At 40.1% G+C, this 133,517-nt stretch overlaps 9 protein-coding genes and 1 long non-coding RNA gene across 17 annotated transcripts; 7 read left to right on the top strand and 3 right to left on the bottom strand.

The window, feature by feature from the left end:
• The first annotated feature begins 17,254 nt into the window (after positions 1 to 17,254).
• On the top strand, positions 17,255 to 19,760 carry rabepk (Rab9 effector protein with kelch motifs). Of its 2 annotated transcripts, XM_026296698.1 has the most exons (8): positions 17,255 to 17,424; positions 17,753 to 17,807; positions 17,881 to 18,035; positions 18,238 to 18,393; positions 18,511 to 18,675; positions 18,892 to 19,041; positions 19,212 to 19,361; positions 19,480 to 19,760. In XM_026296698.1, the coding sequence occupies exons 2-8, from the start codon at positions 17,755 to 17,757 to the stop codon at positions 19,704 to 19,706; spliced, it is 1,056 nt and encodes a 351-aa protein (XP_026152483.1). In that variant the 5' UTR covers positions 17,255 to 17,424; positions 17,753 to 17,754; the 3' UTR covers positions 19,707 to 19,760. The 2 variants fall into 2 exon arrangements, with proteins under 2 accessions (XP_026152483.1, XP_026152482.1); XM_026296697.1 differs by having other exon boundaries at positions 17,255 to 17,807.
• Positions 19,761 to 19,890: 130 nt separating this feature from the next.
• On the bottom strand, positions 19,891 to 23,769 carry hspa5 (heat shock protein 5). Its single transcript, XM_026296696.2, has 9 exons — positions 23,608 to 23,769; positions 22,917 to 23,065; positions 22,569 to 22,800; positions 22,318 to 22,455; positions 22,123 to 22,235; positions 21,642 to 22,032; positions 21,272 to 21,509; positions 20,993 to 21,160; positions 19,891 to 20,886 (listed from the first exon to the last, which is right to left on the bottom strand). The coding sequence occupies exons 2-9, from the start codon at positions 23,042 to 23,044 to the stop codon at positions 20,318 to 20,320; spliced, it is 1,977 nt and encodes a 658-aa protein (XP_026152481.1). The 5' UTR covers positions 23,045 to 23,065; positions 23,608 to 23,769; the 3' UTR covers positions 19,891 to 20,317.
• A 2,677-nt stretch (positions 23,770 to 26,446) lies between these two features.
• golga2 (golgin A2) lies at positions 26,447 to 42,111 on the top strand. Of its 5 annotated transcripts, none has more exons than XM_026297351.1 (27): positions 26,447 to 26,519; positions 27,812 to 27,961; positions 30,230 to 30,397; positions 30,787 to 30,833; positions 31,076 to 31,139; positions 31,807 to 31,866; positions 32,559 to 32,639; positions 33,167 to 33,205; positions 33,327 to 33,389; positions 33,485 to 33,578; positions 33,833 to 33,939; positions 34,160 to 34,218; positions 34,371 to 34,512; positions 34,732 to 34,821; positions 34,918 to 35,025; positions 35,153 to 35,240; positions 35,407 to 35,549; positions 35,718 to 35,936; positions 36,169 to 36,282; positions 36,550 to 36,774; positions 37,076 to 37,175; positions 37,380 to 37,471; positions 37,648 to 37,876; positions 38,013 to 38,171; positions 38,301 to 38,407; positions 38,574 to 38,766; positions 39,069 to 42,111. In XM_026297351.1, exons 1-27 carry the CDS (start codon positions 26,472 to 26,474, stop codon positions 39,335 to 39,337), a joined length of 3,258 nt encoding a protein of 1,085 aa, XP_026153136.1. In that variant the 5' UTR covers positions 26,447 to 26,471; the 3' UTR covers positions 39,338 to 42,111. The 5 variants fall into 5 exon arrangements, with proteins under 5 accessions (XP_026153136.1, XP_026153135.1, XP_026153138.1 ...); XM_026297350.1 differs by having other exon boundaries at positions 38,010 to 38,171; XM_026297353.1 differs by lacking the exon at positions 30,230 to 30,397 and adding an exon at positions 29,335 to 29,403 and having other exon boundaries at positions 38,010 to 38,171.
• A 1,932-nt stretch (positions 42,112 to 44,043) lies between these two features.
• dnm1a (dynamin 1a) lies at positions 44,044 to 83,509 on the bottom strand. 3 transcript variants are annotated; one of them, XM_026298028.1, is made up of 23 exons: positions 83,174 to 83,509; positions 76,603 to 76,676; positions 76,265 to 76,414; positions 75,791 to 75,994; positions 75,558 to 75,656; positions 74,450 to 74,610; positions 74,162 to 74,304; positions 73,948 to 74,083; positions 73,098 to 73,165; positions 71,888 to 72,026; positions 67,735 to 67,821; positions 67,023 to 67,093; positions 66,808 to 66,859; positions 65,648 to 65,659; positions 64,072 to 64,101; positions 63,751 to 63,864; positions 48,796 to 48,905; positions 48,578 to 48,689; positions 48,320 to 48,334; positions 47,964 to 48,134; positions 47,592 to 47,833; positions 47,243 to 47,446; positions 44,044 to 45,693 (listed from the first exon to the last, which is right to left on the bottom strand). In XM_026298028.1, exons 1-23 carry the CDS (start codon positions 83,332 to 83,334, stop codon positions 45,663 to 45,665), a joined length of 2,586 nt encoding a protein of 861 aa, XP_026153813.1. In that variant the 5' UTR covers positions 83,335 to 83,509; the 3' UTR covers positions 44,044 to 45,662. The 3 variants fall into 3 exon arrangements, with proteins under 3 accessions (XP_026153813.1, XP_026153814.1, XP_026153816.1); XM_026298029.1 differs by lacking the exon at positions 64,072 to 64,101; XM_026298031.1 differs by lacking the exon at positions 64,072 to 64,101 and having other exon boundaries at positions 44,044 to 44,722.
• On the top strand, positions 58,909 to 60,468 carry LOC113124878 (uncharacterized). Its single transcript, XR_003295078.1, has 2 exons — positions 58,909 to 59,185; positions 59,695 to 60,468. It is a non-coding gene; the product is annotated as an uncharacterized LOC113124878 (long non-coding RNA).
• A 1,311-nt stretch (positions 83,510 to 84,820) lies between the features above and the next one.
• On the top strand, positions 84,821 to 92,552 carry ciz1a (cdkn1a interacting zinc finger protein 1a). The gene is made up of 16 exons (XM_026297715.1): positions 84,821 to 84,956; positions 85,408 to 85,648; positions 86,317 to 86,444; positions 86,620 to 86,831; positions 87,123 to 87,243; positions 87,412 to 87,496; positions 87,742 to 87,854; positions 87,997 to 88,055; positions 88,259 to 88,465; positions 88,610 to 88,740; positions 88,929 to 89,022; positions 89,165 to 89,278; positions 89,396 to 89,542; positions 89,732 to 89,810; positions 89,932 to 90,053; positions 90,265 to 92,552. Exons 2-16 carry the CDS (start codon positions 85,488 to 85,490, stop codon positions 90,802 to 90,804), a joined length of 2,313 nt encoding a protein of 770 aa, XP_026153500.1. The 5' UTR covers positions 84,821 to 84,956; positions 85,408 to 85,487; the 3' UTR covers positions 90,805 to 92,552.
• A 663-nt stretch (positions 92,553 to 93,215) lies between these two features.
• Positions 93,216 to 94,800, bottom strand: bbln (bublin coiled coil protein). The gene is made up of 2 exons (XM_026297716.1): positions 94,447 to 94,800; positions 93,216 to 94,192 (listed from the first exon to the last, which is right to left on the bottom strand). Exons 1-2 carry the CDS (start codon positions 94,523 to 94,525, stop codon positions 93,939 to 93,941), a joined length of 333 nt encoding a protein of 110 aa, XP_026153501.1. The 5' UTR covers positions 94,526 to 94,800; the 3' UTR covers positions 93,216 to 93,938.
• A 520-nt stretch (positions 94,801 to 95,320) lies between these two features.
• On the top strand, positions 95,321 to 97,291 carry surf2 (surfeit 2). Its single transcript, XM_026297692.2, has 6 exons — positions 95,321 to 95,487; positions 95,700 to 95,851; positions 95,999 to 96,102; positions 96,233 to 96,418; positions 96,638 to 96,771; positions 96,882 to 97,291. Exons 1-6 carry the CDS (start codon positions 95,413 to 95,415, stop codon positions 96,969 to 96,971), a joined length of 741 nt encoding a protein of 246 aa, XP_026153477.1. The 5' UTR covers positions 95,321 to 95,412; the 3' UTR covers positions 96,972 to 97,291.
• A 1,779-nt stretch (positions 97,292 to 99,070) lies between these two features.
• surf4 (surfeit 4) lies at positions 99,071 to 104,551 on the top strand. Its single transcript, XM_026298144.2, has 6 exons — positions 99,071 to 99,295; positions 101,263 to 101,449; positions 101,944 to 102,020; positions 102,132 to 102,175; positions 102,876 to 103,062; positions 103,201 to 104,551. The coding sequence occupies exons 1-6, from the start codon at positions 99,248 to 99,250 to the stop codon at positions 103,465 to 103,467; spliced, it is 810 nt and encodes a 269-aa protein (XP_026153929.1). The 5' UTR covers positions 99,071 to 99,247; the 3' UTR covers positions 103,468 to 104,551.
• Positions 104,552 to 108,433: 3,882 nt separating this feature from the next.
• On the top strand, positions 108,434 to 130,258 carry ass1 (argininosuccinate synthase 1). Its single transcript, XM_026296585.2, has 15 exons — positions 108,434 to 108,704; positions 110,154 to 110,272; positions 110,999 to 111,067; positions 111,383 to 111,571; positions 112,569 to 112,625; positions 112,727 to 112,801; positions 113,661 to 113,731; positions 113,823 to 113,853; positions 118,650 to 118,740; positions 122,215 to 122,299; positions 122,488 to 122,552; positions 125,225 to 125,356; positions 127,046 to 127,202; positions 129,762 to 129,827; positions 129,963 to 130,258. Exons 2-15 carry the CDS (start codon positions 110,171 to 110,173, stop codon positions 130,009 to 130,011), a joined length of 1,239 nt encoding a protein of 412 aa, XP_026152370.1. The 5' UTR covers positions 108,434 to 108,704; positions 110,154 to 110,170; the 3' UTR covers positions 130,012 to 130,258.
• The last annotated feature ends 3,259 nt before the right edge of the window (positions 130,259 to 133,517 follow it).

The following is a 133,517-nucleotide window of genomic DNA, read 5'->3' as shown; positions in this document are numbered from 1 at the left end:
ATTTTTAAATCTGGAGCTTTATTTCCAAAAACCAAATTAGGAGTGTTCCATTAACTTCAGCCAGCCTGAGAAAAACAATTGGAGTAAATGAAATAATAAAAATGCCAACTAATTACATTTTAATTTTTCACTCTATCTTGTCACCACTTTTCATATTACAGATTCAGCTTCAAAATCTTTCATGTTGATTTCTAAAACAAAAGGCAGGTTTTTATAGTCACAGTGTAAAAAGAGGCAAGAGAGAAGTCAGAGAGAATGTCATATGTCTTAAACAAAGAGCCCTAAAAGCTCATTATGGTACTCGACTGTTGAAAGTCAAGATGAGTGCAACAACACAATTACAGACAGAAAACCAGAGGAAAGTGTTTCTCTGGGGGGAGTTTCTCAGCTCTGCTGTAAACACTATGAGGATAAAATTTTCCCCACTTTTCCACATTTAAGATTCTGACAGTCTGGTTAGTTTGAAAAGTACATTTATTATGCTTAATTCAAGCACTGACAAAATTTCCATGTCTTCTGTATAAGTTAAAGTACTGTATTGATACTGCCCATTTGCCTTGTGTGACCTTAAAACACAAACAAATGTGCACTAATTGATGTAATGTCATACAAATCATAAAGTACTAAAATATTACATTAAAAATATTTGCAGTAGTTGTTGCACTAAAACTGAGCTGTCTTCTTTTAAAATGTGAATATCTGCCACACTGCAGGAAAAATATGCATGTCTACTAGGGCAGAGGAAAGACAGTGTGACAAATTAGAGTTAAATAATTGAACAGTGAAGTGAAAGAGCTAAGAAAAGCAGTTATTGGGATACACTGTAGAATGGAGAAGAACCTACTTACCCACTTTTAACTCAGCCAACACTGAACTCTTAGACGTCACATCTATCTGCTACCATCTGGGAAGGTTTGGGCTATGAGTCTCCAAATTATGATGGCATGAAATTTACTCTTCATTTTTATGCATATGGTCTATTGGCTGTTTTAACCACTCTAATAACCACAGATTTATCCCAATATCTCAACAACTATTAGATGGAGTGGCATTAAAATTTTCTATGGACATTGTAGGGATGGCCTTTCCAGCTGTAGAGTCTTACTTGCTTTGGTATCTGTGTGCCTGGCTAGCTTTTCTAACTGAACAGCGTTTACTCTCAAAGGCCAGAGCAACAGTTAAGAAATGTGTGATCAGAAACCGATGTGTGTTTGACAGCTCGAGCACAGACTGACAAAAGAAATCAACTTTGGGCTTTGTTGTCCTGTCATACGAAAACAACAAAGTGGATCTTGTCAGTACTATCAATGTGAGTGCTATTCAAAGTCTCCCAAGACAGCATTTTGTACTAAGATGTACTGCTTGTTTACACTTTTGTCCTTCTGGTGGAATGCCTTTATAAAAATTCATTTCATTAGAAATTAACAGTAGCCCCCTATTTAATATTCTAATATCTCAACATGCACAATCTATTCAATGTATATTTTTGCACATACATTTAAGGAATCAAATCTTAATTCATTGAATCAAAGAGATGATTTGGTGAGACTACATGCGTGCTTGTGTGTGACCCATAACATTTCAGTAGGGAGTGACTCAATCTGTGTTTTTGCTCCAGTGTCTGCCGGCAACACTGTTGTGCTGTAACACCGGTAACCCCAAAGTGTTTAGTCTTCATTACAAAGGTCAGTGGAATTCACTCACACACACACACACACACACACACACCCTCACACACGCACACACACACACACACACACACACACACACACACACACACACACACAGAAAGAGTAAAACTCGAAAAGAGAGTTAAGGACACTGTTTACAAAATGTCTTTACGCTTTTATTTCTGTGTTCAAACTCACCTTCTCTGGGTCAGTAAGGGATCGTACACCGAAGCTCATGCAGCCTAGTAGTGCACTCATCCTGTTGATAAACAGAGAGAGGAAAAAAGTGAATAAATAAGTAGAAGATAAAAATCAATGAATACCCCCAAGTAAAACTGATGTGTAATCTAACTCGTCTGATAAATGAAATGTGTTTCAGTCGTCTAAAACCATTAAACAGACCAAACAACAAAGAGAAATTAATCAATGTTTTTTAATATTTTATAGTGTTTTTCATCTTGATGTCACAGTAAATGTATTATCATACATATGTTAGAATAAACAAAGGTACAAGAAGAATCCCTTAGTTGAATCAGTTTTCTTAAAATCATAAAAATAGATAAAATGTTTTAGGCAATATAAATGTGTTACTTTGGCAATATTTTTCATACATATATCAATATGCTGATGTTGGATAAATGTTATTCTTCAGAGTATGTGTATGCATGTATTAGTGGTAGTGGCAGAGACGGTTGGGATGTTTAATTATGTATACAAAATAAAGAGTTCTCGACAACCTCCCAGCTGGACAGGCCTAATGCAGCTGCTCAGCCAGTTTTGAGGGCAAACTGGCCGTCAGCACAAATGAGCACCTAAAATGATTCTTGGCTCCACACAGTAAAATGAAGGACTGTCTAAAACAAATTAAGGTCTGCTCAAAAATACAGTGCCTTGCTGTTTTAGAAAAAAAAATGCCTTTACAAAAAGATGCATCCTCTAAATGAGATTGCTGGCCAGTTATTTCATTAGTCAGGAACTGTTTCTGTGTATCTGTGAAACTATCTGTGCAAAACAAATTTGATTATCCATGATGATTAACATTTCTAAAAAACATAGCACTTTTATCTCATAGCTGACCTTTGAGGTCTCTGCTGCTTATGTGAACGGCAATGAGTTCCTAAAAGTTCAAAGATGTGCACATTGTTCCTTTAATTCTTCTCCTGTCAGCTCCTTTTGCTCTCACAGGAAGATATCAGGTTCAAAAATGACACCAGAATACATAATTCTCTATTCAAGTACAGAGACCAGTCCTTTCATGTGCAACAACATGAACATTGGTTTGAATGAAAAAAAGCTGTGGATGGAGTCATTCAGGCCACTCCTGTTTCATCTGTGATGATATACCACTGGTGCTAAACAGATGCTGCCCAGGATTATCATAGAAGTCTACAAAATTGTCTTCACTTGACAGAGCATCTGGGTAATCCATGGTTATGTGTGTAATGGTTCTGTGTGACTTTGAAATATGTGAGCAAAGCCTGCTAAATACAACTCTATGTACCATAACCTTGGTTCTGAGCCATTCAGTGAAGAGACATTTTGAGCTAGGAGTTCATTTATATATGTTGCCAAAAGGAGGGCAGAGTGCCCTATGCTTTTAATGAATCAGGTTCTTAGGCAAGCTACACTTGGAATCTTATCAGCACATTAAAAGTAACAAACTAATATTCATGAATGAATTCCAGAAAGTAATGAAGAATATAGCTTTAGCAAATGTGTACCGCTACAGGAAACATTTTTCCAACTGGCTTTTCCCAATTACCAGTGACCATTTGGTGTGAATGAGGCTTAATTACTTACCAAAGATGAGTAAATCACTTTTAATCTGTGTCCCAGAAACTGTCCTAAAAAGGTCTTTATCTTGATAATCATTCCATGATCCAAACTCAACCACTCATTTGATTGTGTGACTCTATACGGTGTGTACACATTATTTAACATACGTGTTGTATGTGGCATTTATTTATTTGCTAAAAACATTCATTTTTAAATAAAACTAAAGGAAATTACTGTGATGATTCCTGTCTCAGCCGTGTACAGTTTAGCCCTTCAGCCTCAGTCCTGTCCAGCCAGCAGACGCTCTCAGACTTTACTACATGTCAATCTGACTTTCTCATTTACCTGCTCACGAGTCTCTTTCTCACTATAATCACCCAGTCAGTCAATCAGACAGTCCCATCTTGATTTTTTATTTTTATTTTTATTTTTTGTCCTTAACCATGAACTGAGCTTGCCAGCCTTTGGGTCCTCCATCCCACACCCTATAAACCAACTATGACAACTACAGTGATTCCGCCTAGTTCATAGTAAAGAACCGTATGAAGCATATAAAAGAAAAAAAATACCGTCTTTAGTATTTTCAGCACATTGTGATGCTTCTCAACACAGCACAGCACAGCACATGAAATGTCTGACTCATTCAATTATATGTCCTGAATCCCCAGCAATGACCCTGTTTTTAGCTTAAGTCTGCTGGTGCAGGGAGAAGAGAGGAACACTTTCACTCTGCCAGATTCAGAAAAAGGGCATACAATGAAACACTCACACGCACAAACACACAGAAGCAGGCAGCCGCATCAATTAATAAAATGGTATTTTGTTGACCTAGTATGAAGCTTTGTGTCTGTACATGTGTGATATACTCACTATAGTGTGTTACAGCTTCTTTAAAACAAATATTTTAAAGTTTATAAAGTAAAACTCACAAAAAATATTTTCTTCGCTATCTCCTCAATACTGTCATTAACCACACTGTTCCAGGAAGTACCTTGTTATGGAGTCAGAGTTCCACATTGTGAAGAGCAGCCTCTTATCAAGGTCCTCCTTACTGACAACACTGAAGGAAAAAGAAAATGAGTTAGCTGGTCTCAAACAGTGTTCAGGTAGAATGCACGAGCAAAATTCAAACATGGCATCATTGCATACAAAGTCAATGGAAAGCTGTGATTAGACTGGATTAAATTACTAGGTCTGTCTCTGAGTCAGTTCACTGTCTAGCCAAGCTTGAATAAAATATGTGCTTATCTTAGATTTTTATGGATCTACTTTATATACACACACATAAAGACCTAAGATCATTCAGAGGATAAACTGAACATAATCACATATACAGCCTGTGTATCTGTTAGTACTGAGATTACATTTATACAGTTGGGCCACTGGCTGTTTGGGGCAAATCAACACATACTGCCAAGTCCACAGCTCATATTTGTGCTTATGACACAAGGAAAAAACTTGCCTTGCTTTCCTTTTCTTTTTATTTGAACACAAATTTAAAGTTTACTTTTAACTACATCATTTACTATATGTATTGTTCCCACTGGAGCGTTAAATAAACACCTGTTAACAATGACATTTTAAAAGCACACAAATGAAAGTAAAAAGTTGTGTATGCATATTACAATGCAGTCATTTACATATTCCTCAGATGTAGTGTGCCTCTTCCAGTTATCCCTATAAATAACTTAAGACTAATTGGAGGCAGGTAGGATACACTGTGTACTTAGGCTAAGGCTCAACTGAGTCTTAAATGAAACACAAATATTATTTTTAAAAAATCTCAAAATTGTTTGCCACACTTCTTGTAAAATTATTTGTTATAAAAATTGGCTGAATGCTTACAAGTAAAAGGTTTGTAAGAAGATGGGGTTCCTACAGTGAGGAACCATCTGAGTCTTCTGTCTGCCTGTAGGATCACTGTCGGGGAACATACCAACCTGAAGACACAGCAAAACAAATGTACAATCTCATGTTCACCGGTACAGTGCCCACATTAGTTTTTTTATATCATATTAAAATAATACCTTAACATATGAGTGACATGGTCCCTGGCACTCTTCCAGCATGCCCCTTGCCTCCAAAACTGAACACAGACAGAAGAACTGTAATATGAGAAGATTTTACAGACTGATGACCTTCTAGTCATATACTATATACAGTACATATAGAGTTTTTAGGTACTGGACCCTGAAATGTCAGGAATGAAAAAGCAACATTGGATCTATAAAACTCAACTATGGCTCACATACTTTTTTGGCATATGCAATGGCAAGCTGCTATGGTAAAAAAAAAAAAAAAACGGCCTGCTATGTCTAATAAAAGCCATTTTATTGTGGGTATTTTACACTGTGCCAAAGCACAGCACTAAATGAGAGTCCATTCTACTGATGTTTGCTTAGGGAAAACAAGAATGCAGGGCTTTGGAAGCTAATGGCCCCATGTGAAAATTCAGACAGGATGCTTGGCATGATGTGATCTAATCTACAAGATTAGATACAAGGACAAAATGTCAACCTAATACAGAGAAAATCATTATATTTTTTAAACACATAAAGGTGGTGTTGTAGACTTACATTATCTTGATATGTGTTTTTAATATTCTGTTCCCCTTCATAGATGTAAAAAGAAGTACAAATTTTTGCTTATTAGATATTTCATCTTTTGTGTCAGTGTGAGTGTGTGTGGTTGTCTCTGTTTGTCTCTATGTGGCCCTGTGATGGACTGGTGACCTGTCCAGGGTGTACCCCTGCCTCCTACCCCAAAAGAGAGTTGGGATAGGCTCCAGCAGATCCCCGTGACCCTGGTTAAGGAATAAGCGGGTATAGATGATGCATGGATGGATCTTTTGTGTCATGAAACAGGAAAAAGTGGACATGGACAAATACTGAGGAAAAACATTTAGTCTGTCATCTAATGAGTAAATAGTCATTTGTACAGAGAAATGACAGGGGCACAAAGATGCTGAGAGGGCAGATATGGAGTCAACCAAAAGTAGGAGCATAGCTTTGGTTGCTGATTGACCAAAATAAACAAATATTAATGTGCCCAGCTTCCCTCACATGTACCCATGCATTTTCTCATTGTTGACAGGTGATGTGCACCATGATATTCGACATTTTACTTTTTGAATGAAAAAAAAAAGTTGCCCTGCCATGTACTTTTGTTATATTTTACATATTTTTAAATCAATATTACACCAGCTGCAAGCAGGCACACAGTGTATACTGCTTTCTTTTGAAGTGAACATGTGTACTGTGAGTTTCTAAAACGACTTACCACTAACTGCAAGCACTTCACGCTTCTGGATGATTGAGAGCTTCAGCTGACCTATTGAAAGCAAGAGAAGAAAGGTCACAGAGTGGAAGGCATCACTGTTGAACGAATCGTATAATGGTTCCACGTTTTGGGGAATATACTCATTCACTCTCCTGCAGAGATCAATGCCATCCTCATAATGATAAATCAACTGCGGCTGTAGCTTCTTATTTGACAGGGATGAGTATATCAATCTTCGTATCTAACTCTCAGCAAGAACATCAATAAGCAATTTACCAACTAAGCATAGTTTAGCTACTTTACAACTACACTACTTTTCATTTGTCTTTCAAAAATCTGAACAATCAAACACCATGTGGAGCCTTACAACATGTTGGACCACACAATATCAGAACGGGCAGCAGAGGAAACACAAGCAGCAGACATGAAAATGCTACCCACACTCAAACCAAAAAGGTCAACTCTCTAAGGGCATGCGTGTTCTGTATCTGTTCACACTAAATCTCCCATCTGAAGACTAAAGAGTTGATCACCATAAATGTTTTTCACTATTAAGTATTTAGTGTAACTTAAGGCCCTTGTATGTGTCACTTTTTCTCCCCCTCAGTCACACTTTCAATCTGTCTTTCTCCCCTTTCCTGTGCAGTTAGCAATGCTAGGAGACTTCTTAGCCATGTTGGCATGGCCACTGCTAACATTGGCTTTGTGCTTTTTCAAATTAATCCTGCTCATAAGAGCACAGTCTGAAGCTAAAATGTGGGAGCCCCATTGTGTGATAACTTGCTGGCACTTCAGAGCTTGGGTACAAGGGATGTTTGTCGTTCCCACACTGAACTTGGCATGGTTTTGTGCTGCTGGCTGTGCAAAAAGAACAATGTAAAAAAAAAAAAAAAAACTTAAAATATCTTCCTGGTACATCTGTACCTGTCTCATACAAAGATAGTTACGAAGCAGTCTCAAAAGTACCAGACTCAATTTATATCATACTGCAGGCATAAGCCAAAGCAAATGGAAAAAAGGAAAATTCAGACTGATGAAGAGTTTGAGGAGTGCTGCAGTATAAGAAGAACAAATGGATGCCGATGAGTGTAACTCCGAGGTTGTAAGGAATAACATAAAATTCTACCATAAAGCATGCATTTTGTCCAGAGGAGAGATCAGTAAAAACTGATCTGATTAATTGTAATCCATGTAAATTAAACACCTTAGATAGGTAGACTAGCATAGAGATTAGTGTCACCGCTTTTTCTGGATTTGCATTTTGGAAACAGCTGTTCATTTTTTTTTTTTTTTTTTTGCAAACACCAATTCTGGCCCTCAGCAGAATAACAATGCAGTATAATATTTTCTTACATGAATCAGAACCAAAGAATGCAAACAGGGTGCACATTGTTATTTAGTAGGCCTTAACTAAAGGCAAACCCTCCCCTGCTTCTTGTCATGCACTGCTGGGAAATTCATCTTGTTTAAGTGAACACAATATGCTTACACTGACATTTAAATGGGTCAGAGGTATTCATGTTTGTAGTAAACAAGCAATAGGAGTACAGTTGAATCTGTATTGATTCGTTAATGAGATTTTCCTTCATTTTTTAAACACTGATACTATGATACACAGTGTGGTACACAGAGTCAATAAACTGCTCCAATGGATGGGGAAAAAAATAGTCTTTGTAACATCAGCTAATCCAAGTATGAGAAACTTAACAACCGCAGGGTAATATCAGTCTATTGGGATTTTAATCAATTGAAAATAAACATGCAAAGGTTTTCATAGGTAAAGGGAAAAAAGACACAAATGAAGACATGAAGCTGCCTTTTTAGAACTACATGTGCTGTAAGAGTGGCATACTAGCATTCTGTAAGCAGAGGTTACCGCCTGTGAGAGGCTGAATTAATAGGGCATGGCAGACAAGACAACACTGTGGGTCAATGCATGCACAAATGAAAAGAGACCCAGGTCACAACACATACACAAGTACAATAACACACACCCAATCAACAGCCCCCAAAACGCAACCGATCTGAAATTCAGCACATTTCTAATATTACTTCTGAATTTTCAGAAATTCTTGCTCTTTTTCATTAAATTACTAGAATTTATGCATGACTACCCAATCTATCTGAAGACATTTTCATCAAAGAATAAAGTTCATCTGTCACATGAACTTCAAAAACTTTTAATTATACCTAGAGTTCAACAAATCTTAATGACATAAAAATTGACTTGACCTGGATACGCTGCTGCCATTTATTCCTGAAGATTCCCTTCTCCTTTATTCACAGTATTGGCTCTTTAGAGATGTCACCCTCAAACTTGAGCCATGGGACTGATGTGCACAGCAGGCGTTAGAGCAGCAGAGAATTTAAAATGTCAGGTTTGCTCAGGTGAAGGAAGGTCAAGGGAAAACAAGCCTTTAGTGTTAGGGAGTTGCCAAACTTTCAACCTTTACCGGGAATGAGAAAAAGTGAGTCTCTAATTAATGTAGAATAATAAAAGGTCTAAGAATGAGACTTTTTATAGCAGCAGTAAAAAATAATGACTCACCTCAACAATAAAAGTATTCAGCACAACCGAGAGGCAGTGTAGGTTTTAGCTTACAAAAGAAAGAAAACTAGACAGGAAAGAATAAAAAGGCTAAACCTAAATAGAGTGCTTAAGAAAATATTTATTACTCAGACTACAAAAAACAAAGATTAAATTTTCTAATTCTTACAATTAATAGAGTCATTGTTGTAAAGGTCCAGAGTATTCACAAAGCTGAAAACAATTTTCATTTATCTGAAAATGAAAACTATGTTGTCTGGGGATTTAATAAACCTACATTTTATGTTCAACGTGTTATTGTCCTCAAATTTCAACATTAGTATCACACTTCATTATGATACTAGTTTTAGTGCCTCAGTGTTTCTATTTATCCCTGGGATGGTCTGTGAGGGTATTTTTTAATTTTGTTTCTCAAAGCAGTCTGAAGAAAATCAACAGCCATTAAGTTGCAGACAAATATTATGCAAGAAATTACACCAAGCTGGCAAAATACTGCAAGTTATAGATAATTAGTAAGATATAATATAGAAAAAGAATGAGACAAACAAATAAAAAAAGGCTTAGAGTCAATAAAGATGTGAAAGTAATATTTTCTGTAAATATAAGAGCCATTATGAAAAGTTGAAAAACTGCTGTCTATAGGATTTAAAGTTTGCATCAGAGGTGAGCACCAATTCATCCTATTTCAAACAAAGGGGTAACAAAGAGCAGATTTGATGAAACAAGTTGTCCTCTTGTTACATTGCAGAATTTCTTTTAAAAGACTTGTTATATAACTTCTCAAAACTAATTTCCCTCTGAGTTAGCTGCCAAACCTGGTGAGATGCATTATCTAATCAAGGAAGCAGATGAAATTTATTGTCTGCTGAATCCAGAGGGAGAGATACCAAGGCCAATGTCAGATGCCAATATGCCTTGACAGACAGACCACTGCACCATTCTTTGCTGGCTTCAAAGAGGAAGGTTAAAGAAAGACTGCAAATTTCATACTTCTACAAGGCCTTGGCCTGTACTTAATATTGAATCATCTGAATTGCCCTGTGTGCTTTAATCATAATGACAAGGAACTTCCATCTATTACACATGGTCACTGGCAAGCTTATCTGTTCTGAGGAGGGGAAGATAAATGTTCCATGCATGGAGGAAAGTATGAAATCCAAACACAAATAAGGTGAAAACAAAAGAAACTAAACAATTTTCTTGGGAAATTGCCTGTATATGCATTTACTGATTAAGTGATTTGGAACTATGGAGAACTCACAAGCAGAATAGTTTCTCAGCTCAACCCAAATAGAACTGACAACCTGCCATTTAGCTTTTTTTCCAGTTTCCCCCCATTAAATTGGAGCCATTAAATGGCTTTATAGGATCAGCTCATTGTATATTTAAAACCTGGTTCACAGTTTTTGTGTTGGTCCCACGTAACAGTTTAAGTCTGACAAATATTTCTTATTCTCTCAATATGTCTCCACTGTCTTTTCCCCTTGTTACTCTATTCGCTCCCCTTCCATCTATAACTTTTCTCTGCCTCTTCCTTTTGGTCTGACTAAATCCCAAATCCCAGTCAGTGGTGCAGCAATTACCTCTACAGGGAGAGCACAACTATCAAACAAAACAGTAGCAAAAGACAAAAAAGACTAAAGCTGAAAAAAACAACACACTAACGTAGCTCAGACCTCTCCAGTTACAGATCAAAACATCTAAAGACATAATTTTATAAATATATCTATCTATCTATCTATCTATAGTCTAGTTTTTCTAGCCTCAGTGCATGCATGTGTGTGCAAAATTGTGCAGATGGCACATAATGACTGACATAATTAATAGGTAGAAAAGTAGCTGCACCCAGCTGCACGTGTATAGTGCATCAGTAATCAGTAAAGCCTTCTGCTATTGTGCATGCTCTAAAAAACAGAAAATAATGCTCAACTCACATCCTATCTTAGAAAGTGGAGGTCCAGTGTGGTAAGAGTGAAATTATACTGTAGATAAAAACAAATGCCAGAAGGGAAGTGAAAGCATTAAATCCTGACCAGGATTGTGACTGTAATTCAATCTTTGGCAGTGAAAAATTTCCCTGAGGGGGGACCATAGACACACTCTGCTAAACAATAAAAGCTACCTGGAAGAAGTCCAACACAAGAGCTCTCATTCTGACTAAATTAAACACAATGTTTGAAGACTGCAGAGGTCAGTCAGTGCCATTAGAGAGTAAGAAAGGTGTCCAAACAAATGTTGGGGGTTGTACTGAGGCCTATTTGTGCCAAATGGGTCAAACCTGGGCATAGCATAAGCGACAAAAACTTTAACTAGTCCAGCTATATTTTATATGTTGAGAAGTCAGTTATAATACCAAGTTGTCAACAGAAAAAAAAGGGGGCAGCTAGACAAAGAAGCATTTGGAGAAGAAGCAGAAAAGGTGATAAAGGCAAAAATCAAAGCCCAGTGCTTGGCTGATAGAGCAGCACTTCAAACAGGAAAGAAAAGCAACATATGGTACTTCATTCATTCACGCATATAAAAATAAAATACACATTTTCCTGATGTTTTACTACAAAGCTGCATGGAAATTAATCTTCTAAGCAGGCTTTTAAATTTCACCACTGTCAAAACTTCCCCTCAGACATAATTGCATTGCAGACATGAAATACAAAAGCCTCCTCCACAACTGACACAGCACTCCAGTAATATCTTATCCATATTCATTTGTGTGGACAGGTACTGGATAATGGATGAGGCTTTATTCCCAGTAAATAGTGCAGGTGCACCCTCCTCCAGACTGGCTAATACCCTTCATAAATGATTTAGGGTGTCACCAGATAAGGAGGGGCAGCCTCATTACCAGACCAAAGGACTTGTTGCTACATCTGAGCCCACTTGTTGCAGCTAGTAATATCCTTCTCATGTTAGACATGCTGCGGGATCGGGTGTCTGTGCTGTCAGACCTATGTGACACAGTCTTTTATATAACATGGACACATTCCTTAACCGTCACCATGAAAGAAAGAAATACAGATCCTGCCAGGCAGACAGAAACTCTTTTGTAGGATGCCATAGGTTCATGCCAAAGCTGTTCAACAATCATATACATCAATGTAACATGACAGTCTACTTTACTCAACAAAAAAAGAAAAGGAATGCAGCTCACCGTAGGTACTGAGGAGAAAGGATGATGTCTCAGAGGAGTTGGCAGGGGCCTTCCGCAAGTAAACTTTGAGACAGGTCATCCTGAAGAGAGAATGCTCACTCGTGCAGCAGACAAGATGGTTTCAGCAACTATAGGGGAGAGAAGACATGAAACGTGATGCTTGTTTGTGTTTGTGTGTGTGTGTGTGTGTGTGTGTGCGCGCGCATATGCAAGCAGTTAGTGAGAAAGATCAGAGAAATGAAATGGTTTTTTAAAAATGTACAGAAATGACAGTAATTGTATATTTGTGCCATTTTACTTCATGCTTCAGCAAGAGTTAAGATGAAATCTGTTGCTATATTCAGTTGTCTTTTATCCAAGAATTCTGTGGGTTCTAGCTGTCAAGACTAGTCACCATTTTCATCTGCACATTTCAAAACACACAATCGCCATGCAGACAAAGATATTTTATTACCATTCATTAAATGTGCATCTGCACAATATGCACAAAAGTACAAATACTCTATATTCTGTACTACTGATTCTCTTACACTACAGTTTTCTTATTTACACAAACGGGCAGCCAATGGCCAAGATTTTACAATTATCTGCCCTAAATTTGGACCAAATAAAGAACATACAGCAACATTACTAAGCTTAGATATGGTCTGTAAATCATATACATTAGACAAGAACAAAATCCATTTATATAAACATGTCTGAATGTTCTTACAAATTCTGTTTAATCTGCCTGTTGTTAATGAGCCAACTACTGGTAACAGATACACACAAAAGTACTAATAACGTGAAAGCCTGAGGTTAACTTAACAATGCCAGTTCAGTTTCCTAGAACTGATGTGGTAGTTCACAGAGAACAAACACTGACAAAAGCAGCCTACAGATGCCTCCCAAGCCAACAACAATAATAAAAAAAAAACAAAACAAAAAAAAAACATGTTTTTAATACCTAGATTAAATCACCAGTACTGTATTTGTAGCAATAATCCAGTACTGTATTTGTAGCAATAATCCACATTGCTTTATAGAATGACGTAGCTCACCTCGGGCTGCATTGTGACACAATAGCAATAGCTACAGCCCACTGTTTTGACATCTTGCCCAGTGGCAGTGAACCAGTAACCCAGAGATGAACTTTCCATATTAATCCTGATTACCACGCTGCCCACCCACTAAGAAGGCAGCCAAATCAAGCTTTATTTAAGGGGGATGGAAAAAAAATCTGGTTGTTGAATTGCCTACTGCCTACCACACACAGTGTCCCAATTTAAATCAGCAAGGATTGTATACAACGTGCACACAACAATACCATGGACTTCGAGAAACTATTTTGGGCTGACAAAAAAATATATTGCCAATTATCTCTTTCGCCTGCCTCTCGGCCCTTCCTCAGGACTTTGAAAAGTCATAATGATTTTCCCTTTTCCTCTCATTCTGTCTCTCTGCAAAAAGCCCCTGATTCATTTGCTCCTTATCAGTTACAGTGAAGGGAAAACAAAGGAGGTCTCTGAAATTCATACTCTGCTTCCCTGCACCGGAAACTGGGCAGATAATACCACAGTAGCATGGCATGGTCCGAACAGGATTTTCACGTGTCAGTCTGCCACACAGACACACTAAAATACACACACTTTTTAGGACGCTTAGGTTCAAACATTTTAGATACAGGCATATATACTGTAAATACAGGACAACACCAGTCCAATAAAATTAAACAAGGCACACAGTTTTTAGTTTGTTCATTTTGTGTACCTACTTGTACTTATTGTGGTATGAGCAATGAAAAAAAGTTACTTGTCACATTGAAGAATATCAAATAGTTGGCATTTGTGCTGTGAAAAATGTTTGACCAATTTATTGTCAAAATTAGCTGACACCCAGCTAATCGATAAATCAAATTGTACCAGTGCAACATATTTTCTATCTACCAGTGCTCTATTATTTTATTAAAAGCTGTAACGTACAGTGACTTATTGTATAATGAGTGTATTAGCAGTAGAGTGCAGCAGTTTTAGTCACTGAACAAGCAATAATTTGTGAGTGAAAACCACAGAGGACAAATAGTCCCAAGTTCATGCATGATAAGGAACTGCAATGTACAGCCGTAGTTTGTGCAAGGCAAAGGAATGTGCAAAAGGGGAAATATCCAAAAGGAAAAAAAGAGCTGGGGGAGACTTCATTAAGATGCAGAAGATAAGTTCCACAAACCAAGGAAATTTTATATTTGCAATCGGGGATGACTGTACAGGTTTGACTGTAGGTAAATTCTATCACTGTGAGAGAAGCCTGTGTGCAGAGATGTCCAGATTGCCTCAAAGGAAGCTGAGCAGCTAGTGGGAACAGACTGAACTGACTGCTAAATGAATTGAGCTTCTAGAAATTCATAGTAAGTAAGACCATGATGTGAGGCACTGACATCAGCCAAATGTTTAACTATAAAAAAAAAAAACACTAGAGAATTAAACTATAGGCTTCAAAACATCAAAAATCTGGTCAACGGCTCGAGGTAAAGGTGCCAAGAAAGAGAAAAGACCAAAACCACCAATGTAAGTTTCATTTTATTTTCTGAGGCATAAGAGATCCTCATTATTGTTTCATGTCATAGAAAGACTAAATAATTTGTAGTTACCTCACAGCTAACCTGGATTTCATTAGCTCAAAAACATATGACTCTAGGGATATGGAAAGTAAACATTTATCAGGAATGTTAAAAATAGTAGTAGAGTGGTTTGTTTTGATATTATTGTCCTCCTGATAATCTGATGCAGTGATTTATAATGCTATTTTCTGATGAACATGCACTTATTCTCCTAACCATTTCCTGAGAACCTCAGTCACGGGCATACTGCTTATCAACAAACAGCACCTGCTTTTTTGACACCAAGATTTCTTTGAGTTGTGGTCTTGTTGCTGTTTTGTGCCTGGTCCTCTCTTACAAATTTGCAATCTCTTCATCAAAGCAACTCCAGGAATCTGTGATACATTTCAACATGACATACTGATTTTATGAAGCTCAAGAATGGCTGTAAGGGATCAGGCTTGCAGAGCTCACCACAGTAATGCTATAAATCTCCAAGGACCATATAACAAAACCTCACTCTGCTTTGGAGTTTATGGCTGTTGCATTCTTTTCTGTTTTAGTCCTGTTCATTTGGCATGTCAGCATGAGTTATAACCATTGAGGCCTGTAGTGCAGCACACTTTGCTCTGGTAATCCGGGTGCCTGTGTAAAATCTTCTGTAGACATCTTTGGAAAGTATTCAGCAGAACATTGAAAGAATGGGTATTTTTTATTCCGAAAGTCATCTGCAGTAACACTTACTGTACATAAATATAATTTTGAGGTATTTTGTAGTTGTCCACTTGCATTTCATTTTACTTTCTATCTTTGCTACATTACATTTTGGAGAAAAGTATCCATGATGATAAAATAGGTTTGATTCATTCATTCTTTTACATATTGTGTAGTCTGCATTTTGCCATAAAGAGACTAATCAAGAATTAGTTCGTTCTCAATAGATCTGCTGTACATACTGCTGAATTTGACATTTTGCATTTACTATGTAATGAAATGCATTTGTTTTTTCAGAAAATATGTTTTTGTATTTAACTTCGTGGTACTTCACAAGCTATTATTTCCCACAAACATACATATGTGTGAAACAGCATGCACCTGTGTTGAATGTTGTGCTAATGACAGCCTTTTTAAGTGATCAATCAGAAGTGGATCATTTTATCCTTTGTTTTCAAAATGCTGTATTAAGACAGCAAAACATGAGGCAGGCCAGCCAACACTAGTTTTATCAAAAAATACAATGGCACAGCCTAGTGGACATACTATGTAATGCCATCTTGTGACATTCCCCACCACCATGGGACCGGACATTCAATTAATACCCACGCCAATGTGAGAAAGTGAAAATGGAAGTCCAAGTGGCTATTCAATTTACTAGGGTCAGCAACCAAAAAGAACTATGAAAAAAGCACTGTAAACAGTACCTTGATAGGATCCAAAACTGGGGCCAGTCTTTAATGGCCCTGTTCGGCAGCGGGAGACTCGCTAACAGGAATAATTTATGAAGAGCTTCTGCCCGAATAACCTGAAAGACCCCAAAAAAAGACCAATTATCCGTCACAACTAGATGGAGCCAGTGGAGTTTTCTTCCTCAGGTGTTCTTAGACCGGCTAGGGGCGGCCAGACGTCCCGGTCCCCAAGTGCTAGTGAAGATCCCAAGATCCTATATATACACATATATATATGAAATATACCATCTAATGACAGTCTCGTGGAAAATAAAAGTTTATATTTACTGCATCGAATGCATGTGCTTCAAATTTTTACTAACGCTAATTCCTGACATATTTTCTAAACATATGATGCATTTCCTATTTCATCTGTTTCACAGAATGTATCTCCGTTTACTTATTCTAGTGTTTAATGAATACTGATATTTCCTGTATCGGCTACACGGTGCAAATCAGCTGCACTGCTTTAGTCGATTGGTTGATGTGGGCTCAGGTGTTTCATCTTAATAATGTTTAATTGTTCCGTCATTCCCTGCTTTTACATTAGAGTCAAGACCACATGTATGAAAAGTCAATAATTCTCAACCTGCAACTTTACCATAAACGTTTAACTTGTAGCCTACCTCTTAACCTGGACAGGAGACACTGCTGGCTGTCTTATTAGTTTGTTTTTTTTTCGCAAGCATGGGAGCAATTCACATTAGTTAAACTGACGCATTTTGGTGAACTGCGCATGTGCTACAGGCAACCATGGCAACTACGTTTGAAACATACACGAATAACGCTACACGTTGCCAACGTAACATATTACGTAGCGTTTCAACGTATGTTATGGCTCTGGGTTGATTAAAGCTAACTTTATCTTCACGTGTCGCCACAATAACTGCTGGGATTACATCGAAGACATAAAGTGTTGCCAAAGAAAACCGACTCCAGCTAGTTGTTACGGATAATTGGTCTTTTTTGGGGGGGTCTTTCAGGTTAGTCGGGCGGAAGCTCTTCATAAGTTTTTCCTGTTAGCGAGTATCGTTAGCAGCGTGGTGGAGCTGTGTGTTCCTAAGTCTTAATGCATTAGCTAATGAATGTGCCTAACGGTTTAACTACAAAACTATAAAATCTTCTGTTTTCTAGACTGCTTCGATTGTTGCCACGTTTACCGTACGCTAAGGGCTCAGTTAGTTACGTGGATACCATCGAAACGTATTAACGTTAACGTTAATTGCCATAACAAGTAGCTAAAGACATGCAACACAGCACCGTGAAGAAACAGTAACATACCCGTTTTTCATATAACGTTATATTTGACAGCCATGGAGTTTCTCCCGGTTCTTGACCCTTTGGATAAACCCAAAGAAGGAATGTGGTAAGTAAATTCAGACTGAATAGTTACACTGAAAATGTGATTTGTTCTTAAAAAATCCTTTTGTTGCCTACAGGTATTCTTTGATACCCAGGGGGAGTGCTCCGGGTGTTAGTGTGGGTCACACCTGTACATTCATCCCATCTGGAGAAGGAGGAAAGGGAAGCATCCTTATTGTTGGGGGAGCCAACCCCAGTGGCAGTTTCTCATATTCCCATATTATAAATCTGGGTAAACTAACAGATATGTAATTTATAGTACATGTAGGAAAAAGGAGATTGTGAAAACAGATGCAAAAAAAAGAAAGATTTCAGTGCTTTTGTGTGCACTGTGTTTAATATAGTATGTTTTGACCCAACATAAACAATACTTCCATCACCATAAACTAAAGATTAGTCAAGATAAAATGAATAATTGTACTTGTCTGCACCAGATAATCATGAATGGGACATCCCACAGTGGGAGGGTTTGGAGGCACGGTACGAACACTGCAGCTTTGTGCCAGAGAGCTACCCTCACAGCTTGTGGGTGTTTGGGGGCGCACAGCAGAGTGGTAATCGCAACTGTATCCAGAACATACATCTCACAGGTAAATCCCAGTTATGTAGCTATTATTGCTGTGTTATCATGCAGATTGCTTGTACAATATATGTCCACTGCTTCCTGTAAATAAAGAGAATCCACTGTCATATGTACACTTGTCCAGACAGTGGATCTCACTGGAAGACTGTAGCCGTAAATGGGATGCCCCCTTGTCCCAGGACATACCACACCAACTCAGCCTGTCATGAGGACAGACTGTATGTCTTTTCTGGTGGTGAAGCAGGAGCTGCACCAGTGTCAGACCAAAAGCTTCATGTCTTTGATACAGGTTGTGTTGAATACACCACTTTCCTAACATTATGGAAACAATTAGTGTTGATTTCACTTTGACTCCCAGTGGTCAAGTTATAATATATAAATGTTCATGTTGCCCACTGCTTAGTAGTAGGTAGTAAAATCACATTTACATTAAATTATGTTGGAAACAGTCATAATTACCATGGTGTGTTAATTTCTATATTGTGTGTGTGTGTGTGTGTTCCAGTATCTTCCACCTGGTCCCAACCAGAAACACAAGGCAGACCCCCACCAGCCAGACATGGCCACGTTATCGTAGCAGTGGGATCAAAGATCTACATTCATGGAGGAATGACTGGAGATAAATTCCACAATGATATGTACTCTCTTGACACAAGTAAGACTAAACTCTCTTCAATCTTTGTCAGAGTATTTACATTTCCTAGCTACCTTGTCTCAGATGATCACAGTAGAGGATGAAAATTTAGATTGTTAGAATCTAGGATTAGGATGATTAAAGGTTTTTGTTTTAAAAAATAAATAAAACTGTGTGTCGTGTGTTCAAAGAGAGCATGAAGTGGGAGAAAGTGCAGTCCAAAGGAGACATCCCACCAGGAGTAGCAGCCCACTCTGCTGTTGTACTGGACAAGAACATCTACATCTTTGGAGGGATGACTGCAGAGGGAGCCAGCAACTCTATGTATAGATTTAACAGAGGTATACCAGCTTTAACCTACAGAAATAAATGATTTACTTTGTATTGTATATAAATTAAGTCGTTTTGTTCTTAAAAACATAAATTTGTCAATATTGTAATGTTACACTCTGCTTGCAGATAAAAGTAGATGGACCCTCATGAAATTTGAAGGGGATATGCCACCTAACCGCCTGGACCACTCCATGTGTTTGTTGCCATGGAAGGTGTGTGATGAGAGAAATGGAGATGAGGGACAAGCTAAGAGTCCAACAGCCTTAGAGACAATACATGTGGTTTTTATATTTGGAGGGATGGATACTCAGGGCGTCATATATAATGACTGTATTGTGACTGTGGTGACATAATGTGCCTTGCTGCTGTAATATTTACTTAAGTTGTATTAAAGTGATTATAAAGTGCTTGCATTTTTTTTTTTTTACTGGAAGATCTGGAACATAAGAATGGTTGAATATTGAATCAGAAGGACAATTGAAAAACATGTTCTCTAATGATGTACTTAAAATTATAAATGAATGCAACAAAAAGACATTTTGTATCAAACATTTATTTCAACATCTTTCCAGAAGTACATTGACCAGATTCAATAAATAACTTTTAGCCTAGCCTGTGAACCTTACTCAATGGACCCATAATCACCTGTACTCCCACCCCACCTAACTCCACTAAGTCCCGTCCCCCCCCCCCACTACAGATGCCCATCAGGACTGCCTTAGAATAGCAGTAACAAGCCTCATTATCCAGGCTGAAGAATATCTCCGCCTTCCAGCGAAGAGAATACCTCTCACACACCGAAACTTTATTTTAAAGTCTTTCTGAAGATTCAGTATGGTTTCTCGTCACTGCCACCCCTTCCCAACCATACCTCTCACTGTTTGAGTCCCATCAGTTCAGTATGTACATCTAGGTGCAACTACCAGAGAGGCAAGGGGTGACAAACAGTTGACTTCAAACCTGTCTACAACTCATCTTTCTCATCTTGCTCACCTTCTGCACCCTCAGGTGGTGGTCCTCCTGCACTACCATAAAGCTTGCTGATAATGGGTTGAACAACCTCCTCCAGTTCCTTCTTCTTAGCCTGGAAGTCTTCCAGCTCAGCATCTTGATGGGACTCCATCCACTCAATCTTCTCCTCCACTGCCTTCTCAATGGCTTCCTTATCATCATCTGACAACTTGCCTCCAAGTTTCTCCTTATCTCCAATCTGGTTCTTCAAAGAGTAGGCATAGCTCTCCAGCTCATTGCGGGCATCGATCCTCTCCTTCAGCTTCTTGTCTTCATCAGCAAAGCGCTCAGCATCATTCACCATGCGTTCAATATCCTCAGGTGTCAGACGGTTTTGGTCGTTTGTGATCGTGATCTTGTTCTTATTGCCTGTGCCCTTGTCCTCAGCAGTGACTCGCAGAATACCGTTGACATCAATCTCAAAGGTAACTTCAATCTGTGGCACACCACGAGGTGCAGGAGGGATGCCAGTCAGGTCAAAGGTGCCCAGCAGATGGTTGTCTTTCGTCAGAGGACGCTCACCTGAACAGACAGTCAATTAAGTTTTTGCAATGTTCTCCATATCAGGAACATTTAAATACAGTAAATTCTTATTTTTAAAATGTAGGTTGCAGTGTCTAAATCTTACCTTCATAGACCTTAATGGTGACAGTAGGCTGGTTATCAGAAGCTGTAGAAAAGATCTGGGATTTCTTGGTGGGCACCACAGTGTTCCTGGGGATCAGTTTGGTCATTACACCACCAACAGTCTCAATACCAAGTGTCAGGGGGCACACATCCAGAAGAACCACATCTCCTGCAGAGAGGAAATCATTTAGTAACAGGCCAAAACGGAAAGGTCAGCTCAGTAGAACAGAGATACATTCTATGGAGGGAGAAAATTACTACATTATTATTTATAACTCACCTGTGTTCTCCTCTCCAGAAAGAACTCCAGCCTGCACAGCAGCTCCATATGCCACAGCCTCATCAGGATTGATGCCCCTGGAGGGCTCCTTGCCATTGAAGAACTCTTTCACCAGCTGTTGGATTTTGGGGATACGGGTGGAGCCTCCAACCAGGACAATCTCATCGATGTCAGACTTCTTCAGGTCAGCATCTTCAAGTACCTTCTGTACAGGCTTCATGGTAGAACGGAACAGGTCCTGGATAAAGATTATAAAAAAAAATTTTTTTTAAAGTTAGAATGCTTTTCAAAAATGTTTTTACAAAACTAGGCATGTTTTGGTTGTGTAATTGTCAGTATATTAACAATTAAACTGGTTAGATAAACTTACCATGTTCAGCTCCTCAAACTTGGCACGGGTCAGAGTCTCAGAGAAGTCTTCACCTTCAAAGAAGGACTCAATCTCAATGCGGGCCTGGTGCTGGGCAGACAGCGCCCTCTTGGCTTTCTCAACCTCACGACGCAGCTTCTGCACAGCACGGTTGTCTTTGCGCACGTCTTTGCCAGTCTTCTTCTTGTACAGCTTGATGAAGTGCTCCATTACACGCTGGTCAAAGTCTTCACCTCCTAGATGAGTGTCACCGTTGGTGGCCACCACTTCAAACACACCATTGTCAATGGTCAGGAGAGAGACATCAAAAGTACCACCGCCCAGATCGAACACAAGAATGTTCTTCTCGCCATCCCTCTTGTCCAGGCCATAAGCAATGGCAGCAGCAGTTCTACAGAACACAATAACAGTATAAGAAAGGAAGCAAAATATTTTCAAGTGTTAGACAACTGATCATTAAATCATTTTCAGTGACACTTACGGCTCATTGATGATTCTCATAACATTCAGTCCAGCAATGGTTCCAGCATCCTTAGTGGCTTGGCGCTGAGCGTCATTAAAGTAGGCAGGGACAGTGACCACAGCATGTGTGACCTGAGAAAAAGATGATAATGTTAAATTATATATTGTTTAGTCTAGGTTTTTAGCTGCATATTTGTTTAGACTTTTTTTGTACCTTCTTGCCCAGATAAGCCTCAGCAGTCTCCTTCATCTTTGTCAGCACCATGGCAGAGATCTCCTCGGGGGCAAATGTCTTCATCTGGCCACCACCAATGTCAACCTGGATATGGGGCTTGCTCTTCTTCTCAGTAACCTGAAAAGAAATGTGTAAATATTAATGGATGAGGCATGCTCAAACATTACCTAAACACCTTTAGGCCTTACGTACATTATGTTTACTTGAAAATGTTATGAACAGAAACCTACCTTGAAAGGCAGATACTTGATGTCCTGCTGCACAGAGGGGTCATTCCAAGTGCGGCCAATCAACCGCTTAGCATCAAAGACCGTGTTCTCAGGGTTAGAGGTCAGCTGGTTCTTCGCAGCATCACCAATCAGACGCTCACCTTCGCTGGTGAAGGCCACATATGATGGGGTGATGCGGTTTCCTTGGTCATTGGCGATGATCTCCACACGGCCATTCTTGAACACGCCAACACTACATCAAAACATTTGAGAGCTTATTATTTAAAAGGATTTTTTTTCAGTGCCAATTAGTTGCATAATTACATTGTCTTCTAAAACAATCAGGCTAGAATATACTTTTAGCCTTACCATGAGTAGGTGGTCCCCAGGTCAATTCCAACCACAGTGCCCACATTCTCCTTCTTGTCCTCATCATCGGCAAACACAGTGCCGATCACTAGCATTACAACCCACAAGAACTTCATCTTTGCTTCCATGTAGCGGGTTCACAAAGAAATCTGCAGAAAAGAAGTGCAATTTTTAAAAAACGTGGCCTTGAGTTCGTGACGTAGGCTTCCCAAGTTCACGCAGCAACTAGCTACTGCTAATGCTAATGCTGGCTGTCATTTACTGGGTTCCAGCCCCATGACGAACGGGAAGCATGGCACTAGCGGCTGCGGTGAAAGAATATTGTATGGGCGAAATGGGCGACGTACGGCTGGATCTTCGGATGGTTACAGCACCGAATAACATTAGCTAACTTGTCTCCAGCCGCCGGTAGCTGTCTAACCACGTTAGCGCTCCTAGCAAACATGAGGGAACATATCTTTCTATAATGAGAAGCTAAAGTACGTTCGTTCGCATTGTAAACCGCAGGAATATTAAACGCATATATGCTTTTAAAAAGCAATTGTAAAAAATACAATAAATACACAATAAATATATCTTCAAACATTACCCTGGCTGACTTTATCGTGATGAAACGGTCTTAAAATGTCGTTGAATAAAACACAATAATACGTTGCCATATTATCATATTCATAACAATGTTAACACTTACCTTATTCGAAGTATTATCCGTGAATTAACGGCCTCGACGATGCCCCAACCAGTAATAGCCTCTTAACACAAAGTGTACGTGTCTCTTTTATCTGTTCAATATTCTTTCCTCTGTGTAATGATGTTGAATAAAGTGTGCTCTCTCCATTTATAAGCACTCACTTCTTCCCCGTCGTGGAGGCCTGCGATTGGCTGAGCAGCTGCTCGTTGGAACGCGCTGATTGGCCTCCTCCGGCACGCTGGCTGCCGCTGATTTGCACACATCGGGTATAGACGACGTCACGACTTTTGCATACTGCCTCGGTGCTGATTGGCTGTCTGTCAAGGGGATTCAAGAACACAGTTGGCGCAAGGACATGCCACTCCATTGAACGAGGAAGGGTGCATTTTTACATTTCAAACATTAGTTAGTGCTCCCCTTTTTACATAATGGCTCCCCATATGATGTGTTTGACATTTATTCTCATCTTTCTGTTTTAGGCTGTGCGATTCTGTGACCACTGTGTTAATAACATGAATAGCAATGATGACTCACAGCAGTGAACAAGAAATGTTATTTGCATGTGAGTAAATAGCCTTAAAGGAAATGGTGTTACATCAGGTGGACTGGATTGTCTGGATGTTTCATCAGTATATGTACACAGGTACAAATAAGACCTGGAAATGCAATCAGTCTGCAATAATTTGACTATTACATTATAATATGGATCATATTGATCACAGACATAGCATTACTGAATTACTTTGCAGACTGCAGGATGTAAGCAGATTATAACAATAATAATATCATCTATAATACACTATGTTCTGCTCACTGTCACATATCTCAAATATGTTTAAATAGGTCAGGGTTAGGTAACTGGTTACTAAAGTCACCTTTGAATCTATATGACCTTAGTATTTAGACCTACGGCACGCTGTCAAGTCTGACTGGAAATTGAATACTGAAGAAAGTATTATATCTAAATATACAAATAGTACCTTGTTTTGTTTACCTGTTATGTGTATCTTGTCAAACATATGGTCCTCTTCTGTTGTAGTTCAGCCCTAGTCATCATATGTGTAAATTATTTGAATACTACTTGTTTGAATAATTCTTTGACAACATAAAAATCTGACAAAATTAGCCTAAAGAAATCAGTTTTATTTAAAGAATTTATATTTTATTGATACCAGTTGCAATGAACTCTCCTGACTCAACATACTACTCATTTCTAGAACATTTCTGAATTAATTTTTCTCAGATTTCTAGAAATGACAAGAGAAATAATAAAATCTGGGCTTGGGGGGGGGGGGGGGGGGGTACTGGCAAATCGATAAATCTTCAGCCTGGATGTTGAAAAAAGACAGAATAATAAGACAGACATACATGCTTTAGTATGAAGAAGAGAAGTCTAGAAATTTCTTGCCTAATTTACATATTATGTCAAGCAATGACTACTTTTATTCTTTAATTTTTAATGCCTTATATTTAAACAGCTCTTCATGGTGTTCTCCCTTGACTGTATGACTTTATTTTTTCCCTGTTGGGCACTTGATGTTATGTGCATCTGTCTCTTTCTTCTTTAGTTCAGTGCCATATGTCGGACTGGATGAGAGACAGTATCATACTGTACTTAGGTTTATCTTTAGAGGGATTCTTGATCCTCAGCTAATCTGTGGTGCTCCTTGCAAAGCTTACACACTTACAGATGAAAAAATATGTTTTTTTATGAGTAACAGATGAGAGAGAGAATGTCCACCGTTGGAGAATGGTGGGTCTGGAGAGCTACAGCTGAACACAGTGACTGAAAAGATATTTTATATAAGGCCCTCATTTAGTCTGACACAGATTTCTACATTTAGAAAGAAGACACAATAGTTTCTATTGTTTTTTTGTGGAAAAGTTGACTATATCAAAGAACCAAAACAACTGTTATTAAATTCTACACTTGAGACTTACTAAAATATTGAACTATGTGACCTAATAATTATAAATAAATTTAACTTTTGTAGCTGTCTTTGAATGAAGAAGCTTGTTTCATTTTCTTTTTTATTTTCTCCTCAGCTACTATAGCTATGGCTGTTGGCTAAATGCTGGAGGAAGTGAGACAATAAAATGCAGACATTTTTTACATAGCTAAATTGAATAATATTCTTCAGTGGAATTTTCTGTTCCTTAATCTATATTTTCTTCTCTTCTATCCCCAAGTTTCTCTTTGTAAGCTGCTGCAAATACAAATAACTTCATTGTTAAATGTTTATCTTTTTCTTCTAAAAATAGCAATTTGTAAAAGGTTTTGTTATTATCATTTTTACTGGCATGATATGGAAGTCTTAAATTTGAATTCTGTGATTTGGTCCACATTTGTTTGCTCACTGGGTCACCAGGTGCCCTGCTTAATTTTCTTACAATAACATGTAATTACAATGGAATGTAGGTAGAGTTGATTTAGGTAAAGTGAATGCCAAAATGTTTCCGTGTTTCCATGTGTTTATGTGGTGGGCTGTCAATACAAAATACAAGTATCATCAGAAGCAAACTGAAAAGAAGTGTTCTTCAATAAGTAAAATTAAGTCATTGTTCAATTTTTTTGGATTAACTGTGTCACTTGTTTCTTTCAACAAGCAAATAAGGGCATCATATGTTGTAGTGAAGAATAAACATAAACAAATCGGCCCAAGTAAAGTTAAAAAAAAACAAAAAACATGGATGTGTGATTTAAAACTTCCATGACACGATAAATAAGTAGGTTTTCGTGTGAAACTAATCTCTGGAGTTTTTTAAGTGAGGATCACAGCCTGAGCTCTGCGCCTCCTACTGGCAGAGCCGCCACCAGGCTCCAAACTGATGACGTGGTTCGGTCGGTGGAGCAGAGCAGCAGGATGGCCGACCAGAGCAGGCAAATAAAACTCGCTGCAGCTAAGAAAAAGGTAAAGTATTTCACAACTGATCTGGCTACATTTCACTGGGAGCAATGGTGTGGTCTCTCGCTAGTGGGTGTACGTTGTTGGTGCTTTTTTATTTTTCGATTTATTATAAAATTCCTAAAGGAGCAGGGGTGTTGTCATTACAACCTTACACGTCGCCCGACCTCTGCGCTGTCGCTTGTACCGCCTACCTCGCTCCTCCGGAGGCGTCAGAGTCTAGGAGAGACCGGTGTTTCCTCTGGGCCTCTATTGATAGCATTAACTTTCCCAGATTATGTCGACTATTCTTAGTCGGTAGAAGAATTTATAGCATCCCACATTGTTTGATTTAGTCACTGATTAACTTAAGATACTTTCTTTTCCCATCGGTTACATGTGTCTTTCTAGCTAGCCTTAAATGTAGTGAGTTGTTAGCGCTAACGTTAACTAAGGCAAGTTAACGTTAGCAAGCTGGCTAACTACTGAACAGTTGGCTCTAAAGAAGACCAGACAGGAACCGGACAGCTTTCTGTCTGGTCTTGCAGGATGTGTCTTGTTTTCCAAGGAAAAGGCCAACAAACTGAGCTAGCTGTGTAGCCCATTAGCAGGGTAGAATGACGGGGACTGTTTTGACAGCTGACACCCTTCTTCACGGTCCTGTTTGGTGCTGTAGCTCGGGGTGTTGTTAGGCTAACGTTAGTCAGAAACATGGCCCTATCAGATGAGAAATGTTGGCTTCAGAAAATGATTGGTCAGCTGTAGTGGTCGTGGTCGTGGTAACAAACACATGGCGCTTCTCTGGGACTCAGCCCCAGTGCTTTAGAAATGCCAGCTCTACTAGTCCCCCTTTAATTCCCTTACAGCTGTTACAGGCCCCATGCCCAAACATACACAGGCATGATAAAGTGCCCCATTTTTACGTGTAACCAAAATACATATAAGCCATTGTAGTTTGACATGAGGTAGCAACTTGATCTTGTTTGATTTAGAACAGAAAGTCACTGATCAAGTTAAAGTCACAGTCCATAACATGTTGTCAGAGGCTTTGCATTCCAGCCTGCTTGTGATCCTGATCGTCTCAATAGCTTGTGTTCTGTCAGGGTAATGGGAGCCGTACATTCCTGCTTCAGACCAAATTCACAACATCTAATTCAGTTAGCCTGACCAGACCCTCCTTTGTTAGACGACATGCTCGGATCAGCGTCTCTAGTTGGTTGCTAGTTGGAAACAATTTTCATAATAATCTCGAAGATTAGGGAGAAGAAGTATTTGCTGCATTCTTGTTCACATATCTATTGTGTTGATGTGCTACACAGCTGAAAGAGTTTCAGCAGAAGAGCTCCCCTGCCAGTGTGGGAGGAGAGAAGGGTGGTGGAGGAGGAGGAGGAGGTGGAGCAGGGGCCAAGAAGAAGAGGAAAGTGAAGGGACCCGATGCACCTTCAACAGAAAGAAACTCCCCAGACAGTGTAAGTACTGTTCTTCATTATAGGCTTTCTTGTCACTCTGTCCTTCCTGTTAAAATAACAACTTGTGTTTTGTGCTTGACACTCTTTCTGTGTCCTTGTTATGCTACTTCAGTAGATAATAGTTTTATAGTGACTGTGGGTTGGCTGGCGTTTGTTTGTTTTTCTCCAGCACAAACAGTTTGTAATGACCTGATGGTCAATTGATCAGAGAATGTTTTGCCGATTGTGAAACGATATGACTGTGTTACTGTCATGTTGGTAAACGATTTCCTCCAGACTATCAAACACATGCACTGCCAGCAGATTTAAAACCTGCAGGCTAGATGTTAGGGTGGAAATGCTTATCCTAGCAAGAGAAGAACATTGGACAACAGACAGACATAGCTTTAATCACTGACTAAAGTAGCAGTGGCCATATCTAGGTTGCATTGCCTTAAACAGGTGTTTTATTAGATATACAGAGAATTTGCAGCACAGATAATTTCATTCAGACACCATTAGTAGTTTTCTAAGCCTGTCTGGAATCTGGGATCATCACAGCTTGAGGGCTCACTGCTGAGTGCAATTGTTTGCTCTGATGCAAGTTTGATTTTTGGTGGCACTCACAAAGATGCGTCATGTTAGTAAGATTCCAATTTTATTCTGATTAACTTCTGAAAAGTGTTTTAGCTCTTTAGCATTTAAGTAGGCAAAACATTTTTTGTATTTGATCACAACAAAGTGAAATATATCCTCCTGAGACCCAGCCCACTGCCTTGTGTCCCTTGTAGTAGACAGTTTGTTCAGATCCAAACGGTCCTATGGTCCACTACAGTGGACGTGCTATAAAATTAAAAATAAATTTAAAAAAGTCTAAATTGTAACCTGTTATTTTAACCAAAAGTAGGTAGGAAATTACAAAAAACAAGAAATTGGAAGACACTTATTTTCCTTGGTTCTCAGGAGGGATAAGCAAGTTTGATGTGTTGTTTTGTAGAGCTGATTGTAGAGGAAGCTGCAACAGCAAGGGATCTGTAGTCAGGCATTGTGCCTGTCCACAAAGGCCTCATTTGGGAACCATGCTGTGCTGTCCCCGGATTTTAATTTTAATTTAAGTGTTTGCAATAATCATTTCATATTTGAATTGGGTTATTTTGACTTATAATGATAGAAAAGGCTTTACAAAAATGAAACCAATACTTTCTCACCTCTTGGATTCAACAGACTAGTCTCAGTTTCTGCTCACAACAAACCCCTGTCACTTCTCCACCTCTTCCTCCTAAGATTTCCTTTAGCAGCTGTTTCTCAGTGTCTGTTTGTTTTTATCTCTGTCACTTTCTAAATTGTACTCCCCCCTTTCACATCTCTCCACCCTTGTTTCTTCTTTCCTGTAGTTTGACAGTATTCTGAAAGCACTTAGTCAAAGCAATGGAATAGTCCTACCTCCTTATGGCAACAGCCAGGTGAGCCTCTGTCTCTTTTCCTCTTTCCTTTCTTTGTTTCTTTCTCTCTGTGTTTTCTGTCTCTGCGTCCTTTGGCTGCAAGTAGCTGCTCCTCATGTGGTATTTAATATTGTACCTCACTTCCTCATTCGTACCTCCCTGCTGTGTCAAGTGCACTTTCACATAGGCCAGAAAGCACTGGATGGATTTGAGTGCAAATTCTTGCATTGGTGCCCTGCTTTTTAAATCCATGTCAAGCATTAATAGCTGAGAAGTGCGGAGGGAGGAGCACATTTCTCTTAGTTCATCTCTGAGTTCATCCCAGTGTTTTTGCTGAGCTTGTGGAGTTTAGCATCCAAGATGTGTTTGGATAGAGTGGCATGAATCTTAGTAGTTGCATGGCTGGGGGCATCATGAAGGCATGCATCTGGGAAAACAAGAATGTATGTTGTACTTTTTCTTTAACTGTGCTCTCCTGGCTGCGTTTGCCTTTGTTGTTTTAGCTCATTATTTCCATGCTCTCTTAAAAGTGTTTTGTTATTACAGTTTATTAAAAATGTCTTACTTGTGTTAACACAGCTGTAATTCATGCAAATTACTGCTGGCAGTTATACGGTATAGTCATCAATAACTGAGCTTGTATTGTGATGCTCTGTGGTCTATTACGAAATTACCTTTATGTATGAATTTTATAGGTGACTTAACCTGAGTATTTTAGTGCTTGTAAACACATATTAAGTTTGAGATCTCAGTGTGGTCTTCATTGCTGTGCTCTTTCATCATTACTGCTCTTGTTTGCTGGCATTAAACCAGCATGTGCATTGTTTTTGTGTATGTGTCACCCCAGACCATTGCTGATATGGAGGCCATGGGGTCTTCAGTTCCTCAGCTGCTGGATGACCCAAAGGACGAGTCTGGTCATGGCTCACCTGGTCGCGGCTCGCCTGTGTCTAACCCTGCTAGTGCTAACACTACTAATAACCCTGAGTTTGTTGGTCGCACCACTGGCCTGCAGGTGTGCTTGTCTCTTTCGTCATTTTCTCCTCCCTTTTCCGTCTCTTATATCATGTCATTCTTGTGCCTGTCACATCTAGAAATTATGCTAATTTAGTAGAAAACAAAACCTGAAGTCGTGTTCTTATTTTGTCATTATGGGTTATTGAGTGTAGATTGATAGGCCAAAGTGGTAACGTTATCCATTTGAAGTCAATTCTACAGCACACGTGCCCACAAACTAAAGGTGTCTGAATACTTTCTGAAGCTAATGTATATGTGTGATGAAAACGACAGCTTTAGCACAACCCAGCTTTTTGTTTGTAGTGTTTTGATGTGCTCAATATGCTCCATTATCACAAATGCTTCTGTTTCTCAAACATGCTCTATTTTCTGCCTCGCTCTCTGCAGGACTACCCTGATACCAATGGCAATGAGAGTTTAACAGAAGAAAATAGGTAGGTCACTTTACTCTGCCTAGCAACTTTTTTTATAAAAACAAACAGCAAAAAAAAAAAAAAAAAATTCAACACGTCATACAGATACCGATGTCTTGCTATAGTACAAGGTAAATCTAGTGTTTCCCTATAAAGCAATGTTCTGTTATCAGATGCTGTATGTTAATAACTTGGATTTGTGTATTTCTTACACAACTATTTGCAGTAACATATATATTTTTAATAATGTGTGTTATCTGCAGACCGCTCTCGTCCACAGAGAGCCTGAGACAGCTCTCACAGCAATTGAACGGCCTAGTCTCTGAGGTACGATTTAAGAACCACCAGTGTTTTACTGTCTCTCTCTCTCACACACACATTTCTTTGTCATATGATGGTAGCCTTTAAATAATAATACACATACACTGATGTGCGCTTTCAGTGAGGGTGTGTAGCAGCTATTCTTGGCAGGAATGCACTGGATGCACTTTTCAAATTTGTCCCGTTAGTCTCAACTGGTGCATCAAATCAAGCTCATACATTTCATCTGAACTTGGCACTGTTTTGCTCAGTCTGCTGAAAAACCAAAGTGTGCACTTTTGTTTTGCTGCTGACCTTTTAATATACTGACTAAAGACATTAATGGGATCAGTAAAGACAAGCATTTGGCTGATCAAATAGTGAGTCATACATAAAATATGCAATATTAATATATTTTATTTTATGAGAAAATATATTCAGTCATTCTTGCCCCACTTGATGAAATGCAGGTCTTACAGCTACTCATTAAGCAAATTGTTCAACTGCAATGCTTCAGTTTTATGTTTTTAGAGACAAACCATTTTTCATTCAAGCACATACAAAACTGTGTCGTCACTTGGCAACAATGTCTCTTGGAAACTTAGTGCTTGTAAAGGTATATGTACATAAGCCTTACTTAAAAAAAACATGACACATATTGGAAGTACATTACTGTCATCTGTTTCTATTACAGTCATCTGCAGCATATGTGAATGGGGATAGTGCACCTTCTGTCAGTGAGAGAGAACTTGAGGTGAGATGGAAATCTAACTTTCTGTCATGTGTCAGGCACTGTACTGGCAGCTAAGCCTTTTTGAGGTGGTGAATGTGTGAATGAATGAATGAATGGATGATTGGATGCCTAAGAAAGAACTGAATAAAAAAACTCTAAACACTAATAGTAGAAAAATTGTGCCCTTTATATGTAATTGTGGTGAATAGTCTCACTGGTGAGAGCTATAGGAGAGGTACAGAAACACACCACTGCCCAACAACCTCTGCTGTGCCTTTTTGCACCGTGTTTGGTTTCAGTAGTCACACAGTGGCTCGTACGTTGGTCCATTGAATGGAGCTTAGAAGCTGTTAGCACCGGGCAGTAGCTTCATATGACAAACGGCAGTCATGTGGACATGTCCGCATCTTGCGATTACCATATAAATAAGTTGTTATGAAGGCGCTGCTACTTCAACTGCCTTCATTAATCAGTTTAACAGCTATCATGTGTATTAATTATTGGCTCCATGTGTCATTATTAAACACAAGTTTGTACCCGTTGTATAGGTGCTCCTGTTCGCCTCATGTTAATGATTCACCTTTGAATTTTTTTTTATCTCCTCCCATGTTCTTTGTTTGACTTTTTCCACTGCAATTTTATCCCTCTCTTCTTTTTATTTATTTATTTATTTTCTTCTGTTCCTTTCCCGGATGCATGTGTGCACGTGGTAGAGTCGGAACCAGGAGCTGGCAGCCGCCCTGGAGTCCAGCAACCTAACAAACTCTCAGCTCAATACCAAGCTAGATCAGCTGGTAAGAAGCTGTTTGTGTTTGTGTGAGTGTGTGCGTATTTTGAGCGCACGCCTTTGTGTGTTCAAAGTAACTCCTTTTCAGCCCTGCCATAATAAATCACCATATCAGTGCATGTACTGTACGTACGTATTCTGCATGTCATCTTGAGTAACCAGAGACTGGAAGATCTCATGCCTGCTATTTGTCTTTCAATTAGGTAGACTAAAGCACACTTCTACAAATACAGCCACAGCATGAGAGCACTTTGGGTTCAGAACTGTTATAACCTACTGGTACATTCCAATTGTACAGCTTTTTCAAGTGAGTTTAGCACAGTGCCAAACTCAAAAACATGATATAAGTAACCAACAGAACAGGTTATTTGTTTCAGTACTTTTCCTACTCCTGCCCTGTCTGCCATGCAGATGAGGTCTTTTGTGCCAGAATCTTAGTTTGTTTTATGTGGCTAGAATTGGCCAGCACTGCTGCGTTGATGAAATACAGTATTAACTGATCTTTCCAAAATGTTTGTCTTGTTGATCTGGCAGGCACAGCAGTCTCAGGAGCTCACAGATCAGCTACAAAAGGTAAAAAACTTTTTTTTTTTTGTGTTCATTCAGTGAACTGTTCACTGTTCATTCCCACTGTACTGAATGTTTACTTCCTTCTTGGTCATTCATGAACTTTTTTTTTTTTTTCTTCCTTCAGGAGCGAAGAGAATTTGAGCAGAAATTTTCCAAAGAGCAGGGAGCCATGCGGGAGCAATTACAGGTAACCTCTCATAGCCACACCCATAAGTTCTGTTTGTCCAAGGGTTATCTTGACTCATGAAGAACTGTGCTCTCTGTCTGCTTTTCCTTTCCTAGGTTCATATTCAGACCATTGGAATTCTTGTGTCAGAGAAATCAGAGCTACAAACAGCACTACAATACACACAACAGGCTGCGCGTCAGAAAACAGGTGTGCATGTGTTTTGTTTTGGTTTTTTTTAATCAGTAAAGCAAGCAATTGACTTTTTTTTTTTTTTTTATTGGCAAGATTTTACCCCTAAAGCAGTTACTTAACTGTGTGTGTGTGTGTGTGTGTGTGTGTGTGTGTGTGTGTGTGTGTGTGTGTGTGTGTGTGTGTGTGTGTGTGTGTGTGTGTGTGTGTGTGTGTGTGTGTGTGTGTGTGTGTGTGTGTGTGTGTGTGTGTGTGTGTGTGTGTGTGTGTAGCCGAGGCAGACGAATTGAACAGCCGTCTACAGGCAACAAAACAAAGAGTGTCAGAGCTGGAAAGAACTCTCTCTTCTGTCTCGACCCAGCAGAAACAGTTTGAAAAGGTTTGCAGTCATCATTTTCAGTAAACACAATGTTAGAATAGTCACAGGGATGCATGAGATAAGCAACATACTGAACTTTTAATAGGCTGCACATATGTAATACAGCTGCAGGCAACCTTGCACAAAACACACACAAAAGTATTTCAATACATTCCTAATTTCATGTTGTCTTTCTCGTAAAGTGTCTTTTTATTAAATGTTTTTCTTTTTTTTTCTCCAGCACAACAAAGACCGTGAAAAGGAAAGAGACAGTCTGAGGCTAGAATTGTTAAGACTAAAGTAAGTTGCTTTTATCTTACCATACACAGTGAGATGTATTACATAAGATACAAAGCAGATTTGTTTTGTAATGAAAGATGGTAGTTCATGTCCATCAAATTGAATCTAATGAAACTGTGTGCGTGTGTGTGTGTTTGCTTGCTTGCTTGCAGCAATCTGAGTGAGGAGTCGAAGCAGCAGAGCTCAGAGTTGTCAGAGCAGTTGAAGCTCAGTATACAGAAGAATGGAACAATGAAGCTTGAGGTGGAAGATCTTCGCAAGAGGCTTGAAATAGCTGAGCTCATGTTGCAACAGGTGTGTTAAAACACAGAGTTTAACACAGCATTGTACAGCACATAGACATTAACCAAACTTTACACATGTCTCTTACCGGTAATTGGAAATGGTGGATCAACAATGTACAAAAGCAGTTTCACTTAATTTGTTTGCCTATATTACAGGAACACATGTCATTTTTTTTCATATGGGAACCCGTGGTTTACTTACTTGTTTGCCCTTTTTATTTTTCTCCAGTGCTCCAATCAGTCCGATCCCACCAGTGCCAACCAACAGGTGCAGTTACTGCTGGAAGAGAAACAAAATCTGGAGACACAAAATCACCAGGTCTCTGTCCAAGACTCTTTCTCTTACACTTATGTGTGTGTGTCACGCTACATGCTATTTAACGCAAGTTCTCCTTTTATTTTTGTATTCTTGCAGCTAATAGAGTCGATCGCCCAGCTGAAGGCAGAGAGGGACTGCTATGCGGGGCAGATTCAGGAGGAGGGCCGTATATGGAAGGACAAGACAGAACAGCTGTTAACGCAGGTAAACCATACAGGAATGTTAACACAGACATTATGACTGTCTATAACTTTGAAAGTAAAGAGAATGTTATGTTCTTAGTAGTTGTTTTGTTGTCAGACAAAAGACTAATTGTTCCATGTCTGTGTAGGTCTCATTGGTTGCAGAGGAGAGGGACAGAAACATCAACCGAGTCCAAGAACTGGAGGCTAATATCACAGAGCTAAAACATGCTGCAGGTAATAAGTGCACCTCATACTCCTCCTGTACCTCTTCCGTTACTTCAGTACTTTTTCCTCCAGTACTGTTGTTGAAGAACACCTTGGACCTCTGATTAGTTTCAGAGGGGAAACGGTAGCAAAATGTTTAAACTTCATTATGATAATCCTACTTTTTCTCCTCCAGCGTTATTATCCCAGGAGAGGGAGGCTAAGGAACATGCTGAGCCTGAGTCCTCATGTCCTTCAGAGAGCGAGGTGGCTCTGCAAGAGGCCCTCAACAGTCTACAACAGGAGAAAGAAGCGCTTACTGCACAGTATCAGGCACAGGTATGGATTACTTTTCCTCCAATCACAGACCTCTTGATATAAAGGGATTTCATGCAATGCAAATACAGTTTTATAAAGGTAATTTCTTTACATTTTAATGTAACACAAATTGATTTGCCCTTTATTGAATGGTTTGAAGTTTCTATAGCCCTTGTAATATTTCCCCAGCTGCGGGATAATGAACAGCTGAGCAGGCTGTGTGCAGAACAAGAGACGCGTCTGGGTGAGCTGGAGCGCCAGGTGGAGGGTCAGACCCAGGAGGCAGAGGACCGTCGGCGCATGTTGGAGGACGTTCAATCAGACAAGGCCACTATTAGCCGCGCTCTCACTCAGAACCGTACACTGAAGGACCAGCTGGCTGAACTACAGAACGGTTTTGTGAAATTGGTGAGGCTAAACATCTCCCCATCTGCCCTTTTGTTTTTTTTTAAATGATGCATTCAATCTTATTTATATACTTTACATTTTGGTGTCTGCATTTATTTTTCCTGACTCTTGCCAGCTTTCTCCGATTTGTTTGGTCTTTGTTATTTTGTTATATGCTGTTATTGTATTACCTCAGAGAGAGGGAGATAATTGCCTTTAAGCCCAAATCCCTGTTACTCCTTTTTTCGCACAGACTAATGAGAACATGGAGCTGACCACGGCCATCCAGTCAGAGCAACATGTGAAAAAGGAGCTGGCTCGCAGGATGGGTGAACTGCAAGAGGAGCTGCACAGTGTCAAGGAGCAGGTATGGATACACACATACACACTGCTTTATACCACAGACACAGTTGAAGGACTGCTGATGGATTTTTGTCATTGCTTTTTTTGACTATACTCTCTTCTTTGTTTGGAGTTCTTTTCTATTCTTTTTGCCACATACATATTTGTGCATAAAAACAATAGTGCAGTGTTTGAAACTAGCATGCAGAAAGAGACTACACACATGCCTTGACAACAGTCATTACCTGCAGCCTTGTGGTATAATTCCATGTTGTTGTTTTTTTGTCTCCAGCTTGAATTGAAAAGTCAGGAGACTCAGGGTCTGATGGAGCAGAGAGACCAGGTACTGGTTCACCTACAGCAGTACTGTGCAGGCTACCAGGTCCTGGTCTCAGAGAGGGAACAGCTCCACCAACAGTATCTGCAGCAGAGCCAGCTCATGGACCGGCTGCAGCACGATGAAAGCCAGGGCCGCGCTCAGCTGGAGATCAGTCATAACCAGCTCAAACAGGCGCAGGTGTGTTTTACAGGAACAGGACTTTGTGATGGATGAGAAAAGATGCAACCCTGTTTGTTGTGATAATAGAATGCAAGACACCTCACCAACATCAGATTTTTCAAACTCACAGTAAATGTGCTGACTGCTTCAAAGAAATCATTTCCAGGCTCTTCATTTTATATTGACAGTATGTGCAACTGTGCAGAAGTAATTTAATCTTTAAAATGCATTGTCACTTCTTTCCCTCTCTCTGATGGCATCAAACATAGGAGCTCCTTTTTCTTCATTGCTTTAAATAACTCTCTTTCTCCCCCTACAGGACCATTTGGAGAAGTTAGTCAGAGACAATGAGCAGCTGAAGGCTGATGTGAGGGAGCTGCTCAACAGCTCAGCTCTTGCCACATCATCCAGAGACCAAGGTAAGATTAATCTTTTACATTGGTTCTGTTTGTCCAATTATTTATTCACCTTCATCCAAAATGCAAATTTGCTGTTATTTACCAGCTCTAGGCACGGAAAGAAAATAACTGCTGCAGCCTGACAAATGATGCTATAGAAAGCTACCAGAAATTAGAAACAGTAACTGTACAAATTAGTGTTTAATTGGTGATTATTTCATTTAGGAGATGGTGTGGAAAGCCAGTCTCTGCAAGAAAGTCCAAAGACATCCACCTCCATTGTCATCCCAGAAGACTTTGAGAGCCAGAAAGAGATGGTGAGGAAGTTGATCAATGTTTTACTTCAAAAACCTCTTATGCAAATATACTTCATTCATTCACTTTGACATTTATTACAAATTATTAAGCGCAACATTTGAGGTTGATATTATGTCACTCTGTTTATCCGCTTCCCTGTTCACCATCCCCATTACATCTTCTGATTCCCTCACAGGAGGAGTTTATCCGGAGAGCTTTGGCTCAGCTGGAGGCAGAGAGGGATGAGGCCAGAAGGCAACTTGAGGAGGAGCACAGGCTCCACATGGCAGCCCGGCACCAGGCCTCTGTGGCTCTCAGCCTGGAACACCAACACCACAGCCACAAACCTGTTCATGACCATCACCACGAGCACAATCTCACTCAGGGCCAACACAGTCACTGTGAACACAGTCACGAGCACCTAGGTGAGGAAGAGTATATGAAAAGCACAGACTCTGTTGAAACAGGACGAGTGTTTTACGACTTATACGACTTTAGTTCATTATTTAGATTATATGGAGTTAAATATATAATTCTAATGTACATTCTCTTGCCTAGAAGGAGGAGTGCCAGTGGAGGTTCACCAGGCCCTGCAGGCTGCCATGGAGAAGCTTCAGCACCGTTTCACCTCCCTGATGCAAGAGAAAGCTGATTTGAAGGAGAGGGTGGAGGAGCTGGAGCACCGCTGCATCCAGCTCTCTGGAGAGACTGACACTATAGGTGAGACTATACAACAAGATGATTTTGGCTATTGTTTAGATGATGTTAATTGAGTTTTGATTGTGTATTTATATATATCAATACTTTGTCAGAAAGGGACAAGTATAATGACGTTATATGTCCTTTCAGGGGAGTACATCGCACTGTACCAGAGTCAGCGGGCTATCATGAAGCAGAAACACCAGGAGAAGGAGCAATACATCAGCATGCTGGCCCAGGACAAGGAGGAGATGAGGGTATTGTATAGAAACCTTTTTATTGAAAACAACCATGGATCTACTGTGGTTGTGCAGGATGTTTGTGTTGATTCATGTCTCCATGTATGAGATCATTAGTCACCTTCAGTTTGTGCTTTCTCCTGACTGCCTGTGTCCTGGCTGTCGTGTCTCGACTGTGCATCAGGCGAAGCTGGCAGAGCTGCAGGATCTGGTGATGAGGTTGGTGGCTGAGAGGAATGAATGGTACAGCCGCTGCACCGGAGCTGTAGCTGGTGCTGGCACAGTGAACCCAGACCTGCTTCCTGCTGGGGAGGATCACACTCACCCAGAGCACCAAGCGCATACACACACAGACCTTAATGCCATCAGTGGAGCAGGTAGGCACAACGAGGAGTATGTATGGTTCAGACGAGGGGCAGGGGGTTAAGTCTGTATTCTCAAACCACATGCACCCAGCAAGCACGTGTCTTGCAAAAGCTGTCCGTTCTCAGGTTTGTCTTTCTGACTAGATAAACACAGACATCATTTACATACAGTACAGTAAGACTTCACACAGAGGGGCAGGTCTTGAGGTAGAATGCTGAAGGTAAACTGATCTTGTGTGTACTGTGGTGTTAAGCTATGGTGGCCTTTTCTTTTTTTAATTCCATCATGTTGTTCTTCTCTTCCTCTGCTGCAGAAGCCATGGAGGTCATTCCTCTGTCAGAGCCTGCCACAGGCTTGGAAGCCCCTTTGTCCCAGACACATTTACCCAGGTCGGCCCAGACCGACTCTAAGCTGCTGGTGCCCAAAGAGGATGGGACAGCCCAGCAGATCATGCAGCTCCTCCAGGAGATCCAGAATCCCCAGGGAGCACCAAGATCACCCCCCTTCCTCGGGGAGAACCCATGCATCCCCTTCTTCTACCGGCCTGATGAGCAAGACGAAGTCAAGATCCTGGTGGTTTGAGGTGTGAGGTGTGACAGGCTGGGGTGTGTGTGTGTGTGTACATTTACATGGCTATAGGTTGTGGGGACCTGTTTAGTTTTACACTATGTGAGAGGACATTTTGGAAAAAGTATAGTGTTAGGGTGAGGTTTGGAGTGAGCCATTTAGGGTAAGAGACTAGGGAATGTGTTATGTCAGTTAGTGTCCTCACAAATATAGCCACACCCGGGTGCGTGCAATATTAGATGTGCAGAAGTCTAATATTGCACACAAGGGGAAAATGAAACATCACAGTTTACTGTTCATAGCTCATTTATCACACTGACAAACACGTCTCCAGAGGTTTGCCACCATACAAAACTGGTAACTGAAGGATGTTTTTGACCCAGTTACATTAAAAAGCCCCCTCTTTGTCCCATGTGTTGGCATTAATGTGTTCTTGGTCAAAACCAGACTATTTTCTATTTGTTGTTTTTGATTTTTTTGTTTATTTTTGTTTGATGTGCTACACACAGTGGAGATATTCAGTATTCCTAAATACATTCTGATTATTCTCCATACTGCGATTTTTAATTCCCATCTCCCTTCTCATCTCCATCTGACACATAAGTGCAATAAAGGGGCCGGATATTCTGTCCTCTCTCTGAAACAGTGCTTGAAGAGCTCTTTGAAAATTAGCAGTTTGTTTGTGTGCAAATCTCAGTTGTACACATGCCAAAAAAGAGCATCTCATTTGAATGTATTAACCTGAATATTTACCTGTTTATTTGTGTAATGTGAAAAGAAGTGAGGAGAGGGGTGCAGCGGCAGAATATCAGGTTGGGTGAGCGATAACGAAGTTAAAGTTAAGTTAGTAAAGGAACTTAGTGCACTTAAAAGCTTTGAATATGTAGGCGCTGTTCAGGAAGATGGAGGCAGGTGTCACAGGTTGGTACTGTTCCTAAAACTACCATTTCTCTACATTATTTTTTCTTCCAAACACTGAAGCTGAGTCGTATGTTTGTACAGTGCGATATGTTAATATATGTCAAACATCTGTGTTGTAATGTTGTCAAACATTCTGTCAAGACTGAAAAGTGACCACTGTTATAAAAAGGAGGTTACTGATTAATTGAGGGGATAGATGCAATTTAAAGACCCCATGAAGAAAAAAATAAATTTCAGTCAAGAAGTAATTTGTTTCTTCATCGGTGCTGAAATCAAGGGTGAAAACTGGCGTCTTCCTCGGAGTGTAAATGATAGAGCTTGGGGTGCTGTGTTGGGGGATGCTCTTCACATTATTGTTTCCACAAGCTGCCCTGATAAATACAGTTAACATTTTAGGTATTGATGTACAATATCTGAAGAAGTTACAGGAAGTTTGGTGTCAAAATTGCAATATGAAATAATTCTTTTTTTCTTTTTTCTTTTTTTTTTTTTTTTTTGCATCTGGCCGCACAAACTCAATCCACACTTCCATTACTAAAGTCACATCTGTCTTTCTGATCATCTGCTGATCTGCGTCTTCTATTTCATGGGGTCTTTAAGTTTCTAAACAAATGGATACTATAAATTAAGAGCCAGTTCTTTTCTGTTACATACTTCTTGTAGTTTATACATATCAAGCAAAAAATCGATGCACATCCTTCACAACTGGACAACTGGGCTGCGTGAGTATGTGGTGCGTGTATATCCAAACTGTTTCCTCTTCAGCTGAAGATGCATCAGTTGTACTTTTTTTTTTTTTTTGTAGAGGTCTATCAGATTATATAAGTATGATTGCACTAAAACTGTACAGAGCTTCTCATTTAGCTTATTGGGAGAAAAAGGGGGGGATCCTATGATGCCTCACCTTTGAGCTGAGGGTTCCAGTTGGAGCAAATGAAATGAGCTGAAAGTGTGTTGCTGTGTGTGGTGTTGCACTTGAGGGACGAAGGAGTGTATGGTGTGTAAATTTGATGAGACAGGCAAAACAATGAGACCGCTCACTTTAAAAAGTCGTGATGTTATTCCCACAAGTGTGGGACCAGTCAGAATTTGAGAAAATGAATAAATATCTTTCCAAAACTAGCAAACAAAACTGGTCAAATTTGTTACATATCTTTTCTCATATTGTCTCCCAAATATAGTTGTGTAAATCTCATTCGGCCATTAAGTAATTGAGACATTTAGCTTAATCCCCATTTCCCTTAAACGAAGACCTGATGTGTTTTAACTGTAGGAGAGCTCATGTTCACTATTGCAGCTTATATTTCCATTTTAGATCAAATCTTTGCACAGGCCTCTGTTTTATGAGAGTCTTTCCAGGATTTTAACATGTAAAGACCTGAGGGTCTCAGTGCTTTTGGCCCCCTGCTATATATGGATGTTTTTGGATTTTAGGGCTCCTTTTCATCTTTTATTTATGGAAGAGGACATTTTGTTAAATTATGAAATCGCACATCATATATTTATCACCAATAGAACAGTGAATATTAATGCAGATTCTGGTATTTTACTGTTATTATATAGAGCAAATTCAATTGTAAGCTACATGGAGGCTAGATGTAGTAAAACACACTGCATCTACCCTGAACCACAGCACTTTGTTATTAACAGGTGTCAATAATGTACTTAATCGTTCTAGGTTTTAAATTGCTCGCTTCTTAGCATTCTGCCATTTTTTAGTTTCCTTTGAAACATACTGCAAATACATTTGTTTTGTTTTAGGGAGTGGTCAGACCAAGAGGTAAATATACAATAAAATCCTTTTCATGGCTGTTTTGGGGCTTGTAAAATAAAAAAAAAAATAAAATAAAAATAAATGCATAAATTTACTTCCCACACTTTCTAATTCTCTTGTCTGATATGGTATGAAACAAATGGCAATGAGACAACATTTATAGTCTCTACTGTACAAGAGGTGGTGTACATACTGTAACTGTGTAACATATTGTATATTTGTTATGCCTGGTGTGTAGGGGGAAGCGGCTCTGCTGTGTTTGGTAGCAGCCTGGACTGTCTGTCTGTTTAGTACAGAATCAGGTGGTGGTGGTTACTGATTGGCTGTGATTTAATACAAAGACTGACTAAAAAGAGAAAAAAATTCTATTTATTTGGAATAAGTTAGTATCTCAACTAATCAGTTTTAATGTAAAATAGAAACAGCAGAAACAGCTTTCTGATTTTTTTTTTTTTTTTTCCCCTCAAGTAATATTTTCTCCCTTTCTCCTGAATAAAACTGATTAAGCAACCTAAATACAGCATGTTTGGATTTCTTGATCAGTCTGTGATTACTCTGAATTTTGACTGAATCTTGACAGTAAAGACACAGCAGACATTTTCATTTTCTGAGAACCCATGAGCAAATCAGATTTTAAACCCTCTCATAGAGGTTGTCAAAACCTTTTTTTTTTTTTTTAACCGAAACCCACTCATTTCCAATGGATGATTTTGGGTTTAGTCAAAACCATGTCTGACTGATTTAGCAAAAAAAAAAAAAAAAAAACAAAGGGTATAAGGCTCATCAGAACTATTTAATGTAAAATTATGAATTTTAAAAATAGATACATGTGTTTAAAAAGCTGAAGCCAGTGTGAATTGCTGCCATTTTTGACTTAAAAATTACTTGATAACTTGTTGAATTATCAAGGGTATAAATACACATTAGCCTATTTAGCGCTTTATTTTAGGTCAATCCATCCATTTCATTGCATGGATTTTTGTTTTACTTGGAATATTTGCACATGTGAAACATAACTATAATTTTTGTTGAAATGCTACAGTCCAGTTGCCAGACCAGATCCTGTGGATCTGTGATGCTGCTGTTTACCACTACAAAGAGAAAAAGAAGGAGGAAACATGTGTACCCTTAGATTTTTAATGTGTTGACAAAGCACGGCCATCCTGCAGGGTGAAGTCACATCATTTTGAACAAGACACAGGACCTCGTTGCTCCAGGAGTTCACACATCATTCACACTGTCCCTCCCTGCTGCTCTACACAGGGAGGGAGACACAAAAGCAAAACGAAAAACCCTCTCTGCTACAACCTAAAGTATCAAACAACTTACCAAAGTCCATATACATCACTGCATACACATTTTCTGTAGGTTTTTCAAATATTATATCCTTAAACACATATTCACTTATTGATAATTTAAATATTCATTTTCATATATTGCAGACTAAATTCTGGAAGTACAAGTTCCATAAGATGCACCACACATATACATAATAACACAGTAAAATATGTCCATATACTTGTAAACTATTTAGTGTTAAATAATAGGTAGAATATACTCTGTTGTGTTTGCTTTGAAGGTGTGGGTGGGATCACTGAAGTGTTGCAGGTGGGTTTATCAGTGATATGAGGTACGAATGGGATTGTTTTAGCTGGTGGGTTTCTTTTTTTTTTTGCTTAGGGTCAGAATACAACAGATCACACTGAGAGCAGTGGTGGGAGAAAGGGGAGATATGATGGGTTTCACTCACAGGCAACTCACATAGCAATGTGAGGGTGAAACAGAAGGAGCGTTTCATAGTGTTATGCATAGACTGTGGCTGTTTTGATTTTCTCACTCACCACCGTGACCACTGAGAGAGGGAAGAAAAGAAAAAAGAAATGGCAGATTATTAACCTGGATAAAATGCTGAAGGTTTTCCTGTCAGTGCATCAGAAGATTAGCTGCATAATGTGATAAAACCTTTCCCATTAGGGGCCTCGTTTCCTGAATAAAAGTGATATACACTGAGCTACTGTCTCTAACAGCCTTGGGGTGCAACCCAGGCTACAGATTTCAATCCTCTCAGTTGCAAATGTACTCTGGCCCTGGCTGGTTGCATGCAACTCATAAAAAGGAGAGGAGGAAAGTGGAAATGCCTTGGGAGGCATGTTAAGATAAAAAACAATCATTGGGGAACCCTTTTCTTTGTTGCATAGGTTCAGTGAAGCAAGCAGCGTTGTCTGAAGTGGTTGTGCCACAGCTGTGTGAAATCACTTAGTCTTCTCAAGATAATTAAATTACACAAGAAAGTTATAAGGTGAATGTAGTGGCGGTGAGATTTCCCAGAGGCTACAACAGGCAAAAATCTAAATAAAATCCAGAAAGTCCCTCAGATGATCGCTCCTCTTGTTCTGCAGAAAAGAAAGGAAGAGGAGGATGGGGCGGAGGGAAGAGAAAGATGAAGAGTAGCAGCCCCCTCAGTCTGTCCAGATATCTGAGGGTGAGGAATCCACAGCAGATTCTTTCTACCCTTATTTCAGTCAAGCCCTCCTGTCTTGCATGAGTGAATGAGTGAGTGATGGGTGGTGCAGTCTGTTTCACAGTTGATGGGTAATGGAGTTTTAGAAGAGAGGAGGTAAAAAAGAGGAGGGAGGGGATTCTTCTAAGAGTCAAATGATGGCAGGGGGCTTTCAGGGCGAGTGGGCCCACCTTTGTTTGGCCGGCTGCTTCGGTGAGAAGAGCAGAAACAGAACACCTTACATGGCCGAATGAACAGGGATGAAAAGAGAAACCCCAAAATCATAAAGGTGAGGAGACTTGCAAACCACGAAATAAATATTGAATGTATAAATGAAGTGGACTTGATTTGAAGTGAATAAAGTGCGTCCTCATCTCTGATTTTGGGGGACCAGTATGACAGATCAAAACCTGAATATAAGTTAGAAATTAAAAGAATATCCAGTCCAGTCCAGGTCAGCTTGGTTCAGAAAAGCAGCACATCCTTTAAAGGAATACTTCACCAAAATTTTTTCAGTAGATGGTAAAAATAGCCACCACTGTTACTGTTTTTTATATTTTACTTTCAGCAAGACAGGAAATACAGGGTGAGTCTGTGATACAAAACTTAACATTTTAAATATTCCTTTATAAAAAGAAATACACCAAATGTTAAGAGCATTATAAGTCAGTCAGTCAGCAGCCAGAAAACCCAATTGAAATGCTGGAGTATATTGTAATACTCAAAGAGTCATGCTAAATTTGCAATTGTCTGCTACTAGGTTCAAAAGCAGGAAAAATATCTTTACTTGTATATAAATACATGTGTATGTGTATATTGTTGTAAGCAGGTGTGCATGAACATGTGCCCATACACTAGACAATTTGTTTCTGACTATTTTCTACATAGTTTAATTAAACTCTGAGGCTGCAGCGTGTTTGTATGTCAGTCATGCAGATGTGTTTCAAGTATTGTGCATCTGTGTGTGAAATCGAAAGGTGTGTGTGTGTGTGTTGGGGGGGCAGGCATGGCTTGTTGCAAGGAAGAAGTAGGAGCAGGGGACGGGAGCCACTTCCAGTCAGGTGAGGCAGAAAACGATAGGAAGGTGGCGCTGTTGTCCATGGCCTCTCATCCAGAGGAGGGATGGAAGGGAGGAGCTCAGAGGTCTAGTGGGTTGGAGAAGGTGGGGGTCTCCGACTGCTCACAGACACACAAACACACAGGAACAGATACAAAGAAGAGAGGAAGGGAACAGGTTGGATTTGTGTTTTTAAGGCATTTTCTGGAGCCCTCTTGTAAATTCATGCATCTACACAGAAATACTGTACCTTTAATCACACAGATGACCACTTACAATATAAATTTTTGGAAATCCAAAACACAAACAACATCATACAGATACCAGGTTCACATAATATGGAGTAAATGCTGGTAAATATGTGCATTTACATTGTTTTCGAGGCCTGAAAAGGTAAAAAGTATCTCCCAAGAAAAAGTGATCTGATATAGTCTAATTTTCATAGGTCCAATGGTACAGAAACAGTCCAATTTACACCAACCTGTCCACATCAGTTACTGCCTGTGTCATTAAAGAAAAAATTGCCCAGTTGGGTAGAAGCTGATGACGTAAGGACACTTTTTAAGCATTGGACGTTTCACATCTGTTTAATCTGTTAACACACTGACACCTTTTCAATTAATAAATTAGTATCAAGTCAATGCCATAAACAAAATCAGCTCACACAGACACAAACACACACGCCCTCTGACCTGTGTGTTTGCCCATACAGCACTGGGAGAAAAGTGAAGAAAAGTGAGGAAAAGAAAATGTCATGCAGTGAACGGATGCATTCTGAGAGGAAGAAAAAGAACGAAAGGGATTATGACGATGGTGGTGGACAGTACCCAACATACCAGAAAAGTTAGTCCTCACTGGTCAGTGATAGTGATTCTGTAGAAAGAGCCATAGTCATGTGTGGAGCAGAGGTGTGGTGAGGGAGAGAAGGATGAAGAGGAAGAAAAGAGAGTGCAAACAGTTACAGTGCAGGAAATGACCAACGTCACATGTGCTCAGCTCTCACTTAGGACAGATCCCAATATAAGAAAATTACTTGCATGGAAAAATCAGCGCTTCCAAGTTGAGGATTGATTGGAGGATCAGATTTGTGAGACCTTTGCTCAGTGACGTTAGTGTCTCCTACTACAGTAAAAGATGCAAGCTGCTATTCTGACAATAAATCAGTTCAGGTTAAAAAAGTTAGCTGGCTTACAAACATAAGCAGGCACAAGGCAAACTGTACAGGTGCAAAGACAGATATAGTTAATGGAGAACAGAAAAGAAAACATACACCTTTTTAGTCCCTTCTCAACCCTCATTCCAGTCACTGACCTGTTTTCAAACTAGTTATTCAGATGAGGACAGTAGTGAGGTGTGTGTAAGCGATGAACAGTGATGTGTTAGTTAATGTTTATCCAAAACATCAGAAAAGGTGGAAAATCATTAAATCTTAATTTATCTATTCAGGGATCTCTATCCATCTATCCTCTATCACAACCAGGGTTTTCCACTTTCATTTACCTTCTTTATCCCCTCATCCAGGTGTCTTCACATCCCCCTTGGTAATAGAGAGTATCCACACTTCAGGTTGGGTCATGACATTATGAGCTACAGTTTGGATGTTAATCTACTGGAACAAACCCTAGGTTATTGAGTTTAAGGACCTGTTGTTGTCATGTTGTTACTCACCTGGGTACACTTGGTGGTGCACGGTTAGGCCGGGATGGTACAGTAGGTGGTGGCCCACTGTAAGGGTCAGGGGACGCTCCAGGACGAGATGGGACAGGGGGACCCCCAGCAGGAGGTGGACCAGGTGGAGGTCCGCGAGAGCCTGGGCGGCCTGGAGGGCCTGGAGGAGCCCTGCGGTTTGGAGTCGGACTGGTGGCTGGAGACCTGTAGGAGGAGGGAAGAGTGGAACAGAGAAAAGATGCTGTTTAGAGTTTATAAAATACCTTTGAACCTGCTTCCACCAACTACATCCTTCGACTGCTTCTAATGTTCTTCCTCTGCCCTCTTGTCTATTCCAGTCATGCCTCACCTTCCACCAGAGCCACCCCGATGCACCTGCAGCCAGGAGTCGTCCACAGGCGGTGGCATGGCGGTGGTTACGGTGGTTGTGCTGATGTCCCCAATGATGCTGAGGGCCTCTCGCAGGGCGTGGTACATCCGCAGCATCTCATCACGGTGCTGGGCCTGCTCCGCAGACTCCTCCATCAGTGTGTTCTGGTCACCACATGAGTAGAGCTGGGCCAGCAGCTCAGCATTAATGAATTCCTTTGTCTGAACACAAAGAGAGAAAGAAATTACTTGTGATGAAACTTGTAGTTTATTTTTCTTCTGTTTGGGACATATGTTTTGTTTTTGGTCACATTTAACAATAACACTATTGCCTCCTTCACTAGTCACTCACATTGTTGATCATGAGGTGCATGATGGTCTTCGGCATCAAGTCGCGGACAGTTTTGTTGACGATGGCCATGTAGGAGTCAACCAAGTTACGAATGGTCTCCACCTGCCGCTCCAGTTGAGGATCCATGCTGTGCATAAAGTTGTCAGAGCCATTTTCATCACCGGCGTCACTCTGCAAAGACAAATTCAGAAAATCTGATACAAGAACTCTCAATGTGGATAAAAGTGAGGCGTCATAAAATAGAAAGAAAGCATCTGCTTCATTTGAATGTCTTCCTAAAAAACTTTTTTTTTTGGTGAAATGCTCAATAAAAGATGCAAAAATAAAGAAAATGCAGGATCTACAAAACAGCATACCTTTCCTTCCTTCTCCTATAAGGTCAAACAGCGATGGAAGATATAAGGCGTTGAAAAGGACAGATATCACATGAGAGACATGACAACATTAAAATTGACTCCAAATGCACATCAACAACAAAAAACAGCCTAGACAACTCTTTTTGTCTACTGCTACTCTACAACTACTTTCTGTCTATATGACTTTGACATATGAAGTTTAAGAATGTGTTTTATTGTACATGTGGTTTTGAGAATAAGAGAAATAAATGCACTCACAGTGACCCGTTCAGGATAAACTCCGGCTCTGAGGAACGAGGCCTTCCAAGCATCAACATCTTCCTGACTCTCACAGGCCAGCTCCAGCTGACGGTAGTCCTTATATACATTCCTGTTAACATGCAATAACAGCAAAACAATATTAATGTATATATATATATATCTATATATATATAGATATAAATATATACTGATGACTGCGTGTGCATGTATGACACCTCTGTTCCGTGTTGAAGAGGGCAAAGATATGCTTGCTGGACATGAAGCCTTTCTCCACATCACGCAGCTTCAGGTTGTCCACTTGCAGCATGTACTTCTTCTCTTTCTCCTGCAGGGGGAGTAAGAGAAACACAAGGGTTATACCGTACATGTGAGGGAGAAAGAGAGACCGACTTGTCACAGGAGTGAGCAATTTAGCTCAAGATGAAAAATGGTCATAGAGATTTATAGTATTTGCACTGTCACTGTCAAGTTCGTAGCATCAACTTGAGAAGCAATTGTAATCATAAACAATGACAGAAACTAGAATAAAAGATGCAAAACGAAAGAACATGAAAGAACTCTGGGAACCCACACTGAGAAGCAGACCAAAAAAAAACAGAGAAGAAATGGGAAAGTCGTCCACAGTCCTCGAGGCTGTGGTTTTGATTACACTTCTGCAGGTTAAAAAAAAAAAAGAGGAACAAATGAGAAACACACACACTGAGGGAAAGAGAAAAAAAAACTGCTTTTCAGTGTAGAAATCTCTTGTAACTTGCACATATGATATCCAGACATCTAAGTATTTATGAATCAGGGAACCTCAAAGTTAGTCAGCTCAGTGCCAGCACTCTCTGTCCTCCTCTATGTCTTTCTCACACACACACACACACACACACACACACATAAAACGCTCAAAACTATTCAAAGTCTGTTGTTGTAAAATAATTTTTTTTTTTTGCTGAGGGTGAATTTGTATGTGTGTGTGCGCGTGAGCTTGAATGTTTTACAGTCGACAATAAAATTAAAATTAACAAAATGAGAAGCCAAAAATAGCACAGGGCGAGCGAGTCTGTAAATATAGCTTAAAACACACAAAAGCACACACACTTTGGTTGCAAACAGCACCTTTAAGCGTAGTCTTTAACTAACCTTAAAACCATCTGGATAGCTAACCACGGGCCTGCCCTGCCCAACCCAATGTGTGTATGTGTGTGTGTGTGTGTGTGTGTGTGTGTGTGTGTAGGAGAGACAGAGTGTGTGTCAAAGAAAGAAAAGGGGGGTGGGGGAGGGGTTCGTGTGTGTGACTCTTTCATCAAAGAATTTATGACCTGCGTAGCCAAATGGTCTTATCCCCTAAACACATGTAAAAACTTTCTCTTTCTCTCACACACACATAAACACACACACACACACTTGGCAGTGCTGGTCTGCCAAAATGTCTGTTATATAAAAAAACACTAAACAAGCAGTTGCCCCAGACTGCTGAATGCTGACATCATCATTTATAGTAGCAGTGAGGGCAAAGAGGTCCTCGTCCTCCAGCTCTAGTTTGTTCAGCATTTCTCCATCTTTGCCTTCCCCCTTTTTCTCCCTCTCGCTTCATCTCTTTTTTTCCCTCATCTTTTCCCTTGTTCCCCTCGCTTTCTGCCTTTCCCTCTCCCAGGGAGTGAGCAACCTTGGACAGATTCATACATTTTCCTCTCCTCTAGCCAGTAAATCCAGTTGGGAGAGTTGGAAAGGGATGTGGGGGCATGTGTGTGTATGATGTGGGGGAAAGTACAGAGAAACTGAACTCCTGCAGCAGTAACAGAAATAAATAAATATTTCACAAAACAAGCTAGACATAAGAAGTTACTGTAATATATTGTATTAACACAATAAGAGCCACTGCTGGGGTGGGGGAATGGGAACAGAATTGTGTTTGGTGCATGTACAAACAGGAAGAAAAAACAATTAAGAAAGCATGCATGTACGAGCATTATTTCAACATCATAACCAGACTTCTGATACACACTTCAGACTAACAGGGTTTTCTTCCTTCCCATCAACCTATTTTGCATGTGTGTGTGTGTTTTATGTGTCTATGTGAATGTGTTTGGGGAAGTTGGGGATTAAGTGCTTTCCCATATGTTCTCCAGTCGACATGAGCAGGCAAAAGTACAGATTTCAGATTTTAAACATGTACACATGGGGGGGGGGGACCCTGAAGCATAACACAAGTACAAATGCACACTTGACATACAAAAGTGTGATACATACAAGTACACACAATTTATAAAATGATTTAACCTTTGTCTACAGCATTTTACTCCCATGAGACTCTGTGAATCTGGGCTGTCAAGATACAACCATTATGTTTACATGAATCCTCATTTGTACATATACCTACTTTTTAATGTATTTCTCTGTGTGTGTGTGTGTGTGTGTGTGTGTGTATAAAATCAGTATGCAGAAGGTTTGGGAATGTAGATTTGTAAAGATAAAACAGGTTTTCAAACATGCAAAGAACAAATTATAGATAATAACCAAAGCAGCATCAATGCCTTTCCCATTTTTATTTTGTTTATTTTATGACATTTATCATTAACTAACAGAAATAACAGTCCTTAGCTACAGGGTCTGGTTGGTGTTTCCAGTTTCCTCATGAGTCCCTCCAGTGAGCGTCTATCCTTTTGTGGAACAGTGTGTTTCCACTGGTTTTGGAAGGCAATGTGTGTGGAAAGCTTTTGGACAATGTCATGTCCGTGACGCCTCACATCCGCTGAAGCGTCCACACATATTTTGCTCACAGCAGCAAGGAAGAATTTGGTGAAGCTCTTGCCACCTGTAAGGGTTCGTGAGGCTCCAAGGATGTCACATAACTGGCTGAGGTGTTGAGCTGCGATCGCTCTAACGGCTGCACTGCGGTGGCTCAGCCCGACATTCACCAGCACACGCAGGTTCCGGCTGGGGCTGCAGTTTTCAACCATGGAGTCCAGTGCAAGATTTGCCTGCTGCTGGATGAAGGAGTTGGACTGTGATAGTTTCAGTATCAGAGCACAACCTGTTTCTTCTACCATGTCATCCATGGCCCCCTGAAGGTGAGCATACATCTCACCCAGTGTGGCCATAGCAGTGCAGGACACCATCAAGCGCAGGTTTTTAACGTTTTCTATGACAGCCACACAGACCTTACGAAGTGTGGCCTTCAGTGCCTCTGGTTGGTTCCTTGCTAGATCTTGAATAGATGTCAAACCATCAATTTTTTTCTCCCAGTCATCAGAGCTAAGTAGTTTGAAGATACGGTCTGGGCTTTTTTTATGAGAGAACACTGGTTGCAGTTGCTTCTTTTTTTCCACACTCTTTGAAGAAGAGTCTGAGGGTTGAGTTGGTTCAGTTGAGGGAGGAAGAGGAGAAGGAGGATTGGAGGTGACAGGAAGCTGAGGGATGGATACTTCACCAGGACCTTCAACATCCACTTTGCTGACACTGTCCTGAGAACTAGTGGAGATGGAAATCACGTCAGCCACCTCAGAGGCCTCCTGTCTCTGATGTCCATAAGTGGTCGACTTCTCCAGCAAGGTCATGAGGTTTTGCTCAGAGGCTTTTATAAGAGTCCTCTGATATGTGTTGTATTTAGAGGTCTTCTGATTAAGACTCTCTTTGGTAATCAGATCAGCCAATTTGTATGCTTCCACCTTGAGATGTGCATACATATCCTCATTTTTCATAATAGACCAGAAACTGTCCTCATCAAAGTTTTCACAAGTCATTTGGTCCAGTTTAGGCATAAACCTCTTCTGCTTTTGCCGTTCTACAGCAATCAGATTAGCCACTTTGTATGCTTCCTTCTTCAGATGAAAATGTATAGTCTCATCTGTCATGATGGACCAGAATCTGTCATCATCAACAGTTTCACAGGTCTGCAGGATTGACTTGGACATTGGCTTCCTCTCTGTGCTCCATTTTCTGTCAATCAGATCAGCCATCTTGTTGGCTTCCTGCTTGAGATGAGTATTCATGGCTTCCTTTTTCATGATAGACCAGAAGCTGTCCTCATCAAGGTTTTCACAGGTTTGCTGGTCTAGCTTGGATATCTGTGTCTCGGGACTGCCCCACTGTCTTACAGTCAAGTCAGCCACTTTGTAGGACTGCTCCTGAAGGTGTTCCGGCATAGTCTTGTTTTCCATGATCAAATAGAAGTTGTCTTCATGAAACATTTCAGGGTCTTCAGGGCTCTGCTCTCTGCTGTGTCTCTTTATAAACTACTGGTAATGTTGACCAGGTGAAATTAAAAGTCAAGTTTAGTAGAGTGTGTTTTGAATGGCAGGGTCATCAGGGTCCAGATAATGGCACACTGTCATAATGATGTTAGAATGAGAACAAGAAATTATCACAAATCAGAATTAGAATTAGAATGATGTGGTTCCAATTCTACATACTACACACACACACACACACACACACACACATACGCACACACGCGCACACACACACACACACACACACACACACACACACACACACACACACACACACACACACACCTTGAGCTCTCCATGTGAGGACACCCTTTCCTTCCTTTCCTTCCCCTAACCTAAACCTTACAACTAAAACGAAATCTAACTAAAACCCTCAAATAGCCAACCTTTTAGAACTAAAGTGTACTGAATCGCATTAGATTTTCCAGGGGTACCTAATAAAGTGGTAACTGAGTGTACAGTATGTCAGTGTGACTTTGCTAAATACATATAACCATGAGTTGAGCACACACAAACACACTAACAGAAGATGCTCAGGATGTGGCTGGCCTTGAGGTTACAGTGTAACCACCGGCGGCAAAGCTCACTTACTTATTATGTGTGTCCCAACACCAGCAAGGAAGCTTAATGAATTCATACTTCATGAATCTGTTCTAAACTGTGGCGTACAGGGGGGGGGGGGGCCTTTAACGGGTTCACTGCATCACTCCGGAAACTGCTGACACTGAGGTCTATGGATCCAGAGTAACAGGGACAGGGATTCTGGAAAGAGATGTTGCTGTTTTATATTTTGAATATGAATATGAATGAATGCAGGACCAGCATAACATAAAACCGCACTCACAGTCACTTCCACCTGCAGCACATGTGTGATGTGTGAAATCCATCCTTTCAGTTTTAACGTCTCCACATGCAACCATTTCTTTGTTGGACACACGCAGCAGCCGAGGCCATACACTTGGTAGTTAACCTGTGTTGGACCAGTCTGTGAGCAAATTACTTTCCATGGATTTGTTTTGCTAGTGAGTAATAGAAAGCTAATTATGAAACCCCAGAGCAAGTTCGCTTCTGGATTCATTAAGCCACATTACCACTTTATGTACTGTCCAAAAAATATCTCAAAGAACTAAACCCAATTTAAGAATATGAAATATAGCCATGGATATACTCACATGGACGTGCTACAGTCGGTATAAACACAAAAACACACACACATACACGTGCAGACCTTACACAAACCGTATCCAATTAACACTTTGAGACAAATCTGAATAGTTCAGTAGGCAAACTAAGAAGATAGTCGTTTATGGCATCCATGTTGTTTTAAGAGATGCATGTTTCAGTGTGTGTGTGTGTGTGTGCGTGTGGTAATGTATGTTGATGGCAGTCTGATAGAAAAGTCCTGGTGACTTGGGCCATGCATCAAAGGGTTGTGGAGAAGCCGCACGACATCTGGGAGCAATAACGTCGCTTCTAACCCTTCATTACCACAAAGACTGGGCCCTGGGTGGCAGCCAATGGCAATTTTCACAACCCTCCTCCTCACCTCCCTCCGCTTTTCTTTACCTCCATTCTTCTACGATTCCCCTATTCAGTTCTGACTTTTAAAAAAAATTAAACACAGCAGTTCTGTACGTTTTACATGATAGGAATGTGGAAAGACAGTAAAAGGATGAGACTCATTGATTTGAAAGCACTTAGCATCTATACTCAAAGCCAAATAATCAGAGGTAAATCCAGTTATTAGTTAGTTATTAGTTTTTTTGACAAAAATAAAAGGTATTATAAAATATATTTTTTGAACATAATTAACTTCTAGAAGAACACTTTCTTTACTGTGTCCACATATAATCAAAAAACCCACTAACGCATGCAAAATCTGTGTTTGGTCTGTGAGTAATGTCTTTGAGGAGCAGCAGAAACAGCATCTGAAGAAACTTAATTTTACTTCATGCTGTTTGGACTTGAGGTAAAGTAAGGCCACATGTTGCCAACATTTAAATCGGCAACAGCAAATAATTTTGCTGAAAGAATTACAATTGGGAACAGCTAGATTGGAGCTATTCTGAGACGATGTGTAAAAACAAGCAGCTGTTCATGACTCATCAGGCTACAGTTGTGCAATAAAGCTCATAACTCATCACACTGGGCAGCGTTCCATAGTCTGTGCTCTCTAATTCTTAATATATAATGGGAAGTGCTACTTGATAACAGCAAGACAAAGAGGTTTTTCTAACTTGTCTGTCAACTAATATTCCAGGAAAATCTAATCTAATCTGAAGTGTCTGTTTTAGCAAGGATTAAAAAAAACAAAGTCTCACAATTTCTTGTTATCACAAATTCAGAGTGATACAGTAAATAAGGGATTTAGTTTGGCTAGTTTTTTTTATTTTTTTTTTAGTCAGTGTCCCATCTCAAGTCTGCCTCATCATTTCTGCTTAAAAAGTGACTTTTGAGCTCTGTGCTCGGCTCTTCCTGTGGGAACGAGCACAAACAAAAACAAACTTCACGGAGAAAGGAAACGTGGTGTCCACATGACAATGACACATTCAGTCAGTCAGGTTAGTGATACCTTCCTGTTTAGCAGCTAATTGCTAAGCAGTTAATTATGTGCTCTGTGTTTACTTCTGCAGAAGGTCAGTGTAACAACCTCAGGGTTAGCCAGGACATGCGATCCATCACCGGTGACCACCAAAGAGTAGACGGAGAAGGGAGGGGAGACCCCAGCCCACTAACCACATAAACACATGTGAAAATCTCCACATGCCTAGTGATTCTTGTCTGTTCAAACTATGTGAAAATCTTTTCACAAATACTGTCATTATGTACCTACATTCACATATAAGTTCAAAATGCAAACAGGCTTTAAATTTCCATATGAGGTTTCACATATAAGTTTTGGTAAATGTTTTCTGTAGTAACTTTATATTATATTATTAGTCCTAACACATAATTGTGGCATTAACAGAACCAAAGCAAGAGAATGGCAGAAACCCTACATAATAAAACACTGCAGACTTAAGTATCAGGTGACATAAAGTGACTGTTTGCTGCATCTCTCTTATCCTTATCTAATAATCTAAATACAGTGGCACCTAAATGAACTGCTGCAGTACTCTATATAGTAACATAAACTACCACAATATAAAATTCACACCACTAACTCAAACTTGTACACATATTAAACGCAGGGTGTGTTTGCACTGAGAGATTTTTATGACATGATTGTTCCGGGGTGGGCAGTTCCAGGGGTGGAGTGGTCTTTAGAATAAATATAAAACTTGATAAATGTTAACATGAAAATCTCCCAACTATGTGACCATGAAGAATTTAGTTGTATCCATCCATTATCTATACTTCTGATCCTGTATAGGGCTGTGGAAGGCTGGGGTCAATCCCAGCTGACACTGGGTAAGAGGGGGATGGATTCTGTTGTATGTCATTTATCAGATCAGTAGGACAAAAAAATATATATGTAAAAAAGTATGACATGGTCACATAGATACATGCAGAATATATACTTTAAGGGCTATAAAACATACCATGTCTTATTAAACAGATGCAATAATCTTTAAATGTCTGTCACGCCTTCTTTAAAAGTGGGAGTGAGTCTGTAGAGCCTCAAACACACATAACATAATTACAACTACCACACACACACACACACACACACACACACACGCAGCATGCCAAAAAACAGCGCTGTGGTTTCTTTTTATCTGTCCCATGTCTGGTCCAATCCCAGGCTTTGTTTCTCTAACGATTTTTTGTATTGACATTATAATCTGGCTCCTGCAGGGAACAATCAGGGGAAAAAAAGATAATTTGCACACACTCATTTGTCTCATCGGTGAGGCAGGGTAAATCTGATTTATTCACAAATCAGCCTGTGTACCTCCTCTGCTTTCTCTGACATGCTGCAGCCTCAGTAATTTATTTTTCATTACTGGTTTTGGTGCAGTTACTATTTTACCATCACACCATCTCTTAAAAGGCTGCAAAGACTGATAAGACTCCAATACTCACAAAGACGGTTAATTTGCCTTCTTTTTTTTGTTTAACAGTACATGATCTCATCCAAGTCTGCCAGGAAATAAATGAACATATTTCCCAAAATGGGCTTCTTATTTTGTTAACCTTCGCCCTCTGACCACGCCGCTGTCTTGTTTGATAGTCTCTGGGTTTCTCATTTCAACAAAGAAATAATAATGACATGATACTATCAGGGAGATAGAAACTAAAATGAACCTATCATGTGGTTCATACTTATGTTATCCAACAAGAATAATAGCTCATGTATCTCATGAACTATTTGTAAAATTATTGTGAGATTTCGCCAAAACACAGCTGAAGACATGGACATGATAAACATGGGATTACATTAGTGCTGCCTTTTTGGGTTTGGCTATACTGTTACATGCACTCTGCAGTAAATCTACAGTATGGTGTTCACAAGCTTAGCCCCGCCACACTGATGCAAACACACGAAAGATACAATTACAACCCACATAAACAGACTGAGTCGTTCGCTTTAATGCAATATCAAAATACAAAGACATGAAAAACAGAGACAGAAATTTGAGGTTTTTCCTGACAATATTAAACAGCGGTATTCCATGACAAGACAGAATAATGTGGAATTACTGGATGTGTGTGTATGTGTGTGTACTTTTGCAGTATCTTTGGCTTAACTGAGTAAGAGGCTGAAAAGGAAGCTGTCTGCCTGGTCATCCAAACATTGGAAACAATGTTGATGTGACCGCAGCACCCCCCCCCCCCCCCCACCAGCCATTAAAATTCACTGGTTCCAAACCCTGACCCCAAAACTTCACGGCAACAATAATGCATCTTCTCCACAGTGAGAACCCATTTTTGTAATTCTCTTTTCTGACTTGTGCCTCAGACACATTTTACACTTTTGTTAAAGTTTCACGCTCACCGGGCATCATTATGCCTGCATTTTGCCCCACATTTTAAGTTGCTTCTCTCTTTCACCTCCACTTTCTTCTGTTTCTCTCACTTTCCCTCCATATCCCTCTATCTCTGCCGGTCCTGCTGACTCGTCTCTCCTGGGATTGTGCCTGCTTTGATTTGGAGCTCAGGTTGGAGCTCAGAAACTATGGCTAAAACAAGCACAAGGCCTTGGCCACCCCTGCGAACACGCACACACACACACACACACACACACACACACACACACATTCAGAGATGCAGGCACATCCACCTGGAAATGCTAGCAATGATAAATCCAGTCTGCGAGAAATAAGAATAAGTGGATGTGTGAAACAAAGGTGAAAGAGGTAAACTTTGACTATTTATGTCTCAATTGTGAATCACACTGATTCTGACACACATAGACACACAACTTTTTGCGCTCTGGTTCTGATTTACCAGTAGTATGTCACCCTTCCAACCAGCACCCCCACTCTGTGTGTGTGTGTGTGTGTGTGTGTGTTGGGAAGAGTGCAGAGCTGCATAAAGGGCTCTTTATTCGAGTTGGACAGGGAGAGGAAATCAGCTTTAGAAGTAAAAACAGAGGGAGCAAGAGAGAGATGGAGACCACAGGGCTGCACATCTGGAGTTATTACAAGGCTTCCTCCCGCTTGCCAAGAAAACGCCGACATTCCTGCCCTTGCTACAAAGACCACGGAGCCTCTGCTCTCATCCAGAACACTCCTACACACACACATCCATCACTCAGAAGCCACATATACACTCATATGTACCATAAGCAGAGATGCACATACGAAATACGTATATGCCTCCATGTGAGCGCACAAACGCAGACATCCTCCGATCTGTCCACATACGCTTCCACTAAAGAGTTCCCGCCCTCAGCAGCCAATCCTTCATTCCCTTTCCAAACTTTACAACACACGCCAAATGAATGTGTCTCACTTCCTGTTCACCTTTGACCTTCCACTTTCTCCCAGAAGTCGGAGAAAAAAAGAAAGCAAGAGAGAGAGGGTGAAAAAAGCCAGACTGAGGGAGGGGAGAGAGGAAGAAGAAGAGAGGAAAGGAAAAATGGGGGGGCCGTGAGCTCCTCCTCCTTCTCTCTCCATATCTCCTCTCTCTCTCTCATTCCTTTTTCTCCCTCTGTCTCTCGAAGGGGAAACTTGGTGACCAGTCCTTTGCCACGTCGAGCCTCCAGCCGGTCCATCTTGCCTGCTACCGGAGCGCCTTCGGAATAAATCCAAAAGATGCAGAGGTAGCATTTGAAAACCACAGGCCAGGTTTTGCTTCAGGGGTGTGGTAGGTTTGAATGGAAGGACATCGTAAGATGAATTAGCACTAACCAGCCAAGAAAGAGACAAGACCGCCAAGACGCAGAGGCATCACTCAAGATAGTAAGATGTTGAAGAGAAAGGACATTGTTCAGTAACAGGTATTCCCTCTGCATGGGCAGATTCCTTGCTGTTGTGTCCAGAAGGTGAGAAGGGATGATGGTTTAGCTGGAGACACTGATAAGTCACTAATTGGGAACCAAGAACACTGATTTGTTGCTAGTATTATTTTCTACAAACAACTTGGTCCACACAGTTTTTTACCTGTTTAACATCTCTTGAAATATCTTGACATTTTCTTATGTACTCTTGGCCTGGGGGTCAGCAGGGGGCAAACAGAGTTTAGGCTGTAAAAATCTAACTGTGTGCATATGTCAGTGCTATGTCTTTTTATATTTTTGTGTCTCCGCTTTAATCCATTTTCAGTAAACACACCAAGAATTTGCTGACGTTTAGTAAAATAATTCTTGGGGAAGAAAATGAATAATGTCTTGGCCAATATTACTGCTAATAAGGAAGCATCTGGTGTATTAAATGGATGTATTACTTTTCAACATGTTTTGTTACTGACATTTGTTCAAAAACATCTTCTTGCATCCTTTCCTTCCAGAGCTCGGCGTGGAATGCTGCTTCTCACAGCAGGAAACAGGAGGGAACGTCCTTAAATGTGCCAGTCAGTGACTATCACCTCTGTCTAACCTCTACTCCTCCTCCTCCACCTCCCTGACAGCCCCCTCATCCATCCCTCACACTTCCAGCCTGTTTCTCCTGCAGCCTGCTCTACCAGCCTGGTCAGCACTTTGTAGCAGTGAGACAGTCAGAAGGAGCTGGACACTGGATTCACAGTGAGTATAGTTTATTATAGTGTGTGTGTATGTGCGTGAGTAAAAATGTCTCCACAGTACCTTTCGGCCGCCCTGCCCGCCTGCCCAGTGTTCAGACTACCTGTTCAGGAAGTAGTGGTTGTACAGTAGTCTGCACATTGGTTAGGCTGGCCGGGGAAGCACGGGATGACTCAAAGAGACAAAAAGAGAGAGAGACAGTGCTCCAGAGGGTATCCAGCAGGCACGAGCACATCAGCCTATGGGAACAGGCAGCACCACCCCACTCCATCTGGACAAGCCCAAGCACGAGCCTAAATAAAGCACCCAAAGGCTCCACCACAAAGGCCTGGGCCTTTGCCTGGCATGGATTTATGAGTCATGGATACATTAAATCTTAAAGTTTTTCTTAAAAAACTGCTAGGTAAACAGAGGCATGAGATTATATTTTATCTTGCTGTATATAGCTTTTTTATTGCTTGACTTGTCAATGAACCAAGAGTGAAGTTAAAATTGTAAAAAAAATAGTTTCAGATAGTTGAAATAAATATGTTTGGATATCATTTTGAGATTGTCTCTATTCTTCTTTTCTCAAACAGGCCACATAACAATTATACAGTGACAGAAATTAAATACACAAAATGCTGAAGCCAATATTAATCTACAGAATCTAAGTAATATGAAAAATCTAAGGAATTGACATGAATATAAGCAATGACTGTGTGACATTCTCTATAAAACCCAATGAGCTGATAACAGAAAAAAGTTCAAATAAAATAGAAGTAAAAGGTCCACAGAAAAAAATGAACACGTCCCCAAAAAGATAAGTAAAACACAGTAAACCCCCAGAATCACACTGCACTCTTGGCCACAATGTACAATTATGTGTCTGCCCTCCCTGCATCAACTTGCGGCTGCTTTACCTCAAATGACCATGTAATGTGCAGAGAGGCAGGAAGCCACCATACAAAAACGTCAAAAGAGAAGCCACTCTGTCATTGTCTATTCACCATTTTTATGAGTCTTTGTATAGCTCTCCCAGAAAAAGACAGAATTTTGTGTGTGGCTTTGGTGTTTGTAGGTGACATCATGTGAAACGGTACAAGTTTAGCTAGACCCCCCTGCCTGGTTTTCCATTATGTTTTCTTTTCTCCCTCTTCAACCGGGCCCGCAGTTTGTCTTCCAGCCTGCCTGTCTTTGATAAACCGTACCCACAGCATACCATTTCAACTCCCTCGCAAGTACACAAAAGCAAAGTAGAGGGCAGAAATATTCACAGGGTGTCCCATCACAGAGCATCATCTTCAGGAATGAAAACCTCAAACCAACCTGTTTCCATTTACAGCCCTACCACCATGCACACACGTTTTTACACATATATACACACACACACACACACACACATATATATATATATATATATATATATATATATAAAGTAAGTCACTGCCCCAGGAACATGTACTCAAGGACCCTCTCTCTCACACACACACACACACACACACGCACACACACACACACACACTGTATAGCAGACGTGATTCTGGTGAGTGCATTAAAAACAGCAGTCCCCCCCCCCCAGGATGTTTACAGCTGGGATCACCAGGCGAGTCTGGTATTCTGGCAGCTTTACAACAGAAGCAGGGAAACCCGAGCAGAAACACACACATACGTAAAAAGCTAAAAGGGCACCCAAAGAAAATGCATCCAACAGCTGCTAAAGGACCATTTAAAAAAATTTCAAACATATATCTGCATATGTCTATATGGGACACATCAATGTGAAAAGTTTAAATGTATGAATCTGAGAATATATGAAGATCATCAATCCATTTATTATCCACAGCCCAGTCCTATTAAGGGTCACGGGAATCTGCTGGAGCCTATGAATATCATATGTGCTGAAAGTCTATAAAATCACAGTTGTGTGAATCTTTTTATGTATGTTTTTGTTTCCTTTTCACCCTTTTTTTCCTCCATTCACATCTTACTCCCCCTTCTCTCTTTCTTTCTGCTTTGGGGAAGCTTTGAGCTACAGAACAGCCTGATTCAAAGAATTGGCATGTCCTGTGGTAATACAGACCAGAAGGTTTCTAAAAGCACACACACACACACACACACATTTACACAAACACACACACACTAACCAAAACATCCTGGCACCACTAGTTGGGTTGAAAGTTATTATTAGTGTCTGGGGGTGGGTGTGCGTGCATGTGTGTTTTCGGCGTGTGTGTACGTGTGTTGCCAGACTACGGCAAGGGTTTTCCCCATGAAGAGAGGCAACCAGTAAAACAGGGCTTTGCTGTTTTGTAAGTTTGTGTCAATGTGTCAGTGTGAAACTGAAACTGACAAAAAAACTGTTTTTTGCAGGCAGTGATACTTTTTTAAAAACATCATCACTTATTAACTGTGTGTATTTTGGCACTTATCCACTCAGGTGCACATATAAGCACTTTAACCTCTAGTTTTTTCGACGGGACCATATATAAATGTCCAGCTTGGAGGGAAAACCTAATGGAAATTTTCTTTTATTTTCTTTTTGTAATTTTCCTTTGGGTTGTTTTTTTCATTCACAGTGCTGCGGTGCCTTTTTCAGCAGAGCTTTAACACCGGCACCATGTGTTGGTTTTGGGTCTCTCTGAGCTCTCGCAATTCCATGTTCAAATAAATATACAGCGCGGGTAGGGAGGGGACAGAAGGAGAGAGTGACAAGGAAAGTCTGAGAAACAGATGAGGGAACAGGAGGATGAAGAAGATGATGAGGGTGAAGGAAAAAGGTAAGAAGGAAGGATGTAAAATTCCACATCCACCCTTTCGCCTCCACCTCCTTCCCTTCTGCACTCTACCCTTTCTCCCTTCACATGGTCCTTGTTACTCTACCAGCTAACAAGAGACACTCCTGCCTCCTCCTCTATACTCCAGTCCCTCTCTTGCTCCGTTCACCGTCTTTGAAATGAAGTAAGTTTATTAGAAGCAGCTTGTACAGTGTGTGTGTGTGTGTGTGTGCGTGTGTGTGTAATTGGGAACAAGGCAGGACAGGGGGGCTCTGGTATGCACATGTGTGTGCCAGCTTCAGTGTCTGACATGTTGGGGGGTCCTGACTCTTTGGAAAGGGCCTTTAGTCCTACACATGCATGCACCAGCGCACATGCACACGCACGCGCGCACACACACACACACACACACACACACACACACACACACACACACACACACACACACACACACACGCACATATCCTTATGTCAGCAAGCAGAGCGGCTGTGGCTAAGGTCTGGAGACAGTGAGACTGTGGCTAGCTCCTAATAGTTTTGCAAAGCACCATGGGAGACCGCTTTGACCAGTAGGCCCAGTAACAGATCATATCAGGTCAAATCATCTCAGCATGCAGAAGACAACCACCAAACTTGATAAACAGTCATATTTGCCAGTGGGTTAAGCAGGAATGAATTTTGGACCTGAAGGTGGAAAAGAAACACAGAATCTCCCTGGTGGAAACTGGTGGCGACTAAACACACAGGTCCAACAGAACAAATTCTCTGGTATTGTAATTTGTTGGGGAAAAAGGGAATACATTGTTATCAGATTGTTAGGTATTGCTATTAGACTTAAAAATTTTAAATTCCGTAGATAATTTTTAATAATAAAGTAGTGTTTTGTATGCATTTCTCTGCAGTTGATTGGGCTGAGATTCTTCTTCCAGTTGTTTATGCTACATCTGGATGACAGTACAAGGCAAGAGAAACAAATGCCAGTTGTGAATCTAAACGAAGCATTGCAGGTTTGACTGGCAGGCCTCTGACAGACAGAAATGCACCATGGGATTGTGTGTAATAGCTTACCTCATCATCCTTGTACCAGGAAAGAGACTCTGCTGTGAGGACGAACCAGTACTCCTTAGCCCCTCCCTTCATGATGCCGATGTTGTTGATGGTCAGCCAGCCCTTCCTGATCACCTGACACAAATCAATACACAAACACACAAGGAAGAAAACAATTAATAAAACACAGCAGCCAAACATCACCCCCCTCATATTTCTCACAAACCTAATGACATTTCTCAGTTTGTGTATACAGTATATCACACATATGTACCTACACTAACACCTGCTTTACACCTACACAACTACACACATACAAGAAGTGGGGTGCAAGTTATTTACCTTGAACCGATCGTTAACTCCTCTCTCCGGCTGAATGAGAACGTGAAGAGATTGTTATAAAGCTACGCAAATGTAGGGCATTTAGTAAAGGCCAAACACACAAGGTTGGTCCTATTACATTATACAGCTCGCTGCAGGCATGGGGTCCACAGGCAGGGTGGGGACATAAGGAGGCTACAATAAGAATTGATAATGTCAAATCTTTTTAAGACCATGCAATGAAATGCTGCATTAAGCTACATATGTATTTGTTTCTAAGGAAGATGTAAAACTTTCATAAAAGCCTCTGTTGGGCACTGTAGATTTATGAAAATCACTCTGAAATAGGCAGAAATAGCGTATTTATTGAAGGCCACTTTCATTTGTGGAACTGGCACACTACAATAACAATACACACCACAAGGACAGTGTATACAGGATTGACTCAACTACAGTGTGTATTCATTGTAATGAAGAAAATTTCCATCCAATGCATCCTTTGAACAATCAAAGTCTATGGCAGAGAGGAAAAAACTATATTACAGACAGTACTATTTTGTAGAATGTTTTCTCAGTGAATAGCGGTATCCCTTACAATTTTCATTGTAATATTGAGAGAAAAATTTCAAATCAAAGATACATATATCCTGTTTGAAAAGAAAGACTTGGCTGCCCATCAAGCATTGAACACCGGAGGATCCAACAATACAGCTTTGCATCAGCATATCTGATGACAAGTCCAAAACCTGAAGTTCTTAAAGGATCCTGCAGTTCTCGGTCTGAAGGTCAGGTGAGTGAGAACAGAAGCTGTGGGGTCATAAAGGTCCAACTGTTGTCGTCAGGAAGTAAAGATCACCACTTTGTTTACAACAAGCCCCTAACCTTTGGCCCCAATCTGGGTGGTTACTATGACAACTGGTAACTCTGGAGCTGACATCTGTCTGCCACATTGCAGTTTTTTTATCATCTAGCATTCTGCTGCTTTGAATACATTTTGAAAAAAGTTGTCTAAGGATGTGTAAATAAAATGTTTGAGAAAAAAAGACAATCTTTGTTCCTCATATCGAAATTCTCTCTGGGGTGCAATTCAAGAACATAAGCGCCTTTCTCCTCATCTAGTTCAAACTACAGCTGCCAAAGTCAACCTGCTCGTGTTGAAGCCACAACAAGTATTTCCATACTGAACCCTTTCTGTAACTGTGAAGATGCTTGTGACATAACAGGAAAGCGATTCTTGATTAAGCTCTTTTGTGTTTTCTCTTGGCTGAACAGCAGTAGTGTAGTAGTGTGTGTGTGACTGTAAGCGTGTATGGCTGCAGGGAGGACACAGTTGAAGAAGAGAGGAAAAGGAAGCAGCCAAGCATCCCCCACAACAGCCACCTGCCCATCTACTGTATACACACACACACACACACTCACCCACAATCCATGTGAACCCAACATGCATACATAAATTCATGATGTATCCAGAGCATAGATATATGAGCACAAATGCATGAAAGCCTACCTGCAGACGTGCACAGAATCACACACATTCACACTCCCACATTTCAAACACACACACACACACACACACACACACACACACACTACTCACCATGATTTCATCCTATAGCAGAAAAGCCAGAGAAAGAAACAGAAAAGATAAATCTCTCAGAAGAAACAAGAGACAGCAGGAAGATAAGAACATGAAAGACAACAGAACCGCAGCAGGAAAAAAATACAACAAAAGAATAAAATTTAAAAGTGTGACAAGTAGAAGAGAATCTAGAGTGATGCAAAACCTGTTTGTCATTGCAGTTATTGCATGAACAAACTGTATCCAGTTAGTGTAACCATGTGGTTATTGGCTAATTATGTGATCCCACAAACCATCCATCCATCCATCCATTATCTATACCCACTTATTCCTATTTAGAGTCACGGGGGTCAGCTGGAGCCTATCCCAGCTCTCTTTGGGTGAAAGGCAGGGGTACACCCTGGACAGGTCACCAGTCCATCACAGGGCCACATAGAGACAAACAACCTCACACACTCACACTCACTCCTATGGGCAATTTAGAGTCACCAATCAACCTGACATACATGTTTTTGGACTGTGGGAGGAAACCAGAGTACCTGGAGAAAACCCACACAAGCACAGGGAGAACATGCAAACTCCACATAGAAAGGCCCCTGCTGGGTTTCATTGAGCCAACAGTGCTGACCACTAATCCACCATGCTTGCCTCAAAAAAACAATTTTGTAGAATGTTAAACAGGTACTTGCATAATTACTATTAATATCCAGATGGATATTTAACATTTTAAATGACTTTAACCTTGGCAGGGACAACTACTCTGTGTGTGTGTTTTGTATTTGATATTAATATTATGGTTACTGTTGTTAAAACAAATGAAATAATATGAACTATCATGCATGATATTTTGCAACAGACCTCAGTTTGTCCAAAAGGACAAATTGGGTCAAGATTTGACAACAGTTGTCCATTAGTCCCTGCAGCCTGTATATTGTAGCAGCTGCATTGTGCAGGACATGGACCGAAGCCCAGTGTAAGAAGATACTGTATAGTGCTAAAAGAATTAAGCCTTGGGAAAGACTGCATAAAAATGTCATGCTGTTGGGCAATAGACAAAACATATTTGAATGAGTTCAGCCTGCAATCGAAAGTAGCCTGAAGAAAACAACACAGCTCTGTGCTAAAATAGTGGCCATGAGTCTACAGTGACCATGTCTGTATGTTTGCAATTAAAGTACCTGATTGCCAGCTGCCTTTTTCTTGCTCATCTGGCTGATTCGCTGTTGAGCGCTGGAAAAAAAAAAAGAAAAAAAAGAACATCAGCCTCATACTCCACATTAAAGTTACGTATCAGTGAACAGAAAACGTTACTATTTCATATCATAGCCTATTAATAAAATTGATCTCATCTTATCTTATAGTTTTCATACTGGACACAAAAAAGGTAACTCACTTAGCAAATCCAATAAAGTCCTCATGGTTGGTATTCATGTAGGCCAACTCAATGTCTATCAACAGCAACACCTGTACAGAAACAGTGCAGAGAATATAATAACAACAACATAATAACTTATTAGCTTCCTTTATAAGGAACTTATAATGAATAGTCACAAAATATTATGTTGTGGCCACAGCTTAATGACACATGACATATTAGCAAGTGTGAATGAGAGTGCAGTCAGCACGCTTGTATTCAGCTTGGTAAAATCGGGTATAATTAATTGGTTATTCATATTTAATTAATATTTCTTCTGAATGGTGGTCTATGCCAGAGTGAATGTTACCACCACGTTCTCAGAGAATATACACGCTGAAGAAATCTCACTTGGTTACACAGATGTCCCATGGGGAAGTGCCCAACACACTGTAATGTTATCAGTGGCGCCATCATGTGGTCAGTTACACAGCTCTAAATCTTTGAATTTTCCACAATATCTTTTTTCCCATGTACTTATAGCCTTCAGTTCTACATTATCCAGCTGATTCATTTTCCCAACTTTTAGCAATCACGGCACATTTTCTTCAGGAAATGCACATTTAGGTTAAATACAATGTTTGAAAAGATCATAAAAATAATACAAATCTTAAAGTTAATCATTTTTCTAAACACACTACCTTTAAAACAGCACAAACCAGTCTCTTGTCTTTTCGATTTTGCGTGTTACCTGGCCTTTGGTGCGGTTTTCTCTGTCCCTGATGTGCTGGGTGACGATCCTCTCCATCTCCTCCCTCAGCATGGGATACTGAGCCAGCTGTGAGCACAGGGAATAGTAGGTAGGTGGCAAAAAATAAACACACATATGGCCAATACACATACTTACTGGCACAAAACCACATACAAACTTCAGTAAAACCACTACATTACTTGTATCACTAAATCACATCACACAGTTTCACACACACAACAAAATCCATTACAGAAACAGTTAAACATGTTATATTTTGAGGAGGTCATCCCAGACTCAGCTCTAGTCCCTGCACATTCTGATCAAAGAGTTGGATTTGTTTAAACTGGATTTAATGTGCAAGATATCTATGTCTTGCCAATATGGAACAAATGCAAAAGAATAGTGCAAAGTCTGCGATATTACCACACAAACACAGAATAAACAATGTTCCTGGCAGAAAAGCTTTCTTTTCCCAGCACACTGTGGGTCTTTTTCCATGAGCTCATTGCAAACCCACGAACGCAGACATTGGTGGGCCTCCAATGTGACACAAACACATTTGAAGAAGTGTGAGGAAAGAAGAAAAATAAAAACCCAAATCACAGCGCAAGAAAGAAGGAAAAGAAAATACACAGTTTTCTTGCAAGTTACAATGCATCTTTCATATCTGTCAGACGGTTTGGGTAGGGAGTGGATATCAATAGGCCTCTTTTTGGTTCCCAAGTTGATTTATTGTTTCTGGGACTGGTCTAATTAAAGAATAGATGACACCCATAAAGAATAGATGCTTTATAATAATGGACACAGAATGTTAAGATGCTCAATTGACTTTAAAATTTATATTGTAAATGTCTAAGTGTTGCTGCTTGATTATGACAACTGACCATTCTCTAAGGCAGGATTGTCAAGCTTTTCATTTCTCCACTGATGTGCAACAGTAAATCAATACTGAACCAAAAAGACAACTGAGCGACTAGTGTGGAGACTGGACTGTGTTTATCTGCAAAGTTAGCATGACTGACTAACTAGAGAAGGACCATATCATTAGGTAACCTCATTAATTTATGGGATGTTAGATTTGCAGTATGCAAACTCCAGTTCAGCACTGAAACATCTGCCTTGCAGGAGCTGGCTCTGAATGGTACTATGTCAGGGTTTAAATTTACCATCTGGTTATGTCATCCTGTTGACAATAATGTGAAATCACTCTTTTCAATTATAGGGAATATAGTTCTCAACTTGGTAAGCAATGAGAGAACTTATGATGAGGAGCTCGCTATGGTTCCCACAGTGTGGAAATTCAAGCCAACACAGGGAACTTGTGAAAACCATGAACATGGAAAAAAAAAAGCACAAAACAAAACTAATGACATAAAATAGATGTGATTTGTATCAAAGCAACTAAAAGCAACATAGGTCTAACTTGTGGTAGTGCAAAGATGCATTGCAACTTGAAGGCAGTTAAAGGCTGAAGTTTCTGTGACTCAAACAACTGCACAGAAACACTAATGGTGTTGTTTTTGTTTGTTTGTTTCAGAAAGGAGGCAGCAGGCGGAGACACTCACACTGATTTACACTGACATGCACCGCCGACAAGCAAGGACAGAAAGAGAGAGGTGGGAGAGGGGGATGGAGGAGACTTCAAACTGACCCCTCTGTGGATTTCCCTGAAAACCGTGTATTATAACACAGTATCTTTAAATACAATATGTCTCTGAAAGTGAAATCAAGATAAAAGTGTGACAAAGAAGAGAAATCCAAAGAAGGTCATTCTTTCTTTTGCTCATTTGCTTGCAGAAGAAGCAGCTGGTTCAAAGGGCTACAGGATGACAGGATGAAGAGGATGAAAAAGAAATAAAGAGAGAAATAAAGAGACACTCAAATTGTGTTGATTAGTCAGAGTGGAACCACACAATCAGTCACGCTACTATATTAGAGACAAAGACAGAAAAATCTAAATATTTGTTGACATCATAATGTCAAATATAAAAGAAAATGATCTAACATGCAGATTGAGAGGCAGTAATTTTGCTAAAAGGATTATAATTGACAAAGTCATATGACAATGTTTAATTAAAATGCAGATTATACGGTAAGGATAGACTGGTATCTGCTGGCTGAAGTCTTTTGGTAACATGTTTTTGTAGAATATTTACTCTTCTGATACTTATAACAACTTTAAAGGAGCATGAAATTCAAATTTGAATATCTAATTTGTTTTGTTTTTTTACTGTTCATAAAGGAATTAATTTGAATAACTGACCAATGGTAGGGTGGTGCTTTCTGCAGGGCTCTCTGGATGGTGATTTCAGACTGAAATATCTGACTTGTTAATTTTGGAAATATTTGAGGTAAGTTTTTGGGTTCACCGCTGTTTTTTAAAATTGTTAATCATAAAACATAAACCTGTTATATTTTGTCAGGGATGGTTAGATTAAATTTGTCTCTACAGACAAACACTGACTGGTTGCTTAATGCTGCTTTGAGGATACTTTACTCCTGCATGTTAATCGCTGCATTTAATATACTGTAATTTAACAAATGTTTAGTTCCCCAATAATTAAGAAGAAAAATCTTGACCATTTTCCTAATTGTGCTGTATCTTAATCTAAAGCTCACTCATTTTTATAAACTATTTAGGAATACTGTAATCAAACAGTTCATGCCTGGTTTTGTTTTTAATCTCATATACCTGATTTCAGATCTTATGAAATAATGTCCAGCCATCAGTCTACCCCTACATGTGCATTTAACAGTGATGGTTCTCTTTGGTAGTTTACCTTTTGACTACACTTTTGAATGGTGGAGGTGAGTTCACTCGCTACCATATTTATACACTTCAGTGTGGGCTCCTTCAGCTTTTGGATCTGCTTTTTCACTATGGCCTCAAAGGCCAGGTCAGGGGTGAACAGCCCCGTCCTGTAGAAATAGGCAGGCGGCACAGAAAAGAGGAGTAAAAGAAAAAGAGAAGAAAAAAAGGCAGAGAAAGATGAGAAGCAGAAGTACTAAATGAAGAGGAGATAAAAGAACCGACAGGAAAAGTGAGAAATTGGCAGGGCGAGACAAACGAGTGAAAACAGACAGCAAAGAAAAGGGATAATACAAACATGAGGAAGGTAAAAATTGGAGCTGGAACAAAGAGGCAAGAAACTGAAGATGAGAAAGACAAGGAAAGGATGTGGAGGTTTGTGGGTTAAACAGCACAGAAGGAATAAAATGCAAGTGAGACATCTGGTTTCCCCTTAAGCCATTCTAAAAAAACAGGGCAGTGTTGGAATCTCTCTCTATCAATAAAGAGAAAACTGAGACAAAAAAATGAGAGAAAGAGGAAGAAACAGAAAGAGCTCCCAGCCTGCACAACTCCACCAGCCAAAAACTCCAAGCAACGCACCACAAGATCACAACTGTGCACCCTGACATTCAGCCAAGACGCACTGATCCCTCTGTTGACCCTTATTATTCCAAGGTCTCTTGCAGTCTAACCACTGTTGAAATTGTTTGGTCACAGTGGATCAATTTGGATAAAGCTCACTGCTCTTTGTCTTGGCCACACTCTCAAGCTGAGCTGAGTCTCTGTTGCCGAGAGCGGAGCCCCCGAGGTATGTTGAAGACCACTTAAAACATAATCATCATGGCTCCTGTCTGCTGCAGGTGCACAGCTGCAGTCTCACAAAGTTTGAAGACTGAGGTCATCCAATATGCCTGCCAGGTATTCTGAGTGACATATGATTTCTAAATATGTGTATGTCTTAGTGTGCAAGGACACACTGTTCTGTTCAAGGTTTTAAAGTAGGATACAAAAGACTACTTAAGCACAAGTCAGTTTCTGCATTCATAAAGTTTCTTTTTTTTGGCAGCCATATTTTGATGACAGTTCAGCCTCCACACTGTTTTTTTTTTTTCACAGCATAGCTTTCTATCACGACCAGCCTCTCCAGCCAAATCCCGTCTGAAGCGGTACAGTAGCCAGGCAGGCATACCGCAGCCCACCCTGCCACTCCAGGTGTCCCCTTCGCTGTCCCAAAAAACAACGAGGGCTGGAGAGAGCCAGGCGGTTACAGCAAAAGGGAGTGACCAGCAGAGGGGACTTTGCAGATGAGGGTTAAAAATAACAAAAGTGCTATCAACTGTTTACTTTTATTTTTTTTACCTTCTTGGTACACTGCCTAACTGTATTGACTAGCTCAGAAATGACCATGTCCACACATTTGGTGCAAGGCTCTTTAATCTTCCCAATCTGCCTTTTCACAATGGTCTCAAAGGCCATGTCCGGGGTGAAGAGGCCAGTTCTGCCCAGCAGAGAGCGAACCAGCCACAGGGCCAAAAAAGAGGAGGATGGTGGAGAGAAAGACAGGAGGAGAGAGGAGGGTTGGGCAAAGAGAAGAGTGTTAATTATAAAGAATCACCCTCCATTGCTGAGCTTTTCCCCAAAAATAAACAGAGAAAAAATTAGACAGGGAAAGTGAATGGAGCTATAAAAACATTAAGAAAGCACAAACCATCAGGTAAAAATTAAATGCTTTAGAGTAATATCCTCAGTATTTTCATCCAACAGTGGATAGATCAATGCAGAGAATAAAAAACAGCAATTACTATTACTGTCTAAGATTTACTATCAGTGGTATTGCAGCATTGATAAAAGTATGCAAGTATCCAAAATAATACTGCAATGGAAGGTATTGCAACAGGTTTTGTTACTTCATTTTAATCCATGAACTTAAATGTAAAACAAACTCATCACTGCACCGGACTGTGCTAATAATAATATCAATGAATCACCCAAAAATTGAACTGCAACAACTGTGGAGTCTACCTACAACACCCAACTTCAACAATTCTCAACATCAGTATTTACATGGACCTTATCTCATCATATCCTAGCAGTTATCTAGCTGATATTTTACTAACCAGCTTGTGATTGGATAAAAAAACATTTATTCAAACAAACTGTGCCAAATGTGGCAACAGAATCTTTGTCTTTTTATTCAAAAGGCTATTTTTTAGGTAAGTGTAGAAAGGGTAAATGAAGCAAACAGCATCCAAATATAATGTTTCTGCCACACATCCAACTAAAAGCTGCAGCATTTCCCCATCCAGACAGACAAACAGGCCACACATCACCATGGAGAGACTGACAGACAAAATGAAAGTCCAGAAAAATAACGCAGCCCCTAGTCCCTTATCTAATTCCAGTTTTCTTCTAGGTGTGCTCATGCTGTTAGTATTCAGAGCACTCAAGGTTCAGTCTAGATGTTTTGACAGGAAAAGTCAGTTAGCTGCAGCAGATGTGACTGAAATGGAGTGACAGTGGGAAGTGAATTAAATTAAACATGAAAGGGTGAGCTGGAGAGGGGACATGCCTGATCCCATGAATGTTCTTGATGGCGTAGCTGATCTCCTTGCGTAGTTCCTTCTCATCAAACTCCATCTGTGAAAGAAACAGACAACACTGGGGATTAAGTATACTCAGTCTTTCTCTCACAGATTCCTTATTTTTCCTCGATCATTACTTCTCCAACCTTTATGTCCTGTAAAGACATACAGTTAGAACCAAGGAGACTATATACATAAAATGTTAGGAATTAATGGGATAGACCACATATACTTAACTTTTTAAAAAAAGGTCTCTGCTGCTTTTATTTTGCAAACCCTAATAATGGTGTTCTCCAGCAGATGCACAGTAAATCATATGTTCTGCCGAACACACTGTAACACTGGAAATCTAAAATCTGTTTTTAATTTAAAGTATTTTATTTACTGCAGTGCACCACCTCTTCTCACTCCTCCTCAGTGAAGTTAAACATTTTCTCTGAAGTATGTGTTTTAAACACATAAAACACCAACAGGATGAACTGACTTCTACTGTATTTGGCAGACAGCAGGATTTTCTGTGCGTTATGAGCCAAGCTGCTGGTTAGGAAGCAACCAAGAGGCCACTTTTATATCCTCAGAGGGAGGGTGAGGGTGGAGGGTGAAGAAGAAGGAAGGATTAAAGGAGGCCAGTAAGAGGAAGCAAAGAATGAGGTCATTACCATTTACTGTAAATGTCTAGTAATATAAATATATATATATTCTAACTTGGGCTTTTGTCTTTATAGTCCAACCAAGTTTAATTGCATCCAGCTACTGACTTATTCTAAACACGGTGAGCCTAAGGGATGGCAGTCATTTGATTAGTGAGTATAAACACAAAATCTGGCAGGTACCCACCTTGACCAGCTCAAAAGGGAAACGTTCATGGAAGATGCGATTAATCCTGGCACCTCCTGACAGCTCTGCTGTGTCAATCTGGTCCCCTGAGCCCTCTATACACTTCTCAAAGTCCACAGAGAACTGCTGCACCATCCTGCAAGGAGACAGAGACACAGATATCAGCAAATCTATTGATCTGCATCTGTCTAACTGTGGATTACCATGGACTCACTGGAGGAGAGCCTTGGTCTTGCGAGACGGATCGTCAGGTCTGAAGTTCTTGTACTCCTCCACCTCCTTTTCTATGGAGAGAAGCTGACTCTGCAACTTGCTCCGCAGACCCGGCAGGGTGTCCCGGATGTGGTTGGTCAATTGCTGTGCAGGTCAAAGGTCAGAGTTAGATCAATGGAAATATGGGTAATACTGGAAATATACATGGTGATGCTGAGAAAAACAGAACCTATGAATCAAAATACTATAGAAAATCGTGACTATCACTCTGTCTTGTTATTTTATACACCTGGTTAAGGACTTTCTGGAGGTAGGGAGTGCCCATACGGTCAGCCAGATGTCTATATGCAGGGTGGGTGAGAAAGAACTTCCTCTCAGCAGCTATAGCAGCATTAATGTCCTTCTTCCCATCTATGTCCTTCTGGCTCCTATTCACCACACCAATGTAACCTGGACACAACAGATGAGAGTCCCACACACATTTCCAATACAGTCTGGAACATCGTGAGATTTGCAGAAAACCAAATCCAGCTTTTTTTTTTTTTATCACTTCCTGGAATTTTTTAAAACAGTCTGGAATAGCTTCAGTATGTGTGGCCTCACTGGTAATTTCACTGTTAGATACAGTATTAGAGCAATCTGGGACTGTGCTGGGCTCTTATTTTCTACATATGAAATAAGTTTGAACAGCTAAACCCAGAATGAAGAGCTCTGTCCAGGACCCAACCACTTAAAAACAGTGTTTAATCATGTTTGGCTGTATAAAACCACATCTTAAGAGACACACGATTGAAGAAGAGAACAGATTAATGAGGAATGGAGAAGGAAAGGTAAGAAAGGAAGGGAAAAGGACAAAAAAAAAAAACAGGACGTTCAGGTCAAACAGATCCCATTTCACCTCCAGTTAAGTTTTCTGCATCACTCAGTAAAGGCTGTTTCATGCTCTGTGAGCCAGAACCCTTGTAAATGTGAACATCCACAGGATAAGACAGAAAAAGAGACAGTGGGAAAACATAGAAAAAACAAAGGAAATGGAAAATATTCAAAAGCACATGCCTGGGTCTTAACCAAGTGCAAATGGAAAAGAAAAGCACCACATCAGCACAGTGCAATAAAGGACAGCCCACAAGATATATGGAAGCTCTTTCCAAGATACTGTTTTTCTCTCTGCCCCTTTCCCCACTGCTTCTTTCCAACTCTTCTTCTACTTTTCTGCCTCTCTTCTGATTTCTCACTCAGGACTGTCCTGGCAGGACCTCCTCCCCTTTTCTATTTTTTTCCCTGTGGTTAGAGCGTTTAGTAAGCAGCTTTGAGTATGACTGTGTGTTACCACAAGAGGGAAACATTGTGTCATTTTAATGGCCCTGAAGTAAAAAAGATCTAATGTTTGTGCTCACCCCTCCTGAGTGGAAGCAGCTTATTCTCCAGGATGTCTTTAGCGTCTGTCCCCTCGTCCATCAGGTCCAGCTTGGTGATGACACCAATGGTCCTCAACCCTGCAAGTACACAGGCCCCAAAATGTTAACCCATAAAATTTGATTATCGTTTCCACAAACCAATCCTGAAAGACATACAAAAACAAGCAATATTACAATGTAGTGGAGTAGAAGTACTGTAAGCAGTAACTCACCCTGAGGGTCGACCTCTTTGGCAATCTTTAAAGCGTCTGAGTTGGCCAGATCAGAGTTGGCAGGGGAGACGGCCAGCATCAGGCAGTTCTCCTTGGTGACAAACTGCATCAGCATTTCTCTAATCTGGAACTCAATATCAGCAGGTTGGTCACCCACCGGCACCTTGGTCATCCCCGGCAAGTCCACCAGGGTCAGGTTCAGTACTGTGAGGAGAAGAGGGAGCAGGAGATCTAAGAGAAAGCTAAACAAACCAAAAGAGCTTCTTCAGATGCACTGTTGCCAAATGAGAAGCTTGGATGCACATCATTTATTGATGTCAGACATACATGCTTATGAACTGAACTAAAAGTGTGCTATGGAAGATCTAACAAACTACATCTTCCTCTATACTTTTAGTCTGACACAACTATAAAACCACTTTCAAGTCAAACCAATGTAGTTTCTTTATGGGAACAGATCTGTGCCAACCTCACCGTGAGGGGAGTATACACGAAGGTTGATGGGTACTGGGGAGATGCCTTTGTTGGCCCCAGTGATGCGGTCAGTCTCTCCCTCAATTTCCTGTCGAACCTCATCAAAATCTGTAAACTTTTTGCCTTTACAGTGAAGGAACTCTGCATATTCTAAAAAAGATAAAAGATAAAGATGTATGTATGAAAGAGAAACTGTAGTAAAAAAAAGGATGAATCCTAATACAACTGTATTACTGCAAATCAACAATTTCCCCATTAACACAAAACATTCAAACAAATAAGGCATTTTTCACAGGCAAGAACCTCAAGGGATGTTTATGGGTGTTAGTGTTTTTTACCTGTGGGAGAGTTCATCAGCTGCAGAACCAAAGGGCGACGAGTCACAATGCCAGAACCACGAGGAAGAAAATCCCTGTAACACAACAGAATGAAGTGTCAGAGTCAGAGTGTCAAGTCAAACAAACAACAATGCAGAGAAATGCTGCTAAAAAATTGAAGAAAGCACTATATGTCAGTCTCTAAAACTCTATCAAAAGTACAGGCACTAAAATACTAATAAACCCATTCACATATGAGAACCATGAGGGTTTGGGAAGAACTGTGTATTATTCCCTTAGGAAATAAGGAGGCGTGATTTTGTGTGTTTTGTGCAATTTTAATTTCTAGTAACTGTAACACATTCCAAATATTCTTGAAGCACGTTGTATGTGAAGTTGGGTAGAGGATTTGTGTGAATCTGTATTCAACTAAAACTTTGTCGTGATGTTACTAATTTCAAATAGATGAGGGCTATGTCTGAACCTGAGGGAAAGCCTGAGGCAGCTTGGATACACAGGAGCTGAGAGTTAATAAGAGCTGAGATGCTTTTGCTCAAAAATCTGATGCATGCACCAGAAAAAAGACAAATTCAACATCAGTGACCATGTTTCATTACAACTCTGTATATTAGATACTAATATTTGCTGCTTAGTCTTTTTGGCTGCTGAACATTCAGGAGTTGCAATGTTGAATATGTACATTCAACCTCAACCTACATTTAACCACCTGCACAGGTAAATTAATCAAAATTATTACAAGCATCCACTAAAGTCAACTGATGTAGAAGGCTGAGGTGTTATACCTTTATACAGCCTTTTCCTTAATCCTTCTCCAATCTCCACTATGGGAGAGAATATGACAAATAAACCTTGACTGTGCAAGTACAAACAAATACTGCAAAGGACTGAAAAGACATCATATTGTAGCCAACACCTGTTTTTATTTTTACAGAAGCAATACTTCATTTGGGAGTAACGTTTTCGTGTTTGTTGTGGGACACCCTTGTACAATAAAGGGAAGCCTTCTATCTGTTGGACTTTATGTTTGTCTATCCCTGTGTATCCCACTTGGACACCTTTATACAGACAGATGGCTTTAACTGCAGGTTCTCCCTCTCACTCCACTCAATTTCATTGTCCCTTCAAACTGCCATGACCATGATCCTTCAAACACACTCTCACACACACACACACACACACACACACACACAAACACACTGTATATTTCCTTACACAATGGCACATTTCCATGTCTCTGTTCACTTATCATTTAATTTTATCCTGCTGAGAGAGAGTGAGTGTTCCCACTGCCTACCCCACACCCTCCTGCGGATTCATCTGCCACGGTGAAGGGGGGGGGGGTGCAAACTCTCACACAATCACTGCCAAAAGCACTGACACAGTCCCCAGACAGAAGAGACAGAGAGGAGCACAGACAAACAGAGAGAGGGTATTTCTGCAACAGGAAGATCTGAACAGCAACAGAGACCTGAAGAGAGAGTTTAAGGTTACATCATGATACAGCATGTACAACTAGCACTTACCGATAAGGGCACTCAGGAGTGTATGTTTAAAAGCACTTTCAATTCTAACAGCATATCAGACAACATGTTTTTCAATTCCATTCTATAATATCAATCTATTTATGTGATTTTTGTATCAATGATAACACATTGATTTGTGAGATATTCTCGAAAGTTTTGAATCTTATTATAAAAAAGCTATGTGTGCACAACAATACACACATACAAAGATGAGTGTACATACACTGGTGATTACTAAGTTGTCATCAGTGGGAAGGAGTTTCAGTTATAAAACATGTTTTGCAACTTTTGGTTTTGCAATTGTTCTCTGGCAACACACAGGGTTACATCTTCCTGTTCTTCATTTCTCACACTTTTCTCATTTTTGTGACTGTTCCCTGAAGGAAAAACAAGGAACAACCAATAAAAGACAGAGCAAACTTGATAGAAAGAGCAAACTTTACATTTTCTCAGTTCTTTCAGAGAAATTCAATGCAATTCATGAAAATATTATAATAATCAAAGCTTAACACACTGCTCTGTTGGTGCTTTTCGTGTCCATCACATCATTTCTGATTTCCAGTGAGACGCTGAGTCTCATCTAATCCTGCTCTAATGCATTCAGCAATAACAGCACTGATGGGAATGAAACAGCACAACCAGGCAATTTTCTCTCCGGGCAGTGTTGGTGAGTCTTAGAAGGATGAGACTGCTTTTTGGTGATGAACGTTAGACACACACAGACATAAACATATTGCTGTCGACCACAGTGGAAGATGGAGTGAATGAACTCACTGGATGCAGGATAGTGGCCTTTCCAGATTAAACCAGAGCCAATAGGAGAATGAATTGCTGGTGAGCTGCACTCCAAACAGAGATTAGTGGTAATCCTCTGCAGCACAGTCAGAACAAACGATGTCCTGTCATCCTTCATGTCTCACTCACTACTTTCCCATTGGTCTCTAGTGCTTTTAGAGTTTACATCACTCTTCAAAAATTTTATTACTGAAACAAGACCAATAGCATTTTATTTTACATGTCCCATTGATTCCTTTTCTACAACCTTCCCTATGAAAAACTATATATTTCAGCAAAAATAGCAGAATGACAGAGGGGAAAACTGTTAAAAAAGTTACATATAAACCAAGATAAAGTGAAGATAAATGGTCATTATATACTGAACATTTTAGGATACAATTTCCTATATTAAAGTGTATGCTGTCCTGTAGACATATTTTACATTTTTCATGTTCAGCTGAACTGACTACAAGACTCTTCCTAACAATTAAACAGTAAATTATATGTAACAATTAAACAGTAAATTATATCCCTTTATCATTAAAGGACTAGCCTCCTCTGTTTCTCTATTTTATTCCCAGCTTCTTATGGTTTTATTTGTAAAAATAAATGGAATGGAGCTACAGTTTATTGTCCTTTTCCTTCACATGATTGAAGCCACTGCTAGTTGTCACAATGCTTCTGGCCCTCACAGTATTATGTAATACATGAAAGCAGCGACATGTCATGAACATAATTTTAGTGTGGGGGTTGGAATAGTGATGGCTGCAGGGAAAACGAGTTCTAGTTTTACATTCCTGGCTTGTGCTGGTGCCAGCAGCCTTCACTGATAACAAAATGCTTCAGACAGCTAAGTTGCATACCATGCAGCAAAATCCTCCTGGGAGTACATCCAGCAACACTTCATACCGAAAGTAACTTTTTTACCTGTTTCGATCAGCAGAAAATTTCACTTCACATCCCTCTTTGTGAAAAAAAAAACTGCAGTCAGAGACGCAGGCATCAGCAAAACACTGGAATAGATTTAATAAAATCCTAAAATCTGATTATTTCTGCAGTTGTTTCTATAATTATTCATTGAAAAAAGCTCATCTCTAATCTCTGGCAATGACATATTCAGTATTTGCTGGATTTTCAGAGTTGTGGTGCAGATTTATATCAACTGTTTTTAAAAGAGCTGTCCATGGTGCTGAAACTAGTTTCTAGCCAAAAATCACACAGTTGTGAGTGCCAACGATGCTCCTGTAAACATTATCCATGCAAAATGTAACATATTAATAATATAGTACCATAATACTATATAAAGCATAACATGAAAATACTTACATTTACATTTTCAAATAATGTGCAAATCATTTTTTTCCTCACGTTATAGTTTTAGCCTTAATGAAGATAAAAATCTGCCACACACTTTTCATGCACTGCTGTAACTCCTGCTGCTGAATTTTTAGCTCCATATTCATTTCTTAATTGACTGTATTTTTTCCTTTTCAAGCTGACAATCGACTTTGTGTACTCGCACCAGAGACTACACTCCCTGCTTTGTTTGTGATAATTAAACTCATGGGAGAAAAAGACAGACTGTGTGACAGATCCAAATGGGAAACAGTGGTTGTGCTCAGATTCTGATTTGTAATACGTCTTCTCCAGTGCCATTTTACAGCCAGGCCAGAGGGAAACGGTCTGAAGATGATGCTTTTTGTGTGTTTACTTAATGTGTGTGAGGGTGTGTGTGTGTGTGTGTGTGTGTGTGTGTGTGTGTGTGTGTGTGTGTGTGTGTGTGTAATTGATTAGTCACTTACAAACTGCAACAATTTTGACAAAAGGGATTATTACTTTATGTCAATTATCAAGAGACAATAAAATGGAATAAATGGTAAGGTGAGCAGAAGAGGAAAGATCAGACTTCAATAGCAAAGCAAGATAAAAAAAATAATGACCGAAGATGACAATAAACAGATCAATTTGTTTAGTGCCCTCAAATTTTCTCTCCTTCCATTAGTATAGCAAATTTCCACTAAGGGGCCACCCTGAGTCATTGGCAACACATACAACATCACCGTTCAAAGTCCAGTTGACCTGAGATGAAAGTTATCATTGTGTATGATAAGGAGTAACAGTATCTAGATACACAATATACTTCTTTCAACAAGCTTTTTGTATCAATCCTGTAGTTGTTTTGCCCAAATCCTTATTGCCCTCAACAATCCTGTTAGCTTCTCTGAAAACCTAAAATGATCAAATCGCAAGTAGCTTGATGACAAACAACAACAACAAATTAAATCACTTTCATAGAACCATCGATGTAAATGTGTCAGCACGTTGTAAGTGGGGGCTGGTTTTGGATGATAATGCAAACACAATGCTCTACTCTGGGTGGGGGTGGAGGAAGTCAGGAGCAGGATGATGAGAGACGTCACTGCAGCTGGACTAGTGCATACATTAACACAAAAGCTGCGTGACCAACACTGTCATCAGTTTGCTGTTGAAAGATGGCAAATACTGCAGGTCTTACTGACACACACAAACAAATCACAGCAAATCTGCTTAACAGGTAAAGGCACAATCTGAAATAAACCATTTCCTCTGCTGTAATTTTTTCTTTCTCTAAATCACTGGTCTCTTGGGTAAGGCAGCACAGTTAGGCTCAAGCTGTTTCCATGACTACAGCTGAGTGAGTGAGAAAAAGCAAGGCCTTGAAATTTTAAATTTCATTGTATGATTTTATATATTGGAGATTATTCAAGCACTGATATAAGAGAAATTCCTCTAATTTAATATGTCAGAGTCTGTTTATGGGTCTTAGGTTCTACTTCTGCCGATGTTATATAAAGCCCCAACAGTATACTGGGCCTGGTTTGTGTTGCTCATGTATTAACATCCATATATACACTCATGATGAAGGCACAACTTGGGACAGCTATATGCTAAACAACCTTTTGTGGCTTCACAGGGGGCTGAGTAAAGCCTTGGAAATCATCGCGAGTGATTTCACCTGAGTCACCATCATCTGAACATTTAAGTTAGATTTTTTCTTTCCAAATATGGGAGTGGAAAGTTATAAAGATCATCCTGATATTTAAACAGCAGGCCTGCATTAACTACTACCCCGTTGAAGTGGGGATTAGCACTTTGGCCATGTTATAATCTATTTGTCTGCCAGTCAAATGTGAGAAAAGGTGTCAGACACAAGAGATGTGTTCACATCTAATGAGATCTACACGAGTGACGGATCAATTCATCTCAAAGTGTTTGCTGCACAGACGGATCCCTCTCTGTCCAGTGTGATAAATGACATTTTATCATGGAATACCCAGGCCCTGTGCAGTGTGACGGTCAGCTGGGTTCGAGCCACAGTATGCGCTTTCTCAGACTTTGGTTAACAGAAGAGTCAGAGAAGAGATGAAAAGTGAAAACACAAGGGCCGACAAACAGTTAAAGTGACACCAAAGCTGCCTCCTGTATGAGGTAAGCTTCACTTACAGCATAAGCGCTGGCAGCCAGATGGACGAGCTGAGCTGGAAGGGCTCAAAGCTCAGGTGGACTCTCTGTAGCTGCAAGGTCACACTGCAGCATAACAAATTAGATTTGTGCCCCTCACTTTGCTTTTGTATCATCATCATCAGCTCTGACAGAAAGAAAACAGTGCATGTTGGAAAAGACTGGACCCTTTTCTGACTCACACAGCTAGCATCATTTTTGCACCCTCACCTGCTTGGGACCAAATAACCTGTGAACAACATCATCTTAGTTACTTGTTATTCTAGTGAACAGGAAGTCAGCATCCACACTGACCCTGCTGCTGTGGTAGGTGTCATTGGATTTATGATGGTAAACATGCACAACCTGGTATCATTTTAACACCAGATGGTTCAGGAAGACCTCATAGCCGTCAAAACCAGATGTGGATCATTAGGCTATATTAAACATTAAAATTCATGTTATTTAACAACATTGTATTGGTTCCCTAAATGCACCATGCAGTAGTTACAAGATGAAGTTCACTAGGGATTTATGGAGGCCTAGCAAAATAATCTCCTTGCCTCGTAGCTGTGTTCGTGGAAATAAAAAATAAAACGGTAAAACTGGTGATGTGTGTGAAATATGGAGCATTCAATAATAACCATAAGGTGTGTGTTCAGGCTGTTTGTTGAATTTAAACCTGTCTGAGAAGGGGGATGGGTAAGGCGTGTAAAATGAACGCTTCCGCGGCCGCTTCTTGGTGCACCGGGGCGCACCAACATGCGCTGCAGCCTGGAAAAGCTACTTACTTCCCGACAAAGTTCTCCAGCACCGAGCTCTTCCCAGCACTCTGGCCGCCCACCACAGCGATCTGCGGCAGGTCCAGGTTTGCGTTTTGACCGATGGCGGAGAAGGCATCCTGCATACGGTTCACCAGAGGAATCAGATCCTCCATTCCCCGGTTCCCCATCTTTGCGGTTCGATGGACCTGCTGTCTTCCTTGTCAAAGACGGAGGGATTTATTTATTCTTTTTCCTTTCGTCCCTCCTGACCACCCTCGCGTTTAGAGGGCGTTATGGACTGCTTATACACCGGTTCACTTTTCGTTTTGCTCCCTCATTGACTGCGCCTCCTCGGTGTGTCAAATCACTCTCCTCCAATAAACAGCACACTCCTCTCTCACCCCAGCGCCGCAGCGGGGGAGGGAGGATGATCTCTTGTATTTTCAGAAGAAATCCCTGCAGTTCCCCACGTGCACCGCTAGGTGGTGACACCGAGGTGACTGCACACCTTCGCTTTGTTGCTGTCCAGTGATATTTGCACTTAATTTGCCACATCAGGGTTTTTCAAATGTGTCTCTTTGGTTTATAAGAATCTGTTAAAAACTTACAGCCCTCCCCTTACACTGTAGAATACATTGTATATAAAAATTATATTTAAATAAAGTAAATGAGCAAAGTATGAATATGAAATAACAATATATTGGAAATTTAGTAGCTCTATTTATTGTAATCTATTTTTATTCATGGTTTATTTCCAAAATTATATTAAAAACTCAGGAGATCATAATATAATAATATATTAATATTTTAATTTTGAATATTTTAGAAATTTTGTAATAGTATTCGTGTTTAATAAATGTTTTGGAACAAAATCCACATCTTTCATGTGTATCCTTTATTATGAATACAGTCCAGACATTTGCAACAAACCAAACTGCTGGAAAATCTGTTGTAAATTTAGTGTTTTATGATTATTTTAATTATGGACAGACCTCCTGTCTTCGTACACATGCATGCTGGTGATATTGGCTGTCCAATATGGTGGCAGTGACATTATAATGCACAGCAGCGCCTCATGCAATAGTGTATATATCTGTGGGGGCTGTCAAGCTTTGATGATTACAGGAAATTTTAATGTTTTGTCCAAGTCTCTGTCCATGGTGCTAAAAGATTTGGAACCATGGACAGAGACTAGTAGGTTTTTGCATGTTTGTAAGGCAGTAGCCTATATATTTTTCGTCCATCAACTTGGTCCAGAGTTAACTTTTTGAAAGTAACTGAACTGGTTTTTATTAAATGTTCCGCAGAGGAGGAATCTTAATTATTTTGGTTATCCCCCTCACTCCTTATTATACTCCAATTGTCCAGCACTTGTCTTTATAACTAGTACAGCTGTAATAATATAAATATATGGATGCAAAATATAAAACAACTGTTTGTATGTAATATACACCTTGCACTTGGGGTAAATGTAATAATAATGTCATTGTTATTATTTATATTTAGCAGATTGTACTAGTGTAAAAGATAAAACCTTGAAATTTGAATTAAATATACATTTATTTAGCGACTTATTTTGACAATTAATTATTCAATTGAAAAACTACATTATCCAAAGCTCCTTTTATCACCCTGAGAGCGAGAATCTTCAGTTTTCCAGACGGCCACTAGAGGGCGACAGGTTACATTAATGCCACTGTTTGGGTTCCTGCTTTATGCAAGTTGCACCGTGACAAGGAGTAAATATTTAACCCTGTGCTATGTCGACAGTTTGGTAGTCAGCAACCATCGCCGTTTCCCTTTTGCAGAAGTAAGCTGATAAAATAATCAAATGTAGAAAGTACTTGAGAAGGCACAGCGGGTTAATTTGTGAGTTAGCCAGTGAGCTAGTCAGTTCAGTTACGCTAAGCTAACTTGCTGGGTTCGGTTACTAAGCGGTGGCTAATGTTACGTTAGCTTCGTTCATTTCAAGGCAAGTGTAGCTTTTTAATTTATTCAGTCGTGGTTGTAAGTTTGTTTGTAGTTTTGAAACAACATGTTGCTCTCCTCTAAAGACAAAATTTTTGCCAAGCTGTTTATGAAGTTGTGTAACCGAGTAAAGAGACGCAATGAACGAAAATGTACATTGTTAGCATTCTTGCTAACTGTAGCTAAGCTAGTTGTCATCGCGAAATACGAGAGCGACCTGTAATTGAGCGTCTTTTCAGCAAAGAGTTGTTACGATAGCAGGGCTTAAGCTTTTTTGTCTTCCTCCAATCCAGGGACCTTACATTTTAAGAGGTGCACTTCGCAGCAGCGGGTCTGTCAACTCAAAGTACAACGGTGGATATTAAACCCCGTAATGTTCAATCCACACATCCATCAGCAGCAGCAGCAGCAGCAGCAACAGTTTCACCAGCACCTGCGGCAGCTACAACAACTTTTCCAGCAGCAGCCTCCACCTCCTCCGCCACAGCCTCCTTCAGGGCATCATGTCGCCCACCATCACCACCAGACACCGCGGTAAGATCGTTAACTCGAGACCGGGGATTATGCAGGGCCTTTCGGATGATCTGCAGTTGTTAGGTTGGCTGAGCTGGAAGTCCTGCCACATCACATGGCAAACTGTTGTACAATTTGACTGTGTTTAGTGAGTAAACCGTCTAAAAGCTGCAGCTATACAGAAATATTTCTTTATGTCCCAGTGTAGCAGCAGTGGCATACTTTATAGAAGTGTTTGTTATTGTTAACAAACAAAGTGTTAGTTTTAACCACGTCATTGGCCTTCTGGATCAGATACTTGGCAGGTACTCAGTGTCGTGTGTATATTTAAAAACTGGACAATTGCCATGCTGTGTAAACTGACCTGTGCTAAGGTAATGTTGATTCATGCCATGTTGATACAGGCTAGAAAGCACTTGTAAAATTACAGGCTCCACACCAAATAGTATTCTCCATTCACCTATGTTATGGCTTCCTGGCTCCCGCACAAAATCTGATTTGGAATGTAAAGTACCTGGTGGGTTTGTGGCATGTAACCTGTCAGCTTTTATTCGTCCTCATGCAAACTGTATGCAGGTCTTTTGTTTATTCCTTGAATGTGCAACAGCAGCAACAGTAGCAGCCAAGCTTGCTTTATCTCCCCACCACACTATACTGTAGCTATACTATATTTCTTTTTTCTTCTTCAGAACCATTCCCGTGCCTCCTCAGACAGCCCCTCCACCCAGGATGGTCAATCTGTGCCAGGCGACTCAGGCAACCATCATCACCCCCAATCCCATGCTACAAGGGGCCATACTGATGCAGCAGATGCAGGGTGCAGTTTGGATTTAAGTTAAAATACAGCTACATCTGGAAAAGGGCAAAACGCCTCCAACCCTGCATATAGTAGCAAATAATCAGAAACAGAATTATGTTTTTCATTTACATTTTTAGAGATTATATAATTAAATGCATCTAAACTAAAACTTTCGTGCTTTTCTTTTGTCCAGGCAACATGCGGGGCTTTGGGATGGGTGGGCAGCAGTTCCGTCAGTTCTTTGCAGCTGGCGCCAGGTCATCTCTGCTTGGTCCGGTTCCTATGGGCATGGCTATTAAGTCGCCCATCATGGGTTTCCCAGCTGCGCGGCCCTTCCACCCACATGCTCGCTACTACAATACCACCACCACCACAGCATCTTCCTCCTCATCCATTACCACCACAGTAATTACGACAGAAGCATTGTAATGATTATAATTAGTGTGTAGGGTTCCAGCCCAGCTAATATACTCTGTTAGGGTTGTGTGAATGATTTGACAGGATTTGACAACCAGTGATAAGTACTTATGTGCAATGTTCAATCAAATGTTTTAACTGTGGTTGATCTATGATTTATCTATTGATGATTGATCATTTAAGTCACATCTAAACATTTTTATTCCCTTTAAGAAAAAAAAAAAGAAGCCAAGCCTCTGTTTGTTACATTTGAAATCATATTGTCTTTTCTGTGTGTAGGACACTGTAGCTCGGCAGCCAGACAGGAAAAGAGACAATGAGCAGATGGCAGCAGGGAGCACAGACGACCAGCCAGCAGCAGCTAGCAGTACCAATGAATCCAATGATACATCTGAAACTGGTAGAGTTGCAATCTATTCAAAGATGTAGATGCCTCCTCAGACTATAAAAAATACTAAAGAATATTTGGAAATACATGATAGAGTGGATAATCTTTTTTTGTTTGTTTGTATTTGTTTTTGTTTAGTTTTTTTGTTTCCAACTTTGATTCTGCCTTTGCTACTCACAGATGCAGAGGGAAGAGTGGATGGACCCACACAAATATTGGAGTTGCAGCTTGAAGAGCCTGTAGTGAAGAAACAGAGGACAGAGGAGTACAGACCTATTTTTTTTTCATTCTGTTATTGTCATCCCACAGTTAGTGTTTAACCGAGTATTCATAAGTAGAAATTGAGGGCAGTTAGGTTTTACTTTTACTTTTTATTAATACAAATTATGAAAAACAAATTAAGAAAATAGATGTGTTCTGGCTTACATTATTAAAAGTTGTAGAATTATAGTATAAATGTCCTCTCCATTATTATTATAAACCTTCCATTTTTGTGTTTTTTTTCTTCAGGTCAGAGGAGCCCAAAGAACCATGTGTTGTGGAGACTCTCACTACTGCAGATGCAGATGAGGAGGTTCTTTTTTCAGAGTGTAACAGCAACACAGAGGAGAACCTGCCTGAAGGTAAAAAAAACACTTAAAACTACAGTTTGGAAAGTAGAAACTTTATATATTAAACATTAATTTAGTTTCAGTGTAGTGTAGTTTCAGCCAGTTGAGATAAACACTTACTGTATGTCTCTCTTGGCCTTAAACCTTTTCACAGACTCCATCCTTCAGGAGGAAGATGATTTTGAGATGCTGGAGGAAAACAGAGCTAATGAGGTGAGAGGTGCCTTTTCTTCGAAATGGTCAGTTAGGCAATATGAAAATATTTAAAATACTTAAGATGAATTAGATGTAACTCACCATTGCAAACACCTGTCACATTAACCTAAATGTCTGTCTCTGTCATAGTAAAAAATAATAAAAAAATAAAAAAAAGCAAGATCCTGCATTTACACCTTGTTTGTGAAACCATATCATAGGTGCAAAGCTGTTTGCCTGCCCTGTCACCCTCTGGCATGCTGGACAAAGATGACCAGCAGGGTAATCTACCTCCTGAGGAGACTCTACAGGGAAAAGATGCCTCTCTGGATACACCAGACAACCAAGATGAAAGGGAAGAGGGTGTAGCAGAGGGCACCAGCAAGTTTTACTGCTACCTCTGCAGCATTACCTGCCACAACCAGCAAGTGGGTTGACACACACACACCTACAGTGACATATATAGGCCACAGTGGAATGTACATTTGGCGTCTGTTTAGAGGGGATGTGTTACATAGTGATTGTGCTGTTATTGTTTTTATTGTTAATTTCTCTCCTCTGTGTTTTTGTAGAACTTCAGGAGTCATATGAACAGCATTTCTCACCAGCAGAGGATGATGGAGATCCAACACATGAGCAACGCCTGTTTGGTCACCCTGCTGCCGCGAGTGCAGGAGTCTCTACAGGGAGCAAGCAAAGATGGGTCAGATTCTGAACACATGAATGTACATTTGTCATGTTTTTTTTGTGTACTGATTTACCAGATAATTTGGCATCCTTTTATTGTAACTATAAATATAAATTTTATTGGTTTCCTGTTAGTAGTTTTGAGGTTAGAGAAAATTATCCTTATTAAATAATATAAATAAAATGTGTTCGTGTTCTTTGCAGGGAGAAAAAAACAGAGTTAAAGCGTTGGTGTGCCACCTGTCACACGTACTTCACCAGTAGCATCACGGACCACCATCGCACCGAGGAGCACAAGGTATAAGTACAAGCACATTTAGATAGTGTAGTAGCTGAGTACAAGAAAGTTTACCAAATAAAAAAAATTATATCACACTTTATCTGATTGCTTTAAATGAGAGTAATTAGTAATGATCTTGTATCCCTTCATCTCCCTTCAGCTTGCCAGTAGAACAGCTGTGTCCTCCTGCACAGTCTGCAAGAAACACTTCAGAACCTCCCAGCTTTTTGTGGAACACTTGCAGTCCCAGGAACACAAACTGAAAGTGGAAAAGGTATCTGTCTTTATATTAATACAAGCATTAGTAAGTATGATCCCAGAAGTGGAGATGAAATTAAACAGTCACTTTTCCACACTGTTGCACCACAATAATGTACTCGCTGTTTATCAGCTGCAGGAAAAGGAGGGCTGTGAGGCCTTGGCCAAGCTGACAGGTAACACTGATGGCTTTGCACTGGAAGAGGACAATGGCAATGAGGTGGAAGAGGAAGAGGACAGCCAGATTAACGAAGCAGATGTAGAATACATTGAGAAACAGGTGATTGCATTTAATTTGTAGTTGTTTTCAATTCCCTCCAGTGAGATGATTGTATTTGAATTTAAATAGCCCTTAAACTTAAAGGTTTATTGCTTTGAGGTGAGCTCGGAAATGACATTATTAGCCCTTTATAATTGGTGCATTTGTCATAATGTAGTTGTTTACTGTGTCTTTGGTGACCTGATACAGGATGGCTGGTCCTCCCTGAAAGAAGTGACCCTAAAAGACATGGCCAGTGATGAGAAGTATGACCCTGATACAGTCTATGGTGAGTGACAACTAACTCCTGATTCTTCACTGCAAAATAATGTTTTTTTTTGTTTCGTCTTTTCTTGTAGATTGAACAGTATTTAATATTATCATGAAATGTCACATTTCTTTTCCTGCAGGGTCCAGTTTCTTTGTTCCAGTAGCAGGTTTTATCTGCAGAATCTGCAACAAATTCTACCACTTTGAATCTCCTGCTCTACACACCCACTGCAAATCACTGAAGCACTTTGAGAACCTTAAGGTTGTTTTTTAATTACTTCATCAAACTTATTCCAGCTAAATAGATAATGAAGTACATGAAGTCAACCTGTAAAGCAGCATCTTAGAAGAAAACCATAGCACAAATTGTAAAATTAAACTTTGCCAACAACATGAACAGAAGCCTGATGAATGTTGGCAGCACATTCTTTGTTCAGATGAAAACAAAATAAATTTTTGTTGTCTTTTCTTAGGCATACAGAGTGTTGCTGCATCAAAAGGATGAAGCTACTGAATCTTCCGGAGAATCTCTCTTAGCTGAGGACAGTCTCGGGCCTGTAGCAGAATCCACCACAGAGTGTTCAGATGAAATCTTCCACTCTGAAGACACTGGTTTTGTGACAATTGTAAACTCCATGCAGCCCAGTGTTGCACTTACTAAAGTGAAGGTACAGACAGACTGCCAACAACAGAAGCAAGAAGCAGAACCTGCCTCGACCTCACAGGACTTCATTACCACATCAGCAACCAGCACTGGCAGTACAGACCAGGACCTTAGCCTTCACAGCAAAGAGGAAGAGACCACATCCCAGGCATCTGTAGTTCAGGAGATTCCTGCAGAGCTGCCTGCTGGAAGCAGAGAGAAGTCAGACTCAGAGCCAGCTGCTGTTAAAGGTGGTAATGAAGAGGAGGAGGAGAAGGAAGCTCCTGCTGTCCCAGGGAGAAAGAACAGCAAAAGGAAGGCAAAAACCACGCCCAAATGCAGGTCAGGGAGAGCAACAAAGAGACGCTGAGTCAAAGATGCTATGTGGAAAACAAGAAACCTGGTACAACCATCAGTTAGGATGTGTCAGTATGTGAAGAGGTGCTTACATGAAAGTGAGACCAAGATGTGAACAGCCCAGCCTCTCAATGTCTGAGAGTCTGAATTAAACCCACACTAACAAATAGAGTGTTGATGGTGAAGCATAGTGGAACAGGGCGTCTAATGTGAGTTGCTGTCTAACGGTGGGAAATTAACACTTGGCAGCTATCAAAAGTTTTGATGATGAGTAAGCTTCAAAAATAGGCCACCAATTAGAAAGATATGTTCTTATGTAGGCCCCCAGCCTTAGTTAACAGCAATAGGGGTCAATGTAAAATGTGTACATCTAGTCCAAAACAGATTTACCCAACAGCAAAAACTATTTAAGTTGCCTGAATTAAAAATATATATTATTTAAATAAGTAGATGCTCCTTATGTTACCTACTGGAAGATCCATTACATGAACACCTGATACCAATGCCATATAATACTCTCCAGTTCCATACTATATAAGAAATCTAAGTAGGTTTGGAGTGGAAAGTGTGTTCGCACTAGGACAGGCTTATTTTGTGTGTCTGTGCTATTGATGGACATTGTTCTGCCACAGCTACAGAACACAGGCCAGTAAAAAAATAATAAAAAAAGAAATTGTAGGTGATTTGGCCATTTGGATTTGAAGTGGCCAGTATGTTTTCTGTTCAGTGGGATTGCCAAAAGTTAATTTCCCACCCTGCTGCATTTGAGGATCAGGAGTTTGATGACTGACAGTTTTTGCAGCTTCTAGCTATTTAGATGATTGATTGTTGACTTATAATAACCTGCCAATGTAGAAGACTGTACTGATGGAAAAGTGGAAAACACTTTCCACAACGCTAATCATGTAGCACATGCTTTTAGCACGCTGAAGTGTAGAATGTAACCAAATTATGTTTGAGCAAGTGACATTTTTTGTTTAAAAAGTGTTGAAATGGTACTTTGGTTTGAGTTTTGAGAAAATCTGAGTCATGAAACTGATCATAGCTTTGTCCAGGGCATTTTATCATCCTTTTTTAGATATTTTGGATTTAGGTTGGTGTGTTTAGGGTGAGAAGGTGGTCAGCTCCTGTGGTTTTCTCACTCAGTATTACCCATATTCTTTTTGGCTTACTATGTATTGGCATTTGATACAACATGACTTTTTTTTTAAATCCCAACACAATTTGTAGTGGCTAAATGTTAGTGATCAACAAAATGTTTCAAGCCCCCTTCTACACACAGTGATATGGAAAAGACTCTTGTGTATTAAGTGCTACAGAAGCTCTAAAATAAAAATTTGTGAACTTTTCAGGAGCAAGAAATTAAAAGCTTCTGCCTACAACCATGCATTAAATTTAAATTATTAGCTGTCCCCGATTCGCCAAGGACTCTTCACATTCACAAAACGTTGCTCTGTCTGCATTTTGAATAATTTGAAATTTTCATAATTCTCAGTATAGTTATAAAAGCATTTGTAGAATGGAACATGTTGCACAATGATAAACATTTATCATGTGTGCTTATCTTCAGAATTAAATATCACCAATTTTCATGGACTTAAAATGCTTCTATAAGTATTCACGTATATTTAAAAGTGGTAGTTGTTGCTTTTTAGCAATTACCATCTTTTTTTCCACATTTAAGATGTTTCTGTTGCTTTACAGTGGACAAGTGAGTTAATGGTCCCAATATTACTTTTGAGAATAAAACCATGAAGTGTCTGTGGGTATTTAATGTATCCAACCATCTTTGCAAACCTTGAAGTCTGATGTGAAGCACCAGAATAGAACACAAAATAGAGTATTCCCATTACAGGTCTTACAAAAGTGTAACTTTGGTTCCTGCATTTCACCAGTCATATGCCATCATTAACTGTAAATAAGGATGTCTGACTTCATGACTAGTGTGTTTTGTAAACATTTCATCCTCTGTATTAGGGAAGGATATCTTAAACCACTGAAGGCTGGCTGACACATGTAGCAATTCTCATAATCATGGTGGCAACTGTTACATGACTACTATCACATTCTCTCTTGAATAACAAGACATGATCTTTAGCTCTGAAATGGAGCAGGAGAGAGAAAAGGACATATAACTGATTAATTCAAACAAAGTTGTATATTTCTTATTGTATTTTTATTCAGCTACTGACAAATTGAGATGAGCAAACAGGTGATGTTTTCTAACTGCTGGAAGTTTAATGTATTTTTGGATGTTTTGATTTCTGTTTGGGGGATCATTTTAATTTATATTAAAATGTCTGACAATTCCCACCCTTTGCCAAATTATTTATTGAAAACTAACAGGACTGCACAGTGTAAGTCAGGCATTATAATACACTGGTAGATATCTGGAATGTTACATATTTACTTTTTGGAAAGACATACAGTGATTACAGAGAATGCAGAGATAGTACAGGGCTGAGGTTGACACACACTGTTTTTGTTCAAGCCAGAAACACACTACTGAGTGGTCACATGGACAGACTCGTAAGCTTATGGACAGTAATCTGCACAATGTAATGGTACATTTGTGCAGATCACCATGCACAACCAACTGGGTGCAGTGGTTAATTATTCAAATCACTTGAGTTTTGGCTAATGTGTCAACCAAATCAAACTCTTCAGCAGCTTGAAACATGATGCATTTTTATGTCAAATCTGAGCACAATCCTGCAGTTTGAATATTGTTTGACAACACATCTTTTTTGTTACTTGTTTAAAAAAAATCTAGCATTTTTTTGACTTCAGGTATTGTCTATAGGATGTCTCACATGGACCAGTATGAACTGTACCAAGGGATACAGCTTTTTACATGGCAGCACTTTCAGTTTTCAGCAAATTAGCAACAAAGTGCAGAGTGACCATGATGAACAACTGGTTTGAGAATCTGCAAGAGGTCAATAAACTCCAGTCTGCTCAGAAATCAAGTGATTAGTAATAAGAGTATGCAAAATATCAGATTTGCTAGTTGGGGCGTAAATTTCCAGAATAATCAGACAGGCATGGACTATGCAGATCAATGGTCACTAGTCCAACAAACAGAGGTAAGAAGTTGATTCAACTTTCATAAATATTTCTATCCTTGCTCAACTCAATCCCCTTCGTCTATTCGCTCTTCTCGCTCATTTGCAAGTTCCCATTGTCTTCATTCAGTTCTTCTTTGCTGGATGAGGAGTGTCCACCTGCAGGATGCTCCTCCTGGGTCATGGAGCCCAGCAGCTGGGCCCTGAACTCCAGCCGGGTTTGTCTGTTTAACTCCATAAATTCGTGAAGCTTGCCATTGAGTGCATCATTCCGCTCCTCCAGGTCATCAAGATAGGAGTTGATCTGATCCAGCATGGAGTTGATGGCAGCATACTCTGTGCATAAACAGGAGACAGATCAGGGTTTTCTATTGGTTTGATTAAATGTCTATACAGCCCTGTGATGGACCGATGAGGGTGTACCCCTGATTTTCACACAAAGAGAGCTGAGAGCTGGGATAGTTCTCCAGCAGAGCTCCGTGAATTTGATTTGAGAGTGGACTTTCCCTGTTTTGTTGAATTACGGTACTAGCTTCGATTATAATGGATGAATGAATGAATGTAGTTACGCGTTTGGTTAACGTTATTACCTTCCTCGCCGAATTCATCCTCGTCGTTTATAATACCGTCGTCGGTAGAGATGTTTGGATCTCCGTTTGGTCCGGACATGTCGTCAAATATTCACCTTTATTACGAAAAAGTCGCGTTAGCTGCTGGTGCTCCTTTAATGCTGTTAAGCTAACGTTAGCTACGTTGACAGCTCTCGAGCTAAACCAGCAGCAACTCTAATGATTTACAGATATCACCAAATACACTAACAAACATTTACTTCAGTTACTGCTATGTACAGACGTTTTGGGTAAAAGCCCCAGATTCCAGGAGGAATTATCAGAAGAGCTAATTTGACATCTGTTGTCATTGGTAGGCGTCAAATATTTGTTTACGGAAACAAGGAATTATGGGAGATAAGTGGGCGGTGTTTCACGTTCGCAGCAAAGATTGCTTTAATCATGAAGATGTGGCACTCTGTAGCGATAAAATGCCCGGTAGTTAAATTAAAATATTTTTGTGCAGAAAATGTCGATATCATTTTTTTTACATTACAGTTACAGTAGGTGGAGTCTGTTTTAGAACATATTTTATCCTTTTCATTTAGGGTTTCTCCCTTATTGTCTTCGCTTACGTGTTGACTACACTTTTACATTTTGAAAATACGAACAGAGTGAAGTCTCAAATTATCCGCTCGATGATTGAACTTTCAGTCAGCTGACATTGCATCACTAACATCTGACTTTACTGTGTATTTGCATCGTGGAATAAAAATGATCATAATCTGAATATATATATATGTAAAATACACTGAAGTGACTGTGTTTTAACAATCGTATGCAATTCTGATGATATTTGAATGAGAAGCTTTAACTTTTCGTTTGCTTTTCCTCACTCCGACCAGTAGATGGCGTCTTTTAGATGTCGATGCAGTCAACCCACGTGTAGACGTTTCCTGCAAAGGAGGGGTGGGCTAATCAACACACTAACAGATTTGTTTTTAAACTATGGATGAGTTACCTGCGGACCTCAGAGCATTTCTTCTTAACCATCCCTTCCTGCAGCTTACAGGTGGCAAAAAGGTTAGCGAGCAGATTACATCATATTACATGAAATCGGTCTAATGTGATGCTAGCCGTATTGCTACTTTACCCATGAGCCATCTATTGGCTAAATGTATCGACCTAGATGGAAAAACCTGTAAATGGTTGCCAGTTTTGTTGCTGTGCTAAGCTGTTCTACCCCATTAACTCTGTAAAAGGCGCGATACATGTCAGCTAATTTGTTGTTTCAGATCAAGTGCACACTGAATGATCATGAGTTCCCATGCAACCTGCCGGAGCTGCACAAGTTCACTCAAGGGAAAAAATATGCGACTCTGAGCGCTACAGCACAGTTCAACTACAGCCAGTATGAGCCACACATTGTGCCAAGCACAAAACAACCGTAAGGATAAACAAATGCTTCTTTTAGCATATTGTCATTTTATAATATAGTGACAGTAGTGTTATTGTCTATGAAATGCTCCTGTATGTTACTCAGAAATAGGCTGAATCTGTCCAGCTGCATTATCATGTTTACTCTGTTTTCCAGCAATCAGCTCTTCTGTAAACTGACTCTCAGACATATAAATCGACAGCCACACCATGTCCTAACACATGTCAACGGGAAACGCTTCAAGAAGGCCTTCTCCAAATGTCAGTACATGTCTGATCCACATCTACAAAACAGTACCCATTACAGTGTTTTATCTGTAATACTGGTAATATTGTATTTACATTAAGCTGTGTGAGATGGAGTGAGCTGAAGACTATGTTCTCGCTCTAGATGAAGAGTGTGTGCGGCAGGGGATTGAATTTGTTCCAGCCAGACTCAAACAGAAAAAGCCCAAAGACACCGGAGAAGAGACCCATAGAGCGAGGGCCTCAAAGCACAAGAGCAGCATGTGGGAACCCTCATCCAGTGACGAGGATCACAGCGACTCAGAAGACAGCATGAGTGACCTCTATCCCTGTGAGTACCCCAAGTGCAGACACTGTAGACATCTTCCATCTAAAGGTCTGCAGGGTTAGATTTCATGTAGGATAACACGCCAAACTAATTAAGTTAATTACACTTAAGTTAGTAATTTAATACACTGGTAGACCACTGTATCCAAGTGCAAATCAAGAGTAGGTTCAGTTTGCTTTTCAGTTTTACTTTGCTGAACACTGTGTTTTATTTTACCCACAGCATCTATGTTCACTTTAAAAAACCCAGCGGTGGAAAGTACTGAAGGTGACAGGGATGAGGAGGAAGATGACTTTCAAACAGATGAAGAGGAGGATATGGAAGTGGACAAGCAGGTGGTGAAGAAACGCAAAAAGGTCTGTAGAATACATACCTGAAATAACATTTATGTATCTGTCAGTGGGATCTACTTTATCAATGTTAGGTGTTTTGCTGACATTAAAGCTGTCATATTGGTGTCTTTCAGGTCCAAGGTTGTGGTTTTCAGAAGAAATTCAGAAATAATCACTGGAAGTCGGGGCGGAAGAAACGTGGCAAAATGCGGAATACAAATTAAAATGTAAAATTATCTGTATAGTATTTTTATATCTGGTATTTTGTCAGCGAACAGCACTGACATCCAGTTTGGTGGAGTATTCCTTCATCTGAGCCAGCCCTGACCTTTGTATAAGTGAACCTTCATTACCAAAATTAACAGGATTTTCTTATCTCTGCAAAGGTCATGTGTTTCATTGGTTGTGATGTTGCACAATTCCAACAAGACTGCTTTGCATGCCATAGGAAATGTGACTGTGTCAGTAAACAAATAGTTTGGACTGGACAAATTGTGTTTTCTGTTTAAAAGTAAAAACATTGCATAAAACATAATTATTTGAATTTACAGTTACTGGTTTTTTTCCCCTCCTAATTACTGCCTACAAATCGACTGAAAAGCATTACACAACACATTTGAAATGTAGATGTTAAGTTTCCAACTTTAGGAGAAAGACTTATATCAATATATATATATATCAATGACCATTTAACACAGTAATACTATTCAAAAATGATGACAAATGTCACTGCAGCAGGTTAGAACTTATTAAACAGCATTTTTGAGTGCTATCAGCATCATCTATTTTCTCTTCCTCCTGGCTCTATCTAGATATCGAGTACAAGCGATCTGTAAACTATAGCTCCTTTTACACCTCCATCCCATATCCGGGGCAGCAAAGCGACATCTGGAACTAGTAGAAGTTGTTGATTTAGTCCAGAGTAGCTGGCAGTTTCTAGCCATCTCCAAGCCCTAGAAGTATGTTGTCTCAAATTGGATTTTTGATTGCTACTTTCTAGTCTATGTTTCCATACCCCAGAACAGTTGCCTGCCAGCCACAGTCCACTCAGCAACAAGTGGTCGGAACAAGTCCACAGGCACTCAGTGGACTGCCTTTGCATTAATATAAACTGACAAGAGGGCTCCTGTCTGCTGCTCAAGACCCTGTGATAACAGCTGATGTTAGTTCAAATCAAATGTAATGTCAGCTAATGAAAGTGTGTCTGACCTGGTGTTTGTCTGCCATAAACACAATCCGCAGAAGTGTGTGCTACAGCTACATAGCATTGACAGTTAGCTGATAGTAAAAGGTTAATCCACAATATTCTGAAAGTGACCATGTTTTTCAACCACATCTACAAAGGTAAAAATCAAATGTGTTACAAGATGATAATGTCCCTACCCTGAGGGCCTGTGCTGTCAAGGATCACTGAATGGTTTGATAAGATTGATGATGATGATGTGAGTCATATGCTGTGGCAGACTTTGTAGGCTCTGTTTGTTTGATCAGCCCTGTGTTTTGATTTGTTACCACTAAAACAGATTACCATATCTTCTTCTTTTTTTTGTTATCCAATTATATTTTTTAATGTATGACTATTCCCATTTACAAGTACTTTTGTACTTATGTTTATTTGTATACTATTTTATACTGGAATTCCAGTGCAATTCAGAGAGAAATGAGAATGAGAAAAGAAATTTGAACTGCTATAACTACAGCTTACTGTACAAATTAGAAAAAGTCATTAAATCACATGATAAACTGGTAAAGTACTGTTGATTGCTGACTCTTCACAGGGCCCCATCCTTTAGGCTGAAATCCAGTGGACTAAACCAGTAAACTGCGAGCAAGTAAAAGATACAACACAGTACAATTATGCATTGATGCATCCGTATAAATAATGTAATGATGCCCCATATAATAAGTCACTGGGGAGGGAGTATTACTTCAAATACTTACAGACCATATGTCTGTACTTCTACTTTGTGGGACTCTAAATGTATGGCTTTTTGCTTGTTTTACTTTGAATATTGGTACTTTTACTCAACTTTTTCCAGCACAGTCAAAATGACACAATATCATAGGCATGTCTGTCCTAAAAGTGTAACCATCTTCAACCCCTGCATCCTAATCCAAGGGTTGCAGGCACGTTTAGAGGCTTGAATAATGAGTTTATGTGAAAATATCATTACAGCGTGCTGAAGGGTATAAATATGCGCTTGTTTACATATGTAAAAGCCGTAAACACCGCCGGGTAGCGGTGGCAAACCCCTGGACAGTTCAGTATACGTGGCAGATAGCGGTTGCAGTACCATGTAGGGGGGTCGAGCGCTCTCGTCAAATCGCGGAGCATTGTGGGGCGGAGGCGGCCTTTCTCTGTCCAGTCGGTCGGGAAATCTTCAAGTCAATAACGTTAACAGGGGGAGGACCAGTTCCAGTGCAGCCTGCTAAAAATCCAACACATCGAAACTGTATTGCGCCGAGCCTTAATTATTAAAAGCCGTAATAGTACACAGATATGGGGCAGGAGGATTTAATGAGCACAGCCGAAGACGTGGCAGACCAGGTAACTTCACATTTAGCATGGCAGCTGTTAGCGCTAGCTGTTAGCATGCTAACTTATCCGCTAACCAGTTTGAGAATGAAGTAACCCGAGGCTCCTGTGTGTTTGCTTCAACATTTCAGCACGTTAATTTATTGCTTCTACGCGTCTATGGTGAGTTGTTGACAGCATTAACATTAGCTAAGTCACTCGTGTTTTTATCTGCATGAGAAATGGTTGGGGTGTCTGGTTATTTCACAGCGACAAAGTGGAAGTAGCGTCAGGCTGTGGCTGATTTACCTGACGTTCAGATACACGTTTATATGGTTGCTTCACCATACCAGCTAACCGGTTAGCCACCCGGCCTTTACTCGTCATATCCATCCTGACTGCTGGGCAGGATTAGGGTGGTCTGTATTTTGGAGAACCTTTAGTATTTCTAAGCATGTGCATGTGTTCACAGCTGTCCCAGCTCCCAGCTCATCCCTAAACTGGATGTGAGCTTTACCTTCATTGGTCTACACATGCCACACTTACAGTGCCTTTCTGCGTGTTTTTTGTCTGAGAGGGTGTTTTTTACTTTACTGGTGTGGCTAAAGGTAAAATCTGGCTATGAGAGGTGAGCTGGGGTGTCTAAATTAGATTTCAGCTCCACCTTTGACCAGAGATCTGGCTTTTTTCCCTGTAGGTTCTGTTAATAGATGCATGTGTAGTGTTGTATGCTGGATTCATGGCCTTATGTTTTTGCAGCAGAAGCCTGACTTCCTGTTGAATATCTACTTGGGGGAGTACTATCAGTTTAGATATATAACGGAGTCAGCTTTGTAATAGTGTTTGTGTTAATAGTAGTTGTGTTAAAACAGCTTCTCTAAACTAAACAACCCTGATTGATTTCTGATGCTGTGAGTGCTGTGCCCTGTATGTTGTAAGAATGCCCCGAAAAAGGAAGCTGTATTGCCAACAACAGTTTAGTTTCCTTTGTAAAAACAAAACAAAGCTCAGTTAAGCTCAATTTAGGGCCACATCCCTCACTAATAAGCTCTGAGCCAACATGTTATTTACACTTTACTTTTCAGAACAGTGTATTTCTAGGCTGTTGCTGCAACCTTGGGCTTGTAGGGATTGGTTCCCAGTCCGTCCATTCATGCCTCACTCAGAAGTCATGGTGGGAGTTGGTGGATGCTGATAGGCTGCCACGGTCTGACAGTGCTGATGTGGACTGCTGAGTAGGAGGAGCAGGGGGCAGATCGCTGCTCCTCTACTGTGTCATTGTAGTGTCCGAGGATTTGGTCATGAATTTGATTTGAGAGCAGAACATAAGGTAGTTTGTTTTTCAATTTAAACGTTCAACATAGTTCATTTTCAAAGAATGCACAAGGCCTTTTGGGTTTGTAACAAAGAGGCACAGCCCTTCTGTTGCCTTTTTATTACATATAATTATCAATACATTACATTTGGAATGTAAGTATAAACTGCAGTTGTATAACAGACCACATTACCTGTCTATAAAATGAAAAAATGAGATGCTAACTAACAAAAGAGGCCAACACTGATCTGTATTTTGTAATTTATTGAAGTTACTTACTGAAGCACAACAACAACACCTCACTCCACAGGTAGCAGGAGTAACTACTGTAACCTTAGGTAACACTGTATACCTTTTCCTTGCGGGCTTCTTTGTTTTGGAGATGAATGACTAGTAGATTAATTCTCATTCCTTCTAATTGCCAGTGTAAATAATAATTAGTAAAAGTTCTGACTTATTTTATTTAGAGCATGAATTATGCCCTACCCAGAATGGAGTTTCAGGGGACCAGTTGATTTAGGTATGTAAAGTGTGTTGCTCTATGGTGACCAACTCTATTTTGCTGTTGTAAGCAAACGAGCAACGAGCAACAGCAGTGCAACAGAAACCACATCCTTTCATCATTCTGCTTTAGATTTTGCATTATCGTTTTTCTTGTCAGTCACTTATCCTCTTTCTTGTCTAGTTCCTGCGGGTAACCAAACATTACCTGCCCCACCTGGCGCGCCTGTGTCTCATCAGCACCTTCTTGGAAGATGGCATCCGCATGTGGTTCCAGTGGAATGAGCAGAGAGACTACATTGAGGCCACCTGGAACTGTGGCTATTTCCTGGCTACATGCTTTGTGCTGCTTAACCTCATAGGACAGTTGGGTGAGTGAATGACAGGCCAGTTAGTGTCAAGGCAAGAGATGAGTCAGATTTTGCTGGTGTAGGATTTTACTTGTATTTTGTATTATTTGATCATGTTTGACATAAATTCTGATTAGTAAAAGTGAGTGCAACACTGAAAAATATCTTAAGTCATTTCAAGTAGACACTAGGCTCTGTTCTTATGTATAAACCGGAATAGGATTCAGAGACATGAGGATGCTAAGAGGTAGTTTGGCATTAACAGTACACATCCATGGACCTATCCTGCTTGGCCTACTAAATAAAATGTTCATATATCCAAGACTATGTGGCAGATAAAGCAGCAGCCACAACGCAGGGTGATTGTCTTAATAAAGGCAGAAATCTAAACTATTGTTTTCTGTAATTCACATAATTTGCAAGTGGCATTTGCCTTAACCAAAGGTATTTTTAAGTGGCTAAAATGGCTTTAACTTTCCTTTTCAGTATCTTTGCCTTGTTGTGTGTCCTAACAGGTGGTTGTGTCCTCATCCTCAGTAGAAATTTTGTACAGTATGCCTGCTTTGGATTATTTGGCATCATAGCACTACAGGTGAGAATAATGAGTAACTAATTTTAAAATGGCTTTTGAATAACTACTTTAAATGTTTGCAACAACGTTTGACTGTGTCTAATCTGGAACACTTTGTCTTTTCCCCACCAGACAGTCGCATACAGCATTTTATGGGACCTTAAATTTTTGATGAGGTAGGTATCACTCTGTGTTGATAACACAAACGTAATTGTCCATCAGTGTTTACCAAATCTTTGTTTCAAGTGCCTGGGTAGCATGCATAAATATGTTTGGCATAAACATGTGAGGCAGTTTGCTAAAGTATGGAGTAGAATGTTATTAGCATGTACCTGTTGTTGATGCTTTGATTTTTTACTTGTTATTATCATGGATTAAAACTAGTGTAATTATCTTGAGTGTAGTGCTGTTGCTGCAGCAATAGGAACTTTGATTTGCTGGTAGCATTAGTAGCAGAGGAGGCAGTGTATCAGTTGTCAGGCAGATAACAGCTGCAGTTACTGTAATTACTGTGGACAAGAACTGTGATTTATTTAAACATCGACAGGCCAGTCAGTCATTGGCCGTTGGAGAAATCTGTTAAATATAGTGCTACAGTGCTATAGTGTTCAGTTTCAATTCTGTGTACTTTAGTTGTACTAGTTCTTAGTATTCTATCAGAATATGATTTAGCATGTAAGTTGAGTAAGCTTTATATACTAATAGATGGACAGCAAACTAAACATAGTAATTTTAATATCTGATATGATTAAAGATATTTCTAGTAAAAATACTTTTTTTTTTTTTTTTTTTTTAAACAAAAGGCACAGCGTTGTAATTGGCTGACATACAGACATAGACTGCCCCAAAATGACTGTCCCGTGTCTCCTCTCTCAGAAACCTAGCCCTTGGTGGTGGTCTGCTCCTGCTGCTTGCTGAGTCTCGTTCGGAAGGAAAGAGCATGTTTGCTGGAGTGCCTTCCATGGGAGAGAGTTCGCCAAAGCAGTACATGCAGCTGGGTGGTAGAGTACTGCTAGTACTCATGTTCATGACTCTGCTACACTTTGACTCCAGCTTTTTCTCTGTGAGTACTGACAATATGCATCAATGTCCATCATTACCCACAAAAAAAGTGCTTTAATTTCACATTGTCAATCAGTAGTAGTTTTTATGTACTGTTTGTTTATCTTTGAATTACAATCATCTTTTTTTTCCCCTGCAGATCCTACAGAACATGGTTGGGACTGCCCTCATTATCCTGGTGGCCATCGGCTTCAAAACCAAGCTGGCGGCATTGACCCTCGTCCTGTGGCTTCTGGCTATCAATGTCTACTTCAATGCTTTCTGGACCATCCCTGCCTACAAGCCCATGCATGACTTCCTCAAGTACGACTTCTTCCAGACCACCTCCGTCATCGGTGGCCTGCTGTTGGTGGTGGCACTTGGGCCCGGTGGCGTGTCCATGGATGAGAAAAAGAAAGAGTGGTAGACAAAAGAGTTGAAGATAAGAGGATTGCATGGCACAGACTTCCCCAACAACCGGGACACAAACAACCTTCCTCTCCTCCAGTCCCCCCCACCAGGGTACGCAGTTTTTTTCCTAGCTTATTGTGTGTTTGTTTGTTTTTTTTTTTTTTTTATTTGGACAATTCCAGAGATGCCATCTCACCAATCATTGGACATTTTTCCACTGCACTGATGTTTTTGTTTTTCACTTTAACATGACAATTGCAGATTTTTTTTTTTTTTTTTGGATGTCCTCCTTTTTTATTACAAGAATAAGAACATCCAATGTATTTCAAAATACAAAGAAAGCAATAGATGAGTGGAAGAAAAGATATGTGTTCTGTGTTCATAATGAGAATGAAAATAGTTCATTGGATTTTATGGGTCTTATGCCATATATTATCATAGGCTGGTTTTCATATTTTCTGAATAAAACTGGCAAAGCGGAGAGAGTGCTGCTTGGTTTTCCTTAATGGATGCTGATCGTTGAATGCCATTGGATCCTGGAGCGTATGAGACTTGTTCAACATACTGATCCTGAACACCTGGGCACTAATTTGACAACAACTCACTTTAATTCATCTTCCCTGATAACCAAGCGTTCACGTCTGTACAACTTCATTCTCAACTGATTCTTGTTCATGGGGGAGTAGACCCTGGGGGAGGGGAAACATGTACATCGTATGCTAAGTGGTGGATTGCAGTCGCGCTTGATTGAAAATTTCAACGCAGTTGTTAGGTCCAGGACTTGTTATTGGGCACTTTGTACTGTACGTCTGGCATATGCCTAAATAGTGAACTGTATATGATCGGATAATGGGGGGAGGCTCTGTGTTTGTGAAACACCATATTCTACGATCTAGAAAAGCAAAGAGGACTAAGCAGAGTCACTAGCCACCTGGACTTTGTCTTTTAGTGTCTTTTGCCCTGTGTAAGAAAATAAAGAAAAATATTCCGTATATTGATTTTCAGAAGTTTATATTGTATTTTTGATCATTTGTTTTTTGGGGGTTTTTTTCTTTTTGATTTTGAAAGAATAAATTGGAATAAAGGTTCAAAACTATAAAGTCATTGTCTCAGTCAAGATTTTTAGGTCTTAAGATGTTTTAAGATGCTAAAGAGCACAACTATCAACAACCACACCACCAGCACTAAAGTGCAGGATTAACTACATACATACACTACAATATACAAATGGACCATGGGAAAACTTGTTGGACAATGTATTAGAAAATGGAAATGAAAGTACAAAACCAAAGTTTTGCCATCCTGAAGGAAACTTACCAAGTTATACATGGCTGTTGTATTGGAGAGGTGCTAGAATCAGCCTCCACTGACAGCAATTTGATTTAAAGCCAGAGCCTTTGCACCTCTAATGAACCACAGCAGTACAATGGAGCATTTTATTATTTTCAGTCACATTGATTCATTTCTTCATGGAATGGGTATGATGATATTGCTACATACTGTATTAATATGAAGACATAACAGATTTTTTATTGTTGCCATGATCAGCATTTTTGTGTGTGTGTACAGTAGTAATAGGTGTTTTCTTTTCAGACAACTTAATCATATGACTTTATAAAAGACGCCATGTACTATCGATAAGCATATTTCATTGGGTTGAGCTGGAAATAATTCATTGTGAATTTAGTCCACCAGTTTATGAAACTGTCAGACCAGTACAGGTTATACGCAGGATGCGATGCCCCAGATTTGCTTATAGATTGAACAAAATTTATTTACTGGAAGTATATTTGTTTTTATACATAAACATACAAAACAGTATTATGGTATTAATCTTTGCTCTGATACCAGGAATGGCTCTAAATCAGTCATCTCCAACCCTACAATACCCTTGAGATTTCCCTACTCTACCCACTGATGATTTCCTGGATCAGTTGTGTTCAGGAACTGGAAGGGCAGGGATAGTTAGAAAACCTGCAGGACAGTAGCTCTTGAGGACCAGGGTTGAAGACCACTGCTCTAAATGGAACAAAAAAAAAACATCCTGTAGAGCACAGTGTAGTAAATAAACGTGATTTAACTGAGTTTATTTGTTTCAAAAAGTAATAAAGTCATTAATGTCAGTTTATAAGCTACCTATGTATTTCTATAAAGTGATACCAAAATATGATTCTGAACAGATTTATATAAAAGAATGTGTTGTTTCTGTAACGCTCTCGAGTTCTGTAGCACCAAAAATTCAATTGTGAAAGATACTATGAAAGACTGACCCTATGAAGTGAGTTATTTACAGACAGATCTACACACTACTGGCCCCACTTTCTGCTGCCACAGTCAGAATTTACAGGCTGAATTTATCTTTAAGTGGCTAATAGTTGAAATCATTTTCCCCAAACTCTCAGATTGTCCAAGAGCACATTGTTAGACAAGGTAGATACTGTAATATAACTTCATGCCCATCTGTTAGGTGAAAAAGGTCTTAATATTCATCCATTATCTATACCCGCTTATTCCTTAACCAGGGTCACGGGGATCTGTTGCAGCCTATCCCAGCTCTCTTTGGGTGAAAGGCAGGGGTACACCCTGGACAGGTCACCAGTCCATCACAGGGCCACATAGAGACAAACAACCTCACACACTCACACTCACTCCTATGGGCAATTTAGAGTCACCAATCAACCTGACATACATGTTTTTGGACTGTGGGAGGAAACCAGAGTACCTGGAGAAAACCCACACAAGCACAGGGAGAACATGCAAACGCCATACAGAAAGGCTGGGTTGCGAACCCAGGACATTCTCACTCTGACGCAACAGTGCTGACCACTCAACCACCGTGCTGCCAGGTCTTAATATAGTAAAGTAATTTTATTTTATTATTTATTTTGGTTTTGGAACAGTTGCGTGGGAGAGGGAGAGAAGAGACATATATATTTAATTAAATTCTGCATGTAATAATAATTTTTTAAAAATACATTTCTTTCAACCCTCCCCTTGACTCATAGAAAACTACAGTACAGCACTTTTCAATTGGACCTGACTCTGACATTGCACCTTTCTCATGTAAAGTTTGCATGTTTCAAAATAGTCAATAAGGACTGTTATTTGACAAATGAGTTTGTTTGTTATTTAAAGATTTATGCATACGCAATACTTTTCAAATATGCAGAAATTCTGCTAAATTCCTGCAGAGGGTGCTTATGCTGCTTGCATCTGAAAAAAAAAAAATCACATTATTGTAACGTTTTGCTTTACTGCCCATAACTCACAGACATGAACACGCACGTTTTTAAATAGGGTACCGTGCATTTGCCTGTGAGAGGGGGTGGATTTCCATATGTGAACTCAAGAACACCTTTAATCATCATGAAACATTTTTACTATCGGTATGCTGGTGTATGAATGAAGAGCAGCCTATATCAGTAATCTGCTGCTGCAATAAGAACCCAGTATTACATGTTTTAACCCTTGTGCACTGTTTGAAAACAATGGCAGTATGGCACTATAATATGCTGATATAGTCCATTTAAAACTACATATAAGAGCCAGAAACTCAGCTTTCTATGCACAGGGCTGTGTAAAGGGTTAATGGGGCCACTTGGTTGTCAACAGTAAAAATCACATTTTACCTCTTCCCAACAGGGGAAACCACCAACCACCAAGAATGCATGATTATATAGTGTCATGGCTGTGCAGACAAAAAATGTTGTTATAATGGCAGTCAATGGGAAAATAACATCCACAAACAATAAATTAGTTAGCAGTTAAATTAGTAATTAATACATTGATTAACAGATTTAGGAAAAAAAAAGTTGAATCAAATATTTTTGATTTTTGATTTTTATAGCAGTTTATTTTAGTGGATGTTTTCCTCCCAAGCATAACAAAAGGGTAGTGAATTTGCTTACATTTCTATCTAAAATCTAAAATTTCTATCATATTTCTAAAATTTATGTCAAATTAAGGTTTGTCACCAAAAAACATTCCATTTGCTGAAATACAGTGAAAGTTATGGGCAAATTGAGTGAAAAATTACCCTTGGTGGATGAAAACATCCTGAACAGCACATGAGGGTTAAGCAATAATATGAGGAGGGATGTGGATGATGCAACGTGAAGATAGAAGATGGTGGATTAGGAGACTCAAAACCAGGTTTCCTACAGGACTCAATCTGACTGATGGAGGATCTCTTACATCCCAAGATCTGAGGGCTAAAATAACAACCAAAAATTAATATATAGACAGATAAGATATGTGGAATAAAATAACCCTTCTCTTCTCATTCTTTTTTCCTTCCTCTTTTATTCTTTATTTTATTCCGTTCTTATCTGGTTTTAGAGCATTTACCACATGGAAAAGCCATCGGAAGCCACAAGCACTTCTTCTTGGATTGATCTTAGGGGATAATGATTTTATATCATATTACAGCACTTTAATTATTAACAAAATAAATTATTATTCTTAATTATTCTATATTTATGAATTGCATGGTTTGCCTTTTAACATATTTTAAATGTTCTTTCTTTACCTTGAGTGGCTTTCTTTTTATGCTGAATTGTTTGTATGCATGCCCAAAGCACTTATTAACCCCTTTTCCCCTTCAGTCACCAATAAGTGGCCCATGGATGACAGGAGAACTGCAGCCTCCATGTTGATTCTCCCTCCCTCCATCACAGACAACAACTTCTCCTTATTAAATTATTACCCTTATTAGTCCCACAACTGGGGAAATTGCATTACCACCCAAAGTACACACACACACCGTGAACACGCAAACGGAGCAGTGGGCAGCCATTGCTGCGGGACCAAGGGAGCAGCTGCCACCCCCCCAACCTGCTTCCCCTCCCATCCATAACCGTAACCGTAACCGTAACCCTGACTAATAGCCCTCCCTGACCCTGACCTCTACCCCACTTTAACTTCCTACCCTACCCCATCCTACTGTCTGCCCCACCCCCATCCCATCCCAACTTATATTCAAGTAGGGAGTGGGGTGACAGTGGGCGGAACCCTTAATGCCAGTGCATATATATATATATATATATGCACATATGACACCTAAATCCATCTGTTCCTTGAAGTAACCACTCATGTCGTATGATATCTGACCCGTCCTCCACCAGACCCTGGCCACCGTTTCCTACTCCCGGAGCTTGGACTTTAAAGTGTAGTCACACGTTGCGGATCCTCTCGGTCCTCACCGACTGGCGAACAGAAAAACGTGTATTGCGTGAAAGAGAAAAACAGGATCAAGTAAGCGCTAATTGGTTGTGTGTGTTTTTATGTTTCTGTTTTAGGTTTACAAGCCAGTGCCGAAGATTTATTTTTGTACCTGTCTCTGTGGGACCAATTAACGTCGTGTCGCCAGGATTGTCAGCAGTTGTAACGTTAATGTAGAGCTGCACCAATATCCCCTAGAAATATGCAAATTAACTAGACAACACTATGTTTGCGTTGTTGTGTTTGTGGTCTATTTACAAAATGAATGTTTTTTAACCTAGTTACTGAATGTTTTTTAACCTAACTAGTTACTGAATGTTTTTTAACCTAGTTACTGAATGTTTTTTAACCTAACTAGTTACTGAATGTTTTTTAACCTAGTTACTGAATGTTTTTTAACCTAACTAGTTACTGAATGTTTTTTAACCTAGTTACTGAATGTTTTTAACCTAACTAGTTACTGAATGTTTTTTAACCTAGTTACTGAATGTTTTTTAACCTAACTAGTTACTGAATGTTTTTTAATCTAGTTACTGAATGTTTTTTAACCTAACTAGTTACTGAATGTTTTTTAACTTAACTAGTTACTGAATGTTTTTTAACCCTAGTTACTGTGGTTACACTTTTATACCACATCACATCTCCTCGTGCACCTGTCACATACAGGTGGTGACAGTTAACTGTATAAAATGCTTATGTTTTATTGTTCATCAGTTAATGGGTTAAATAATTGCTGTCTGGCCTTGTCCTTCAGATGTTCTTTTTAAAACAAACAAAGCTGTTAATTTTAAACCATGGGCATTGGTTCTTGTCATTCATTTGCTAACGTTAGTGAATTTTTAGGTAACTGTTACATTAAAGTTTGATCCAGTAAGTTTGGTTTTATTCTTTATATATTGACATAGACTGCTTCTTTCTTGAGTTGAAAAGAATTTGCATAGTTTCTTAAAAAGAGGCGTGGTGAATTGTTAGGTACTATCATTAGGCACAACTGAAAATTAATTTTGTTTTCAAGCCAAGTTTGACTACAAACAAATAAAGCTTTGAGTTTTCATGACAAAGTCTTAAGTCACCTTCATTTTGTCTGCCCATAATACTTTTGCATAGCCCTATTCAGGTATTTCTCTTGGTGTTCTTTTGTGAGAGGCGGCCGGGTTTGTACCCTTTTCTCTTCAGAAAGTACACTGAAGCTGGTACCATGAGGTGTACACCTCATAGTACCAGCTTCAGTGTACTTTTCCCATAGTCTCCGTTGCTCTGAACTGTTAACTCTAGGTACTTAAAGTCCTCCAAAGTCTACACTCTAAAACAGCTGCACCTAAGGTCTACCTAGTTATGCAAACACTTTAGGTTTGATATTGCTGGAGGGTGTTTGAACTACACTTTTAGGTATACTTAAGTTAGTAACATTCTGTCCCCAGCCAGGCTGTAAAAATTGGTGTAACAGACTGTTGCTGTCTCTTCTCTGCTGACACTACACAGCTTGGACGATCTTCATCATGTCTAAAGGTACAGTGGTGCTGGCCTACAGCGGTGGACTGGACACGTCCTGTATTCTGGTTTGGTTGAAGGAACAGGGCTACGATGTCATCACGTTTTTGGTAAGGTCTGGGGATCACTGTGTGTGATGTTAGCACTGGTGGGTTTACATTGCTGGATTTTCTTCTTGCCCTGGGGCAGGTCAGAACTGCATAGCAGGCAGATTTTCGGACTAGCTTTACATTCAGTTTTGTGGGTGGATGGGTGATTGGCCATAGTTAACTGCTGTGGTATGTGGCATGCAGCTCACCAATTCTTTTTGGGTGTGGGGAGCAGATGAAGAAAGAAAAGCAGGCACTAATCCGATGCATAATTGGCTCTTCATGATGAAACTACACAATGTGATTGCACTGTGTGCTTGTGTCAACTTGTCAAAAAAAATTGCATCAGCAAACAGGCAGAAAGGCGTAATTGAGCTGAAATAAGCCTGTATGTGCAGAGTAGGAGGGTTCCAAGTAATGGTGCGCTCAGACAACCTTATAAAGTTAGGAAGTAAATGTTTATGGTTGGTTTTAGCTGTGAGGAGGTTTTTACATCTACTCATCAGACATAATTTGAATTATAAGATGGAGGATTGTCAGAATGAAAATGTTTTATTTAGGGAGACCTAGCCAAGACAGCAGCATACCAAGCTACAGACACAACAATTCAACATTAAATACACATAAAATACAAAAACAATTACAACATTATATGAAGGCATTTGGAAGAGTCCACAATACAGCTCCTCATTTTGTCTTGTGAATGGAAAACAGGCTTGCTTTTGCAAATTAAAGGTGTCTTTCTAGGCTAACATTGGGCAGGATGAAGATTTTGAAGCTGCTCGGAAAAAGGCGGAAAGTCTTGGTGCAAAGAAGGTGAGAGACGGAATAATACTTGACTTTACTATTGATTTGTTTGACAAACATTTGACTAATAACAGAGCTACATTAGAATTTACTTTGTGCGGGAAAACGACACACCAACATCTAGACAGAAATGTAGGTTTAAAACATTAATAGTTTTGTTTTTGGCCATGTTTTGCTATTTGGTATCAGCTGTTACAGAAATAACTGACCAAGACCTTTCTTGCCTAGTTATTCAGATTGGCTGAACAGCCAGTTATCTATTCAGTTATGAATCAAAGCCTTAACACAAAACTCTTTTGTGTCCTGACCTTCATTCCGGTGTAGGTTTTTATTGAAGACCTCCGTGCAGAGTTTGTGGAGAACTTCATTTGGCCCGCAGCTCAGGCCAATGCTGTCTATGAAGATCGGTACCTGCTAGGCACCGCAATCGCACGGCCCTGCATCGCCCGCCGTCAGGTTGAAATTGCACGCAAGGAGGGTGCCCAGTTTGTCTCCCATGGTGCCACAGGAAAGGTAAACCAGACATAGTATGAAAAGATTATACTCTGACGGAGGAGAATGACCACAAATCAGAAATAAGAACTTGAACTTTCATGACATGGCTTCGACATATTCGGTAATTGTATTTTTCTGTTTTCCTAAATATTTGAATAAACGTTATTGATGCTTTTAGTTTTATTGTAGAGCTGATACAGAAAAGGCAAATGCAAAACTAACATCCCCATAGCTATATTGGAATTGAGCCCTAAACGTTGTGGTTCAGTGCTTGATCCACCAGAAGACCTCGACTGATCTGTTTCTGGACACGTTGGTTACTGTCAGTCTGGGCTTTAGAGTTTATGCCATCTGTTTTCAGGGTTAAACATGAACTTTTTTAACAAAACTGCAGTATTATGCCAGAAGTCTGTCCTCCCTCGATCCATCTTCTTCCTGTTTTACTTTTATTTAGTCACCAATTCATTGAAAGGAAATGGAGATTACCTTTGAATGTGAAAGAGATGTTTTATACACTGCACAAATCATCAGTTTCACATAGCGTGCTCTCTTATAGATTTGTGTATCATTTAAAGTTTAATTGAAAGTGACTGATATGAGAAGATATAAGATAATCTTGTTTTGTTTCTTTAATATACTGTTTATGATCAATAACCTCTACACATATTTTTCTTTGTATTATTTGTGCTGTAAATTTAGGGAACCCAGACTGTGTCATTACAGTGTCAGCTGAAATGCAATGTCCATATTTTGCCTGTAGATGGAGGTAAACACCACACCATAAAGTTCCAATACAGGCCTAAAGTGATACCAGCACCAGCTGTTTCAGTCAATTTATTTTCACAAGGATAATGAAGACAAAGACAGTGCACTCTACAGGAAAATGTTTAAGAAAAAGAAGCACATGCAGGGTGTGATTGTAGCATCTCAGCTTAAACAACACTGTGCACACTATAAATCACTGACACACCTCACATCGGATACATCAACTATTGACTTCAACTGTGTTTTTCAGGGCAATGACCAGATACGTTTTGAGCTCACCTGCTATGCCCTCTACCCTGAGGTTAAGGTGAGATTGATGTCTGACTGTGATGTTTAACTCAGAATCTGAAATGAAATGATGCTGGTATAGAAGGGACGGTCTGCTCACTCTCTGTTTGTACTTTTTAGATCATTGCACCGTGGAGGATCCCTGAGTTCTACAGCCGCTTCCATGGGAGGACCGGCCTGATGGAGTATGCGCAGGTAACTGCATCCGCCGATTAATGATCCATAAAATGTACATGAAGTTCAGTTAGCCGACACCCAGTTATTATAATAATTATGATCTGTCGCAGCATATCTATAGAAAAAAATGAATCAATTACATGATATCAGAAGCATCCAGAAATATCCACCCACGCTATTTCTACCTTACTTTATAGTCTTTGTTCCCACATACTGAATGCTCTCTTATATTTATTATGTAAATTATAGAAATTATATAAATATATGTATTCCTATATATAGTTGTATTTGATTTTTATTTGTAGTTTGCCTTTCTCTGTCTTTATGTCTTTCACTCTTTCTTGTATCTTTATCAAGGTTCTCGTCCTGCTGTAATTCCTAATGTCCCCCAGAAAATAAAATAATTTCCATATATGCTAACAGCAGCTCAAATAATAAAAACAAAACAAATAAAAAACAACAAAGGACTCACTACCCCATGTGTAAAAAATGTAGTTGCATACAGTGATGAATGATACTTAATACATGTCTAACTTCGTACTGTGCTTTGTTTTCAGCCACACACACATTCTGTGGCAGTTTGTTCTCGTGGTCCCATTGCATCGATACAAATGTTTACCACTAGAGGGTGGTCATGATGTTTCAGTCAGCACCTCTCTCTTTCTGGCTTGTGGAGAACTTCAGAAATTGCACAGTTTTCAAACACAGAATTGTTGAATTGTTGACATCATGTAGAAACTGATGTTTTGGTTAACAATGGTTTGCTTGGTTCCTTCCTTCACAACTCATATGTATAGCTCTGGGTTAAAGTCTGTACTGTAACCTGCAGGTGTGTAATTCAACAACTGATTTTTTTTTTTTTTTTGTCAAATTGTAGAAACATGGCATCCCTGTGCCTACCACTCCTCGGGCACCCTGGAGCATGGACTCTAACCTCATGCATATAAGGTGAGTGTGACTGATGTGGTGCACCTTCTTTACAATATTTTTCTGTCTTATTTTTTCAAAAAGATGCTAACTGTTTTATATTTTTATACAGCTATGAGTCTGGCATCCTTGAGAATCCCAAGGTAAGACCAGCTCCAAAGCATGTCTGTCTCCTTCTTCTTCTTCTTTTCCTTTTGGCTGCTCCCTTCAGGGGTCGCCACAGCGTCCGCCACCATTCAACCCTATCCTCTGTATCCTCCTCACCCACACCAACTATCCTCACAAACATCTGGACAGTCTGTGTCATCTTCCGATCACTGGCTGTTAAATTAAACAGCACAGTCAGAGACAGAATGATACAGAGCTCTTTAAAATTGGCTCAGTGAAAAAGCTTGTTCTTTCCTCATGTACCCACATCATCTCCACAACAGCTGACAGAAATGTCATTGCATGCTTTTCATACAGTTAAAATGCACCATCCATTTTGAATGACTGTAAAAATAACATGGTAGTTATACTGTCCCCTCCTCTGACCCAAGTTAGACCCACCAGAGACAAACTCGAATCACTCTTCCCACAGTGCCATGGGTGAGACAGTTTGATCTTTGTTGGGGTCAGAGGTCAAAGCAGTACATACGGTGACCCTCTATGCTCCCATCCCCTGATTGCTGTGTCTGTGTCTCTGTCTCTCCTCACCCCGGGTCCTCGCCAGGCCCTGGGAAGAGCCTGGGACACACAGACACTGACTTGTCGTCAGCAACGCTTCGACTAATTCCCGATTTCATGGGAGCCGGGGAGGGGGGAAGGGTTAGGGCGTTGCGCCCAGCTGGGGCCTCCTGAGTTCCAGCCCAAACTCCTCGGGACCTCATTGTTCCACTTGTTGCGCCGCCGCGGGCTGCGACGTGGGAGGGGAGCCATTTCATCGTGACACCGTGACACCAAAATGTCACCAGTAACAGTAAAGTACAAAGACAGTGCGCCAGACAGATGAGTCCCCAATGGACGGGGTGTCACAGGGAGGCGAGAGGTGCCGCACTGTTGGAGTGGAGATATAGGGCAGGGCCACTGTAACTCACAGACCTCTATCTCCTTTACCCTCTTTCTCTGTCCCTTTCCCACCCTACCTCTTTAGTGACCGCCCTGTGAAGAAATGTTTTGAAAACAATAAAATGAACCAGCTCAATAGCATAGCGATGTATGATAACAGTGCTGTGTAACTGGTTCCATTCAGGGGTTTTGTGTTGGACCACTTACTCCAATATTGAATCAATTAATGGCATCAAATACAATGAAATATTTATAGTGCTGGGATCCAACGAGGCATAAGGATTTGAATACATTACCCTGGGCAATGAAATGATATTTTAAACTTTGAGTTTTAAATTTTGAGTTTCACAGCAACAAAATCCCAATATCAAAGTGTAATTTGAAGATTAACCAGTCAATTAGTGGCTACTCAAAATGGGATAGTAAATTTCATTTGCATTGAATTCTAAAAATAACCAATAAAACAACAACACCCACTCACACGAAAATCAGATTCTGATCTACCTAGAAGATCATCTGAAAGAGGTCATTTTGTTCTAAGTAGCTCCTCTCTGTGTCAACCCCTTTCTCTCCTCCAGTTACAGCCCTAAAGGGTCAGAGTGGACCCACAACTATTCAGACCCCCCCCCCCCCCCCCCCCCCCCCCCCCCAGCACCCTCTACCTGTGGTACAATGGCCCCTCTCAGCTCAGCACAGTCAGATTAGGAAATGTCCAAATGGTCGCTCATATGTTCACCTGTAGATAAGAGTCAGCAGAGTTCAGGTTACTCTATGATTAATGCTATATCCTTCCTGATGACCCATGATGCCAGTAGCACAATGGCCTGGTGACTTTTTTTTACTCACCTCCATCTGGTGGCGTTAACCTAGTGTATGTGAAGACATGTACCCTGGTTAATTTCATCTGGCTATTATCTTTTCTCTGCTGTTCGTGGGTTCATATCAAATCAAATCCCATATTACATTGTGTTTTTGTTGGAGTAATATGAGGTAATGTATATTGTCACTACAATGTTAAATTCACTTCAAACTAGGATTTGAACTATGCCATTATTAATCAGGAAGTTTTAAGAGTCCCTACACTGTCCTGTTTCCTCACTGTCCCCTTTCTCTTCACCCCTCTACACACAGTCAGCCCACCCTGAGGCTGCCTGACACTTGTCCTGAGTCATTAAAACATCACCTCAGTCTTAATTATAGCCTCTGTCAGTGTACTTCCCCGGGCCCACTCTGTTCTTTGATCAGCGAATTGATGGGCCGCTGCTCATGTTGACCAGGAGTAAAGGAGCGTAACGCCAAGCCTGTCCTCACCTTAGAGGAAATGAAAACTTGTTTTCTGCTGGTCGCATGGCTGGCAGGAAAGATGGATAGATAGCAGACTGCCTGTGGGGGCAGGAAGTGGGCTTGTAGTTAAGTATGTATGTGAACATGTGCTTTGAAGCAAACAGGTCAGCTTTGTCATGTGTCATCACTGCTCTTAGGTCTGATTGGCCTGACCTGTAACACTTCGTGGGTGCTCTTTGTGTCCAGCTCACCATCACTGTAGCTTTGCTTCAATGTGGAAATGCCTCTTGTCCTCAGTAAATGTAGAGGAGAGGCAAACATTAACCAAAACATTCTGGGTGTTAAGCATATAAATATCTGTCCTGCACATCATATGTACATTGTTTTATTCTGGTCTCAATTTGCCGTGTTTGCATTTTAAAGAGAAGGACAGACTTGAAACATGGTGATTTAAGCCTCATTTCCAGCCCATTGCACCACAGATGTTTTTACCGTCCTTTTCTCGTCTATCTCCCTCTCAACTCTCCCTTGCCTTCCTCCCTTCTCTCCCTCATGCCACCTCTGTGTCTTTTGGCCCTGTTAGCTTCGATTGAAAATCAATGAGGCAACTAATATGTGGAAAGATAGAAATTTACTTGCTTTAAGTTCATGCGTCAGCCTTCTTCTTTGCTGTATGGACCATGTTTAGCACAACAATATGGCAGAAGCAAAGACTGCCAAAGGAGCTGCTCAGTGCTACATGATGGTGCGCTTCACGCCCCATTTCCCACCAATACCCCCCTTTCCCTCCCGCCTTCTCTATCTCTACCTTTTCCTCTCTTTCAGGGCCATGGCTTTGGGACAGGTCCACCTGCAGGGGGTTTGAATTGAAATGCATTGCTCTCTTGCTCACTGGAAACAAGCCTATTCCCCTTACTTTTTCGTTTTTCTTTGTATCCACCAGTCTGAGATGTTTGAGCTCACATTGATAGAGTATATATGTATTACTCAGCCAGAGCCATGAATTTGTATAAATTTAAAAAGTTTATTTTAATTGGTCAAATTGAAATCTGGTTCTGGTGGAACTGTTCCTTTATTTTTTATAATGCAGCTCTGTTCTTTTCTTGGTTTACAAGCTATAACAGCACTCACAAAGGGCAGAGACATATTATTTAAAAAAATAGATAAACTCTGGGAGTAATATTGAATCAACATATTTATTTCTCCAAATCTAGAACAAAAAGTAATACTGAAATCTGAAATAAGAAAAAAATCTGGAGCTGCTTATCTAATTAATGCAAAACATATAAAAAAAAAAACCAAAAAGGTGAAGGTTTTCCCACAAGGAATGAACTTACCACCAGACAATACTGGTACAGGTTATGTGTGATGTACTGTTTTATTTGACAGCCATTTGTTTACTGGCATATAACACACTGCAGAAACTATAGACTTTCTCATTCTCCAGTATTTAAAATTCAGTCCATCTTTCTGCCCTGAAAGAGTATGCATCAAAAAGCTTTTTAGAGTAGACATTTCGCCCCTCTCCTGTTCTCATTTGGCATCTTTCAGGCAACTGAGGCAGAAAATAAAGGAGAGGGAGACGGGCGCCTTCCCAGTCAATTTTGGTGTTTAGTTAAAAGGAAGGAAAGTGATTGCGCTGCTCGTTCTCTCCTCACTGACAGGCGGCAAGCGGATTCCGATTAGTTATTGTATGATGATTTAGTGTCTGGTAAAGCTTTCCATTTAAATGCACCCAGTAGTTATTTTGCATAGTCCCCCTGCAATTTGCCTCAGCTCAGGAGACATTGGCCACCGTCTTGTCCTAATGCTGTGTAATTGTTGGAGGGGCACATTGCTGGGCGGACATGTCAGACCGCCTCGCTCTTTTAGGTCCTTACCATGACTTACTGAAATCGCTCCCGGCGTCCACCAACTGGAAAAACGACAAATGTCTGTCACCCAGGACAGCTTCAGTGGACTTAGGGTGTGGAGGCTTTGAGGCTTTGTTGTGTGCTACCCATTTAGCAAAATTCTTCATTTGAAAATAAAGTAGCAGAGAAATGTCACTCAGAAAATCAAGACTGGAAAACAGAAAGATTCCACAAAGTGGAGCACAGGGAGACAAGAGCCCCAGGCACATGATGGAATCAGCAGATCAGAATATTATTGAGACCATACTGTTGGTCAAATAGTTTCTGTCATAGTATCAGGTGTGTTTTGACTCAAGTGTTCACTATTCGCAAGTCATTTCTTTCTTTTGCCCTTTCCCACTCTCCTTCTCATTGCATCCCACTTTTCCCTGCCTTCCCTGTGGTGAAGGTCCATGCACAGAAAATGAATCCAAATAGAGGACAAAAATGGACCATTGATTCTTTTTTTTTTTTGTCTTCATTCCTGATGTCATTTCGCCTTTTTCACGCATCATCCTCTCTTTTCTTCTATCCACCATGTCGTGATCTGTCCGTTATCACCTCACACAATACTCACACATTTACTGTTCTTTGATGAGGTCTCAGAAGGTCCATGTTATTCATTAAAGGGATAATGTGTGTGAAATAGAGAAAGTGACTCTGTGTGTGTGTGTGTGTGTGTGTGTGTGTGTGTGTGTGTTTTTTTTTCCTTTCAGAACCATGCTCCGGCTGACCTGTACCTGATGACCAAGAACCCAGAAGATTCTCCTAATGACCCTGATGTACTGGAGATAGAGTTCAGCCATGGTTTGTGCTTGCAACATATGTCACCTATTGATTTCTCAGTCAATCTGCATTTGTTTTTAACCTTTGCAACCTCTAAAAACTAATCACTGCAGATCCTGCAAAAACCTTGTGAAAATGTCTGCCCTGTAATTGTGAACTGTAATTTTCATCGGCCTACTTAAATTAGAAAACTTGAAAATGAAGAATTTTAATTGGTGCATTTGAGCCTTAGTTATATGAATTCAAACTAAATTTGCATTTTTATTTGTCTCCACTTCTGATTACTGAAATTTGCCACTCATCAAAGCAGTTTAAGACATTTTGTTGTATACAATTCACATACACTCCGAAAGTTTGCATGATTTGTATTGAATGATATCATTTCAGAACTGCTGTAATGCATCAGTAAGAACTGGTGCCTTCCGTCAGCATCTACTCCAGTCTATACCTCTTTATGTTACTTAACATTGATACTTATAGCTCCAGGGTTACAGCTCTATGTTGACCTGGCTACACTTTATCACCACCCCTGACCACCCAGACTTATCCTTAAACCCTCACAGCATTACTTGGTCCAGAACTGCCATGTTTGGCCTGAGGGCACACACACACACAGGCCGGAAGCATTAAGTCCAGCTAATAGACCAAGCCCTGAGGGGGCCAGAGAAACACTCATTAGATATGTTGCCATGAGGGCTGGGCTGAATAGTGGAAAGTGTTACATGTTTGTGCAAAGAGAAAATGGCAAGAAACATCCAAGCCTGGGGCAAATGGCACAGATCTCCCTTCATCTCTGGTCACTAGTGGTGGTTAAAGAGCAGAAACATTAATCACCTGAAAGACACTAGCGCCTCTGATTGAACAGGCTCAGAGACAGCTTTATGAGCAGTGATTGTAATTTAACTCAGACGGCTGGAAAATGTGATGGATATATTTGACATCATTAAAGCGGAAACACAAGGGTGTTGTTTAAAAGTGCAGATTAGAATGCCATTTAATAGCCAACATGTATCTACCTTGAGTTCAGATCACTTTACCAGTTTCCAAAAGAATTTTTTTACAAAACATTATAAACTGGAGATGAGATATGCCTTTGTGAAACAGTGACACAGTAGTAAAGCCTAGTCTGGTTTCGCGGGTTCTTTGCAGCCCTGTGCTCTGTTTTCACACAGATTCTCTGTGCCTTTATTGAGCACCGTATGACAAAAGCTGTTTTAGTTGTCCACACAAAGGCCCGAGCCTACTCCTCCCTCTGAGCACAAGATCAGCACAAGAATGTTTCATTTCATTCTCCCTCCCACCTTTTCATCCCTGCCTTTCTCACCAAAGTTTTCTCACTGATTAAAAAAGAATATATAACGACAGGAACCTTTCCCCCCCTGTCAAACAGTTCATTCCCCATTCCTCTCCCTTCTTTAAGAAAAAAAAAATCATTGCTCCTTCCTTTCATGCCAAAGAAGTGTAGAGGAAAAAGAGACAGAGAGGAAAAATGTAAAGCAGTAATTTTTCCTACAACTGTGTCTGCACTCCTATTGTCTGCACTGTTAGGCTGGGAAAACTCAAGAAAAGGATCACTGGAAGAAAAAGACCCTTCTGTAAATTATAGATCCAGTATGATGGAGTGAGTGAAAAAGAGACGAAAGACCAGCCCCTAGACTCCTACATTCAGACACTCTCTTAATTTTTTTGAACTTTTAATCTAATTATCAGGTTTTTGGGAGGGGGTGTGGTTTCAGTACTGTTTCTTCTTCTACGGGCGCCCCCAGGATTGCCCCAATATGAGAATGGGTCATCAACGAAGACCTTGTCTAAAAAAATGTGTCTAGTCCTTCACATGTCATTCCTATCAGGGCTTTATAAACACTGGCTCAAAGGGGACAAGTGGTACTCTTCTCTTCAAAGCTCCTTGAGTGATAACTGCAAGAATGCTTAAACATGTATAGGACTGAGTGCTGGATGGATAGAGAGAGTGAATATCAGCAGACTTTTTTTTCCTGTCCACAAATGATTACATTCCCTTCTCAAAACACAGGCGCACACACACACACACACACACACACTCCTTTTCACCCATATCTCCATTTTCTCGCCTCCACCTTTGGCCCATGTTGGTCATTGAAGGCCATGAATAAGCAGGTCCATGACAGTGATTGATGTGCACTTGGTTTAAGTGGATCTGGGGAGGAAGTGCGTGGAGTGAACGTGGGTGTCTTTTAAAGAAAAGCTCCATGTGTGTTGGAGACATGGGCTGGTAATAGGAAGATAAGGTGATGAATCTGTAACTGGTTTCGTCTCCTGCACATGCGCATGAACATGCAAACACTCAGTGGCGCAAAAAATCTCAGCACTAAAGAGAGTATGGGTAACAAAGCTGCGTGTGTAATTGAATTAGGTAACGGCCTGCCCACAATTTCACAGCTTTCAAATGAGCAGGGCCTTTGAATTTATTAGCCTTTCTCATCACCTCCTTTTTAAATGGTTTTCACGTTTAGCTGACGGCTATTGATTTCAGTGACTGAGCTAATGAGCACTTGGCAAAAGATTTTATTAACTCTTTTTTAGTTATTTGAAATGAATTTCTCCATCAGTTTTTAAAAACAATTTTTAAAACTGTTGATTAACCAGGCTGTATAAGCATTTGCTCATTATTCTTTCTGTTTATTCTGATTATTCTCTTTTGTTTTTTTCTCTTTTTAGCAGTTGGACTATTGTAAAATTTGTATTGCATGCCATTACATCCTGTTGATCTAGTATCGAATGATGCTACAAAATTCTAGCAGGTGCAGTTTTTTTTAACTGTAAACATTCAAAATGCTGAAATTTCGCATTGCAGTTTTAAATGATTTATTTATGTAATATTAGATATATCTTTTTGTATATATTTTTCATCTTTTTATATATATCTTTGGCAACCGTAGAGGCAGTGAAGAACTAGAAACAATGAAAAACGTTATTGTGAGGAACCGAAAGGGAGCAAAAACACTTTGTTCGATTTTGCTGTTAATTCTCATAACACAGAAATCAACCTGCTGTGTTGTATTAATTGTCCTTTTTCCTGAGACATATTTAAGTCTTCGTGTGTGTCTTTCCTGCATTGCTTTAATTGAAAAGTTCAAACATATGAACAGCACAGATAACCCATTAGGTTTCAGTAAAGTAATGTAATAGATGATGGCTGTGTAAGTAATGTTAGGTTTCTTGTAACACTATGTTATTTGTTTGTGTGACTAATTTGTAGAATAGCAGTATGAATGAAGAGATACAATTACAACTTTCCTCCCTTTAGAAAATGATTTTTATCAAAATCACATCCTTTTTAATCCACATTAATTGGTGTTTTTCTTTGTGAATCTCAAATATATAAATACATCATAGAGTTTGACATTGCTTTATTTTGACCCAAGCACAATTTATATGTTAAAAATTCAAAATCAGCAGTAGAGTTTATTTTTGTTGTTTTTATGTTGATATTATTCAAGATCTTTTTCCTTTTAGGAGTGCCTGTGAAGGTGACCAATGTGAAGGAAGGCAAATCCAAGGACTCGCCACTGGACATCTTCTCATACCTCAATGAGATTGGGTACATATATATCTTTGTGCTGCACATTAATCTCACTAAAACAGTTCCCAGAGGTACAACAATAGCTAAGTTGACCACCTGTAAAACAATGTGTGCTGGTCTGATATCAAATCCTGCCAAAGTCTCTCCTCTTATGTCTGCTTCTTTATTAAAAGAAACTTATCTATGTCTCCCTGTCTTTCTGTCAGAGGAAAGCATGGTGTGGGCCGGACTGACATTGTAGAGAACCGTGCTATTGGAATGAAGTCCCGAGGTAGGGGATTAAAAAATATATATATATATTTGTTTGTATCTCTCTCTCAGACAGACACCTTTGCTTTTTATGCCAGATTAGTCTGACAGGCTGCACAAAAATTGCACAAAATATGAAATATGCTGTAAATACAGTGAGCGGCATTTTTGCACTTACTCTGAAATAGGTCTCAGTATTTTAATTTTACATCTATTCAAAAGCTTTACTTTTCGGTGTCCGGGGCTTTCATGCAATTTGCAGTTATTTTACATGAGTGCTTTAAGTGTCACACTTGCTATTCTGCTTCCATAAAAGTGTCTTGGAAGGCAAACGTAACTTTCCTCAAAGGAAATGTTTTCCACTGGGTCACCTGGGCTCATACACACTGTTACTTCCATTAATGGAACTTACTTCCATTTACCTTTGCATGCACACACACACACAGAAATACAGAAAATACACACACTGTAGACAACAAAACAGCACACGGTTCACTGGTTATACCCAAATACTCAATCACATATGTGCACGTGGAGTGGCACAGGGATGTTTTTGTTTCTTTATCTTTGGTATTTATAAGAAACTTGAAAAGCACCTTTGTTAGGTTACTACATGTGTTACTGCTGCAACTATGGAGAGTGAGCTGTCCTGGCACACACACACACACGCACACACACACAAACTTCTCTTCCCCCACGACAACTGTATGCTATGATTGGCAAATTGACTGGCCAACAGATTGTGGCTGTGGCGCAACTTGGCAGGTAGAAATTGGAAAATGGGAAGCCCACTTTTCTCTCCCCTCGGCTGAACAAAAGATCAAAGCTTTTTCCTTCACTGAAGCAATAGGAAGAGGTGGAGCACACGGTGCCCAAGTGGTTGAATAACTACCACTGAGTGTACATGTTGGTCCTGTCTGGAGTGGCAGTCGTGTTAGCACAATATATGATGGGAGGGATTGAATGGGGACATGTCATACTTATTTGTGTAGGGTCATATTTATTTGTGAGAGGTCAGGGAGGTGGAGACAATTGAAATGGTTTGTCAAGCATTTTGTCACTCTGCTACAAAACATTCAATAGCTTGTGCGCCAGACTAACACTTCCTACCTGTCACGGTGCTGTCAGACCTCTAACCTGTGCACTGATGATGGTTTTAGCCGAGGTGCACCTATCAGAGACGATCGGAAATGGCTGCCTCAAGTCCAGATCCTGCTGCTGTCAGACTGTGACTGTGGCACTAAAAATAATACAGCCATTTTCATTGTATTTACTTGCTTCATGGAATAGATTTTTTTTTTTTATCATTTCTATCCATCTTGAGATATTTATCTGAGTTTATTTACATGTATTGCCTGTTTAAAGCAGGGCTAACACTTTGCCCAAAGGGTCAGAAGGATCAGCTCAGGAGGAATTCATTCCTGAAGTGAAACCCATCAGGCCTGCAGCGTGGTTAGCGTACCTGTATAAAAGATTAAAGCCTTAAAAAAAACCACAGGGGGAGTCGTCTCTTTAAGCTTAACTAAACTGCCACTGCTGGAGATTACCCAGAGTGCTTCATTGTTTGCTCTTCTCTGCTAAGCTAGCTCTGTTTTGGAGTACTTAAGTCAAGTTGTGTTGGAGGGCAGTTTCAACTTTATTTATCTGATAGAGCCAGTGGAAATGTTCCTACGTGCCCTCTGTGGCCCTGGATCACTAAAAAGCCACAAGCCATACTGGCTCAGGTGGCAGCCTTTTTAAGCTTTAGACAATTAGCAGCTCTATTTTTGGCCACCAGCGTAAAGTGAGGGCTTCTCCATTTTCAGACCAGTGCTGGAGTTATTTGGAGTCGTACAGATTAAATAACCCTCATTTGTTAAATCTCAGAAAAGAGTTTGGGAGTCAGAGGAGCACCGTGCAGGTTGTGAAATTTGGCAGGCTAGTGTTGGCTATACTAGAGTATCTGCTTAGCAGCATAACAAACATTTTTTTTAAAAAGTGTGACTGTCATTCATATTGACAGATGATGTGAAGAAGCAGGTATTGGATGGGGAACGACATTCAGTTTTTCAAAATTCTAAGTCTCGAAAAAATAGATGTCATTGATCATACTCCTACTTACATTGTTGCATTTTCCCTGCCCTCTATTTGTTGTAGCTGACATTTGAGTGACAGCTTCATTTCTTCTGTCATCTACATCATTTTTTCTCCCCTCAACCCCCCCACCACCACCGTCCAGAGGGGGTAAATTGCAGGGTAGGCAGATCTCTGGTCCAGGCTCCCGGCTGGTAGGTTCCTCCTACCCTGTCATTTAGCCTGGACAGGCTCATCCATGTTTTGTGAGCAGTGTGAAGGCCTGTCTGTCAGACTGCTGATGGCTAAAAGAGATGTTTGCTTGTAGTTAGTTCAGATGAACGGGGCTTGTAGTTAGTCTCTCAGGAATGGCCAAGGATGACAATAATATATAAATACATATGATAACAGTGCCACAGGTTCTGATGAAATGAAAGGACATTTTGTAGGAAACCTTATATACTAGTTGTATTATTTTTTATATATTTGTATTTTCATCATTTATCTAAAAAAATATCCGTTTTTAGAGTTTGTTGATTATATATATATATATTATATATTAAATATATGAGAAACAACATTATACAGGCTGGTAAAAGTGTATTTATAACAGAGGTATTTTGTGTTGTTTTCAAATATCAGGGATTTATGAAACCCCAGGAACCACCATCCTGTTAAGTGCCCATTTAGACATTGAGACCTTTACCATGGACAAAGAGGTACGGCAGATCAAACGGGGACTGGATATCAAGTTCGCTGAATTTGTCTACAATGGTAAGTCTCTAAAACCTAATTTGATTGTTTATTTTTTTCCTGTAAAATATGTTGATTTTCAGTCGATTTCACTCTAACTTATTACTTTAGTCATGACATATTTCAACTAGGCATGACATAAATTATTATTTTGAGGACATGGTAGGCTACCCAGGTTTCTGAGTTTGCTTAACTGTATTATTCTTCTTTGCACTGTTTAAAATGAGTGCAAAATTGTATAGGGGATCACTGCTAATTGTTCTGGAAGAGAGAAGTGAACATGCATACATATGTTCTGCATGTTTTCGTGTGTGTGTGTGTGTGTGTGTGTGTATGTGTGTGTGCAAGCTTTTCTTGGCTCAGGTGTCTTAATCCTCCCTTCTGCTCAGTCTTCAGTCCCCTGCACCTTCATCCACATAATAGGATCAGTGCCATTAGAGACTGACTACCAGGGCCACTCCAGTTATACCCTCCAGAGACAGAAAACACACACACACACACTCACACACACACACACAGAGAAAGGTGCTACCTTCAGAAGCAGGACAGAGATTAAACCCATTGTGGATTTAAATCATTAATAACTCTGTAGATAGGTAGCAGATGGCTGTCAGTTAGGTTTATGTTAACATTCCACCTGTCTGTTTTGTATCAGTGCTGCACTATTTATGTAAACAATCTTTCACAAGAGAAAATTGCAGCAATTAGTGCAGTATAGACAGATAATGCAGTACTGATGCAGCCAGCATTGGTGCAAAGTAAACAGCTGCAGTCATACTAGTGGACGCTTAATTTTGTAGCCGATTAAAAGAGATTGAATCTATGTAAAATTGTAAGAATGGCGTGGTGTGTTTGCCAAAAAAATTTCCATTACTCAAGCACAGAAGAAAGAAGAAGAAAGAAATTTCAAAACAGATCTGGTAACACAGGAAATATATTTTTTATTACTTTTTTTTTTTTTTACTTAATTAAATGGACCAAATATTGATGATGAATTGATAATGAAATGATCATTTGTCCAAATCCAAATTGTCCCCAATCACCATGATATAGATACTCTTGCAGTGACATATAGACAGAACCAACACAGACACTTATACAAAATCTAATTGACTGCAAATTGAAACGGCCTGTCATGTTCTACCCCTCATGCCAGTTCTGAGGTAACAAAAGCAATGAAGGACTATGTCTTTGAACATGGCCAGATGATGAGGTGCAGGTCAGCTGCTGATGAGAGGAGGACCCCTGCTGAGTGGGGCGTGCCTGACCTCTGAACACATCCCTCACCCATCTGTCTCTGAGACTGTTGGGCCAGGTCAGAGAAATGGGTGAAAAGAAGGGGCTTTATGATCTTCACCTGGAACAGAGATGAGACCAAAGGGTCATATCTCACAAGGATCCCTGTAGACTCTGCTGTTAATGGAGGATTTGCAAAGGAGATCTTCAATTTTTCACTTGTTCAATCCCATATGTTGTGCTTTGTCATTGCCCAATTATTAACCTTTATATTAATAAATGTAGATATATAGAGATACAAATGTGAATAACAATTTTTCATTGGCCATTCAGGTGACAACACACCAGTTAAAGCTTTTATAGTGGTTGTCTTAAAATAAAAACAGTAGAACCTAAAACCTTTTAGACTAACCTTAACAGCCATACATGTTAGAAATTGTACGTAATATCTTCTTGTTTCTTCACTCGCCACAGGTTTCTGGTACAGTCCAGAGTGTGAGTTCTTGCGACACTGCATAGCCATGTCCCAGGTGAATGTGGAGGGTAAGGTTCAGCTGTCCATCTTCAAGGGTCAGGTCTACATCCTTGGACGAGAGTCGCCCAAGTCGCTTTACAACGAAGAGTTGGTTAGGTAAGGTTAGAGTGTGTGGGTGTGCTTGTAAAACAGAAGTAGCCAGTGTCAGTGAATGAAAACGTGCTTGTTCTTATTTGACAGCTGTGTTTGGCTGCTCTGGGCACAGTTCAGCTATTCCACATGTTCACGACTCATTCTGTTGTCAGGTCAGCTTGCCCAAGTTCTCTTATGACCTCCACATCAACATACTAAACCGACTCTGACTCACAAAGACATCAAGAGAAGTGTCAAGCTCAGTTCCTGGAGGGCAGCCCCCAACCCTGTTGCACCCCCATGGCCTCTTGGCCGTGGTAACAGTGGGTTTGTTCAGGAGACTGACCCCTCATGCCCTCTGGGCAGGCTCAGCAGTGACCAAAGTAAAACCCCATATGCCTCTCCGTCTCCACTTCAGTCATGCACACTTCAGTTGTACCCTAGAGTCAGAGAACTAATGGTGTTTTCAGCCAGAGGAGAGAGGTGATTTCACTCAGCTTTTAGGAGGAAAGTAGCAGGGTGTCATGCTAGTTAAGCAGGTCAGAAAGACACAGACAAGGAAACATGCCTCACACAGTCAGCCATTCAGTTCCTTTGACTGGTTTGGCAAGCAAAAAAGCCATGAAAAAAATCAATACTGTGAGTGTATGTTGTGTCCTGTTAGAGAGAGAGAGATAAGTGGAGATTATTCTTGACTGACTATTCATTCAGCCCTTTAACCCATATTATATTAGCTTGTTTGTCTCACTTTTGTGAGTATTGTGCTTTCCATAAAGTATTTAATAACCGCCTGAGTGACTCTCAACATCAATTACAACTCATTGATCCTTCAAACTGCTTCTAAGAAACTGACAGTTAAAAGCCTGTGTCCTCATGTCAACACTTCACCTTACCATTGCTTGGCTCGAACAACATCATTGTGACAGATGCAATGTTGCAGCATCACAAAGTCCTCGGGGCCACAGACAGATGGGCCCAGTGGTTCCCCATAAAGGAGCTCATTACAAACAAAACCCATCACACATCAGCATCTCAGATGCTGGCAGACACAACGACACAAAACTTTACACCGATGCTGTGATTGGTTGAAGTACGTTTTTTCAGATAACCTCTGGTACTGACTGTTGGAGTACTAATGTAACTTTTTTATTTACGTTTTTTGAGGCCAGTATATTTAAAAATAATAACATGCTGTAACAATATATAATCAGTTGTTTGTTTCGTAGAAAAACGGGTTATTTTACTTTTTTATTGATTTATAGTTATTTTACATTAAATGATCTTTATGAATGAGTACAATAAGACTACAGATCATTCAGAATTGCTGCAATTTACTACATTACATTTCTTGTTCACTTCTGCAAACATACTCTGATGTGAATATACTATGGCTGATAGGCCAAAACTGACAGATATTGTATCAGCCTTGTTAATAAATCGTTTAAACTGTAGTGATACAGTGCCATAATCATATACATATAGCTGACAGCTGTATACCTGGAAGTTACAGTGTCTGTCTCACACACACACACACACACACACTCACACACACACACACTCACACACACATATGCATTTATTTGCCTCTGCATGAAAACCTGAGAGAATCGCACATACACACAGAGCAGATTAGGAATGAAACCCCCACTGACATCCTGTTGGCTCTCCACGGGCAACAGTAAACGGCGTCATTAACATGCTGGTAATACAGCCCGTCACCGCACCCATCTGAGAGAGAAATGTCACCCTCCTCGCTGTCCGCTGGCTCTGCGCTCAATTAGACTGCAGGGTTTCTTAAAGCAATACACAAAATATCACATGCTTGCACACACACACACACACACACACACTTTGCTGTAATTCTTTGAAGGTACTCACACTCATAATGGTGTTCAGGTGCCGAGTAGGGAGCCTTGTATTGAGAGTTGATGATTTAGTTGTCGGTCTTTCTTTTTATAGTGTTTATCCTATCATTTGTTGGCAATTTCCTCTTTTGCTAAGTGCTTTTGAAGAATGAGTGCACATTGGGTGTTGGGGTGTCGCAAGGAGGAGAGGACTCAGTGAGGGAGTGTATTAAGCACTGCAGGTAGAAACTGCTGTAATTACACAGCACACGGACAGTCTTTGTGAGACACTTGCACGTACCAAGAAGAGTTGACTGCAACAAGCAGCCTAAACAAAATAGAACAGGCAGCCGAATTTATAGATTTACTACATTTTTTAGAAGAAGAGAATAAACTTGAAGACAGAAATACCAGATTGCAAAATCATCCCGACACTTAGCTCACAGTTGATATGATGGGATTGTTTTAAAATCGGTTATGTGTATCTTTGTGTACTTGTGTACACACGTCTGTTTTCATTCTCCTGTATTGATTCTCCGTTATTCAGGACAAACAAAGCTAAAGAAGAGGATTCAGAGGAAAATCAATCTGAGCACTGTTTCAAAAGAGCAGATTATCAGCGATCCAGTAGCTGATGAGGCTCAATTTCTCTTATGTTTACTGCGGTGACACCAAATATTTCAGAAGATGGGACTTTGTTGACCTCTCTCCTCTTTCTTTATTCTTTTTCTCACTCCAGCATGGACGTTCTGGGAGACTACGACCCATGTGATGCCTCTGGATTCATCAGGATCAGCGCTGTCAGGTTTGCACACATTGCGATTTATTAAGTCCAAACCGTAGGAATAAATGAAGGCATTAGTCCAGACTGTCTGTGAACATGGATTGTCAGTATCTCCATCATACATACACATTAACACTTCTTTGTTCTCCTCTGCAGGTTAAGGGAACACCACCGTTTGCAGGGTTACCACGGTGCCAAGCAGTAACTGTTGCTGTACTGTAAACCTCTTCACCTTCTCTGAATCTGTAGTAGGTTTAGCCTTATTTTGTGATGTCAGTAATATTAACACCGTGGCATCTTACACACTAGCAAACACTCCAGATTCCTACTGTAACACACAGTTTCTTAGGCGGTGAGGAGCAAAATAAAAAATTCATAAGTGTAACCATTTACCAAATGTTTCAATTTGGTAAACAGATCATCAATAAATGTGTAGAGAATGAGCATTTTAATAATGTGTATTGCTTTTTATTTATTTCCTCAATTTATTAACATCAGTAGACAACATCTCCAAATTAAATATTTAGTAGTTATTTGTTTATAGACAAACTGTTCTTTTATGAATTTATCGCAGAAAATAAGTAATATTGGCATTAGTTTGTTTGCAGACACTATAGTGATGTACATCAGTCTTCTGTTAGTGATTAATAGTTCATGTCTTTGGCAGATAGTCTATTTAGTAATGCCTGCCTGTTTAACTTATGTGGCTGTACAGTCACTGCCCCGTGAAGTTTTTCGGGCCAGTGAGGACACTATCATATTTACAATATGCAGATGAAGCATTGCAGGAGTTTGGCACTGATGAAAGTGAAAATGGTGGCTCACTGATAGGCACTAGAGCAGAAGTGATGAGGCCATTTTTGAGCTCAAATGGCACAAGTCAGGTGGAAGGAAAACCAATTGACCACATAGTATATTTCACTGCTCAGCATGGGGTCCCCACACATTGATGAAAGAGTTTTGTGTGTGATTCATTGTTACTTTTCTTGGCAAATAAGTACTATTGATGTTGATGAGCATGGTGTGTGTTATTGCCTTTGGATGAAAAAAAATTCTAATATGAAAAGATGTGGGAAGATAATGTAGCAAAGGCATTTATGCATTCAATTTCAATAAGCTTAGATACTAAATGCATGAATTGCATGTTTATAAGTCAAAAAAATGCAAAAGTCAATTTACATGGCATCTTCAAAAATTACTGCAAACGAGTTCTTCTGATCATATATAGTAGTTCCCAGCATGGCCTTCAGGAAATACAGGTTGACCTGTTAGTCATTATATCACATTTTTACATTAATTGTACAAAAAAGAAAAGCTAAACAAGTGTTTTGGTTTTACAAGGAATAATAGAGGGACTATTTATTCAGAAAAAAAAACACAGGCCAGGTTTACATTTGGAGAAATCTAACATTAAAGGTCAGGGGAAGGGGCCTGTGTTTTTTAACCTTCTGCTTCTAGTTCTTATGCTAAGCTAATAGACTCATGGTTTTTGGTTCACGTTTTACACACAGATGTGAGAGAGGTACAGCTCTGGTCCTTTAATCTTAGCAAGAAAGTAAACAAGCATATTTCATAAAATGTCAATCCATTTAATTCACAATCAATTAAGTGTCATGCTGTGAGAGCCACCAGATCCTCTGCAGGGAATCTAAACAATATGAGGCCATTTTTCTCTGCGGTGCAAACTGTGCTCATAAAAGTCACATAGTCAGAGATGAATGTTACAACAATTTACGTGGTTTTTCTAGTAGTAAGATTAAGTCAAAACTTAACAGTGAGTTCTGGAGACATTCCTTATGATTGCTTAATCGCTGGTCTTTTCTTTAAATACTATTACAGAGTTTAAGGCGTCAACCACAGCAGCAGCATAAAGAACGAGGATGTGTTTGTCCTTTGTATTTTTCAGAAAGATCCATATTATATCACAGTCAGACACAGCAGCTGTTGCTGTGCGTACCTCTCCCCAGTCCCCACCACTGAAAAGTGTCAGTCCTGCATTGAAGTGCTGGTTACGGTGTGGGCCTCATGGTGAAGTCCACAGGCACAGTAGACCCCCCGCCAGGTCTAATGGGCAATGAGGTATCCTCGGACCCTTTCAGTCCAGCAAGAGCCCCTCAGCCCCCGCTCAATTACACTGCAGGCGTCTCAGTCTTTGCCTGGTCAATTACCAGCCAGCCCCTGCATTTACTGTCGTGAACACACAGGTTGCAAGATAATCAGTGTCCAAAATTGCCTGGTTAGAATGAAGGGATGGATAGAGAAGTATTCAGATTAGTCAGTCAAGCTGAAGGGGAGGTAGGAGGGATGGGGACAGCTATCAATCTCAATCTGGCTTCAGCAGTTAGAGGGGGAGGATTGCGGTGACCTTTCAACTTTAATTCTAGAAAGATATGATCCTGGGAAATTTTTGGTAGTGAGAAAGCTGTTCTTTACCATATGAGTTTTATGAGCTTTGTGTTTTAGGAATATGATGGTTTCTGCCTGCGACCTCCACTTTTGGCTCAGTTTTACTGAAACTCTTACGTCACTAATCAACTGCCCAAGCTGTACGTGTGTGTGTGCACACCTGAACACAAATCCGCTTACCCACACATCTACCATGTCTCATATTCCTTCCACCTCCCTCCTACCTGTCTACCCAGTCAGCCAGGTATGAAAACTGGCTGACACCTGACCAAGGGAATTAATCATCCTTGACCCTGGACCAATTACCCCTCATTACCCACTCTGTGTCTCCCTTTCAGGGGAGAGCGCTGTAACAATAGCATGACATGAAAGGAAGCGGCATCACAGGACCAAGTCCTAATGGACACTCCAGTGCGACCATGTCTCCTCAAGAGTCCAGGTCGACTCACCTTCAAGCCCTTGTCACTCTCCAACAGCATGCATACAAAGGAGGCTATTGTTTAGGATCAGAGTCCATGAACTCTTGAAATGAAGTGCAGAAGGCCTGCTGGCAATGAGAGGGGTGCCACTGAAATGGATGATTCATGATTCATAAGAACAAGAAACTATAGAATCAGTGTTTCCATGCAGCAGCAGTAATATTCTTTTATAGTGGAAAAGGAAATCACTGAACAAAATACAACAGGAATGTCTTCCATTTATTCATCTGAATATTTGCTGGTCATTCAATCTTCATCTACCTGTTGGTGTGTAGAGGGCTCCCGTGCTCACTGACCTTTCCTTTTAAAACACAATAAGGCAGGAACAATGACCATGGAGGGTTAATTACCACCAATTAGAGGCCGTAGTGACTCTCCCTCACTATGGGTTGTGTGTAACCCAAGACCAAGGAACCGTATGGCGACTCTTTTGTAATATCCATCCTGCTGTCTCTGACCCTCACCGGGAACTGAGCCTTGCCTTTAACTTGCCTCCAGGTACCAGATTGGATCCTCCAAAGATTTCTTTTTTGGTAGTGAGAAAGCTGTTCTTTACCATATGAGTTTTATGAGCTTTGTGTTTTAGGAATATGATGGTTTCTGCCTGCAACCTCCACTTTTGGCTCAGTTTTATTGTTTTATTGTTACAGTTTTATTGAAACTCTAACGTCACTAATCAACTGCCCAAGCTGTACGTGTGTGTGTGCACACATGAACACAAAGCTGCTTACCCACACATCTACCATGTCTCATATTCCTTCCACCTCCCTCCTACCTGTCTACCCAGTCAGCCAGGTATGAAAACTGGCTGACACCTGACCAAGGG

The sequence above is a fragment of the Mastacembelus armatus genome, chromosome 12 (assembly GCF_900324485.2).
Source record: "Mastacembelus armatus chromosome 12, fMasArm1.2, whole genome shotgun sequence".
NCBI lineage: Eukaryota > Metazoa > Chordata > Actinopteri > Synbranchiformes > Mastacembelidae > Mastacembelus > Mastacembelus armatus.
Note: the sequence above shows the minus strand (reverse complement) of the source record. Positions and strands in the feature narration are given on the sequence as shown.

Excerpts from the sequence above, each read along its gene's own strand:
- hspa5 (XM_026296696.2), bottom strand. The coding sequence starts at position 23,044 with ATGGAAGCAAAGATGAAGTTCTTGTGGGTTGTAATGCTAGTGATCGGC. Across the intron at positions 22,801-22,916 it reads CTGGGGACCACCTACTCATG|TGTTGGCGTGTTCAAGAATG; the intron begins GTAAGGCTAAAA and ends GTTTTGATGTAG. Across the intron at positions 22,033-22,122 it reads ATGAGAATCATCAATGAGCC|AACTGCTGCTGCCATTGCTT; the intron begins GTAAGTGTCACT and ends TGTGTTCTGTAG.
- ciz1a (XM_026297715.1), top strand. The coding sequence starts at position 85,488 with ATGTTCAATCCACACATCCATCAGCAGCAGCAGCAGCAGCAGCAACAG. Across the intron at positions 89,279-89,395 it reads ACAAACTGAAAGTGGAAAAG|CTGCAGGAAAAGGAGGGCTG; the intron begins GTATCTGTCTTT and ends GCTGTTTATCAG. Across the intron at positions 89,811-89,931 it reads TGACCCTGATACAGTCTATG|GGTCCAGTTTCTTTGTTCCA; the intron begins GTGAGTGACAAC and ends CTTTTCCTGCAG.
- rabepk (XM_026296698.1), top strand. The coding sequence starts at position 17,755 with ATGGAGTTTCTCCCGGTTCTTGACCCTTTGGATAAACCCAAAGAAGGA. Across the intron at positions 18,036-18,237 it reads TTCCCATATTATAAATCTGG|ATAATCATGAATGGGACATC; the intron begins GTAAACTAACAG and ends TGTCTGCACCAG. Across the intron at positions 19,362-19,479 it reads TATGTATAGATTTAACAGAG|ATAAAAGTAGATGGACCCTC; the intron begins GTATACCAGCTT and ends CTCTGCTTGCAG.
- golga2 (XM_026297350.1), top strand. The coding sequence starts at position 26,472 with ATGGCCGACCAGAGCAGGCAAATAAAACTCGCTGCAGCTAAGAAAAAG. Across the intron at positions 33,390-33,484 it reads CCATGCGGGAGCAATTACAG|GTTCATATTCAGACCATTGG; the intron begins GTAACCTCTCAT and ends TTCCTTTCCTAG. Across the intron at positions 35,026-35,152 it reads CAGAACAGCTGTTAACGCAG|GTCTCATTGGTTGCAGAGGA; the intron begins GTAAACCATACA and ends ATGTCTGTGTAG.
- dnm1a (XM_026298028.1), bottom strand. The coding sequence starts at position 83,334 with ATGGGGAACCGGGGAATGGAGGATCTGATTCCTCTGGTGAACCGTATG. Across the intron at positions 75,657-75,790 it reads CAAAGAGGTCGACCCTCAGG|GGTTGAGGACCATTGGTGTC; the intron begins GTGAGTTACTGC and ends GTGTACTTGCAG. Across the intron at positions 74,084-74,161 it reads AAGACCAAGGCTCTCCTCCA|GATGGTGCAGCAGTTCTCTG; the intron begins GTGAGTCCATGG and ends GTCTCCTTGCAG.
- ass1 (XM_026296585.2), top strand. The coding sequence starts at position 110,171 with ATGTCTAAAGGTACAGTGGTGCTGGCCTACAGCGGTGGACTGGACACG. Across the intron at positions 127,203-129,761 it reads TACAACGAAGAGTTGGTTAG|CATGGACGTTCTGGGAGACT; the intron begins GTAAGGTTAGAG and ends TTCTCACTCCAG. Across the intron at positions 129,828-129,962 it reads ATCAGGATCAGCGCTGTCAG|GTTAAGGGAACACCACCGTT; the intron begins GTTTGCACACAT and ends TCTCCTCTGCAG.
- bbln (XM_026297716.1), bottom strand. The coding sequence starts at position 94,525 with ATGTCCGGACCAAACGGAGATCCAAACATCTCTACCGACGACGGTATT. Across the intron at positions 94,193-94,446 it reads GGATGAATTCGGCGAGGAAG|AGTATGCTGCCATCAACTCC; the intron begins GTAATAACGTTA and ends GTTTATGCACAG.
- surf2 (XM_026297692.2), top strand. The coding sequence starts at position 95,413 with ATGGATGAGTTACCTGCGGACCTCAGAGCATTTCTTCTTAACCATCCC. Across the intron at positions 96,103-96,232 it reads CAAGAAGGCCTTCTCCAAAT|ATGAAGAGTGTGTGCGGCAG; the intron begins GTCAGTACATGT and ends TTCTCGCTCTAG. Across the intron at positions 96,419-96,637 it reads CATGAGTGACCTCTATCCCT|CATCTATGTTCACTTTAAAA; the intron begins GTGAGTACCCCA and ends TTTTACCCACAG.
- surf4 (XM_026298144.2), top strand. The coding sequence starts at position 99,248 with ATGGGGCAGGAGGATTTAATGAGCACAGCCGAAGACGTGGCAGACCAG. Across the intron at positions 99,296-101,262 it reads CCGAAGACGTGGCAGACCAG|TTCCTGCGGGTAACCAAACA; the intron begins GTAACTTCACAT and ends TTTCTTGTCTAG. Across the intron at positions 103,063-103,200 it reads TTGACTCCAGCTTTTTCTCT|ATCCTACAGAACATGGTTGG; the intron begins GTGAGTACTGAC and ends TTTCCCCTGCAG.